Below are 120665 nucleotides of genomic sequence, written 5' to 3' on the forward strand. Positions count from 1 at the left end.
AGCCGGAACCAATGAGGGACAACCCGGAAGTGAAGTTTTGTCACCATGACAACCAGATACATACTGGGATAGCGTGTGGATAAGACAACAGATGCCAAGAAGAGGAAGGTAATGTATATGTATGAATAGCCAACAATGCGACCCAGGACGATATACTTAAATTTAAAGATAACAAATGCGTGTCCATGGTGATTAATCAACCCGCGCCGCTAGCGACACATGCGCTGTTGTAAGCCGGACTCTGTCGGTTGGCATCAGCGAAGCTGAGACACAATCATGTGACCCAGGACCACGCCTCCTTGTGACGCCGAAGGCTGTGGTACACAGAACGGCACAACGCGCATGCGTACCAGGCGGATGATACCATTAAAGAGAACACAGTGGATTACATCAACAAAAGCACCATCTAGTATTGTAGGTAGAAAATATCAGCAAATCGATGTAAGTAGAAGCCATACTATACATATTTACAATCAAGAAAATTTATAAATGCATGAAATATTATCTATACGGACTTTATACATAAAACATATATAGGGCCAACACACAAATATGTTACAAATAGGCTAATAAAGTTTATAATTAATAATTGTGTGGTCATAGAATTCATGGGGTGAAAAAGAGGCAACACTGATAGAATTTGACAAGTCCAAAGGAGGCTGATAAGACAAAATGACTTATTCACTTAAATCCAGGTCTATAGTATATAATAGTGATGACAAATCGGGAATACCAAGCGGTTCTAAGCAAACCTATAATATAAAAGTTAAAATTAGTAAAAACAAAAACTGTTTAAATTGACATATGCCAGATGAAAACAAGAGATCAGATATAAACGTCAGAGGAAGGGGACAAAACTAATTTGATCATTGAGGCCACTCGGGTGGATTGTATTGTGTCCAAAGCCAGCGGGATTCTAATTGGGCAAGTTTTTCTGACAGTTTACCTCCTCGAATGTTAACGTCAATGGAATCAATTCCCCTGATGCGAAGCTAGGTGGCATCACAATTGTGGCAGAGCCAAAAATGTCTGGGGATGGTTTTTAAGTTGGATGTGTCCGTGTGCTCGGCAGCCGCTATAATGCCCAACACATGTTCCCTTCAATTTAAAAGGATGTGTAGCAAGTCCAATATATATAAGTCCACAGGGACAAGTGGCAAAGTAGATTACATAGCGGGTAGTGCAGGTAATGAATTTTTTTATTTCAAAAGACCTGGACCTATCGGAGTTGAAGAAAGAATCACATTTTTCCACATTTGGGCACGCCACACAGCGTCCACATGGAACACATCCACTTTTTCTGGGGTAAAGATCTAAAAATGTAGATTTGCAATTGCCCGTATAGTGACTATGTACTAGTATATCCCGGAGATTCCTGGAGCGTCTCGCTGGTCTCTCAGGTATATATTTCGAAATCACCGGGTCAGCTTGGAGGATAGGCCAGGATCTGGTGAGGGCCTCCCTCACAAGTGCAAAACGGTTATGGTAATTCGTAACCAATCTAACCTTATCGCTAGGTAATTTCCTTTCGGATTTATAAACAGTCATGGCGAGAAGAATACTTGGCCCGGTTGTATGCACGTTTAACCATCCAATGACTATATCCCCGTTTGAGAAACAAGTTATGGATCTCAAAACAAGATTTTACAATGTCTGTATCACTAGAGCAGAGCCTCCGTAAACGGAGAAACTGACCCAGCGGGACAGACTGAATCACGTGTCTCGGATGTGCGGACGAAGCATGCAGCAAAGAATTTGTAGATGTAGGTTTTCTGAAAATATCTGTCTGAATAGCATCTCCCTCATCACGTTTCACCAGAACATCAAGAAAATCAACCCTTCGTCTGTCAAAGTGGTAGGTTAGTTTAATGTTGCAGTCATTATTATTAAGTGATCCCATGAATAGTTGTAATAATTCAAGAGATCCCTGCCAGATCAGGAATACATCATCTATGTACCATGCCCATAATGGGACACTGTCCATAGATGAGGCCCGATCTGACAGGAAGAGGTTCCTCTCCCACAGCCCCCGGAACAGATTCGCAAAGGCCGCCCCGATGGCTGTCCCTTGGAGCTGCAGGAAGAAGGACCCCTTGAAAGTAAAAAAATTATGAGTTAAAGTGAACTCAAGTATCTCTAATACCAAGTTCTGAAAATTGGCTGGAAAGTTGGACATACTTAAATAATATTTGACTGCACGAAGGCTATCAGGATGTTTGATGCACGTGTAGAGACTCTACATCTGCTACCACCATGATGGCATCTGGATCTACATGAAGGTCATTGATTAACGTAAGGAACATGGTGGTGTCCTTTAAGAATGAAGGAAGACTTTGCACAAATGGCTGTAAAATTGAATCAATCCAATGATTGACATGTTCCAAGAAATTCCCCGCTCCAGAAATGATAGGACGTCCAGGGGGATTGGTATTATTCTTATGTATTTTAGGAAGGAGGTAGAACGTTGAGATAGTGGGTTCTGCTATAGTGAGTGCTGAAGACAACTCTTTTGTAATGACCCCATCAGCAATAGCTCTATCTGGAATAGTTTAGCTGAAATTTGAATTTTAAAAGGGGATTGAATGTTAGTTTTTTATAGCAAACTTTGTCATTTAATTGACGGTGTACCTCCTTCTCGTACATAGTTTTTGGCCAGATCAGAGTGCGGCGGTGGTGGAGCGGGGTCACAGGAGGCAGGATTCCTGCCTCAGGAAGCCAAAGGTGGCAGAAGAGGTGCAACGCTGAGGGCCTGGGAATGGTGGTGAGGCAAAGCGGAGTGTATTGCTTTCCCAGCAGCCATTTTCCCAAAGCTGTGGGCCGCCAGAGGCAGCGCCTGTGCAGACTGGGATGTCGGCCTGGCCAAGATTTCAATCTGTGCAAGCTCTGCCGGCAGTGGCCATTTCCCTGAAGCACATGGCTCCAGGAAGATGGCTGCCGCAGGCGGCACTTGCACAGATTGAGATCTCAGCTGTGTCGAGATCACAGTCTACACAAGTGCAGCCTCCAGCGGCCCATGGTTTCGGGAATGCAATGCACTCTGCTCTGCCTCACCGCCGACACTGGACCTGCCACATCCGCTCTGCCTCACTGCTGAACCTGCAGCATCCCATTGCTGAGGCACCCACTTTTCCCACCCAGGGTCTGCAGCATTGCCCCACTTCTTCCGCCCCTGGCTACCTGAGGAAGGGAACATCCTTCCTGTGACCCCTGTTTCACCACCGCCGTTCCCCCATGGTAAGATGCCTAAAATTCGAAATACACTGCTCAAAAAAAAAAAGGGAACACTAAAATACCACATCCTAGATATCACTGAATGAAATATTTCAGTTGCAAATCTTTATTCATTACATAGTGGAATGTGTTGAGAACAATAAAACATAAAAATGATCAATGTAAATCAAAATGAATATCCCATGGAGGTCTGGATCTGGAATGATGCTCAAAATCAAAGTGGAAAATCAAATTACAGGCTGATTCAACTTCAGTGGAAATGCCTCAAGACAAGGAAATGATGCTCAGTTTGTGTTGCCTCCATGTGCCTGTATGACCTCCCTACAACGCCTGGGCATGCTCCTGATGAGGCGGCGGATGGCCTGAGGGATCTCCTCCCAGACCTGGACTAAATCATCCGCCAACTCCTGGACAGTCTGTGGTGCAACCTGACGTTGGATGGTGTGAGACATGATGTCCCAGATGTGTTCAATCGGATTCAGGTCTGGGAATGGGCAGGCCAGTCCATAGCTTCAATGCCTGCATCTTGCAGGAACTGCTGAAACACTCCAGCCACGAGGTCTGGAATTGTCCTGCACTAGGAAGAACCCAGGGCCAACCGCACCAGCATATGGTCTCACAAGGGGTCTGAGGATCTCATCTCGGTACCTAATGGCAGTCAGGCTACCTCTGGCGAGCACATGGGGGGCTGTGCAGCCCTCCAAAGAAATGCCACCCCACACCATTACTGACCCACTGCCAAACCGGTCATGCTGAAGAATGTTGCAGGCAGATCGCTCTCCATGGCGTCTCCAGACTCTGTCATGTCTGTCACATGTGCTCAGTGTGAACCTGCTTTCATCTGTGAAAAGCACAGGGTGCCAGTGGCGAATTTGCCAATCCTGGTGTTCTGTGGCAAATGCCAATCATCCTGCACGGTGTTGGGCTGTGAGCACAACCCCTATCTGTGGACGTCGGGCACTCAGATCATTCTCAAGCAGTCGGTTTCTAACCGTTTGTGCAGACACATGCACATTTGTGGCCTGCTGGAGGTCATTTTGCAGGGCTCCTCCTGTTCCTCCTTGCACAAAGGCTGAGGTAGCGGCCCTGCTGCTGGGTTGTTGCCCTCCTTCGGCCACCTCCACGTGGTGTACTGGCCTGTCTCCTGGTAGCGCCTCCAGCATCTGGACATTCCGCTGACAGACACAGCAAACCTTGCCACAGCTCACATTGATGTGCTATCCTGGATGAGCTGCACTACCTGAGCCACTTGTGTGTGTTGTATAGTCCGTCTCATGCTACCACGAGTGTGAAAGGACAACCAACATTCAAAAGTGACCAAAACATCATCCAGAAAGCATTGGTACTGAGATGTGGTCTGTGGTTCCCTACCTGCAGAACCACTCCTTTATTGAGTGTGTCTTGATAATTGCCAATAATTTCCATCTGTTGTCTATTTCATTTGCACAACAGCATGTGAAATTGATTGTCAAACAGTGTTGCTGGTTAAGTGGACAGTTTGATTTCACAGAAGTCTGATTTACTTGAAGTTATATTCTGTTGTTTAAGTTTTCCCTTTATTTTTTTGAGCAGTGTATAAGACCCCCATCTTATAAAAAATCTTTTTCCTATTTTCCTCCCCAAAATCTGGGGTGCATCTTCTGGTCGTTTTATAGTCCAAAAAATACCGTATTATTTGTTTTTATCACTAGATGCCAAATGCTTTCACAATATCACTACAATGGATAGGCAAAATAAAAAGAAAAACATGTTTTATTTTGCTTAACAGCCACTTTTACTCCATGTGTCAGGTTCAACATGAAAAATTTGAAAGATCATATTTAAATACGGTAGTTATATTGAACGCATACTCAATTAAATTGAGGCAATGGTTTACAAAAAGGGACACTTTTAGCTATGTCCTTTGTGGGCTACTTATTGCATTTTTTATCAAATCAGTGTCACTTATAGAGATTAGAAAACTAATAATTCTACCATATAGTTATGCATATTCATATTCCTGTCCCTACCTTTGATTATGCATAGGCTGACTGCTTTCTGTGTACTGTACTTGGGAGCTTTCCATCAGTGGTGTAGGGTTATACAGAGCTCAGCATTCAGAGAAATGGTAAATCTGCACAGGGCCGCAGTCATGGCCTTACTGGCGTGGGTGGGTGGGGGCCTCTCCTGCTCACTGGGCCCCAGCGGCAGGATTCTGCCGATTCAGTATGTAAACTAGCATCCTTAGCTTCCCACACAGCAACAGTTAACAGCCAGTATCACCATGCACATTGCCGGCGAATGATGTCACTGCCGTACGCCGGCACCTCAGATGTATCAGGGAGAGGACACCACTGGACCTCGGCCAGGTAAGGAGAACTTTTTTTTCGTAAAACCACATGATGGGGGCAGAATGGGAAAACATATAGGACCAGAAATGAGACACGTAGGCTCCAGAATGGATTATATATGGGAGCAGGATGTAGGACATTTACTGGTGGGGCTAATTTTGGTATATTATTACTGATGTGATGTATTTTTGAGGATACAGTTTTGAGTATGGGGAAGGAGAGGTCGCTTTTTTTTTTTTCTTCATTTGGTGCAGTGTAGAAGTTGGGGAATGTGCACTAGATAAGGGTTTTATTTTCTGCAGAGACAAGTCCTGGCTGGAAGAAGTGATGGCTGTCTCTGCTGGATGAAGATGAAGGACTTCAACCAGAGACCTCACCGGTGAGCCAGTGTTATCTGTACACTGACACTATATACAGACTCATTCCCTTAAAGAAACATAAATATACCTAAAAAGAGTATTGGATATTTTAACAAATATTTAATAGGTTAGAGTAGGGCCTGGCCAAAAGAGTCCTTTTTCATGGTGGCGGCTTAAAATAAAATCTTTTGGCGAAAACAAAAGCTAATGGCTATCCCCTGGTAGCTGATACCTCAGAGATTTTCGGACTCTGGGGGGCACAGTATACTCTTTTTCCCAAGCGCCGTTTTAAAATGACAATGAGGGAATAAGGGCCCATAGTGGCCACCGTTATGGTGTTAAAAAGACAGACACTGCCAGATTATAGGCCAGACGAGTTCAGTGTCTCCATTTACCTCATTATAAGGAATCTTCTGTCATACGTCAAAGGTTGTGTAGGGGTTAATGGTCAACTACCGCTCTACACAACTGGCTAATGCCTATTTTTTTTCCCACTCACTGAAGAAAAGCTTACTTACTGCATGTGCCCTTGACCTTGTCCCATCTCCTCCCTAACCTTATCACCATGCTTATCCCAGCCCATCTCTTCAAATTATTAACTTCTGCTGTCTTCCCTCCAAACTGCAACAATCGCACCCATCCTGAAGAAGCTGTGTCTTGATCCAACATTTACAACTAGCTCTTGCCCCAGCAAGTCCCTTTCGCTTCAAAACACATTAAAGGGAGAGTGCCATGAATTTAAAAAAAAAAACAATTTAACAATTGAAAAAAAAATGTTAAGTATTAATTAAAAATTACTTGCATTTTGTTACATTAAGTAAAATATGAAAAATAATGTAGAAAGGTTTAGTATTTCCGCTTTTAAACACTAGGGGGAGCAGCTGAAGAAATTTGCCATGAAAACCTAGTGTACAATTAGCTCATATTACAACTGCAGTAATTATGGGCAGGGTCTGCTCTCGTGTGTGTGATGTCACTCCTCTCCTCCTGGGTGTTTGCTAAAGGGTAAAGGTACCGTCACACATAGCGACGCTGCAGCGATACCGACAACGATCCGGATCGCTGCAGCGTCGCTGTTTGGTCGCTGGAGAGCTGTCACACAGACAGCTCTCCAGCGACCAACGATCCCGAGGTCCCCGGTAACCAGGGTAAACATCGGGTAACTAAGCGCAGGGCCGCGCTTAGTAACCCGATGTTTACCCTGGTTACCATCCTAAAAAGTAAAAAAACAAACGCTACATACTTACCTTCCGCTGTCTGTCCTCGGCGCTCTGCTTCTCTGGTCTGGCTGTGAGCGCCGAGCACTGCTTTCCGGCTGCTGTGCTCACAGCCAGAGCAGGAGGAGAGCAGAGCACAGCGCTGGAGGACAGACGGCTGTAGGTAAGTATGTAGTGTTTGTTTTTTTACTTTTAGGATGGTAACCAGGGTAAACATCGGGTTACTAAGCGCGGCCCTGCGCTTAGTTACCCGATGTTTACCCTGGTTACCAGCGAAGACATCGCTGAATCGGTGTCACACACGCCGATTCAGCGATGTCTACGGGGAGTCCAGCGACGAAATAAAGTTCTGGACTTTCTTCCCCGACCAGCGACAGCACAGCAGGGGCCTGATCGCTGCTGCCTGTCACACTGGACGATATCGCTAGCGAGGACGCTGCAACGTCACGGATCGCTAGCGATATCGTCTAGTGTGACAGTACCTTAAGAAAGAATAAAGTTTAAGATCACAGTGAGGAGCTATTTTGTTGGTGAATGCCAGTGATACCGACAAGTAGTGTTACTAAGGATGGCCGGCAGGACCGCTTATGTTAGTTGCATCATAAACTGGGGTTAGATACGCACAGTCTGTCACACACTTGGCTCAGCCGCAGCACGTGATACACTATCTAGATACAGGGCTCAGTGTCATATCCCACGATGGGATTAGATATACCGGTCTGGGGCGTATCATGCATGAGTGGATTAGGTATCTTTTCACTGTATTCCTCACTTGGAGCTGTGATTATCCAAGCTCTTCTTCTATACATAGAAAAATACAGGCATGCCCACAAACACAGAAAATAAAATATGTAGAATAATAGTGTGATGATCTCCCTCCTGTGCTCGGAACAGGTCAAGTCAACGGGGAGCGGTGATCAGAGTCTCTGCTCCTGCTACAGATTATTATAGCGCCATTTGTTCCATGGCGCTTTACATGTGAGGAGAGGTATACATAATAAAAAACAAGTACAATAATCTTAAACAATACAAGTCATGACTGGTACAGTAGGAGAGAGGACCCGAGGGTAGAGCTGGTCGTGCAGCGGTTTGGTCAATCGGTGGTTACTGCAGGTTGTAGGCTTGCCGGAAGAGGTAGGTCATCAGGTTCTTTTTGAAGGTTTCGATGGTAGGTGAGAGTCTGATATGTTGTGGTAGAGAGTTCCAGAGTAGGGGTGATGCGCGAGAGAAATCTTGTATGCGATTGTGGGAAGAGGAGATAAGAGGGGAGTAGAGAAGGAGATCTTGTCAGGATCAGAGGTTGCGTGCAGGAAAGTACCGGGAGACGAGGTCACAGATGTATGGAGGAGACAAGTTGTGGATGGCTTTGTATTTCATGGTTAGGGTTTTGAACTGGAGTCTTTGGGTAATGGGGAGCCAGTGCAGGGATTGACAGAGGGGAGGGGCCGGGGAATAGGGCGGGGGAAAGGTGGATTAGTCGGGCAGCAGAGTTCACCCCGACCTCCACTCCCCAGTATCTTTCTCCCCAGGCAGCTCCTGACATCGCACACACACTGAGCACTGTGTGCAATGTTAGGCTAGGGTCACATTGCGTTAGTGCAATCCGTTTAGCGCTAGCGGATTGTGCTAACGCAATGTTTTTTATGGGGCTGCGGTCGGGGTCGCGGTAACGTCCCCGCTCTCGCAGATCCCCGATCTGCGAGAGCGGGGAACGGACCACGGGCGCGCCTCGGACGCTGCAAGCAGCGTCCGCGGCACGCCAGGAATCACCGGCGCGTCGCTACCGCGTGCCGAACATGGCACGCGCTAGTGAAGCGTGTTCCCATTAGCGTGAATGGGCGCGTTAACGGCCGCGTTGCACGGCTTTAATTTCGCCGTGCAACGCTGTCCGTTTAACGCGGTCCCATAACGCAATGGGAACCCAGCCTTAGGGAAAAGAATGAAGCCCGCAGCAATTCTATGGACTACAACAAATGGCCATAATCTCCTCCCAGAGCCGTAACCTGAACATCTCAGGTCACAGGTAAGAGGCAGGAGCAGCGGCCTCAATGCAAGAGATGCAGCCATCGTCCAACTGCAGTCTCTTACGCCCATGGCTGCTGTAAGTGAGGTGTGTAAGTGTTGTGCTTAGACACTTACACCCCTACCCAATGAAAATGGCAGTCTCCAGTGGCTGAAGTAAAAAGGAGTTCATTTAATTTTGTATTATAAATAATTGGTTACATATTCAATAATTATTAATACAAAAATTTAAATCACAGGATCTTCCCTTTTAAATAGCATGTTGATCTTTCTTCACACATTTCATCATCCAACAGACTTTTCGACAACCTACAATCTGTCTTCACGACAATTTCTCCCAGCTCAGCTAAAATGGGTGGAATTCAGGCAGGACACCACAACTTGCCTAATTCATGATGAGCCGTGGGGTTCTCTACCCTAGAAATCTCACTCCTGTACCTGACCATAGAGTGAGATTTCTGACATAGCGCACACCATTCGTCAGATGCTCCAGACTCGTGAAGAAGCATGCACCTCTTGATGACTCAGGAGCGCCTGTCTCCAACACACTCCATCCGGTGTGAACAATACCAATCATGATGAATCGGGTCTTTTCTCCATCTCACTCCACCTCTCTCCCAGATTTATCACAATAAATGACATCTTACATCTGATGCCTTGCAGAAATCCATGACATTCTACCAGCCTCCCCCCCCATGAGGAGCAGGGTTACACCTTCATCTCATACCACCAGATTACTGGGTCTGGAAAAGTGAAGGATGGAACGGATCTACATAATAGAGCACCATGTGATCCCTTCTGAGATGTATTCATAGAAACTACACTCAGTAAAATATTACAAAAGAATGTTTTGAATTATTGTGCCACATAATAGATGTGAAAGCATGCTAGAACGTATGAGATACCGCTTAATCAAGCTTGTTTGTTTTGCGTAGAATATGCATTTATAGGTTTAAGTCGCTATAAATCCTAAAATTTATAAATAGATGTGGTTCTTTTTTAACACATTCTGATTTTATTGTAGGTTTTTGGATGACTTTGTAGCCGGGCTCCACAGTGTAATTATTATGCGGTGTGTCAACACAGACTTGTAGTCCACAGCTGAACTCGCACTTCGGAAGGCTTCAGAGCTGAAATTCATTTCTGCCTGGTCCAGGCTACATAGAGCCTGCTATCCAATACGGTAAAATGGATGCAGTTATAAGATGGGTTTCATTAAACACTTGATGACTTTTCCAATGTAGTGTAAAGCTGCAATTGCAGACCTGGACTACAGCACAGGCTGTTACTCAAGGCTGACAGAAGATAAGCAAGTTAATATCCTACTGTAGACTATTTACCCATTAAAACACCTTGTCAGGGACGAGACATTCATTTCCTACAGAAATCATTGTACAATAAGTGCAGTGGGAGACTTGTTTCATGTGACAAACTGCAGTATTCAGAACTGGGGATCCTTGCTAATAAAATTGAACACACCCAAGATATTTTAAATATTTAATGGAAAACATTGGTATTAGAACACAAGAATTTTAAACCCCACACAGCCAATTTACAAAGATTGTCCACCTTGTGGCTTTACATAAAAGTTACCAGTGCACTAAAAAATAAAAATGGAAAAAATTCTAGTTTCCCATGTGTCCTGCAATCAGCACACAATACCAGGTCAGAACACGCTCCTAAGAAAACGGCTGACCATTTATACCAGTTTCACAGCAGGGAAATACTTGTGTGCAGAAAAGTCAAATTCAGGAGGGACCTGTACAAGAAAAAAATAAACAAAATGTTATATGCATGCAAAGATATCAGGATTGTATCATTTTCACTGGGCAAACTTGAACTGGCAGAATACCATGTCCTTTGCCATATGAGCTATGCTATATTACTGACTGTTAGGAACATTTATTATAGATTGGTAGTAACAGATATGGGAAAAACAGGTTATGTTCTAAAACCTCTTAGCATATTACCAATAGGATTCAGCTATTATACAAAACTAGTGAGATCTTACTCTTGGCAAATGGGTTCGAAGAAAACTGTCAGTTTTGTTTAGCCCTTGTATGTACGAATACTACCCAGGTGATGCTGGGGGAAGGAGGATCTGGCACATTGGATTTCCAATGTCCAATTCTTCTGGTGTCTCGGCGTTAAATGGCTAAAGGAGGAATTAGGTAAGGGTTCTTTCATAGAGATAGGCAAATCCGAACAATGAAGATCAAGGTCCATGCTGAACATCAACTGTTTGTGCACGGACCCCGAACATGGACTTATCTAGGAAGGCCATGTTACTGTTTGGGTTCGGCAGTAAGAACACCAGGTGTTTCTCATGTTGCCGCACTGAGCGTCTGTAAGACTAAGGCTATGTGCACAGGTTCAGGATTTTTAGCGTTTTTTCGGCCGTTTTCCGCTGAAAAAAAGGCTAAAAAACTGCTTACATAAGCATCCCATCATTTTTAATGCATTCTGCATTTTTTGTGCACATGCTGCGTTTTTTCCCACGGCGGAATCGCATTCCAGAAAAAAAAAAAAGCAGCATGTTCATTTCCGCACACATAGGAATGCATTAATCCACTTACTTCCCGTGTGGGGCTATGCCCACCATGCTGGAAGTAAGCGGATCATGTGTGGTTGGTACCCCGGATCATGTGTGGTTGGCACCCAGGGTGGAGAAGAGAGACTCTCCTCCAGGCCCCGTGAACCATTTACCTGTTAAAAAAAAATTAAATTAAAAAAAATTGTGATATTCTCACCTTCCAGCAGCCCCTGCAGCCTTACCGCTCCTCCCGTTCTCAATAATGCCTTGCGACAATGACCTGTGATGACGTAGCAGTCTCGCAGTCTCCAGTCTCTGGAGTCATTGCCGCGAGGCATCGCTGGGAACCGGAGCTGCCAGGAGCATCGCGAGGAGCAGGAAGGCTGTGGGGGCCGTCGGAAGGTGAGAACATCACGATTTTTTATTATTTTTAACACATCTTTTTACTATAAAAACTGTAAATCAGTTTTCCAAGCAATGCTACAGATCGCTTGGAAAACGCTAGCATTCTGCAACCTAATTACGCTTGCAAAATGCTAGTGTTTAGCGGGAAAATGCATGCCAATTCTGCATGCGTATTTCCGGCGGAAGAGAGTTGCCACGGAAATTTACGCTGTAATTCTGCAACGTGTGCACATAGCCTAAATGCCACCGTTCAGAGCGCTTCGGTTCTCACACTGTTAGATGACAACTTAAGCCCGCAGCTGTGATTGGAGAGAAGTTTACCTCCAGTTACTGGTGTTAGCTGATGGAACTATTATTCCCTGCAGCCTATACCTGCTGCAGCTAATAACAGGAAGAGCAGGTGGCAGCTGATAGTGTATTCATCAAAAGGTGCCTGCGCTCTAAATAAAAAAAATTTAAAACCGGTGTAAGTTCCCCTGTATTTTTGATTAACAGCCTGGCAAAACTGACAGATGCAGGCTGCAACCTTCAGCTATCAGCAAGGCTGGTTATCAAGAATAGAGGGGTCCCCACGACGTAAAAAAAAAAAAAAAAAAAAAAAAAATTAACCCCTTCATGACCCAGCCTATTTTGACCTTAAAGACCTTGCCGTTTTTTGCAATTCTGACCAGTGTCCCTTTATGAGGTAATAACTCAGGAACGCTTCAATGGATCCTAGCGGTTCTGAGATTGTTTTTTCGTGACATATTGGGCTTCATGTTAGTGGTAAATTTAGGTTAATAAATTCTGTGTTTATTTGTGATAAAAACGGAAATTTGGCGAAAATTTCGCAATTTTCACATTTTGAATTTTTATTCTGTTAAACCAGAGAGTTATGTGACACAAAATAGTTAATAAATAACATTTCCCACTTGTATACTTTACATCAGCACAATTTTGGAAACAAAATTTTTTTTTTTGCTAGGAAGTTATAAGGGTTAAAATTTGACCAGCGATTTCTCATTTTTACAACGAAATTTACAAAACCATTTTTTTTAGGGACCACCTCACATTTGAAGTCAGATTGAGGGGTCTATATGGCTGAAAATACCCAAAAGTGACACCATTCTAAAAACTGCACCCCTCAAGGTGCACAAAACCACATTCAAGAAGTTTATTAACCCTTCAGGTGCTTCACAGCAGCAGAAGCAACATGGAAGGAAAAAATGAACATTTAACTTTTTAGTCACAAAAATGATCTTTCAGCAACAATTTTTTTATTTTCCCAATGGTAAAAGGAGAAACTGAACCACGAAAGTTGTTGTCCAATTTGTCCTGAGTACGCTGATACCTCATATGTAGGGGTAAACCACTGTTTGGGCGCACGGCAGGGCTTGGAAGGGAAGGAGCGCCATTTGACTTTTTGAATGAAAAATTGGCTGCACTCTTTAGCGGACACCATGTCACATTTGGAGAGCCCCCGTGTGCCTAAAAATTGGAGCTCCCCAACAAGTGACCCCATTTTGGAAACTAGACGCCCCAAGGAACTTATCTAGATGCATAGTGAGCACTTTAAAGCCCCAGGTGCTTCACAAATTGATCCGTAAAAATGAAAAAGTACTTTTTTTTCACAAAAAAATTCTTTTAGCCTCAATTTTTTCATTTTCACATGGGCAACAGGATAAAATGGATCCTAAAATTTGTTGGGCAATTTCTCCCGAGTACGCCGATACCTCATATGTGGGGGTAAACCACTATTTGGGCACACGGCAGGGCTCGGAAGGGAAGGCGCGCCTTTTGACTTTTTGAATGGAAAATTAGCTCCAATTGTTAGCGGACACCATGTCGTGTTTGGAGAGCCCCTGTGTGCCTATGCATTGGAGCTCCCCCACAAGTGACCCAATTTTGGAAACTAGACCCCCCAAGGAACTTATCTAGATGCACACTGAGCACTTTAAACCCCCAGGTGCTTCACAGAAGTTTATAACGCAGAGCCATGAAAATAAAAAATAATTTTTCTTTCCTCAAAAATGATTTTTTAGCCTGGAATTTCCTATTTTTCCAACGCTAATAGGAGAAATTGGACCATAAATGTTGTTGTCCAGTTTGTCTTGAGTATGCAGATACCCCATATGTGGGGGTAAACCACTGTTTGGGCGCACGGCAGGGCTCGGAAGGGAAGGCACGCCATTTGGCTTTTTAAATGGAAAATTAGCTCCAATCATTAGCGGACACCATGTCGCGTTTGGAGAGCCCCTGTGTGCCTAAACATTGGAGATCCCCCACAAATGACCCCATTTTGGAAACTAGACCCCCAAAGGAACTAATCTAGATGTGTGGTGAGCACTTTGAACCCTCAAGTGCTTCACAGAAGTTTATAACGCAGAGCCATGAAAATAAAAAAAAAAATTTATTTTCTCAAAAATGATTTTTTTAGCCCGCAATTTTTTATTTTTCCAAGGGTAACAGGAGAAATTTGACCCCAATATTTGTTGTCCAGTTTCTCCTGAGTACGGTGATACCCCATATGTGGGAGTAAACTACTGTTTGGGCACATGCCGGGGCTCGGAAGTGAAGTAGTGAAGTTTTCAAATGCAGACTTTGATGGAATGCGCTACGGGCGTCACGTTGCGTTTGCAGAGCCCCTGATGTGGCTAAACAGTAGAAACCCCCCACAAGTGACCCCATTTTGGAAACTAGACCCCGAAAGGAACTTATCTAGATGTGAGGTGAGCACTTTGAACCCCCAAGTGCTTCACAGAAGTTTATAACACAGAGCAGTGAAAATAATAAATACGTTTTCTTTCCTCAAAAATAATTTTTTAGCCCAGAATTTTTTAATTTTCCCAAGGGTAACAGGAGAAATTTGACCCCAATATTTGTTGTCCAGTTTCTCCTGAGTATGGTGATACCCCATATGTGGGGGTAAACTACTGTTTGGGCACACGTCGGGGCTCGGAAGTGAAGTTTTGAAATGCAGACTTTGATGGAATGGTCTGCGGGCGTCACGTTGCGTTTGCAGAGCCCCTGGTGTACCTAAACAGTACAAACCCCCCACAAGTGACCCCATTTTGGAAACTAGACCCCCCAAGGAACTTATCTAGATATGTGGTGAGCACTTTGAACCCCCAAGTGCTTCACAGACGTTTACAACGCAGAGCCGTGAAAATAAAAAATCATTTTTCTTTCCTCAAAAATGATGTTTTAGCAAGCAATTTTTTATTTTCTCAAGGGTAACAGGAGAAATTGGACCCCAGTAATTGTTGCGCAGTTTGTCCTGACTATGCTGGTACCCCATATGTGGGGGTAAACCCCTGTTTGGGCACACGTCGGGGCTCGGAAAGGAGGGAGCACCATTTGACTTTTTGAATAAAAGATTGGCTGGAATCAATGGTGGCGCCATGTTGCGTTTGGAGACCCCCTGATGTGCCTAAACAGTGGAAACCCCTCAATTCTAACGCCAACACACCCCTAACCCTTATCCCAACTGTAGCCGTAACCCTAACCACATCCCTAACCCCAACACACCCCTAACCCTAACCACAACCCTAATTCCAACCCAACCCTAACCCTAAGGCTATGTGCCCACGTTGCGGATTCGTGTGAGATTTTTCCGCACTATTTTTTAAAAATCCGCAGGTAAAAGGCACTACGTTTTACCTGCGGATTTACCGCAGATTTCTAGTGTTTTTTGTGCGGATTTCACCTGCGGATTCCTATTGAAGATCAGGTGTAAAACGCTGCGGAATCCGCACAAAGAATTGACATGCTGCGGAAAATACAACGCAGCGTTTCCGCGCGGTATTTTCCGCACCATGGGCACAGCGGATTTGGTTTTCCATATGTTTACATGGTACTGTAAACCTGATGGAACACTGCTGCGAATCCGCAGCGGCCAATCCGCTGCGGATCCGCAGCCAAATCCGCACCGTGTGCACATAGCCTAATTCTAAAGGTATGTGCACACGCTGCGGAAAATGCTGCGGATCCGCAGCAGTTTCCCATGAGTTTACATTTCAATGTAAACCTATGGGAAACAAAAATCGCTGTACACATGCTGCGGAAAAACTGCACGGAAACGCAGAGGTTTACATTCCGCAGCATGTCACTTCTTTCTGCGGATTCCACAGCGGTTTTACAACTGCTCCAATAGAAAATCGCAGTTGTAAAACCGCAGTGAAATGTGCAGAAAAACCGCTGTAAATCCGCCATAAATCCGCAGCGGTTTAGCACTGTGGATTTATCAAATCCGCTGCGGAAAAATCCGCAGAGGACCAGAATACGTGTGCACATACCGAAACCCTAACCCTACCCCTAACCCTAGTTCTAACTCCATCCTTAGTGGAAAAAAAAAAAATTCTCTATTTTATTATTGTCCCTACCTATGGGGGACAAAGGGGGGGGGGGGGGTCCTTTACTGTTTTTTTTATTTTGATCACTGCGATAGGTTTTATCACAGTGATCAAAATTCACATTGGAACGAATCTGCCGGCCGACAGATTCAGCGGGCGCACTGCGCATGCGCCCGCCATTTTGGAACATGGCGGCGCCCAGGAAAGAAGACGGACGGACCCCGGGAGGCTCGGTAAGTATAAGTGGGGGGAGATCAGGGCACGGGGGGGGGGGCGTCGGAGCACGGGGGGGGGGGGGGGGTGGATCGGTATGCGGGCGGGTGGTTCGGTGTGCGGGCGGGTGGATCGGTGTGCGGGGGGTGGATCAGTGTGCAGGGGGGTGGATTGGAGCACGGGGGGTGGGATTGGAGCACGGGGGGAGCGGACAGGAGGACGGGGGAGCGGAGCACAGGACGGAGGGGAGCGGACCACAGATCGGAGGGCTGGGGGGGCGATCGGTGGGGTGGGGGCACATCAGTGTTTCCAGCCATGGCCGATGATATTGCAGCATCGGCCATGGCTGGATTGTAATATTTCACCAGTTTTTTAGGTGAAATATTACAAATCGCTCTGATTGGCAGTTTCACTTTCAACAGCCAATCAGAGCCACGGGGGGGGGGGGGGGGGGGGGTTGGAACGGAGCGGGGGGGGTGGGGGGGTGTAACGGAGCACGGGGGGGGGGGGTGGATCGGAGTGCAGGGGGGTGATTGGAGCACGGGGGGGTGATTGGAGCACGGGGGCGAGCGGACAAGAGCACAGGGGGGAGAGGAGCACAGGACGGAGGGGGGCGGGGCAGTGTACCGGGCAGATCGGAGGGCTGGGGGAGCGATCGGTGGGGTGGGGTGGGGGCACATTAGTATTTCCAGCCATGGCCGATGATATTGCAGCATCGGCCATGGCTGGATTGTAATATTTCACCCGTTATAATAGGTGAAATATTACAAATCGCTCTGATTGGCAGTTTCACTTTCAACAGCCAATCAGAGCGATCGTAGCCACGGGGGGGGTGAAGCCACCCCCCCTGGGCTAAACTACCACTCCCCCTGTCCCTGAAGGCCGGGTGAAATTGGAGTTAACCCTTTCACACGGCCTGCAGGAGCCCAATCCGGCCATGACGCATATGCTGTGTCACAGGTCGGATTGGCACGGGTTTTCATGACGCATACGCTGTGTCAAAGGTCGGGAAGGGGTTAAATAAATAAATAAAAAAAACATGGCATGGGGTTCCCCCACCCGTTTTTTGACAACCTGCCAAGCTAAAGCAGACCGCTGGGGGGCTGATATTCTCAGACTAGTAAGGGGCTATGGATATTGCCCCCCCAGCCTAAAAATAGCAGCCTGCAGCTGTCCAGAAAAGGCGCATCTATTAGCACACAGGTTAGTAATGGAGCAGCGTCTATAAGACGCATATCCATTACTAATCCTATAGTTGTATTATAAATAACCAAACAGCCAGAATTAAGTTAACTTTTTTTTTAATTTAAAAACAAAACACTTTCAAAGAAAAAAAACAGTTATACTCACCTAACACCCATTCCATTGAAGCCCTTGTCTCCTGTATGTAATAAAACAAAAGTAAAAAAAACAACCATATCCCACACAGTAAACCATGTCTGGGGATAAACAGTTTTCAACCTGGACGGTGCCAAGATGCAACGATCCATGCTGAGAACCACTGAGGAATGAGCTGCCTCCGTGATTGGCCGTGACATCATCGAGGTTACCACAGATCATGGAGGCTGCGTTCCCAGCCGGGCCCCTGAACTGCAGTGACCTCACCGCTAGCAAAGTGAGAAAAAGTCTCATGGTGCAGTGGTTACTTCACTGCAGTTGACCGTGAGAAATTTCTCCTGGTGAACTCACCGCTGCACTGTGACACTCTCTCAAGGTGCTAGCTGTGATCATCACAAGGAGTAGTAGTCCCATCAGCTGACGCGAGTGACCGGAGGTAAACCTTCTACATCCGAATACAGCTGCGGGCTCACACTATCATTTGACAGCGTGAGAACTGCGGCTATCTGACCGGTGGTAATGATTTTACAGTCGATCAGAGGCAGTGGATGTTCGGGCCCCCCATTCAAGAAAATGGGGTTTGGGTACTATTCTGATATCTGAACCAAACTCTAACTGTTTGTCGGTCAAACCTGAACATCCAGGATTTTGCCCATCTCTACTCAGAGAACACAAAAGCATGTATGCCTTTTAAGGAAGCACATGTCAATGACTATCAAATAAGTTATACACTGCCCCCTTTAGTTCCACGTATCCGTTTTGCCAGGAACCTTCCATGAAACTACACAGCTGATACTTGATTAAATTGTATAATATGCTTTCCTTATTAACAGCATCAGTTTGGAAAGGTTGCTATAAGTAATGGCAGAAAAAGGTCATGTATTATCCCTGTACAAAGAATATGCTGAATAACTTTATACTTCTCAAACCTATACTTATGGTATACTAAAATAGCATATTATCCTGAGAGATAGACTGTAACCCCTTCCCGATGTAGATGTACATAATATTGCCTTTTATGTCGGGTGCCCATGTATGGGCTGTGCTTATTAGCTGAACCGTACCAGAACTAGCTGTTACAGGTAGCATGTGGCAGAGCACGCCTGTAGCTCTGCTTCATGTTTGATATCACCATTTCTGTGTCCAATCTATCCAAATATAAAAGTTAACTCCTACAGTTATACTGCCTCTGTACAAATCCCTAGTTAGACCGCACATGGAGTACTGTGTCCAGATTTGGGCACCGGTGCTCAGGAAGGATATAATGGAACTAGAGAGAGTACAAAGGAGGGCAACAAAATTAATAAAGGGGATGGGAGAACTACAATACCCAGATAGATTAGCGAAATTAGGATTATTTAGTCTAGAAAAAAAGACGACTGAGGGGCGATCTAATAACCATGTATAAGTATATAAGGGGACAATACAAATATCTCGCTGAGGATTTGTTTATACCAAGGAAGGTGACGGGCACAAGGGGGCATTCTTTGCGTCTGGAGGAGAGAAGGTTTTTCCACCAACATAGAAGAGGATTCTTTACTGTTAGGGCAGTGAGAATCTGGAATTGCTTGCCTGAGGAGGTGGTGATGGCGAACTCAGTCGAGGGGTTCAAGAGAGGCCTGGATGTCTTCCTGGAGCAGAACAATATTGCAACATACAATTATTAGGTTCTGTAGAAGGACGTAGATCTGGGGATTTATTATGATGGAATATAGGCTGAACTGGATGGACAAATGTCTTTTTTTGGCCTTACTAACTATGTTACTATGTTACAGTAAATGCTGTAAAGAGAAAAAACACCAGAATTGCGGACTTACTTGGACACCGCAACTCTCTAAAAAATATAATCTAAATAGTACTAATAAAAAAAGTCAGCTTGTTACATAAAAAACAATACCCCCTCATCGCTCCACTGAAGGAAAAATAAGAAATCTTATGTTTTTAACTCAAAAATGGAGACACCAAATTTTCATTTTATTTTTATTTATTTTTTTTAATTTATTTTAATTTATTTTTACAAATTTTCAAAAAAAAATTTCCGTTACTTAACACCGTGGCACCACAGCCACTTTTGGTCCTTATGACAAGCGACTTATTACCATTTTAATTATTTCATTGTCACATTCCAGAAGCAAAAACGTTACTTTTTCGTAAGAGGGCTTTTCTTTTTCCCTACAGGAGTTTTATTGGTCACTGGAATCATTTTAGGGTACATACAAGTGCTCCTCACTAAATTAGATCATAAATTAACTTTGTTTCAGTTATTCAAGACAAAAAGTGAAACTCATTATATAGAGTCATTACACACAGAGTGATCTATTTCAAGTGTTATTTCTGTAAAACTGGGTGCACACGTTGCAGATTGGGGTGCAGAATTTTCTGCTCAAAATCCACATCTCCTGGCAGAAAACGCAGGTGCGGATTTGATGCATTTTTTATACGGATTTTGTGCGTTTTTGTTGCAGATGTTCTGCATTTTTTTACCCCAGTGGATCTCTATAATGGAAGGGTTCAGAAACGCTACAGTTCCACACAAAAGAAGTGACATACTACTTCATTAGCACAGCATTTTTTTTCTATTGATTTACATTGTATTGTAAATCACTTTGCGAAACTGCAGCGTTTCTGCGTTGAAAAAACGCTGCGGATCCTCACTAAATCCACATCGTGTGCACACAGCCTTAATGTTGATGATTATGGCTTACAGCCAATGAAAAGCCAAAAGTCATTATCTCAGTAAATTAGAATTCTTTATAACACCAGCTTGAAAAATAATTTTAAAATCCAAAATGTTGGCCCAATAAAATGTATGTTCAGTAAATGCACTCAATACTTGGTCGAGGCTCCTTTTGCATCATTGCGGCGTGGCATGGAGGCGATCAGCCTGTGGCACTGCTGAGGTGTTATGGAAACCCAGGTTGCTTTGATAGCAGCCTTCAGCTCGTCTGCATTGTTGGGTCTGGTGTCTCATCTTCCTGTTGACAATTCTCTATGGGGTTATGATCAGGCGAGCTTGCTGGCCCATCAAGAACAGTGATACTGTTGTTTTTTAAACCAGGTATTGGTACTTTTGGCAGTGTGGACAGGTGCCGAGTCCTGCTGGAAAATTAAATTTCCATCTCCAAAAAGCTTGACGGCAGAGGGAAGCATGAAATGCTCTAAAATGTCCTGGTAGACGGCTGCGCTGACTTTTGTCTTGATAAAACACAGTGGACCTACACCAACAGATGACATGGCTCCCCAAACAATCACTGATTGTAGAAACTTCGCACTAGACCTCAAGCAGCTTGGATTGTGGCCTCTCCACTCATCCTCCAGACTGAGACCTTGATTTCCAAATGAAATGCAAAATTTACTTTTATCTGAAAACACCACCTTGGACCACTGAGCAACAGTCCAGTTCTTTTTCTCCTTGGCTCAGGTAAGACGCTTCTGGCATTGTCTATTGGTCATGAGTGCCTTGACACAAGGAATGCGACACTTGCAGCCCATGTCCTGGATACGTCTGTGTGTGGTGGCTCTTGAAGCAATGACTTCAGCAGCAGTCCACTCCTTGTGAATTTCCCCCCAATTTTTGAATGGCCTTTTCTTAATCCTTTCAATGCTGAGGTTATCCCAGTTGCTTGTGCACCTTTTTCTATCACACTTTTCCTTCCACTCAACTTTTCTATTAATATGCTTGGATACAGAACTTTGTGAACAGCCAGCTTCTTTAGCAATGACCTTTTGTGGCTTACCCTCGTTGTGGAGTGTGTCAATGACTGCCTTCTGGACATCTGTGAAGTCAGCAGTCTTCCCCATGATTGTGGAACCTACTGAAATAGATTAAGGGACCTTTTTATATGCTTAGGAAGCTTTTGTAGGTGTTTTTTTTGTTAATTATTCTACTTTACTGAGATAATGACTTTTGGGTTTTCATTGGCTGTAAGCCATAATCATCAATATTAACCCCTGCCCGACCCATGACGCCACGTAGGCGTCATGAAAGTCGGTGCCAATCCGACCCATGACGCCTATGTGGCGTCATGGAAAGATCGTCCCCTGCAGATCGGGTGAAAGGGTTAACTCCCATTTCACCCGATCTGCAGGGACAGGGGGAGTGGTAGTTTAGCCCAGGGGGGGTGGCTTCACCCCCCGTGGCTACGATCGCTCTCATTTGGCTGTTGAAAGTGAAACTGCCAATCAGAGCGATTTGTAATATTTCACCTATTATAACGGGTGAAATATTACAATCCAGCCATGGCCGATGCTGCAATATCATCGGCCATGGCTGGAAATACTAATGTGCCCCCACCCCACCCCACCGATCGCCCCCCCAGCCCTCCGATCTGCCCGGTACACTGCCCCGCCCCCCTCCGTCCTGTGCTCCGCTCCCTCCGTGCTCTTGTCCGCTCGCCCCCGTGCTCCAATCACCCCCCCGTGCTCCAATCACCCCCCCTGCACTCCGATCCACCCCCCCCCCCTGCTCCGTTCCACCCCCCCCCCCCCCCTGCTCCGTTCCACCCCCCCGGTGCTCCGTTCCACCCCTCCCGCGTTCCGATCCACCCCCCCATGCTCCGATGGCCCCCCCCCCCGTGCTCCCTCCGCACCCCATCATACTTACCGATGCTGCCGGGGTCCGTCCGTCTTCTCCCTGGGCGCCGCCATCTTCCAAAATGGCGGGCGCATGCGCAGTGCGCCCGCCAAATCTGCCGGCCGGCAGATTCGTTCAAAGTGCATTTTGATCACTGAGATATAATCTATCTCAGTGATCAAAATAAAAAAAAATAATAAATGACCCTCCCCCCTTTGTCACACACATAGGTAGGGACAATAAAAAAATAAAGAATTTTTTTTTCCCACTAATGTTAGAATAGGGTTAGGGTTAGGGGTAGGGTTAGGGCTAGGGTTAGGGTTTCGGTATGTGCACACGTATTCTGGTCCTCTGCGGATTTTTCCGCTGCGGATTTCATAAATCCGCAGTGCTAAACCGCTGCGGATTTATGGCGGATTTACCGTGTTTTTTCTGCGCATTTCACTGCGGTTTTACAACTGCGATTTTCTACTGGAGCAGTTGTAAAACCGCTGTGGAATCCGCAGAAAGAAGTGACATGCTGCGGAATGTAAACCTCTGCGTTTCCGTGCAGTTTTTCTGCAGCATGTGTACAGCGATTTTTGTTTCCCATAGGTTTACATTGAACTGTAAACTCATGGGAAACTGCTGCGGATCCGCAGCGTTTTCCGCAGCGTGTGCACATACCTTTAGAATTAGGCTATGTGCACACGGTGCGGATTTGGCTGTGGATCCGCAGCGGATTGGCCGCTGCGGATTCGTAGCAGTTTTCCATCAGGTTTACAGTACCAAGTAAACCTATGGAAAACCAAATCCGCTGTGCCCATGGTGCGGAAAATACCGCGCGGAAACGCTGCATTGTATTTTCCGCAGCATGTCAATTCTTTGTGCGGATTCCGCAGCGTTTTACACCTGTTCCTCAATAGGAATCCGCAGATGAAATCCGCACAAAAAACACTGGAAATCTGCGGAAAATCCGCAGGTAAAACGTAGTGCCCTTTACCCGCGTATTTTTCAAAAATGATGCTGAAAAATCTCACACGAATCCGCAACGTGGGCACATAGCCTTAGGGTTAGGGTTGGAATTAGGGTTGTGGTTAGGGGTGTGTTGGGGTGTGATTAGGGTTATGGCTACAGTTGGGATTAGGGTTAGGGGTGTGGGGGGGTTAGTGTTGGAGGTAGAATTGAGGGGTTTCCACTGTTTAGGCACATCAGGGGTCTCCAAACGCAACATGGCGCCACCATTGATTCCAGCCAATCTTGTATTCAAAAAGTCAAATGGTGCTCCCTCACTTCCGAGCCCCGACGTGTGCCCAAACAGTGGTTTACCCCCACATATGGGGTACCAGCATACTCAGGACAAACTGCGCAACAATTACTGGGGTCCAATTTCTCCTGTTACCCTTGTGAAAATAAAAAAATGCTTGCTAAAACATCATTTTTGAGGAAAGAAAAATGATTTTTTTATTTTCACGGCTCTGCGTTGTAAACGTCTGTGAAGCACTTGGGGGTTCAAAGTGCTCACCACATATCTAGATAAGTTCCTTGGGGGGTCTAGTGTCTAAAATGGGGTCACTTGTGGGGGGTTTCTACTGTTTAGGCACACCAGGGGCTCTGCAAACGCAACGTGACGCCCGCAGACCATTCCATCAAAGTCTGCATTTCAAAAGTCACTTCTTCCCTTCTGAGCCCCGACGTGTGCCCAAACAGTGGTTTACCCCCACATATGGGGTATCAGCGTACTCAGGAGAAACTGGACAACAACTTTTGGGGTGAAATTTCTCCTGTTACCCTTGGGAAAATAAAAAATTGCAGGCTAAAAGATCATTTTTGAGAAAATAATTTTTTTTTTTTTTTCATGGCTCTGCGTTATAAACTTCTGTGAAGCACTTGGGGGTTTAAAGTGCTCAATATGCATCTAGATAAGTTCCTTGGGGGGGTCTAGTTTCCAAAATGGGGTCACTTGTGGGGGATCTCCAATGTTTAGGCATACAGGGGCTCTCCAAACGTGACATGGTGTCCGCTAATGATTGGAGCCAATTTTCCATTTAAAAAGCCAAATGGCGTGCCTTCCCTTCCGAGCCCTGCCGTGCGCCCAAACAGTGGTTTACCCCCACATATGGGGTATCAGCGTACTCAGGACAAACTGGACAAGAACATTTGGGGTCCAATTTCTCCTATTACCCTTGGCAAAATAGGAAATTCCAGGCTAAAAAATCATTTTTGAGGAAAGAAAAATTATTTTTTATTTTCATGGCTCTGCGTTATAAACTTCTGTGAAGCACCTGGGGGTTTAAAGTGCTCAATATGCATCTAGATAAGTTCCTTGGGGCGTCTAGTTTCCAAAATGGGGTCACTTGTGGGGGAGCTCCAATTTTTAGGCACACGGGGGCTCTCCAAACGTGACATGGTGTCCACTAAAGAGTGCAGCCAATTTTTCATTCAAAAAGTCAAATGGCGCTCCTTCCCTTCCAAGCCCTGCCGTGCGCCCAAACAGTGGTTTACCCCAACATATGAGGTATCAGTGTACTCAGGACAAATTGGACAACAACTTTCGTGGTTCAGTTTCTCCTTTTACCATTGGGAAAATAAAAAAATTGTTGCTAAAAGATAATTTTTGTGACTAAAAAGTTAAATGTTCATTTTTTCCTTCCATGTTACTTCTGCTGTGAAGTACCTGAAGGGTTAATAAACTTCTTGAATGTGGTTTTGAGTACCTTGAGGGGTGCATTTTTTAGAATGGTGTCACTTTTGGGTATTTTCAGCCATATAGACCCCTCAAACTGACTTCAAATGTGAGGTGGTCCCTAAAAAAAATGGTTTTGTAAATTTCGTTGTAAAAATGAGAAATCGCTGGTCAAATTTTAACCCTTATAACTTCCTAGCAAAAAAAAATTTTGTTTCCAAAATTGTGCTGATGTAAAGTATACATATGGGAAATGTTATTTATTAACTATTTTGTGTCACATAACTCTCTGGTTTAACAGAATAAAAATTCAAAATGTGAAAATTGCGAAATTTTCAAAATTTTCGCCAAATTTCCGTTTTTATCACAAATAAACGCAGAATTTATTGACCTAAATTTACCACTAACATGAAGCCCAATATGTCACGAAAAAACAATCTCAGAACCGCTAGGATCCGTTGAAGCGTTCCTGAGTTATTACCTCATAAAGGGACACTGGTCAGAATTGCAAAAAACGGCAAGGTCTTTAAGGTCAAAATAGGCTGGGTCATGAAGGGGTTAACACAAATAAACACTTGAAATAGATCACTCTGTTTGTAATGACTCCATATAATATATGAGATTCACGTTTTGTACTGAAGAACTGAAAAATAACTTTTTAATGATATTCTAATTTAGCGAGAAACACTTGTATAACTTAGTATATATATCATAGAAATACCATCAACAGCGCTCTGCCAACAAATATGGAGAACCTGCAAGTGGCCAAATGAACTGAAGTGGTCAGTGTTCGTTACGATATCAAAGAAAGGAGACACGAAGAACTGCACCAATTATCGAACTACTGCCCTGATAATCCATGCAAAGTTCTCCTGAAGATCATACAACAATTGAGAGGGAGCTACCTGACGTGCAAGCTGGGTTCACGGTTCACATAGGAAAGAGGCACCAGCAACCACAATGCCAACCTCTGGTGCATTATGGAAAAAGCGAGAGAATAACAGAAGAAGCTATACATGTGTTTCATTGACTAATCCAAAGCTTTTGACTATACTGAATATAAATTATGGAAGTGCCTTGAAGAAAGAAAAAATGGGGGGACACCATTGCATAGCAACCACAGTAAGAGCAGCATATGTAGATAGACCGGTTTCAGATTAGTAAAGACACTTGACAAGACTGCATTCTGTCACCAGAAACTTTCAACTTATAAGCAGAAATGGTCATGAGGAGTGCAGGCTTAGATAAGAAGTAACATCGAAGTGAACAATCTACGATATGCAGAGGACACAACCCTGCTTACGAAAAAAAAAGGATTGAGAAGCTCACTGTGTGCTAAGAAAAATTCAGATTGTATCTTAACATCAAGAAAATAAAGATCATGACAATAACGCAAACGGACAACATCAAAATCAAGGTCGACAGTGAGGAGATCAAAGTGGTAACTGCACACCTGAAGTAAAACGACGCATGGCACTTGGACAGGATGCCATCGTTGGCATGAACAAGGTCTGGAAGAGCAGAAACATCACCCTTGCTACCAAATGCAGATTGGTTAACACAATTGTCTTCCCAATAGCAACATATGATACGAGCCCTGGACACTTAAGGAGGCTGTCAGGAAAAAAAAAATTGTCGCATTTTAATTTTAGAGCTGAAGGAGACTTCTACAGATTCCATGGACAGCAAGGATTACAAGCAGGGATGTCTTGGACCAAAATAAGCTAGTTTTTGTTTGGTCCATTATGTGGAGTCAACCCTTGGAAATGCTTGCATTGTTTAATGGCAGTAGAAGAAGAGGACAACCAAAAACCTGCTGGATCGACACCATCAAGAGCGACATGGGAATGACCACTGGCGAACTAAAAGAACCAACAGGGGATAGAGCTGCCAGGCAAGCGATGATCAATAGAATGACGGAGAGTCCTACTCAACTGAACGGATGAGTTAGGCTACGTTCACACTAGCGTTGTGCGCCGCTGCGTCGGCGACTCGACGCACAACGCACCGAAAAACGCGTGCAAACGCACGCAAAAACGCTGCATTTTTCGACGCGTGCGTCGTTTTTTGACGAAAATCGGACGCAAGAAAAATGCAACTTGTTGCATTTTCTTGGTCCGACGCTAGCGTCAAAAAAGACGCACGTGTCGGAAAACGCAACAAGCAAAAACGCATGCGTCCCCCATGTTAAACATAGGGGCGCATGACGCGTGCGTCGGAGCTGCGTCGCCCGACGCTAGCGCGACGCACACTAGCCGAACGCTAGTGTGAACGTAGCCTGAGAGGGACAAGTTATTAAACATTTATTAACGGTTTATTCGGGGGAATATAAACAGAACAGAAATGTTACCGCTATTCGCCGTGCTGCACAAATAAAGTGCATAATGCATTTCTCTGTCGCCATATTCTGAGAACCCCAAGTTTTATGAGGGCCTATTTTTTGAGTGACAAACTGCAAATTTTAATGGTACCATTTGTGTCGTACATGCAACATTTTGATCACTTCCGACACTCTGGAAGGCAAAGTGTAAAACAAAAAAACAAAAACACACCTTAAATTCAAATGTATTGCTTTATTTTAACTTTAAGCATCGTCCATTATTATGTATCTATTATGCAGGTTAATGCCAAATTTATATAGGCTTTAAGTTTTGTGCAAAAAAAAAAATACTTAAAAGAAAAATTTTTTTTTTTCTGTAATCATGTTTTGATACCTATAACTTTTATAATTCTCTGTAATTCTGAGCTGTATGAGGGCTTATTTTTTTGTGGGACAAGCTTTAGTTTTTACTTGTACAATTTTTGAGTATATACAACTTTATGAAAACTTAAATTTAGTCTTTAGGGGGCACGAAGAAAAAAAAAAATCAAGTACCGTATATACTCGAGTATAAGCACACCCGAGTATAAGCTGAGACCCCTAATTTTGACACAAAAAACTGGGAAAACTTAATGATTCGAGTATAAGCCTAGGGTGGAAAATGCAGCAGCTACTGGTAAATTTAAAAAATAAAAATAGATACCAATAAAAGTAAAATTAATTGAGACATCAGTAGGTTAAGTTCTTGAATCTCCATATTGAATCAGGAGCCCCATATATTGCTCCATAAAGTTTATGATGGCCCCATAAGATGCTCCATATTAAAATATGCCCCATATAATGCTGCACAAATGCGGATTATGGCCACATAAGATGCTCCATAAAGATATTTGCCCCATATAAAGATCCACAAACGTTGATAATGTCCCCATAAGATGCTCCATAAAGATATTTGCCCCATATAAAGCTGCACAAACATTGATTATGCCCCATAAGATGCTCCATAGAGATATTTGCCCCATATGCCGTTGCTGCGATAAAAAAAAAAAAAAAATCACACACTCACCTCTCGTCGCCCAGGCCCCCGGCACTTGCTATGTTCACCTGCTCCCCGTTCCACCGCAGCTGGCCGCCGCTGCGTCTTCCCCGTCCTCTGCACTGACTGCTCAGGCAGAGGGCTGCGCGCACACTAATCTCGTCATCGCGCCCTCTGACCTGTGCGTCAGTACAGAGGACGGGGAAGACACAGCGGTGGCCAGCTGCGGTGGAACGGGGAGCAGGTGAATATCACGCACTGCGTTATACTCACCTGCTCCTGGCGCGGTCCCTGGTTCTCCGGCGCCGGCAGCTTCTTCCTGTACTGAGCGGTCACATGGTACCACTCATTACAGTAATGAATATGCGGCTCCACCCCTATGGGAGTGGAGTCGGTCCATATTCATTACTGTAATGAGCGGTACCATGTGACTGCTCACTACAGGAAGAAGCTGCCCGCGCCAGGGAACCAGGGACTGCACCAGGAGCAGGTGAGCATTATTACACAACTGCCGCTCCCCCACCCCTGCCGACCCCTGGGTATGACTCGAGTATAGGCCGAGAGGGGCAATTTCAGCTTAAAAAAATGGGCTGAAATTCTTGGCTTATACTCGAGTATATACGGTAGTTTATTTTATTTTGAATGGAGTTTAGCTGGCAGAATTGAAGTTACTTATATATTCTGTGTGTCAATACGAATTATAGTTTCTATTTATCCAGTTTTTGCTTTAACTAGTTTTGCATAAGAAAATCATTTTTTTAAAAAACACATTTTTGATCACTTTAATTTTGTGAGGCAAGATGAACAGAAGCCACAATTCTGGCAGAAGTTATCATTTATTAATTTTTTTTTACGATGTTCACCGTGCATGATGATTAATATTATGGTTTTATACTATGTATCTTTACAACTGTGCCAATACCGAACATTTTTTGCTTTTTGACTAATAGACCAGGATTGTGCACAGTAACCTACAGTGTCAGGTTGGTGCCATTGTACTGATTACAATGATACCTGGGTTGATGACATCCCTCTTGTGGTTGCGGTTTAATCTTTATTTTCAGCTAATGACAAGCCCGTGCTCCGTGCTTCATGTGGTGCTCTGCTTAGGCATTTTCAAGTATGGCTTCTGAAAGGTGCCATTTTGATTAAGATTTCTTTCTTTCGTGGGCATTACTGCAAGGTGTCAGCCCTCACACATAGCTGACACCTGCACAGGATCGCCGCTGCGCTCAACGTGAGGCCACGCAATCATGCCGCCGTACACATACTGCTGTTTACAAGAACGGAGATCCCGCACAGCAGTACATGTACGGTGCATGTTTGAAAGGGTTTAAATCAGAATATTAGAAGCCAGAAGGAAATTTGTGAACTGCACTGGGGCAGATGTAAAAAAACCCTATCTATTTTCTAAACAATGAATATTTAAACCAGAGTGTCCTAAAGTGTGCAGCATTTTATTACAGTGCTTCATGCTGGAAAATTGTCACTTTCTTTAGAAGCCTGAAGAGCTTAAAAAAAGATCAAAAAGACTGATCCGATGCACTGCAAGTTGATTTGATATTGCAGTGCATATGAGAATTCTTTTGATGCTTTCTTTAGCGCTTTTTCAAGTGGGCTCCTGGGCGTATCCACCTAAAAAAGATGTGTGCACATACCCAGCTACTCTCTAGTCAAGTCTATACCAGCTGTTAGTTGGCTCACATTGCGCCAGAAATTATAGCACTATATCACAGGGATGTCATTTCTCACCACTTACCTTAGAGTCTTTTTTATGGCCTCCAGCAAGCAACTTCATTACTACTATATTGTTTTTGGATACCTTCAAAATCTCGTTCACCTAAGTAATACAAAAAAAAAAAATCACATATTTCTGCATGTAACTACTCACGGCCATATGTAAGCATATAGTGCTGCTCGTAGTTATTGGCAACCACTTCATTTTGAAAAAACGGAAATATGGCGAAAATTTAGGAATTTTCAAACTTTGAATTTTATGCCCTTAAATCAGAGATATGTCACACAAAATACTTAACCCCTTTCTGGCAATGGACATACTATTCCGTCCAAGGTGATCAGCCGCTCTCACGGGGGGGAGCGCGGCTGATCGCGGCCGGTGTCAGCTGATTCTCACAGCTGACACCCAGCACTAAGTGCCAGGAGCAGTGCCAGGTCCCTGCGTGCTTCCCTTAGAACAACGCGATGTGATCACGCTGTCCTGAGGTTCTCCTTTCAGACCCCTGGTTCCAAGATGGCAGCGGGGTCCTTCCGGGTCCTGCAGGGAGGTAGCTCCTAAGTGCCTGCTGAGAGTAGGCACCGGAAAGCCTCCTTCACTGCCTGCAAAGTGTCAGATCAGCGATCTGACTTTGTCCCAGGATGGAATATCACTATATAAATGTAAAAAAAAAGTTTTAAAATAAAAATTAGCATGTGTAAAAAAAAATAAAAAAGATTCTTAATTCCTAAATAAAGAAAAAAAAGTATTTTTCCAATAAATACATTTCTTTATGTAAATCAAAAAAGAAATAATAAAAGTACACATATTTAGTACCGCCGCGTCCGTAACAACCCGACCTATAAAACTGTCCCACTAGTTAACCCCATAAAAAAAAAAGACCAAACAAAAAACAATGCTTTATCATCTTACAGCCGAACAAAAAGACTGGAATATTAATAAATATGGTACCGCTGAAAATATCATCTTGTCCCACAAAAAATGAGCCACCATATAGCGTCATCAGCGAAAAAAAATTAAAAAAAGCTGTAACTCAGAATAAAGCGATACAAAAATAATTATTTTTTATATAAAATGGTTTTAATTGCATAAAATCGCCAAAACATAAAAAAATGATATAAATGAGATATCGCTGTAATCGTACTGACCCAAAGAATAAAGCTGCTGTATCATTTTTACCACATGCGGAACAGTATAATCGCCCCCCACCCACAGCCCAAAAGAAATTCATGAATGGATGTTTTTTATTCATTCTGCCTCCCAAAAATCGGAATAAAAAGCGATCAAACCCACTAAAAATAGTAAATCAAACCCCCTTTATCACCTTACTCCGCACAACTTACTCATACCGCCACATTCTAAATTCACTGAATATGAAAGATCACTGCACACGCTCAAAACGAAAATATGCTCTCAAGTGGAAGTTTATTTGATAGTTGATGCAGGAACAAGCGACTAGTCAATTTTTTGACGTTTCGGCTAAAGCATAGCCTTGGTCACAACGTCGCTAGAATGCAGAGTCCGTCTTAGATTCAGGGTAGTGCGGATGTAGCACTGGTATAAGGTAACGGCCCTATGGAAGGCTTGGATTAAGGGCTGAGCAATGTCTCTTTGCAAAAATCATAGACTGGGTAAAGATTCAGGTACAGTGCCCAAGGTCTGTAGTTATGTTAAACTGCAAAGGTACTTTGCTAAGTGGTGTGCCCAGAATATCATAGGTAGAGGTATTTATCAGATGATTCTTGGGGTACCGCACCCAAGTATACAGCAGTCCATGAAAGTTGTATAGGTGTGGAACTGATGAAGCCGTGTCAGATTAGGAGACAAAGGTTGTCCTGGTTGTCCAATCAAGTGGGCAGCGGTTGGCGCTGTGAGGCAGAATTATACCAGTGCTACATCCGCACTACCCTGAATCTAAGACGGACTCTGCATTCTAGCGACGTTGTGACCAAGGCTATGCTTTAGCCGAAACGTCAAAAAATTGACTAGTCGCTTGTTCCTGCATCAACTATCAAATAAACTTCCACTTGAGAGCATATTTTCGTTTTGAGCGTGTGCAGTGATCTTTCATATTCAGTGACTTCGGAACTTCTAGTTCCCTTCACTAGCACCGTGACCTCTACTCTAGTCGAGTGCTAGCCATCACTACCTTTGGACATTCTAAATTCATACACCAGTAAAATCTAAAGCATTACAATCATTACTATAACACTATGCCTCTAGATAAATTCCTTGTGGGGCGTAGTTTCCAAAATTGGGTCACTTGTGGAGGGTTTCCACTGTTTAGGCACATCAGGGGCTCTGCAAACGCGACATGGCGTCCGATCCCAATTGCAGCCAATTCTGCGTTGAAAAAGTAAAACGGTGCTCCTTCCCTTCCGAGCTCTGACGTGGGCCCAAACAGTGTTTTACCCCCTCATATGGGGTATCGGCGTACTCGGGACAAATTGGACAACAACTTTTGGGGTCCAATTTCTCGTTACCCTTGTGATAATAAAAAGTCCTGCTGTGAAAAAGGAGATTTTTGTGTGTACTCACCGTAAAATCTTTTTCTCCGAGCCAATCATTGGGGGACACAGGACCATGGGTGTTAGTGTCCTCCTAGTGGCAAGCAGCATAAGTAAACACAAAGAGTTAACTCCTCCTCTGCAGTATACACCACTTGACTGGCCAGTAACGACTCAGTTCAGTAGTAAAGCAGTAGGAGTGAAACCAAGACAAGTAAACTATGTCCAAAACTGAGGAACAAAATACAACAACAAACAGCCAATAGGCTAACAGGGCGCTTGTTATCCCTCCCAATGATCGGCTCGGAGAAAAAGATTTTATGGTGAGTACACAAAAATCTCCTTTTCTCCTACGCCTCATTGGGGGACACAGGACCATGGGACGTCCTAAAGCAGTCCCTGGGTGGGGAGCAATTGCACTGCTAAAATCCTATGCACCACTGGCTTACTGAGGTACCGCAGTCTGCAGAATGCACCTGCCAAGGGCAGCGTCTGCCGAAGCCTGGGTATGGATGTGATAGTGCTTTGTGAAGGTATGCAGACTGGACCAAGTCGCAGCTTTACAAAGCTGTTGTGCGGAAGCCTGGTGTCTTTATCCCTCCTGGGACAGGGGTGTTCCTGACGCGGTAGGATTCCTGAATAGTGGAGCGAATCCACTTGGCTATAGTGGCCTTTGAGGCAGGTAGACCTTTCCTATGTCCCTCTGGAAGCAAGAACAGGACATCCGACTTACGGAAGGGAGCCATGCGAGATATGTACCACCAAAGAGCTCTAACCACATCCAGAGTATGGAGAGCTTTCTCGATACGATGGGTTGGCGCCGGACAGAATGACGGCAAGACAATGTCCTCATTTAGATGAAAGGAGGAGACGATTTAGGTAGGAAAGAGGGAGAGGTTCTCAAAACTACCTTGTCTGGGTGAAAATCAGGAAGGGGGGTCGGCAAGAGAGAGCCGCCAACTCAGAAACTCTCCTGATAGATGTAATCGCCACGAGAAAGACCACCTTCCATGAAAGGAGGGTGAGAGATGTCCTGCAATGGTTTGAAAGGGGCCTCCTGAAGAACTCCGAGAACCAAGTTAAGATCCATGACGCCAAAGGCATTCTATAGGGAGGGACCACCCGGGAGACTCCTTGGATGAACGTTTTAATTGGCAGTCTGGAAGCGATCTTTCGTTGGAATAGAACAGACAAAGCGGACACTTGTCCCTTGAGCAAGCTTAGGGCAAGGCCTGACTCTAAACCTGATTGGAGAAACTCCAGAATGGACGGAATGGAAAAAACCAAAGAAGCACGTCCATGGGTATTGCACCATGAGAAGAAGATGCACCAGATGCGATGATAAATGCGAATGGAAACGGATTTCCTAGCACGAATCATGGTAGAAGAAACCCCTGGGGAGAATGCGGCTTGGGCTAAAATCCAGGATTCAACGGCCACACCATCAAAGACAGGGCCCCGGAGTTCTGGTGGCAAATCGGGCCCTGTGAGAGAAGATCCTTGCGATCTGGAAGGAGCCAGGGTACGTTGGCGACCATTTGGACGAGTTCCACGTACCATGTTCGGCGCGGCCAGTCTGGCGCAACAAGAATCACCGGTCTCCCCTCTGCTCTGATCTTCTTGATGACTCTCGGGAGCAAAGAGGTGGAAATATGTATGGCAGCTGGAAACTATGCCACGACAGGACCAGAGCATCTGCCCCGATGGCGCAAGGATCGCGGGACCGCCCAATGAACTGGGGAACCTGGTTGTTGAACCTCGAGGCCATGAGATCCACATCCGGTGTCCCCAGCGATGGCAAATCTGTTGGAAGACTTCCGGATTGAGGGACCACTCGCCCGAGGCAAGACCCTGGCGACTGAGGAACTCCGCTTCCCAATTCTCCACGCTCGGTATGTGGATCGCCGAGATGAGCGAGTGATTGGTCTCGGCCCAGCGCAGGATGTGGGAAACTTCGAGCATGGCTGCCCTGCTGCGGGTTCCCCCATTGCCGGTTGATATATGCCACGGCTGTGGCGTTGTCGGATTGGATTCCCATGGGATGGCCTGCGAGAAGGTGGTGAAAGTTGCGTAAGGCAAGAGTGATCACTCAAATCTCCAAGATATTGATTGGGAGACGCGACTCTCTTGTGGACCAACGACCCTGTGCTGTGTGGTGATTGAAAACTGCGCCCCAGCCCAAAAGGCTGGCATCGGTGGTCACCACTAACCAGCACACTGGAAGAAACGACTTCCCTTGGTTCAGGGAGGACTGTAGTGTCCACCACCTGAGGGTCTGCCTGACCTGTCGTGGCAGGCGAAAACGACAGTCGAGGGAAACCGGGCTTCTGTCCCAGGCTAACAGAAGCGCCTGTTGCAGGGGATGGAGATGGAACTGCGCAAACGGAACGGCTTCCATCGCAGCAACCATTTTCCCAAGGATGCGCATTGCGAAGCGAATGGAGTGAGGAACTGGGCGGGAGAGCTTGCACACTCCCTGTTGTAAGGATAAGACCTGCTCTGGAGGGAGAATGACTAACCCGTGGGAAGAGTCCAAAATCATGCCCAGGAAGCAGATTTGCTGAGCCGGCACTGGAGATGATTTCTCGAAGTTGATCTTCCAACCCAGGCGGGAAAGAGAATCCACGGTGATACTTACAGACTCCTTGCAGGCAGACAGGAACGGACCCTTGATTAATAGGTCGTCCAGATAGGGCAGAACTACCACTCTCCGAGCGTGAAGAATGGCCATGACCGCCGCCATGACCTTCGTGAAGACTCTGGGGGCGGTGGCAAGTCCAAAGGGCAGGGCCACAAACTGGAAGTGTTCTTCTTGGACTGCGAAGCGCAGGAACTGCTGATAAGGGGGAAAAATTGGAATATGTAGATAAGCATCCTTGATGTCTATCGATGCCAGGAACTCGCCTTTTTCCAGGGACGCGACAACAGAACGGAGCGAGTCCATTCTGAAGTGTCGGACCTGTACAAACTTGTTCAACAGTTTGACATCCAGTATGGGTCGTAGAGTCCCGTCCTTCTTTGGGACGATGAAAAGGTTGGAGTAGAACCCCTTGAACCTTTGGTCTCGAGGGACCGGAGCGATGACACCGTCCTTTTTGAAGCGCCTGTATGGGCTGAAGAAGATGTGACGCCCTTGATTTGGGATGAGAAGACTTGAAGAAGCGCGGAGGGGGGATGGAAGAAAACTCGATTTTGTATCCGGAAGACATGAGCTCTCTGATCCACTCGTCGTGAACGACTGAAAGCTAGTTTTGACGGAACAAAAGAAGGCGTCCACCTACTTTGTCGGTGTCCGCCGGATACGTCGACGAGTCATTGAGAAGAAGGTTTAAGGGATGCGGATGGCTTAGGGGCAGACGTCTCGGCCTGGGTTTCCAGGGACGGTTTGGTCTGTATGAGACCTGGGGATTTCTGTTTTCCCATCGTCCCGAACCAGGGGAAGAGGAGGACCAACTGGAGTTGTTACAAAAGGACCGGAATCAAAACTGCTGTTGATTCCGAAAAGGTCAGGCGGGTTTTTGCTGGGGAAGAAATTTACTCTTCCCTCCGGTAGCGTCAGAAATGATTTGGTCTAGTTTCTCCCCAAATAAACGGCCCGCTCGGTAAGGTAGAGACGTCAGCGACTTTTTGGAAGCAGAATCTGCTCGCCAATCGCGGAGCCATAAGGCCCTCCTGATGGAAATTGCATTTGCAGCTGCTTGTGCTGTGCAATTAGCCGCATCTATGGAAGCGTTAACTACGAAATCGCCGGCCTGGGCAATCTGGTTAGCTAGTCTGGCCGCCTCTGGGGGGAGATTACTGCCATGGACGGTAGAGGTTAACACCTGCCCAGGCCCCCATTGCCTTAGCCACCCAGGTAGCTGCAAAAGATGGAAGGAGAGCTGTTCCTGAGGCCTCAAAGACTGAGCGAGCCAGATAATCAATTTGACGGTCAGAGGGATTTTTGACTGATGAACCGTCGGACAGGGATAAGATTGTTTTGGATGTGAGTCGCGATACGGCAGGATCCACAGAAGGAAAAGGAAGCAACTCCTTCACCAGATCCTTGGAGAAAGGAGGGGACTTACGGCTACCGTGGGGACTACAAGACGCCGAGGTGAGGGCTTGAGTGCGATGGAGCCCGGGAGATGCAAATGAGAGATGTACTCTATGTGCTCGCCCTCCTATATGGGGGAGATCGGGACCGAGTAGGAACCGTCGCCCTGGATTTAGGTTAGGCGTGCCCCATTCGTCGCAGGAGAGGTATGGGGAGGAATACTCGCCGTGCTCGCCTGTTGATGGCTCGGGGGAGAGCGGACCCTAGAAAAAGGAGTCCGTCGCCCCCTTCACTCCGTTAGATGAAACATAAAAATTTACAGAAAATAAAAATAAAAATGGTGGGGTCTGAACAGACCCAAGTGACTCCTACAAACACTAAGCAAGAACTGAGTCGTTACTGGCCAGTCAAGGGGTGTATACTGCAGAGGAGGAGTTAACTCTTTGTTTTTACTTAGTGTCCTCCTAGTGGCAAGCAGCATAACACCCATGGTCCTGTGTCCCCCAATGAGGCGTAGGAGAAATGAGAAATTGCTGGTCAACTTTTAACCCTTATGACTCCCTAACAAAAACAAAATTGGTTCCAAAATTGTGCTGATATAAAGTAGACATGTGGGAAATGTTACCTATTAAGTATTTTGTGCAACATATCTGTGTGATATAAGGGAATGAAAATTCAAAGTGTGAAAATAGCAAAATTTTCAAAATTTGCGCCAAATTTCAGGTTTTTTTTTCACAAATAAACGCAAGTCATATCAAAATTTTCTCCACTGTCATGAAGTACAATATGTCAAGAGAAAACAATGTCAGACTCAACAGGATCCATGGAAGTGTTCCAGAGTTATAACCTCATAAAGGGACAGTGCTCTGAATTGTAAAAATTGGCCTGGTCATTAACATGCAAACCACCCTTGGGGGTAAAGGGGTCAATAAATAACATTTCCCATATGTCTACATAAAACCAGCATCATTTTGGAAACAAAATTTTGTTTTGTTAGCACGTTATAAGGGTTAAAAGTTGACCAGCGATTTCTTATTTTTACAACACCATTTTTTTTTATGGACCACATCACATTTGAAGTCACTTTGAGGGGTGTACATGACAGAAGATACCCAAAAGTGACACCATTCTAAAAATTGCACCCCTCAAGGTGCTCAAAACCACATTCATGAAGTTTATTAACCCTTTACGTGCTTCACAGGAACTGAAGCAATGTGGAAGGAAAAAAAAAATGAACATTTAACTTTTTTCACAAACATTTTACTTCAGAACCAATATTTTTTTTTTTTATGTTCACAAGTGTAAAAAGAAAAAATGAACCACAAAGGTTATTGTGCAATTTCTGCTGAATACGCGGATACCAGATATGTGGGGGTAAACCACTGTTTGCGCGCATGGCAGAGATCGGAAGGGAAGGAACGCAGTTTAACCTTTTCAATGAAGAATTGGCTGGAATTGAGATTGGACGCCACGACACGTTGAGAGCTCCTGATGTGCCTAAACAGCGCAAAAAAAACCCACAAGTGACACCAGTTTGGAAAGTAGACCCCCAAAAAGGAACTTATCTAGATGTGTGGTGAGCACTTTGAACCCCCAAGTGCTTCACCGAAACTTATAACGTAGAGCCGTGAAAATAAAAAATATTTTTTCCACAAAAATGATCTTTTCCCCACCAAATAATTATTTTCACAAGGGTAACAGGAGAAATTAGAACGCCAAAGTTGTTGTGCAATTTGTCCTGAGTACGCTGATACCCCGTATGTGGGGGTAAACCACTGTTTGGGTGCATGGTAGAGCTCGGAAGGGAGGGAGCACAGTTTGATTCCAGACAATTTTGCCTTCAAAAAGTCAATACCGGCGCCATATCGTGATTGGAGACCCCCTGATGTACCTAAACAGTGGAAACCCCCCAATTCTTAGCCCAACTCACTCTAGCCCAACTCTAACCCTAATGGAAGAATGAAAATGCATTTTTTTTTTATTTTATTATTTTTCCCTAAGGGGGTGATAAAAGAGGGTTTTATTTACATTTTTTTTATTTTGATCACTGTGATAGGGTCTATAACAGTGATCAAAATGAACCAATAGGAAAAATTTCCTATTGTTGCTGGAAGAAGACGCTGATGGCCCAGGGGACGGCAGGGACTCTGGAGGTACAGGGGGGGTGATCACATCAGAGAGTGAAATTAAATGGAAATCTGACTTCTTTTTTGTGGTCGCCGTTATACCGTTAACAGTGATCGCAACACCTGGGTCGGTAAAAACCGTCCCTAGTCATGTTATCTTGGGCTTCAGCTACCCCTGGTAGCCGAGAGGTAAGGAGAAGATCCATTTGAAAGGAAATGACACTGAGGTAGATATGAGTCTAGTGAAAGACCCATGTCCACCTCCTACTGACACTTAGCTAAACTGATTATCCTAGTGCCGGTCGGTGGGGCGTACACTGTGGAGGAGCTAACTTTTTTTGTGCATAATGTCAGCAGGATACACCCATGGTTTCCTGTGTCCACCAATGAAGCGATAGAGAAAGCCTGATTTCTCAGGGCAGGTTTCACAATGGTGAATTGTGTATGTCAGTATTGCCCTCTTGGAGCATACTCCACCTTTTTTGTGTTCTTCCCTTTTTCGCTGTTTGGGGAACCTCTCCGGGAAAATGCTGACTTGGTAAGATATGGGCACCAGTTTTAGAAGTACTGGGACCCTCACCTTCCCCAGTGCCAAACATCAGGGCCTTGATGACTACCTCCTGAAACTGAAGGAAGGTCCCTGTATTGCCTGCAGATCTAAACAGCACAAAAGTACTGTACAGTGCCATCTGTACAATGTGCACAATATATTTTGTTTGTAGCATACTTTTGCTTTTTGCAGGACACGGTATGGTTTGAGGACCTGATCTGAGAGATCTACAACCCCCATGAATGTATTATAATCCAAGATACAATCTGGCCCAATTAGCGGCAGCTTACGGAGGCCTCTCTGATTTCTTCGAATGGTGGCGCATGCAAGTGTACCTCTGACAGAGAGGGTCTTGAAGAGTGGGATGCTGGTTTAAAAGTTATCTTATGTAGCGGTGATAACCCTTATCCAGTGGGTGCACCAATTCCCACACAATTTTACCACTCAACTCCAGGACAGAGGGGCATCTGAGTGTCCTTCACTTCGTAGACCTTAAATCTGTGGGTGTACTCTGAGGTACTCTCGCACAGTTTGTACAGTTTTATTCTATACCTGGCCCTCCTACTGGGGAAATATTGCCAGAATTTTAGCCTCCCTTAGTAATGAACCAGAGATTCATCTATACAGATGTTCCTTTGATGGGTTGTACGCCTCAGCAAATTGTCTGCTGAAGTGGTCACCCACTGGCTGAATTTTATATAGACAAACGAAGTTTGGATTCTCTCAGGGAGGATACTGCGCATTATTCACTGTAATGGAAATTTTTTTGGATCATTTCAAATCATGTCCTTGTCATGGCCATGTGGAATACCAGTGTACTGTAGAGAATATCAGTACTCCAGCATTGCCAAAGCTTTGGTTTTCTGACTATGCCCAGATGCAGCACAATGCCCCAAAATGTCATCATTATTGCTGCATTTAAACGGGTCCATGTAGTGTATGATGACATGGGATTTTGGGTGAAAAATTGATGGGCATACAAATTTGTTTGGGCCACCATAACATTTATTGTTTCCTCGCTGATAAAGAATACGAAAGAGTCCATTTCAGTGAGGCCTGCAACGTCAAATTGGATTCCTGTGCTGTCCATGAAATCGGGAATAACAGGCTGATAATTATCGGGTAGTGGACTCCATGTGGGATGGATTGCTGAAGGGGTTGCTTGGGTCCTACGGCCCCTTTGTGAGGGTCCTCCTCACTAGATGAGTAGGAGGAAGAGAAATGTTGTATCTTCCTAACTAACTGAGTCAGTGTCGGAGGCAAGGAAAGATTGTCTCCTCTGATGAATAGTGTCTTATTGATTAATGGACCATTTTTATTTTATCCTTCAAGACACTGGGGATGTGTGTGTAAGTGGTGCTTTCATACGTGTATTGTGTGGGGCTTGTGTAAAAGGGTACTATTTATTATAAAACAGAGTGCAAAAAGTAGAGACAAAAAGTAGAAAACAGGATTTTTGGTTGCTTACCATAAAATCTGTTTCTCGGAGCCTTCATTGGGGGCCACAGGAACCATGGGTGTATGCTGCTGCCACTAGGAGGCTGACACTAGGCAAATAAAAAAAGTTAGCTCCTCCTCTGCAGTATACACCCTACCGACAGGAAGTAGGATATTCGGTTAGTGAGAAAGCAGTAGGAGAAGCAACATGTAAAGATAGGAAACTCTAACAATATAACACAACAAAACAGAGCTGTTCAACTTGGGAGGGTGCTGTGTCCCCCAATGAAGGCTCCGAGAAACAGATTTTACGGTAAGCAGCCAAAAATCCTGTTTTCTCTATCGCCTCATTGGGGGACACAGGAACCATGGGACATCCCAAAGCAGTCCCTGGGGTGGCAACAGCAGAAAAACTCCATTCAGGTCGGAGGACTCACCACTGCCGCCTGCAAGATCCTTCCGCCTAGGCTGGCAACTGCCGAAGCGTAGGTATGGAGCTTATAACATTTGGCAAATGAGTGAACAGAACACCAGGTTGAGACATCCTGGTGAGCTCCGCCCCAGACTGAGACAGAAGGAAAGCCCACCCAGGGATAGGGGTCTCTGTCTCACCCGGGGTAGGGACTCCTGGACCATGTGTACAGTGGAGATGCTGCAGCTGACAAGCGGAAGGGAACGCTCTCCTTTTAGGATTAGGCCTGGGAGAAGACCCACTAAATGATGCCCGAAGGTTAGGGGAACAGGAGAGGGGAGTAATGGACTGCATTGCAGAGCTACTCAGAGCAGAACTAGAGTCCTGTAGACTGCTCCCGGCTGTAGCTGCGACTGGCATCATGGCACAGGTCCAGGGCACCAGCAGGGAGACGGCGACCTAAGAAGGATGCAGGGGACCCAGCCAGAGAAAGAGTGCGCTGGGGAAAAGGACCCACTCTCAGAGGACCGGGGGGGGGGGGGGGGGAGGTGCGTGATAGCCACCGGGTCCGGAGGAGCAAGATGGAGAGAGTGATGGGAGGGAAAAAAGCCCGCCCGATGAAAACTGAAATGGGCGGAGTCGCGGCGCCAGAAGTAGGCCTGGGCAGAAGCCGGGGCCTAAATTAGAGGCCGGCGACCACCGGAGAGAGCCGCTGCGCTGAAGAACGAGCGGAAATGGGAACAGCGTGACTGCCGCCAAGATCGCCGCGCCGGACGACAGAGGAACGTGTCCGCTGGAGGAAGTAGGCAGCGGGGACTGTAGAGACTGCAGCGGCGGAGCAAGGAGGCAGAGCCGCACCCGCCGCCGGAATAAAAGGCAGCGTGGCTGAAAAAGTCGCCGCGCCGGAGGAAAGATAGGGCGACCCCCCGGAACAAGGAGGGGAAGCTAACTGGGACTGGTGGGGGAAATACTCACCTCAAAACTCCCACGCCGTCCAATACTAACCTTAAACCGAGAAAGGTGCCAGACGTCCATGGAGCTGATGGTGGACGTCCTCGTCTCCTCCAATCGACAGGCTCTGGTGGGCGAGTGGGTGGGGGACGGAGCTAGGACCGAACTTCTATGCACGCTTGTGTGCTAGGATCATGGTCCTGCTGTGGGATCTATGAGGATACGGTGTGACAGTACACGCCGTATTCATATTCCATAATGTGGGATTACAGGTGTGACTGTTCACCCTGTATCCCTCCGGAAAACCTGAAAGAAAACGACGCACATTGAGGTAGATATGGGTCTAATGAAAGTCCCGTGTCCACCTCCTACTGACACTAACCTAAACTGAATATCCTACTTCCTGTCGGTAGGGTGTATACTGCAGAGGAGGAGCTAACTTTTTTATTTGCATAGTGTCAGCCTCCTAGTGGCAGCAGCATACACCCATGGTTCCTGTGTCCCCCAATGAGGCGATAGAGAAAACATTAAAATTGTAAAAAGGAAATATTTTGAAGAAAAAAATGAAAAAGAAAAAATCAGTAGGAAAAAAATAAAGAAAAAAGAAAAAAAGTGACATATGCTTAACTAATGCACTAGCTAAAATGTTACCAGGCGCTAACAATTTTTTTTTTCTTTGTAAAAGAGAAACAATACCTCCCTACCTATGGAGCCACTCTGTACTAATATTATGGAATAGGGATCACAGATCGGTCACACAGTACACGAGATCACAGGAGGATCACACTGGCTACCGTTTATGTACTTCGGTTTGCAGGAATGCACTTTCCACAGCAACGTGCATGTGGGGCGCATGTCGTGAAGAGGTTAATTGCTTTCATTTTGAAGCAAATACGTAATAAGTTCAGCTTGTGTCTAAATAGCTCTGCAGGCAATAGCTTCAGTCAAGACTGCTCTAGCCTATTCAGGAGACGACTGCAAGTGACAAGGTCAACCAACACACTGCAAAATCCAGTATTCTAACTAATAGTGTCAAACAGATATGTAACCAATCAGCCCAAAAATCAGGTGCATAAATGGTCAATTGATCTGAATGAAATCTATCTCAAGTGCCAGAAATTTGATCTTATGTGCTTAAAGGGTTATTTCCAAAATATTAAGCTATCCATTCCCTTTATGTTAGGTGTATAATTTACTGAGCGCTAGTACCGCCAGGACATATGCGGACCTTTAGTAAAATTCATGATCAGGACGTTTATTACATTTATACCATAGATAAAATCCAGGATCACTGTAATTTACATTATTAGAACATAATTACAGTCATACAATAGGAAATATATTTATCATCTGATGCTCTAATGACAAAAAATAACATTCCGGTATCAAATGCTTCTTAAAGAGAATCTATCAGTAGGTGTGAAGAATATTTGAGATTTAATTTCATTTTAATCATTTGTATCCTATTTAGTCTGGGATTATAAAACCCTCTTTCCTTTGTCCAGTAGAATGTCCAATAGACTCCAAGCCTCAAGAAGAAAGCTGGAATATAGCTCAGCAGGGGAGAGGTCAAGACTCAAAAGGCTGTGAGCGACAGATCTCACACCTTGAGCAGGACAAAGGCTTGCTTGCAATATAGAGTCATGCTGAAGCTGCCAGAGAATATTCTAGAAACATTCCATAAGGAGTTATGGAGATACTATCCATACACTCATCAGGGAGCAATCTGATGTAGGCAAAGAGAAGCTGAATCCAACGATGTATCACTTAGATTACTGGGTGCAGCAGTTCTGACAGAGCTTTTAGATTTAGCATGAAGCAGAGCTGAGAAACCTGCCCACACCAGGGTCTCTATGTACAAAGACCATAGACGTGAGTCAATGGAGGAAAACTGCATCCTGCAAGCACTTTTGCAGGATGTGTTTTTTCTACAAAACGACGCATAGCGACGTGCAGTGCACGACGCTAGTGTGAAAGTAGCCTTAGAGATAAATCCTTCACAGTTCGTAAACCACAGCACACACTTTGACAAGTGAGACATCCCTGAAATCTGTGTCTCAGCCTCTATCTACTGCCATAGTCAGATTGCACAGCACAAACCTGATGACAGATTACCTTTAACCAGAAAATGCCCAAGTGCCGTTATTTGGGTCAGTTAGGGTAAGTTCACACAGGGCGTTTTTGCTGTGTTTTTATGCTAATTTTCAGCTGCTTTTTACAGTACCAGCAAAGCCTATGAGATTTCAGAAATCTCATGCACACACATTGGGTTTTTGTGTGATCAGTATTTTATGCTTTGCTGCGTTTATTGGACATAGGGCATGTCACTTCTTTCAGCGTTTTTGCTGCGTTTTTCCACCCATTGACTTGAATGGGTGTTGAAAAAACGCAGCAAAAACGCAGGTATCATTATTTGCTGCGTTTTTGCTGCTGAAAATCCAAGGCAATCAGCATGGACAAAGAAAAAAAAACGCACCAGATACGCAACACAAAAGGCACCTAAAATGCATCTAAACCTGCGTTTTTGACGCAGCTTCTTTCTTGCCAAGATCAGGTTTTGCTGCAGAAAAAAGAAAGCAGCAACAACGCCCTGTGCGATCTTACTTTTAGTCCTGTGCTTTAGTCCACTGTAAATTTAAGGAGCAAGGTTAAAAGCTCCAGCAATCTAGAAGGAGCAAGTTCAGTCTCCAACTGTCTGACTGGGGGTCACACAGCTGGGGAGAAGATAGAAGAGGTTTAATTACCACTTCCGTTTTCACTTTTGCCAGCTACATCGCGCGCAGTAGAGATACTACCAATGCTTCGGTCCTTGGAGATCATATAACTGACTGATATCTTGCGGGAGTAGCAGAGCTGCTGAGTACGAGCATACCCAGATCAGATCTACCAGTGATGCTCTGCATAGCATAGGACTGGTTTTCCCTCTAACTGTGGCTCCTATGGATGGAACAGTTGCAGTACAGTGGAGGGGATGGGGGGGGGGGGACAACAATAAAGGGGAAAACAATGTTCCCTACAGATCTTTTATGAGAAATCTGTAAAACATGAAAAACAAATGTTATCCGTGACAAAAAAAAGTATAAAAAAATATTGTATACAATATACTGTACATACAAAATTCATATGCACAGTATGTAATAAAATAAAAAATAACCTACACTTTAGGTATCTAAACAGCTGTTAATAACCTTTTCGAATTCATTCAACGGGTTATTTTGTGTAAAACACGAACCGTAAAATGACAAAAGAAAAAAATATATATTCTTTCTACATTTGTGTCGCAAAGAAAAATTATATAAATTACACAGTAAATTGTATTAACCCCAACACAGCTCTAAAATAATTACAACATGTACCACATTATACAAAAGCCTCATACAGCTACTATTAAAAAAAAGTAGAAAAAAAAAATAAAAATTATGGCTACTCAAAAGATGAGAGGTAAAAACAGAACACTTGGCCAAAGGGTTGGAAACACAAGCTAGACAAAACAATTGTTAAAGGGAACCTGTCACCCCGAAAATCGCGGGTGAGGTAAGCCCACCGGCATCAGGGGCTTATCTGCAGCATTCTGTAATGCTGTAGATAAGCCCCCGATGTTACCTGAAAAAGGAGAAAAAGACGTTATATTATACTCACCCAGGGGCGGTCCCGCTGCTGGTCAGGTCGGATGGGCGGCTCCGGTCTGCTCCGGCGCCTCCCATCTTCATTACAAGACGTCCTCTTCTGGTCTTCATGCTGCGGCTCCGGCGCAGGCGTACTTTGTCTGCCCTGTTGAGGGCAGACAAAGTACTGCAGTGCGCAGGCGCCGGGCCTCTGACCTTTCCGGCGCCTGCGCACTGCAGTACTATCCTCTGCCCTCAAGAGGGCAGAGCAAAGTACGCCTGCGCCGGAGCCGTGGCTGAAGATCAGAAGAGGACGTCTTGTAATGAAGATGGGAGGCGCCGCAGCAGACCAGAGACGCCCATCCGACCTGACCAGCAGCGGGACCGCCCCTGGGTGAGTATAATATAACGTCTTTTTCTCCTTGTTCAGGTAACATCGGGGGCTTATCTACAGCATTACAGAATGCTGCAGATAAGCCCCTGATGCCGGTGGGCTTACCTCACCCGCGATTTTCGGGGTGACTGGTTCCCTTTAAATTAGCGAAACTGAGGATCTGAAAATAAAATTCATGTAAATATGAGGTAAAGAGGTGGCCAGACTTCAGCCATTGTTAGAGGACGCAAAGTGTAAAGGAAGATAAATCTTACCTCTTGGTCTTGATTTGGGATATTTTCCAATATCATTCTTGCTTGTTGGAAGTGTTTGCTAGCAGCCATGTAAAGGTCTGAAGATTGGGGAGGGGGGCTGTACTTATTTAAGTCAGACATTTCCTAGGATTTACAGAAATGAGGGACATTACATCACATTTAAACCTGTAAAGTACATTGGAAAAAACAGTACAGCTACACTCAAGGAGTGAAACGTTTATGGGTAAATGTAATGCGAGTGGTTTCCGGTGACTAGTCAAAGCTATCAAGTCTGTGTGTACTGATGGCTGCTGCATACTGTTTATCTCAATAAATAAGGGGTGTTTAAAAAGAAAAAAAAAGTCCTCTAAACAGAACTGCGACAAACCATTCAATGTGTAGTGGCCCCTGACTAGTACTGTAGATTAACTTCTATTCTTTTGAAGGAGCCGATCTGCAGTACTCATCATCAGCCGCTACACAATGAAAGAAGCTGCGCAGTGCGACTGCATTCAATGAGCCGGATGTCAGACCACCACTGATCAGATATTAATGACCTCGTCTAAGAATATACCATCCAGAATAATATATGACTGGAAATCCGCTTTAACTCTGGCGCCAGGCCATGAATGCAGAGCAGATGGCACCCAAGAGGTTAAGAGAGCTCTCATATGTATACACAAGAGCTTTAATGGTTACTGGATTTAGACTGAGGGCCAACTGATATGGCAACTTTCTATAGTAAAAGTGAGAAGAGCAGTCACCTACCTTAAACTGTAAGTAGTGCACTGGTGGAGGTGTGATAACACTGTTGAATGGTGAAAATCTGTGCTCATACCGAACTTGCTCACTGTCCAACTCAAACTTGGGTTTTCTCACTTTTCCATCCATGTCAAATGCAATCATTGTCTATAGCAGCAGGTAATATTGAAAGCTTTTAGTTAGTTTTGTTTATTTTATTTTTTTGCATAGTAGGAAAAAAAATTCTATACATACACACCAGCACATATACATCTAGTATCATCATAATCATACAGATCAATTGTAAAATAATTATATCAGGCCAGTTTAACGAAAGTGAACGTCGTAACAACATAGCCTAAAAAAAGAAAGGGTTTTTGGTTGTTTCCTTGCAACTCCATCGTATTTTTTCCCCATTTTACAGTACAACAATTGTTTAAATGAATGGTTAAATTCAAAACTACAACTTGTCTCCACCACATACATATACACACACCACGTCTCCAGGGGTTAAGCAGAATAATTATATTACAAAACCTGAGCAACAGTTCAGACAGCAAATCAAATACGGTTATTTTTGCGATTCCACTGAAGCTCTGAAGTTCATACAGGGGGCTCGAAACTTTTTTAGAAAGTAACAAAAATGTACACCAACATGTTTTGCGCTTACCTTGTACATTCCTGCACACATGTTCTGATATGCTTGGCTGAGCGTTATTTCCCTGTTCAATGGACGAACTGTAACATAAAAGCTGAATTTACTAGGTCAGAACTGTAAAGTTCATTTCAGTTTCCAGACCTGCAGGGATATCGGCCTACAAATGCAATTCTGGAAGCTGAAATGACTCAGTTATTTGCCACTGGAGGGGGACATACAAGGGAAAGTTCTCACAGGCTTTGTTACCCATCAGTACCTTTCTTTTTCTTTTTGGCCTTTTTACTGCTACGTCCTTTCTGTTGTTCTTCCATTATGCGCTCCTCAGCCATTTGCGAACTGTCTGCCCGACTAAGTGTGGACATCAGCCAAGCATAAAGGAATTCAGAAAGATACCTAGATACAAAAAAAAAAAAAATGTGCGTCATATAAACATTTCCATTCTATAATAAAACATTAAGCATTTGTGTAATATATGGTACTTTGTTTTTCGATAAGAATTCAACATGCTTTCATATTCTGATATAGATGTAAAGCCAATTACAAGGAACAGACACTAATGGATCAAAATTTTAAGGGGGTTGGCCACTACTTTTCTTTTAGTTGATGGCCCATCGTTAGGATAGGCCAAAAATATCTGTTGCTTAGTGGGGGTGTGACCCGATACCAGCACAGACTTAAGTTCTGTTATGCTCCAGAAACACAGCAGCGCCACCATCAAAACTATAGCACGAAAGAATAGGGGATGGATCAGAACTGCAAAGCCATAGCCACTATATAAATGACTGAGCTGCTGTGTTCCACAACAGTTGATCGGCGAACCTTTTGGGTGCCGCACCCACACCAATCATATATTGATGACCTATCTTAAGGCTAGGCCATCAATATACAGTAAAAGTAAACCAGATCGGGTCCAAAGTGTCTCAGTAGGCCTCATTTCAGTGAATGGTCCCATTGGGGGTTTTGTCAGAATGCTCTTTTTTGGGGGGAATTTTCAACAGAAACCTCAAGGTAAGTAAGCAGCGAACAGCACAGGATAAATGTGAACCAGGCCACATACTGATTTTTGGGAGGCAGAACAAACAAATAAACAGTAGTTCAACAATTATTTTTATTTACCTTTTGATCATCATATGGTACATGTGCAGCGCCCCAGAGTCCTGGTCGTTGCAGTAATGTCGCTCTGCCACTAAGGGGAGTGATGTTATGTCTGATTGCACTAAAGGAGTTCACCTGACCAGTTATCACAAGCACACATTACACTTCACACTCTGGCCACTAGGGAGAGCAAAAGGCACTATGTATTAGGCCACTCCTCACACTGGTAAAACTAGGGGTCCGATAGAAAGTTAGATGAGAACGTAGCCTGGGAGAGTCCAGGGAGGACCTGTCAGGGGTGGGTTCCTGACAGGGGCCTAGCAGAAAGAGTAGAAAGGGATGGAACCGCGCCTGCACTACCTTGCGGCGGTATCCTAAGAAAGGACACGAAGAGAAGGATATTGTGGAAAAGTGAGAAACGAGATCAAAGCACAAAGGAGAGCCAGTAGGAGTCGTGCCCCGAGAACGGCAACATCCTACTGAGGCGCGTAGCCGGTGACCGGAACACCGAGGAAGTAACTGACTTCAAGCATTACTTCAAATACCGCAGGACAGTTGATTATAGGTTGGCTGTCTACCATACATCACCTAAGAAGACGTAGGGGGCAAGCGTGGAGAGGGGCGTCTCTAGGGTCCCAGAATAGCTCCGAGCCTTACCGTCAAACGGGTGCGTCCTATCCAGATAAACTTGGGGGACGGAGAGAGAGAGAAAGAACGAACACGAGAGTTGTGAGGACTATCCTAAATGCTCAGCAGGGAAGAACTACAACACAGGCGCTAGTGGTAGGCACTGATTTCCACCTGCAAAGGGAACTCTGGATGTGCCTTCGGACCGGCCGGTCTCAGACAGCCCAGTTAGCAGTGCTCTGGATTGAGGATCCTGAAGTCTTCAGTAAAAGGTAAAGAGACTGCAACCCTGTGTCCTCGTTATTAACTGCGCCTCACACCATCACCACCTACACTACTGGGAAGCCCTGGGGATATACTTCACCTGTGGGAAGGTATACCATCTAGCTGCCATCACATCACCCCAGTGGACCCCAAGCAGCGTCGGTCACCCTGACCGAATACCACAGGTGGCGTCACGAAACCTTAGCCGACTTTCATCACCCCCTTTCATTGGACGCCCCTTAGCAGGGTCACGGACCGGGTCCAGCCACCGTGACAACCCTAGAACTGAGACAGAGAGGACCGGTACCGAGTAACCCGTGGCCCTGTGTCTGGGGGCGCTCCACATGTGATAAAACAAGTTTATTCTTTTAAATCAGTAAGACTACATTGATACCAGATTTATATTATTTTTTTATGGTTTTCAAAAAAAAGTGATTTTTGTGCACTCACTGTAAAATCCTTTTCTCCGAGCCAATCATTGGGGGACACAGGACCATGGGTGTTATGCTGTTGCCACTAGGAGGACACTAAGTAAACACAGAAAGAATAGCTCCTCCCCTGCAGTATACACCCTCCTGCTGGCTCTCAGTGATCCAGTTTGCTAACAAAGCAGTAGGAGCTTAATATTTAACAAGGATGAACTATGCCAAAACCAAGATAACTCAAAAAAACCAAAGCCAATAGGCTAACAGGGTGGGTGCTGTGTCCCCCAAAAGGAAATCTCCTTTTCTCCTACGCCTCATTGGGGGACAGAAGACGTTCTAAAGCAGTCCCTGGGTGGGAAACAATTAACTGCAATTGCTGCTTGTACCCACAAGTTACAGATGCAGCACAGCCGCCTGCAAAATTAGTCTGCCGACGGTCGCATCTGCCGAGGCCCGTGAGTGAATATGGTAATGTTTTGTAAAGGTATGCAGGCTGGACCAAGTCGCAGCCTTACAAACTTGTGCTGCCAAAGCTTGGTGCCGGATGGCCCAAGATGCACCCTCTGACCGAGTGGAGTGAGCCTTAATCCCTGCTGGGACAGGAAGACCTCTGACTCGGTAGCACTCTTGAATAGCCGAACGAATCCATTTGGCTATTGTCGCCTTGGAAGCGGGAAACCCTTTCCTCGGTCCTTCCAGGAGCACGAATAGGGCATCTGACCTGCGGAAAGACGCTGTCCGCGAGATATATCTCCTAAGAGCTCTCACTAAATCCAGTGTGTGAAGGGCCTTCTCGATACGATGGACTGGTGCCGGACAGAGTGACGGTAAGACAATCTCCTCATTGAGATGAAAAGAGGATACAACTTTCGGTAGAAAAGAGGGGGATGTCCTCAAAACCATCTTATCCTGATGAAAATTCAGGAACGGAACTTGAGAGGACAGAGCCGCCAGCTCGGAGATTCGTCTAATAGAGGTGACCGCAACCAGGAAAGCCACTTTCCATGATGGAAGAGACAGGGAAACCTCCTGTAGAATTTCGAAAGGAGCTTGTTGCAAAACTCCGAGGACCAGATTAAGATCCCATGGTTACAACGGCATCCTATAGGGGGGCGCCCGATGGGAGACTCCCTGAATAAACGTCTTGACCTGTAATCTGTTGGCAATCCTGCGTTGGAAAATAACAGCCAGGGCTGAGATCTGCCCCTTGAGAGAACCAAGGGCGAGACCCAAGTCCAAACCCGTTTGTAAGAACTCAAGAATGGAAGGGATGGAAAAATGTAGAGGAGAATGTCCTCGGTCGCTACACCAAGAAAAGAAAGTCTTCCAAGTGCGATGATAGATACGCATAGATGTAGGCCTTCTAGCGCTGATCATGGTAGCTATGACTTTTGGAGAGAAACCTGCCTGGGTTAGGACCCAGGACTCAACGGCCATGCCGTCAAACACAGGGCCTCTGAGTTCTGGTGGTAAAAAGGGCCTTGAGATAGCAGATCTGCGCGAATCGGTAATCGCCAGGGAACGTCGGCAACTAGTTGAACTAGTTCCGCGTACCATGCCCGGCGCGACCAATCTGGCGCTATCAGGATCACCGGTGCCCTCTCTGCTCTGATTTTCCTGATGACTCTCGGCAGGAGAGGAAGCGGGGGGAAATATGTACGGAAGCCGAAAATGATGCCACGGAAGTACAAGAGCGTCTGCCCCGATGGCTGCTGGATCGTGGGACCGAGCTATGAAGTTGGGAACCTTGGAGTTCAGCCGTGAGGCCATCAGATCCACGTCCGGGGTTCCCCAGTGACAGCAGATCTGGTGGAAGATCTCCGGATGGAGAGACTACTCCCCTGAGTCGAGGCATTGCCGACTGAGGAAGTCTGCCTCCCAATTGTCCACTCCCGGGATGTGAACCGCAGAGATCATTGAACGGTTTTCCTCGGCCCATCGTAGAATATGGCCTACCTCTGTCATGGCCGCCCTGCTGCGGGTTCCTCCTTGGCGGTTGATGTATGCCACTGCAGTGGCGTTGTCGGACTGAATCCTGATTGGGCGACCTGCTAGGAAGGGATTGAACTGGAGAAGTGCCAGCCTGATCGCCTGGATTTCCAAGATGTTGATTGGAAGGCGTGATTCCTGGGGGGACCAGTGGCCCTGAGCAGTGTGATGAAGGAACACCGCTCCCCAGCCTAGAAGACTGGTGTCTGTCGTCACAACCAGCCAGTGTAGTGGAAGAAAAGACTTCCTTTGATTTAGCGAGGATTTCAATGTCCACCACCTGAGAGACTGTGACTCGCTGGGGAAGGAGGAACCGACGGTCTAGGGAGAACGGGTTCCTGTCCCAAACCGCCAGGAGGGCATGCTATAGGGAACGGAGGTCTAGTTGGGTAAATGGAACCGCCTCCATAGCTGCTACCATCCTGCCGAGGACTCTCATACTGAAGCGCAGAGAGTGAGAGCGAGGCTAAGAGAGTTTCCGAGCTTCTCGCTGTAAGACAGATCTTTTCCGGGGGGAGAAGAACCAACCCCCCGGACGAGTCGATTATCATTCCTAGAAAGGAAATTCGCTGAGCCGGTACTGGTGAAGATTTTTTGAAGTTTATCTTCCAACCCAGGCGAGAAAAGGTATCTATTGTGATGGCCACGGCTTCCTTGCAGGAGCGGAAAGAGGGGCCTTTGATGAGGATATCGTCTAAGTACGGAAGCGCCACCACACCTCGGGTGTGGAGTATGGCCACGGCAGCCGCCATGACCTTGGTGAATACCCTGGGGGCGGTGGCAAGACCCAAGGGCAGAGCAACGAATTGGAAGTGATCTTCCTGAACTGCGAAGCAAAGAAACCTTTGGTGAGAAGGTAAAATAGGAATGTGGAGGTATGCGTCCTGGATGTCTATAGACGCCAGGAACTCGCCTTTTTCCATGGAGGCGATGACAGAACTAAGCGATTCCATCCGGAACCGTCGCACCCTGACAAACTTGTTCAGCAGTTTTAGGTCCAGTATGGGCCGTACTGTACCGTCCTTCTTTGGAACAATGAAGAGGTTTGAATAAAAACCTTGAAACCTTTCGTTTTCAGGGACCGGGACAATAACTTCTTTTCTCACAGAGCTTATAGCTTTGAAGAACTCTAATGCTTTTGCCCTGGGGGAAGACAGGAAAAAACGGTTTGGAGGACGAGATAAGAGATCTATCTTGTATCCGGAGGACACTAGATCGCGGACCCACTCGTCGTGAACGAGCCACGCGGCACTGGAGGAAAGCAGGCGGCCGCCTACCTTGAGGGTGTCCCCCGGATACCGGCTGTCTTGGCCTGCCTCTCCATGAAAGGGAAGGCTTAAAAGAGGTCTGTGAACCCCTGTCTCCACGTTGTGCCCGGCCAGAACCAGGAGATGTGGAAGTAGAGGACCAGTTTGAGTAGTAACAAAAAAAATCGAGACCGAGCCTGTGGTTGCGGGTTCCGAAAGGGCCGAGAGGGTCTCTGTTGAAGAAATTTACTCTTCCCTCCTGTGGCATCAGAAATTAACTGGTTGAGCTTTTCGCCAAAAAGGCGACCGCTCTGATATGGGAGAGAAGTCAATGACTTTTTAGAAGTAGAATCAGCACGCCAGTCTCTGAGCCATAAGGACCTCCGGATGGTGATGGCATTGGCTGCTGCATGAAAATCACAGTCAGCGGCATCCAGGGACGCGGTCACTACAAAATCACCAGCTCTGGCTATCTCAGTAGCGAGGTCTGCTATCTCGGGGGGAAGATTGGTATCCAGTACTGCTGAAGACAAGACCTCAGCCCAGTGGGTCAAAGCCTTAGCCACCCACGTAGCGGCAAAAAACGGAAAGAGTGCGGCCACTGAGGCTTCAAAAGTAGAACGCGCAATATTGTTGATCTGACGATCGGTTGGATTTTTAATAGAGGCGCCCTCCGAGGAGGATAAAACAGATTTCGTAGCCAGGTGCGAAATCGGAGCATCTACTGGGGGAGATTGTGACCAATCTTTTCTTAGATCCTGGGCAAAGGGATATTTGGACTCCATGGGCTTCTGCCCTGTGAATCGTTTATCTGGACGGATCTTGTGAGATTCAACAATTTGCTTAAACTCGGGATGAGTGGCAAACACTCTGTGAGCTCGTTTGCTCCTCTTAAAGGACACGGCATAATCCGTTATAGATAAAGGTTCCTCCTCAAGTCTCAAAGCCTTATTCACTGACTCAATTAGAGAGTCGAGAGTCTCCTGATCGTGATGATATTCCTGATCTAGGGACATGTCAGAATCGTCCTCTGAAACAGGTTCTCTACTAGCCCCAATGGAAGGGGAGCGAGAAATGGAGCTCTCAGAACCCGAATCCGGGTGATGGTCTGGGAATATGGCACGAGTCCTTTTCCTGGAAGAGTGAGAACTCCTTGGCAAGGTACGACCCCTGGAGTACGAGGGGTTCTGACCATCGTAAGCGTTGTCCGTATTAGTGCCCTGGTTAGAGGAAGGGTCTCGGAACGAGTCTAACGCTTTTGCCAGGGATGTCATAGACCGGGAAAGGGAGGTAGCTCACTCAGGGGGACTAGGCTCACTGGGTTCAGTATCAGCAACAGGTGGTTCCTGAGCCGTCACCGGTTCACAAGCTGTGCATAATGCAGTATTGTGACCCTGGGGTAATGATACCTTACAGGAGGTACATGCAGCGAAAAATACAGTGTGGGTTTTCCCAGACTTTTTGTGAGGCTTTGGTTGAGACATAGTAAAGCCTGGAGGAAAGCGCTTACTAGCAGGAGAAGGGTTAAGCTATGCTTCTGCAGCTTACCCAGGTCCTGTGTCTTGAGTCCCCAGGGCAGTGTAGGCAGAGAAAAAACGCTAGTCCTGAGGGCTGTGATAGGAAACGCTGAAGCAGTGCTGCAGCATCAGGGCTGTGGGTGTCCCAAGATGGCCGCCGAGACCAGGAAGTGGGAGCTCATCACAGGTAACGAGAAGAGCCAGGAAAAGTGGGCGGAGCTAACTGCCGGTAGGCGTGGCCCAAACGCCGACCTGTATTGAGGGAATTTTTTTTTTTACTTCTCTGCAGCTAATGTTGCTATTGGCGCCAACATTAGCTGCACTCCTTTGTGGGGTTGCCGCACTATGGACCACCCACGGACACAGGCTTAAGGTGCGGACCTCCCATACCCCGGGGACCAGGACCCCCCAGCACCTCGGCCCCCGCAGTGTACTCACGGTAGATGCTGTGGGCCGGCGCTCAATCCCCCGTCACTATAGTCAGGGAGGGGGTGAAGAGCTTCTGCCGCCATGCGTCAGCCGCTATATCAATGGTGATGCAGAGGGGGGCTGCACGGACGCCATATATATCATGTCCGGCTATGCACCTGGCTCCAGGAGAGGTAGATGGGGGGCTACTCCATGTGGTCGCCTGCTATGGAGGGGGGAGATCGGAACGCAAAGGAACCATCGCTCGTAAAGTGAGCTCAGGGCTGGCATCCAACGTTGCAGGAAAGGATACGGGAGGGACGCTCCACGTACTTGCCTGTTGATGGTTCGAGGGAGATCGGAACCTAGAAAGGATCCGTCGCCCCCCATTTGCTCCGTTAAGGAAAAAAATAGAATAAAAATAAAAACGTTGGGGTCTGAAAGCAGACCCAAGTGCCTCCTACAGACACTAAGCAAGAACTGGTTCACATAGAGCCAGCAGGAGGGTGTATACTGCAGGGGAGGAGCTATTCTTTCTGTGTTTACTTAGTGTCCTCCTAGTGGCAGCAGCATAACACCCACGGTCCTGTGTCCCCCAATGAGGCGTAGGAGAAAATTGTTTTAAAGACCCATGATTTGAGAGCTATATTAGAGCTGTACGGTGGCCTGGTTTTTTTGGGGGGTTTTTTTTTTGTAAGGAGGGTTGGAGATTTTATTTGTACAATTTTGGGGTACATAACATTTTTTAATCGCTTTCTATTCCAATTGTTGAGAGGCAGAGCGAACAAAAAAAATAATTCATGAATTGTGTTTTTTTTTTATTTTTTTATTTTTTTTATTTATGCCATTATAAAGTAAAAGTGATAAGAGTTTTGTTCTGGAGATCACTTATAGGTTTTCCCTGCAGCCTCTCACTTCAACTAATCAGGGCGAGGGAAGGGCAGATAACAGCACGTTCATTGTAGGCAGTGTCATCATCACTCCCTGGCGCATTAATTAACAGCCTGCTCTGCAGCATAAGCAGAGCAGGCTGTCAGTGAAGGAGCAGGCAGAGTGATAATAGCACGCACACAGTATAATGAGTGGTGACTGTTACTGATCCCTGCACTGCCCCAATGACTGCAAGTGAGCGGAAGCAAGGAGTACATAACTACATTTTCTCCCTGTAAGCGCTGCTCCAGTAAGTCTGCCAGACATGATTTAAATGTTTTTAGAGGTGATTAGTTCCCTTTAATAAAGATTATGCAAAAGTGATAGCAGACAAGCAAATAGGGCCTTTATGCCCTTACTTGTCAAATATACACCCGAAAGCACAGGTAAGTAGCACAGGTACAGTCTGTGAGCGAATGCACAAAATATAACTGAAATTTGTATTACCGTATTTTTCCGACTATAAGACACACTTTTCCCCAAAAAAAATTGTGAGGAAAATGGGGGGTGCGTCTTATAGTTAGAATGCAGGCTTACCGGTTGGTTGTGGCAGTGGTGTGGCGGCGGCAGAGATGCGGGGATGATGAGGAGCGGTATGGCGTGAGCAGAGTCCCTTCCACAGGTGAGGTGACGCTGCGGCCCAGTATCCAAGGCAAGTAGCAGAGCCGGGTGAATCACAGCTTTCTCGGTGGCGGCGGCCATCTTCCTGAGGCCGCCCGTGTGCAGATTGAGTGATTGAGTTCTCTGCTTCCCGGGGCTTCAGGAAAATGGCCGCGGGTGCTCAGATTGAGATCGCGGCGGCCATTTTCCTGAAGCCGAGTTCGCAGATTGAGATCTTGGCTTCAGGAAAATGGCCGCCGCGATCTCCATCTGTGCACGAGCTGCTTCCCACGGCCATTTTCCTGAAGCCCCAGGAAGCAGATCACACAATCTGCGCACACACAGCCTCAGGAAGATGGCCGTCGCCACCGAGAAACCGGTGATTAAACCGGCTCTGCTGCTCAAGTTGGATACCGGGCCGCGGTGCCACCTAACCTGAGAAGGTGACCGCACCTCTGCCGCCTCCACACCACTGCCGCACCCCCCATGGACGCCAGGCTGCGGCGTTGCCCACCTAAGGAGGAAGGGACCCTGCCCAGTTGCACACCGTACCACCCACCACGCCTCAGCATCACCGTACCTCTGCCGACACCATGCCTCCCTGTGACCCTGCTCTGCCACCGCCAGCCCTCAGGTAAGACAACTTAAATTCGGACAAAAAGACAGACCCCCATCTTATAAAAAATCTTTTTTTCTGCAATTTTCACCGCAAATTTGGGGTGCGTCTTATAGTCTGAAAAAAACGGTACTTTTCATGTATTACAGAAGAGTGAATGATACTTATGTCTAGAGTTTTATGACATCTCTATACATACACGATATATAACAAGAAGTGACTTACCAATAGATGTAGTAGTACTCATGCATGCTGTAAAGTTCCAGTTCAAAACCACTCAGTAAATACTGGATCATAATTCGCAAATTATGATAAAGCACCCAAGTGCCCAAACATGCTAAGTGTTGTCTCTGTGGTTCCTGTTTTAATAGCATACTGTGAAGAGCAGCGTCCACCTTCTCGGCCTAGCCATAACCATTACAAAAAAAAAAAAATTAATAATGAACCAATTGAGTTGCAACTTTTAAAGGTAGCAATATTTAAGTTTATAGTGTACAACTATCCTTGCCTTCACCCCATCCAAAGATTCCTGTAAATAAATGTATCGTCCCTCCCTTTATGAGCTGTATGTTTAGAGCTAAGGCCGCCACCATGCATGAGCAATTATAGGCATGAGGCATGTCCCACCATCTACAGCGGGACTGGCTGTAGTCCACAACATGGAGTCAGGGAGAACTCCCATGCCAGCCATTTAATGCTAACTGCACCATCTTAGTGATTTACAGAAGCGGTGTCTTTTGTTTTGTTTTTACCAGCCCACTTGCTGAAGTAACCATACTGAGCAGGATGCAAAGAGTGCAAGTTTCAGGGGAAAAAAAAAATTAAAGTAACAAAAAAAAAGTTATGTTCACTAAATTCCTTACTAAGACAATATACTTGTTTGGTGTAATGGCTTCTGTAATATAAATACTAATTTAAAAAAAAATCTAGAATCTATATATATGGCAATAGCAGATAGAAAAAAAATTATCCAGTACATCAGCCATATGCGATCTATTACATAAGGTGGCCATTAGTCAGATATAACACTTGGGTATACAAGCAGGATAGAATATCTGAAAAGTAGAATGCTATTATAAATGGCAACTAAGGAAGGAATAAATACCTCATCTTGTAATGTTGCAAAATCTTCCAGGATGTGACCAAGTTTGTCCCTCTGGCGAGCTCTGTTGTGACCATGAATCTGAATTAAGCTACAAAAAGGCTGAAACAAGAAAACTGGAATCAATGGTCTCAGACTTCTCAGAAGATGTACTGTATTTTTCGGACTATAACGCACCTGAGTATAGGCTGTTATCAAGCTTTATACAACCAAACATAAAACAAAAATTATTTAATACTAAATACAACTTGCTTATTGGTTTAAGTAAGAGGGGCTAACATTACTACATGGTCTAGTCTGTTGGGGTCATTATTTTTTTACTACTATGATAAGAATCTGCAGTGGCAAAGCAAATTGTTTTCCTGTTAATAGAACAGATGTAAAAGTCTTTAGGGCTAAAGTGACAGCTACCACAAGTTATAATCCATAATACTGGATAGTCATGTGAGGGTGAACATTCATCTCTATTGTAACAGTGACTAGCTTAATAAATACTGTATCATACACCAGAGCAGCTCACTAGCTCCCGAATAGGAGTGCCATAGAAAAATTAAAATCTGTAGGACATCTCCGGAAGGGAGAAGAGCTGACAATTCAAACATGAAAGCAGGACCTTACATTGAAAATATGGGGAAGTCAGAAAAAACAATTAAAACAGCAGGAGCTCCCAGCAGTGTCCAGTTAGTTAAAAGGGAAAAATCATTTCCGGGAACCAGATACCAAAATAAGATCTGTTTACACAGAGGTGTAAATGCATTAGGACCCGTAGAAGCGCCTGTGTGCGCGAAACGGCAGTCGTCCGTCATCCTCCACACCCCTCACTGCTAAGTTTGTCCATGTTGTGAATAAAGGATTAGAATCTACAGGCCGGTGAGTGCGTTCCATTTCTCTTCTCTTCTTGTTTTGGACATTATATGATTGAATTTCTGCTGGATACTGCACCCAACCTTTTTCTAGAAGGGTTCATCACAGCACTGCAGCATTGGTCAGCAACTGGATATGCGGTTTTAAGATAACGCAGCTGTGCGGACGTGCTGCTCTTACATGAATCCATTTTGCTTTTGTCGCCTTGGAAGCGGGAAACTACTTCCTTCGCCCTTCCGGGAGCACAAACAGGGCATCCACCTGCAAAGGACGCCGTCCGCGAGACGTATCTCTTGAGAGCTCTCACTAAATCCAGTGTGTGGAGGGCCTTCTCGATGCAATGTACTGGTGCCGGACAGAGAGACGGTAAGACAATCTCCTGATTGAGATGAAAGGATGAGACAACTTTTGGCAAAAAGGACAGGGATGTTCTCAAAACCACCTTATCTTGATGAAAATTCAGGAACGGAACTTGACAAGACAGAGCCGCCAGCTCCGAGACTCGTCTAATGGACGTGTCCGCAACCAGGAAGGCAACCTTCCATGAAAGAAAGGGAAGGGAAACCTCCTGTAGTGGGTCGAAAGGAGCTTCTTGCAAGACTCCGAGGACCAGATTAAGGTCCCATGGTTCCAACGGCATCTTATAGGGCAGCACCCTATGGGAGACTCCCTGAATGAACGTCTTCACTTGTAATCTGTTGGCAATCCTACGTTGCAACAGAACGGACAGGGCTGAAATCTGCCCCTTGAGAGAACTAAGGGCGAGACCTAAGTCCAAACCCGTTTGTAAAAATTCAAGGATGGAAGGAATGGAAAATTCAAGAGGAGAACGTCCCTGGTCGTTGCACCAGGAAAAGAAGGTTTTCCAAGTGCGATGATAAATGTGCATAGACGTAGGCTTTCTAGCGCTGCTCATGGTAGAGATGACTTCCGGAGAGAAACCTGCCTGGGTTAGAACCCAGGACTCAACGCCCATGCCGTCAAACACAGGGCCTCAGAGTTCTGGTGGTAAATGGGGCCCTGTGATAGCAGGTCTGCGCAATTCGGTAATCGCCAGGGAGCATCGGCGACTAGTTGGACTAGTTCCGCGTACCAAGCCCGGCGCGGCCAATCTGGCGTAATCAGGATTACCGGTACTCCCTCCACTCTGATCTCCTTGATGACTCTCGGCAGTACGGGGAGCGGGGAAATATGAACGGAAGCTGAAAATGATGCCACGGGAGTAGGAGTGCATCTGCCCCGATTGCTGCTGGATCGTGGGACCGAGCTATGAAGTCGGGAACCTTGGAATTTAGCCGTGAGGCCATCAGATCCACGTCCGGAGTTCCCCAACGACAGCAGATCTGGTGGAAGATCTCTGGATGGAGAGACCACTCCCCGCAGTCGGGCCTTGACGACTGAGGAAATCTGCCTCCCAATTGTCCACTCCCGGGATGTGAACCGCAGAAATCATTGAGCGGTTTTCCTCAGCCCAATGGAGAATGTAGCCTACCTCGTTCATGGCTGCCATGCTGCAGGTTCCCCCTTGTTGGTTGATGTATGCCACTGCAGTGGCATTGTCGGACTGAATCCTGATGGGACGACCCGCCAGGAAGGGATGGAATTGGAGAAGAGCTAACCTTATTGCCCGAATTTCCAAGATGTTGATCGGAAGGCGTGATTCCTGAAGTGACCAGCGGCCCTGAGCAGTGTGATGTAAGAACACCGCTTCTCAGCCTAGAAGACTGGCATCTGTTGTCACAACTAGCCAATGTACTGGAAGAAAAGACTTCCCTTGATTCAGGGAGGACTTTAATGTCCACCACCTGAGAGATTGTCTGACTCAGTGGGGAAGGAAGAACCGACGGTCGAGGGAGAACGGGTTCCTGTCCCAAACAGCCAGGAGGGCATGCTGTAAGGGACGGAGATGTAATTGGGCAAATGGAACCGCCTCCAAGGCTCCTACCATCTAGCCGAGGACTCTCATACTGAAGCGCAGAGAGTGAGTGCGAGGTTGAGAGAGCTTCCCGCTGTAAGGCTGAGATCTTTACCCGGGGAAGAAGCACCAACTCCTGGGACGAGTCCAGTATCATTCCTAGAGGGGAAATTCGCTGAGCAGGTACTGGGGGAAGATTTTTTGAAGTTTATCTTCCAACTCAGGCGAGAAAGAAAATCTATTGTGATGTTCACAGCCTCCTGGAAGGCGCGGAAAGAGGGGCCTTTGATGAGGATATCGTCTAGATACGGTAGAACCACCACGCCTCGGGTGTGAAGGATGGCCACGACGGCCGCCATGACCTTGGTGAATACCCTGGGAGCGGTGGCGAGGCCGAAGGGCAAAGCAACGAATTGGAAGTGTTGTTCCTGAACTGCGAAGCGAAGGAACCTCTGGTGAGAAGGGAAAATTGGAATGTGGAGATATGCGTCCTGGATGTCTATAGACGCCAGGAACTCGCCTTTTTCCATGGAGGCGATGACAGAACGAAGCGATTCCATTCAGAACCGTCGTACCCTGACAAACTTGTTCTGCAGTTTTAGGTCCAGTATGGGCCGTACTGTACCGTCCTTCTTTGGAACAATGAACAGGTTTGAATAAAACCTTGAAACCTTTCGCTTTGAGGGACCGGGATAATAACCCCGTCTTTTAGAGAGCTTATGGTCTGGAAGAACTCTGATGCCTTTGCCCTGGGAGGAGAAGACAGGAAAAAGCAATTTGGTGGAAGAGAGGAGAATTCTATCTTGTATCCGGAGGACACTAGGTCGTGGACCCATTCGTCGTGAACGACCGAGAGCCACGCGTCGCTGAAGGAAAGCAGGCGGCCGCCTACTTTGATTGTGTCCCCCGGATACCACAGGGAGACATTGTGGGAGATCTGCCCGGTCTGGACCCCCTGGATCCTGACTACCTAGGCCTGCCTCTCCATGAAGGGGAAGGTTTGTAAGAGGTTTGGGGACCTCTATCCTTACGTTGTGTCCGGCCGGGTCCTGAAGATGTGGAAATAGAGGATCAATTTGAGTTGGAACAAGGAGGGGGGAAAAAAAAAAAAAAAAAAAAAAAATCGGGACCGAGCCTGCTGTTGCTAGTTCAGAAAGGGCAGAAAGGGTCTCTGTTGTGGTAGAAATTTACTCTTCCCTCCAGTGGCGTCGGAAATTAATTGATCAAGTTTTTCGCCAAAAAGGCGATCGCTCTGATGTGGTAAAGAAGTCAATGACTTTTTGGAAGCAGAATCCGCACACCAGTCCCTGAGCCATAAGGACCTCCAAATGGTGATGGCATTTGCTGCTGCTTGAGAAGCGCAGTCAGCGGCATCCAGAGATGCGGTCAGTAGAAAATCCCCAGCTCTGGCTATCTGAGTAGCAATGTCTGCTACCTCGGGGGGAAGATTGGTATCCAGAACAGCTGAAGACAAGACCTCAGCCCAATGGGTCATAACCTTAGCCACCCACGTAGCGGCAAAAGATGGAAAGAGTGCAGCTGCTGAGGCTTCATAAGCTGAACGAGCCATATTGTCGATCTGACGATTGGTGGGGTCTGGGGACAAGGCATGAGTCCTTTTCCTGGAAGAGCGAGAGCTCCTTGGTAAGGTACGACCCCTAGTGTACAAGGGGTTCTGATCATCGGAAGCGTTGTCCGTAAGAGTGCCCTGGTTAGAGGAAGGGTCTCGGAACGAGTCTAACGCTTTGGCCAGGGATGCCATAGACTGGACAAGGGGGACTAGGCTCACTGGGTTCGGTATCAGTAACAGGTGGTCCCTGAGCAGTCACCGGGGTTCACAAGCTGAGGAAAACGCAGTATTGTGACCCCAGGGTAGAGATACCTTAAAAGAGGTACAAGCAGCAAAAAAACAGTGTGGGTTTTCCAAGACTTTTTGTTAGGCTTTGATTGAGACATAGTGTAGCCTTGAGGAGAGCGCTTATTAGCAGGGGAAGGGTTAAGCTATGTTTCTGCAGCTTACCCAGGTCCTGTGTCTTGAGTCCCCGGGGGAGGTCCGCAATGTGTCCACCAATATCACTAATCCCTGAAGCTGTGATTCAGAACGCTGGAGCAGCGCTGCAGCATCAGCCCTGTGGGTGTCCAAAGATGGCCACCGAGATCAGGAAGAGAAGGCGCTTCTCGCAGAACGAGAAGTGCCAGAGAGAGTGGGCGGCGGTAACCGCCGGTGGGTTTAGCCAACGTTCCGGCCTGGATGAGAGAAAAGCCGGGGGCTAAATTTTAAGCTTGCGGTTGCAGCCTGGCGCGCCGCGGCTGCTATTTTTGCCCCACACACCCAGGCTTTAAGATATATGCGGACCTCCCTTATCCCAGGGACCAGGACCTCCCAGCGTCTTGGCCCCTGCAGGTGAACTCACAGTAGATACGGTGGGCCGGTGCTCAATCACCATCGTCATAGTCAGGGAGGGGGTGGAGAGCTTCTGCCGCCTTCCATCATCCGCTATAACAGTGGTGATGCAGTGGGGGGCTGCACGGACACCATAAACATCACCTATGCACCTAGCTCCAGGAGAGGTAGATGGAGGGCTACTCCATATGGTCGCCTGCTATGGAGGGGGGAGATCGGAACGTGAAGGAACCATCGCCCGTAAAGTGAGCTCAGGGCTGGCATCCAACGGTGCAGGAAAGGGTACGGGGAGGGACACTCCGCATTCTTGCCGGTTGATGGTTCGGGGGAGATCAGAACCTAGAAAGGATCCGTCGCCCCCCATTCGCTCCGTTAAGGGAAAAATAGAATAAAAATAAAAATAAAAACGGTGGGGTCTGAAAGCAGACCCAAGTGCCTCCTACAGACACTAAGCAAGAACTGGTTCACTTGGAGCCAAGCAGGAGGGTGTATACTGCAGGGGAGGAGCTATTCTTTCTGTATTACTTAGTGTCCTCCTAGTGGCAGCAGCATAACACCCATGGTCCTGTGTCCGCCAATGAGGCGTAGGAGAAATTAGATATGTATAAAAAAGACGTTTTACACTTACCCGTACACAGTGGGTGACAAACGAATCTATGTAGTCTTTTGCTTGATGATTATTATACAAGCAGCATCTAAAAGATAAGAATACTATAAGCAAAACAGACAAAGCAAAGTGTCATTGTTACAAGTAAGCAAAAACCTGATAAAATACGTACTTAGAAGACAGGACAGGGGGACTCACAAAGGACCGCAATGCATCTTTTATCATGTCTTGCATTAGATGAGTTCCAAATACTTTTTTGTTATCAACTAAAAAAGTGGTCTATAGAATAAAAAGAGTAAATAAGAATCAGGAAAACAAATAACCAAATAATGCTTTCACTCCTCTCGTATGAGCCAGATGATGATGGTGATTTTCAATGGCCAGTATGCAATACTGCATTTTTCTGCAGGGATAATGATGGGCTACCAGTCAATCATCTGCAGAAGATCCAAACTAGAAAAATTTGATGATCTCAGGTGAACAGAACTTATCTACAACTGCATTAGGGAGGCTACACATAAGGAATATACAAGTGCCTCTCACTAAATTAGATCATCAAAAAGTTTATTTCAGTTCTTCATTACAAAAAGTTAATCTCATATTATATAACAGAGTCATTACAGAGTGATCTATTTCAAGTGTTAATTTCTGTTAATGTTGATGATTATGGCTTACAGCCAATGAAAACCCAAAAGTCATTATCTCAGTAAATTAGAATACTTTATAACACCAGCTTGAAAAATGATTTTTAAATCCGAAATGCTGGCCTACTGAAATGTATGTTCAGTAAATGCACTCAATACTTTGTCGGGGCTCCTTTTGCATCAATGCGGTGTGGCATGGAGGCGATCAGCCTGTGGCACTGATTAGGTGTTATGGAAGCTCAGGTTGCTTTCATAGCAGCCTTCAGCTCGTCTCCATTGTTGGGTCTGGTGTCTCTTCACCGTTCTCTTGACAATACCCCATAGATTCTCTATGGGGTGAAGGTCAGGCGAGCTTGCTGGCCAATCAAGCACAGTGATTTTGTTGTTTTTAAACCAGGTATTGGTACTTTTGGCAGTGTGGACAGGTGCCAAGTCCTGCTGGAGGATGAAATTTCCATCTCCAAAAAGCTTGACGGCAGAGGGAAGCATGAAGTGCTCTAAAATTTCCTGGTAAACAGCTGGACTGACTTTGGTTTTGATAAAACACAGTGGACCTACACCAGCAGATTGTGGAAACTTCACACTAGACCTCAAGCAGCTTGTATTGTGTGCCTCTCCACTCTTCCTCCAGACCTCGATTTCCAAATGAAACACAAAATTTACTTTCATATGAAAACAACACCTTGGACCACTGAGCAACAGTCCAGTTCTTTTTCTCCTTGGAACAGGCAAGACGCTTTTGGCGTTGTCTATTGGTCACGAGTGGCTTGACCCAAGGAATGCGACACTTGCAGCCCATGTCCTGGACATGTCTGTGTGTGGTGGCTCTTGAAGCAATGACTCCAGAAGCAGCAGTCCACTCCTTGTGAATCTCCCCCAAATTTTTTAATGGTCTTTTCTTAACTATCCTTTCAAGGCTGCAGTTATCCCAGTTGCTTGTGCACCCTTTTATACCACACTTTTTCCTTCTACTCAACTTTCCATTAATATGCTTGGAAACAGCACTCTGTGAACAGCCAGCATCTTTAGCAATGACCTTTTTTGTGGCTCACCCTCCTTGTGGAATGTGTCAATGACTGCCTTCTGGACATCTGTCAAGTCAGCAGTCTTCCCCATAATTGTGGAGCCTACTGAAACAGACTAAGGGACCTTTTTATACTCTTAGGAAGCTTTAGGTGTTTTTTTGCTAATTTTCCTAATTTACTAAGAAAACGACTTCTGAATTGTCATTGCCTGCAAGCTATAATCAACATGAATAGAAAAAGACTTGACATAAATCACTCCGTCTGTATTGACTCTATATAATATATGAGATTCACTTTTTGTATTGAAGAACTGAAATAAATTAAACTTTTTGATGATATTCTAACTTCGTGAGAAGCACTTGTAAGTAGTGATTAGAATAGGACATTTTATACCTGCAAAAGCGATCTGGATAGTACACAAGGAGATTGCTCGCTGAATTCACAAAAGAAATCCTAAAAAAATAAATAAATAAAAGTTACGTAATGTCCATTAACCCCTTCACCCCCGAGACGGTTTTCACCTTCATGACTGGGCCTAATTTTACGATTCTGACCAGTGTCACTTTATGTGGTAATAACTCTGGAACACTTCAACAGATCCCGCTGAGTCTGAAATTTTTTTGGGGACAAATTGTACTTTAGGATTGTAGTAAAATTTCTTCGACATGACTTGCGTTTATTTGTAAAAAAAAAAATGAAATTTAGCAATTGGAAATTTTGCAAATTTCAAGCTTTTAATCTTAAACTTAAATCAGAGATTTATATCACACAAAATAGTTAATAATTAAAATTTCCCACATGTCAACTTTACATCAGCACAATTTTTTAAACATACTTTTTTGTAAGGTAGTTAGAAGGGTTAAAAAATGACCAGCGATCTCATTTCTCCAACAAAATTTAAAAATTTTTTTTTAGGGACCACATCACATTTGAAGTGTGTTTGGGGGGTCAATACGACAGAAAATACCCAAAAGTGACACCATTCTAAAAACTGCACCGCTCAAAGTGCTCAAAATCACATTCAAGATGTTTATTAACATTTCAGGTGCTTCACAGAAATGTTTAAAATGTGGAAAGAAAAAAAATTAACATTTAATTTTGTCACAAAAATGTTAATTTAGACCCAAACTTTTTTATTGGAACGGAAGAAATCCAGCGAGGGGCGGAGGTTACTAAAATAGGGATTTTTGTGTACTCACCGTAAAATCCTTTTCTCCGAGCCAATCATTGGGAGGCACAGACCGTGGTGTATGCTGCTGCCACTAGGAGGCTGGCACTAAGTGATACAAAGAAGTTAGCTCCTCCCCTGCAGTATACACCCTCCTGCTGGCTCTCAGCTAACCAGTTCGGTGCAAAAGCAGTAGGAGATCAATAATAACATATGAGCGTATAGCATGTCATATTATATATGAGAGTATAGCATGTCAGATTATAAAAAACAAGCATAAGCTAATAACAGGGTGGGAGCTGTGTCCCCCAATGATTGGCTCGGAGAAAAGGATTTTACGGTGAGTACACAAAAATCCCTATTTCTCCTTCGCCTCATTGGGGGACACAGAACCGTGGGACGTCCTAAAGCAGTCCCTGGGTGGGGACAACAATAGATCAGGCCCTGTGTAACCGCTACTTACAAGTGCGCCACTGCGGCCTGCAGAGTCCGCCTGCCCAGACTCACATCTGTGGATGTGTGGGAATTATAGTGCTTCAAGAATGCATGCGGACTGGACGAATCCGCAAGCTTGCAGGCGTGCCCTGCCGACGCCTGGTGCCTAGAACCCTCGATAGACAAGGAGATAGGCTGACATCTAGCACGGAAGGACTCCTGGATGGTGAAACGAATTCACCACGTTATCATGGCCGATGAAACGGTTAAACCCTTCCTGAAAATGTCAGGAAGCCTTCCTCTACCGTCAGGAAGCCCAAATTAAGCGTCCAACCTTCGGAAGGACGCCGTCCTCGAGACGTACCTACTCAGAGCACTCACTTCGTCCAGATATGGGGAATTCATTCCATTTTGTGGACTGGTGCCAAAAGAGATGAGAGAAGAACTATGCCCTCATAACAGTGACAATACAGTACCACCTTGGCAACAAGGGATGGGGATGGTTTGAGGACAACCTTGCCTCGAAGGTAATAAGGGAAAAAAGTCTGAAAGAGCAGAGCAGTTAACTCCGAAGACTCGTCAGAGTGAGGATATCGCAGAGGAAAAAGGGGGAGACTTTTCCTGATAGTAAAGTCTGCCCAGATGAAAAGGAGCCTACTGTAAGGCTCCAAGGATTAATAAGGTCCCAATGATCCAACGGTATGCGATAGGGAAGAACTATGTGTGAAAACTCCCTGTGAGAAAGTCCCTACTTGCAATTTTGCTGCGACAAGGCGGGAAGATACTAGCTCCGCAAACAAAAAAAAAAGGACGTGGTCAGTGCGGATCTCTGAGGATCACTGGGGCCCCCTTTCTGCTTCCGAAAGGCTTTCGGAAGTAGTGGAAGGGGAGTTATGGAAACTGGTACCACGGCAGAAACAGAGCATGGAGTGCGATGGCTCTTGGATCTCGAGGCCGAACCACGAACTCGAGTACATTGACCTTCAGTCTGGACGTCATCCGACCTACAACTGGAGAGCTCCAGTGAAGGCAGATCTGGTGGAAGACTTCAGGGTGAAGTTTCCACTGACTTGAGGCGGAACCCTGATGGCTGGATTTGTTTGCTGTCCAGAGTTCTACTTCTGGGATATATACTGCCAAGATCACAGAATGATAGATCTCGGTCCACCAGAGAATATGAGGTACCTCGGTCATGGCGCCTGACCGTGGGTACCTGCTAGATGATTGACATATGGCACCGCCGTGGCATTGTCCAATTCAATTCGGATAGGGTGACCCGCCAGAAGGCAGTGGACCTGCTGTAGGACTACCGTTCGGATCTCCAGAACAATGATAGGGAGAAGAAGCCTTGCATTGGTAGTTACTAATAACCATTGAACCGGGAGAAAAAAGCCATGGATGAAGAAGGAGCTCAGAGACTATCGTCTGAAAGTCTGTTTGCCTTGCTGAAAACGAGCGGAGCGAAGGAAACCGCTTCCATTGTCGTCACCATTTTTCCTCAGAACTCTCCTAGCAAATCGAATGAAATGAGGGGGTGAGTAATCAAGTCCTCAGAACTCTCCTTGCGCGAGCTCCCTGTTGAAGGGCCATGACCTTGTCTCGAGGGAGAACTACCATCGTTCTGGAAGTGTGCAGGATCATCCTCAAAAAGGATATCCGCTGGGCTGGAAATGAGGAGAACTTGTTTAAGTATAGCTGCCAGCCCAGGTGAGAGGGTATCGCAAGTGATATAGACGACTCAGCGTAGTCCTGGAAGGGCGGCTAGACAGTCGACCAAACAGGGCAGGACGAGCACGCCTCTAGGGTGCAAGAGAAACATGACATCCGCCATGACCCGTGTGAACACTCTGGGTGCGGAAGCAAGGCCGAAGGACAAGGTTGTGACTTGAAAATGCTGTTCACAAATGGAAAGGCGAAGGAATTTTTGAAGAGGTTAAGCATCCCGAATGTCGATGGATGCCGGAAACTGCACCTTTTTCTGTTGAAGTAAATCGCTGAGTGGAGGAACTCCATCCAAAGAAGGAGGACCATGTCAAAAGTTGTTAGAAGTTTGAAGTCCAGGGTCGGTCTTACTTTTCGTTCCCCTTTTTGGAACCAAGATCCCTTAGATCTAGACGGTGCTGGACAATCCTTATACAATCCTTTGTCAGTCTCTCGCTCAAAAGATTTGATTGATTCACACCAGTAACAACTGGCCAAAGTAGTTAAGGTCTCCCGCCAGGAGACCATTGCTATAGCAATCCATGTGGCGGCTAGGGAGGATAGAGCGCTGAACCCGAAGCCGCAAGGCGAAACGAACCAGATTTGTTATCTGACAGTCCATGGTATTTTTAATTGATGACCCTCGGGTAGGGATACTACAGGAGATTCTACCCGGTTAATCTGCCCCGTGGCAGAATGTGTGGCTGCATCCAGCAGGTCATAGTCTCTTGCCATCGCCGCTCTCTTTTGGCAGTGCAGAGATAAAAATTAGGAACCCTCGATCCATCAACCTCTTAACAGGGAAGTGGAGAGTAATTGTCCGCCTTCTTGCACCATCCACTAAATAGTGGTGATGCAGAGGGGGGTGCTCGTACGCCAAAAAGGGTGCCTCTGTACATCCGCAGAGTTCAGGTCCCCGGGTGGACAGGACAGGTAGTCTGGCGTTAGACCTGGATGCAGAAGAGTAAACATGGAGGCGACACTCCGTGTGCTCGTCTGTTGATGGTGTGGGGAGATCGATGCCCTTTAGAGGACCCGTCGCCCTTAAAAATCATGCCAGGCATGGCATCCCATGTAGAGGCTTCTATCCAGTGAATCGCTTATCCGAACTGAATGGCAAATGCTCTACGAGGGAGTTTAGTCTCCTTATAATAATAATAATAATAATAATAATTTTTATTTATATAGCGCCAACATATTCCGCAGCGCTTTACAAATTATAGAGGGGACTTGTACATACAATAGACATTACAGCATAACAGAAATACAGTTCAAAACAGATACCAAGAGGAGTGAGGGCCCTGCTCGTAAGCTTACAAACTATGAGGAAAAGGGGAGACACGAGAGGTGGATGGTAACAATTGCTATAGTTATTCGGACCAGCCATAGTGTAAGGCTTGGGTGTTCATGTAAAGCTGCATGAACCAGTTAATTAATTTTTTTTTTTTTTTTAATATAGGCCACACAGGGATCGTTAGGTTAATGCATTGAGGCGGTAGGCCAGTCTGAACAAATGAGTTTTTAGGGCACGCTTAAAACTGTGGGGATTGGGGATTAATCGTATTATCCTAGGTAGTGCATTCCAAAGAATCGGCGCAGCACGTGTAAAGTCTTGGAGACGGGAGTGGGAGGTTCTGATTATTGAGGATGCTAACCTGAGGTCATCAGCGGAGCGGAGGGCACGGGTAGGGTGGTAGACTGAGACCAGAGAGGAGATGTAGGGTGGTGCTGAGCCATGGAGTGCTTTGTGGATGAGGGTAGTAGTTTTGTACTGGATTCTTGAGTGGATGGGTAACCAGTGTAATGACTGGCACAAGGTAGAGGCATCGGTGTAACGGTTGGTGAGGAATATGATCCTGGCAGCAGCATTCAGGACAGATTGGAGCGGGGAGAGTTTGGTAAGAGGGAGGGACACTGCGTAGTCTAGAGCAGAACCAGAGTCTTCGTCAATGTACCGAGATTGGTTACTCTTCTCTGAAGCTGTGGCAAGTTCAGGCAATATCCAATCCATATTCAGAGCCTTGTTGTCATCAAATCATTGGTGAGGGAGCAGGAAACGAAAACTTACGTTTTCTAGATGCCTGTATGTTTCTAGACACCTGTACGTTTCTAGAATACTTGCGGCCCCTGCTAGCCGATGGCTCCCATGTAGGATGGGGACCATGTATATCAGTCCTGCGAGCACTCCGAGCCACAGAAGGTACACAGAGGGATTCAATCTCTTGGTCAGAGAACCATGGATTGCGGTCAGTGACGAAGTCCACTGAGGGGAACTAGAGGATAAGCTGGGGTCGGCGGCGGAGGGCTACTCAGATTGATCATGCGCCCTTAAGACCAGGGAATACTTGTCATGCGCCTTTAAGACCAGGGAATACCGGTCATGCGCCTTTAAGACCAGGGAATACCGGTCATACGCCTTTAAGACCAGGGAATACCGGTCATACGCCTTTAAGACCAGGGAATACCGGTCATACGCCTTTAAGACCAGGGAATACTGGTCATGCCCTTTAAGACCAGGGAATACCGGTCATGCCCTTTAAGACCAGGGAATACCGGTCATGCCCTTTAAGACCAGGGAATACCGGTCATACGCCTTTAAGACCAGGGAATACCGGTCATACGCCTTTAAGACCAGGGAATACCGGTCATACGCCTTTAAGACCAGGGAATACCGGTCATGCGCCTTTAAGACCAGGGAATACCGGTCATGCGCCTTTAAGACCAGGGAATACTGGTCATGCGCCTTTAAGACCAGGGAATACTGGTCATGCGCCTTTAAGACCAGGGAATACTGGTCATGCGCCTTTAAGACCAGGGAATACTGGTCATTCGCCTTTAAGACCAGGGAATACTGGTCATGCGCCTTTAAGACCAGGGAATACTGGTCATGCGCCTTTAAGACCAGGGAATACTGGTCATGCGCCTTTAAGACCAGGGAATACTGGTCATGCGCCTTTAAGACCAGGGAATACTGGTCATGCGCCTTTAAGACCAGGGAATACTGGTCATGCGCCTTTAAGACCAGGGAATACTGGACATGCGCTTTAAAAGATCAAGGAATACTTGTCATATGCCTTTAAGACCAGGAAATACTGGTCGTGTGCCTTTAAGACCAGGTACTTCCTTACCCGGGTACTAATGTTTAATGCAAAAATACTGTCACCCCAGTGTGAGCTGGCCGGGTGGACCAAGATGGCCACCGGGAGTTGCAGAGTTGATAAAATCTCGCAGAGAGCGAGAAGCGCCAATTCGGGGGGCGGAACCATGGACACAATGTTGAATAGGCCCAAGCCGGGGCCTAAATTTCTGTAGCCGGCGGGCGACACCAGCGGGGCGTTCCAGGCAAGACTTCCAGGATGCGGCCTACACATCGGCCGAAGCCGGGAGCTAAATTTTTGCAGCCGGCCGGAGCGTTACCTCAGAGAGGTGGGCCATAGGAAAGTGGCTGAGACTGACTGTCTGGATATCCTCTGAAGATGGATCCACTCACCATCGGTGCGCGTCCCGGCATGGAGCCGCCGCGGATGTGGGTTTCAGCGCTGTTCTGTGCAGCGTGGACAGTGCAGGGATAAGCCTCAATCCATCATCCGTTTGTTAGGGAGGTGGAGAGGAACCGTCCGCCTCCTTGTGCCATCCGCTTTCACAGTGGTGGGACAGTGGGGGCTGCTCGGACGCCATAGACAGCGGCCTCTGTACAGCCACGGAGTTCAGTCCGGGTGGACAGGGCCAGTTGTCCGGCATTAGGCCTGGCTCCAGGAGAGGAAACATGGAGGTGACACTCCATGTGGTCGCCTGCTGCTGGTGTGGGAAGATCGGGACTCGAAGGAACCGTCGCCCCTGAAGTGAGCTCAGACATGGCTTCCCACGTCGCAGGAGAGGGTACGGGGAGGTATACTCGCCGTGCTCGCCTGTTGATGGTTCGGGGGAGATCAGAACCTTGAAAGGAACTGTCGCCCCCTTCACTCCGTTAATTAAAAAATAAAAATTTACAGAAAAGTAAAAAATAAAATAAAAACGTTGTGGTCTGAAACAGACCCATGTGCCTCCTACAGACACTAAGCAAGAACTGGTTAGCTGAGAGCCAGCAGGAGGGTGTATACTGCAGGGGAGGAGCCGAGAGCCAGCAGGAGGGTGTATACTGCAGGGGAGGAGCGGAGCCAGCAGGAGGGTGTATACTGCAGGGGAGGAGCTGAGAGCCAGCAGGAGGGTGTATACTGCAGGGGAGGAGCCGAGAGCCAGCAGGAGGGTGTATACTGCAGGGGAGGAGCCGAGAGCCAGCAGGAGGGTGTATACTGCAGGGGAGGAGCTGAGAGCCAGCAGGAGGGTGTATACTGCAGGGGAGGAGCTGAGAGCCAGCAGGAGGGTGTATACTGCAGGGGAGGAGCTGAGAGCCAGCAGGAGGGTGTATACTGCAGGGGAGAAGCTGAGAGCCAGCAGGAGGGTGTATACTGCAGGGGAGGAGCTGAGAGCCAGCAGGAGGGTGTATACTGCAGGGGAGGAGCTGAGAGCCAGCAGGAGGGTGTATACTGCAGGGGAGGAGCTGAGAGCCAGCAGGAGGGTGTATACTGCAGGGGAGAAGCTGAGAGCCAGCAGGAGGGTGTATACTGCAGGGGAGGAGCTGAGAGCCAGCAGGAGGGTGTATACTGCAGGGGAGGAGCGGAGAGCCAGCAGGAGGGTGTATACTGCAGGGGAGAAGCTGAGAGCCAGCAGGAGGGTGTATACTGCAGGGGAGAAGCGGAGAGCCAGCAGGAGGGTGTATACTGCAGGGGAGGAGCTGAGAGCCAGCAGGAGGGTGTATACTGCAGGGGAGGAGCGGAGCCAGCAGGAGGGTGTATACTGCAGGGGAGGAGCTGAGAGCCAGCAGGAGGGTGTATACTGCAGGGGAGGAGCCGAGAGCCAGCAGGAGGGTGTATACTGCAGGGGAGGAGCCGAGAGCCAGCAGGAGGGTGTATACTGCAGGGGAGGAGCCGAGAGCCAGCAGGAGGGTGTATACTGCAGGGGAGGAGCTGAGAGCCAGCAGGAGGGTGTATACTGCAGGGGAGGAGCGGAGAGCCAGCAGGAGGGTGTATACTGCAGGGGAGGAGCGGAGAGCCAGCAGGAGGGTGTATACTGCAGGGGAGGAGCTGAGAGCCAGCAGGAGGGTGTATACTGCAGGGGAGGAGCGGAGAGCCAGCAGGAGGGTGTATACTGCAGGGGAGGAGCTGAGAGCCAGCAGGAGGGTGTATACTGCAGGGGAGGAGCGGAGAGCCAGCAGGAGGGTGTATACTGCAGGGGAGGAGCGGAGAGCCAGCAGGAGGGTGTATACTGCAGGGGAGGAGCTGAGAGCCAGCAGGAGGGTGTATACTGCAGGGGAGGAGCGGAGAGCCAGCAGGAGGGTGTATACTGCAGGGGAGGAGCTAACTTTCTTTGTATCACTTAGTGTCAGCCTCCTGGTGGCAGCAGCATACACCCCCACGGTCTGTGTGCCCCAATGAGGCGAAGGAGAAAATAACTTTGAATCAAAGTACGGTAGATAAAATTGGATCTACATATTGTGTCTAACACTGAACACACTTGTGAGGAAAGATCAACACATTTCGACTTGCATCTTAGTCATGATCTGACCTGAAAACCAGGTAGTACAAATATATAGCATTTCAAATCAATCTGATCGGTTGCATAATAAAATTAACATTTATGCTAAATACAATAGAAAATTGTGCTTAAAAACAGGTGTGACAGAAACTGAAAACAGCGTTTCTATAAAATGAATTTGATGAAACAAAATGAAGTCCTGCCCTGCATTTAGACAATATATGTCAGAAGTTAGGGAAAATTGCATTTAAATAAGGACTCAATACCGAGTGATTAAATCATGCCTTGCATTTAAACCATGCGGAATTTGTGTATAACACACATCCAGTAGGATGCGTTTATGGTTCCCACCTCTGGATGGTTTGTAAACTTTCTCTATTCCGCAAAATTTGAAATGAGCTAGGTTTCCATTGTGGATGTTAGCAAAATGCGCAGATGCAGCAGATGCCTTTATTGCCATGGGACTAGCCGCATCTGAAAGGTGGCGTCTAATGCGGACTCTTAATTCACACGCTTTGTAGCGATTCGCTTCGCATTTGAAAAAAAAACCTTTAGCGTTAAGCCCGGTTCCTTGGTTGAATGATTTGTTTTACTCTCAAAAAGGCTGGGGGACAAAATTGAGGGGAGCGAATCGCTGCAAAGCGTGTGAATAAGCACAAAAAGGGGATCATTTTTATTCCACTTCTAGTTCCTCTAATTTCTTGATATGTGATTTCATAAATTGCAACACGACAAAGTAGTGTATTTAATAGAGTGTACCGAACGCAAAGTATAGTGTACAGGCTGTGTGTGGCTCTCCTTTCTACACTGACAGAATGCAGCCTGCGACAACCAGGATCGCTCTCTATGGTTGGCTGCTTGAGGGAAAGGGAATTTCTCCAAACTTCTTCAGACACTAAATTACTTCTGATACAAGTGGTCTACCAACGCAAGTCACAGAAGCATTATTCAAAATTGACTTAAAATACACAAAAGTCCCTATACATCATAATTAGCAAGCACCTACTTTCCTAATTGTCACCGTGTGATCACCAGACCTTCGTACAGTTAACTTATTCATAGTGTACCAAGAAAAATTCCCTTATGAGCGGGAGAAACGCTCTTCACATAGAATTGCCCGAATTCATTAGGACTGGCATTTAGTATGCAGGAATAAGATATAATACAATAAGCCAAATGTATTAAAAGGTGAATGCCACTTAATGAATTCGGTGCATCTTAGGCTAGATTCACACTGCGTTGTGTGAACCCGTTTAACGGACTACGTTACACCGCGGCATAACGCAGTGTAACGTAGTCCGTTAACGCCGCCATTGCTTGTAATGGCGAACGCATCGCTAGCGCACACCCACATTGGGCGTGCAATAGCGATGTGCCGTCATTTGAGTGACGGACTTCGAACGCTGCTTGCAGCGTTCGCGGCCCGTTCCTCGCTAGCGCAGATCGGGCATCTGCGCTAGCGGGATCAGCAAACGCGATCTCTTTTGGGACATTGCGTTAGCGCAGTCCATAGCGCTATGCGCTAAACGGACTGCCCTAACGCAATGTGAACCTAGCCTTATTAGTAAACTGGATTAACATTTCGGGTGTAAAAATTGCTGGCACTATCGAGGAGCTTGATGGTCAGACATGTCCCGCCACGGCTCTTCCGTAGCTCACTTTGACAGAGATAACTGAAACGAGCACAAAAACACTTTTAGGCTATGTGCACACGTTCAGGATTTCTTGCAGAAATTTCCTGAGCAAAACCGCACATTTTCTGCAAGAAATCCGCATGCGCTTTTTGTGCGTTTTTTTTCCAGAGCTTCTCAATGCATTAAATAGAGGGGAAAACGCGAAAAATCTGCAAAATTAATGAACATGCTCTGTTTTTACCGCGATTCGTTTTTTTTTGCGGAAAAAAAAACACATGTGCACAAAAATTGCGGAATGCATTCTAAATGATGGGATGCATAATGTATGCGTTTTTTATGCGCTTTTATAGCGGAAAAAAAACACGAAAAATCCACTACATGTGCACACAGCCTAAAAATGCTAAATTTCCGACTTTTCAAAGTGTCTTACGTCAGTTTTCTGGCAAAACCAATTTAAAAGAATTGCCCCAAATGTGGTTAAAATAATGACAGCAATGCACAGCATGCCGTACTACTAAAGTGAATATAAATAAATATTTAGAATTCAGAATATTCTAAATATTTTTCTATCTACTGGCTAACACGGTACCAAGATATATTTCTTTCCTGTATAAATGTATGGTGTGTGCGCGATATACATTGCTCAAAAAATAAATAAATAAAGAGAACACGTAACCCATTGGTGACAGAGCCAATTTTGGCCTTAATGTCCAAGCCAAATTTTACAATTTGGAACAATGTGACTTTATGAGGTAATAACTCTGGAACGCTTTAACAGATCCCACCGATTTGGAGACTTTTTTTTCGTGACATATTGTACTTTATGATAGTGGTAAAATTTCTTCAATATGACTTGCGTTTTGTGGGGGAAAAAAATGGAAATTTGGCAAAAATTTAGAAAATAATGCAATTTTCAAACTTAATTTTTATGCCCTTAAACCAGTTATATCACAATAGTTAATAAAACAGGATTTTTGGTTGCTTACCGTAAAATCTGTTTCTTGAAGCCTCCATTGGGGGACACAGGAACCATGGGTGTATGCTGCTGCCACTAGGAGGCTGACACTATGCAAATAAAAAAGTTAGCTCCTCCTCTGCAGTGTACACCCCACCGACTGGCATTATACTCTTCAGTTAGTGAGAAAGCAGTAGGAGATAATGAAACAAGGTTGAAAAACCATAACCACAAACTTGAGAACTGTAACGTGAGAACAGTCATAGAACAGATAACAACAGAAAACATTGGGAGGGAGCTGTGTCCCCCAATGGAGGCTTCAAGAAACAGATTTTACGGTAAGCAACCAAAAATCCTGTTTTCTTTATCGCCTCTCATTGGGGGACACAGGAACCATGGGACGTCCCAAAGCAGTCCCAAGGGCGGGAAAACAGACTTCCATCAGGTCAGAGGACTCACCACTGCCGCCTGCAGGATCCTTCTGCCTAGGCTGGCGTCCGCCGATGCGTAGGTATGGACCTTGTAAAATTTGGCGAACGTGTGGATGGAAGACCAAGTTGCCGCTTTGCAAAGCTGTAGGGCGGAAGCCCTGTGGTGCACCGCCCAGGAGGCGCCGACTGCCCGGGTAGAGTGAGCCTTAATCCCAGGAGGGGGCACTCTGTTCTTGACCCGGTAAGCCTCCAAAATTGCCGTTCTGATCCAGCGAGCAATAGTCGCTTTAGAAGCCGGCTGGCCTCTGCGCGTGCCATCAGGAATGACGAAAAATGAATCCGTCTTCCGGAAAGAGGATGTTCTATCCAGATAAATCCTCGCTGCCCTGACTAGGTCCAGCTTGTTCAACGATCGCTCCAGAGGATGAGTCGGAGCTGGACAAAAGGAAGGTAGAACGATGTCCTCGTTGAGGTGGAAGGTGGAAACCACCTTAGGAAGAAAAGAAGGTGGAGGTCGGAAGACCACCTTGTCCTGGTGAATGACCAAAAACGGAGGGCGGCAAGACAGTGCCGCCAGCTCGGAAAAGCGGCGAATGGACGTGATGGCCACAAGAAAGGCCACCTTCCAAGATAAAACTGATAGAGGAATCTCCCTAAGAGGTTCAAAGGGAGAAACCTTCAAAACGTCCAGTACCAGGTTTAGGTCCCATGCCTCCACAGGGGCCCTGTACGGCGGGACGGCGTGGGCTACCCCCTGAAAGAAGGTCTTAATCTGTGGCCGAGAGGCCAAGGTCTTCTGAAAGAGGATGGAAAGCGCAGAGACCTGACCCTTCAGGGAACTAAGAGCCAGGCCCGAATCCAGTCCTGCCTGAAGGAAGGCCAAAAGAGAAGGCAGGGAAAAAACCATAGGCGGCACGCGGTTGGACTCGCACCAACGAAAGTAGGCCTTCCAGGTGCGGTAGTAGATCCTGGAAGACGAAGGCTTCCGAGCCTGAATCATGGTGTGAATCACCCGGTCCGAAAGGCCGGACGCTCTTAGAACCGCGGTCTCAACAGCCACGCCGTTAAACTGAGCGACCGAGAATTCGGGTGGCAGATCGGACCCTGGGACAGCAGATCGGGCCTGTCTGGAAGGCACCAGGGAGCGTCCGCGAGAAGGTTGACGAGCTCCGCGAACCAAGCTCTCCTGGGCCAATCCGGGGCGATCAGGATGACCGGCACCCCTTCCGCTTTGATCTTCTCCAACAGTTTGGGAAGTAATGGAAGGGGTGGGAACAGATAGGGCAGCTCGAACTGTGATCAAGGAATGGCCAGAGCATCGACGCCCACTGCGAGAGGATCGCGTGACCTGGAGATGAATTGTGGAACCTTCCTGTTGATCCGAGACGCCGTGAGATCCACATCCGGAGTTCCCCATCGAAGACAAATCTGATGGAAGACCTCCGGATGCAGGGACCATTCCCCTGCCGCGAGACCCTCGCGGCTGAGGAAGTCGGCGGCCCAGTTTTCTACGCCGGGGATATGCACCGCGGATATCACCGGAACCGTTGCCTCTGCCCAAAGGAGGATCTTGGACACCTCGGCAAGGGCCAAGGAGCTCCGAGTCCCCCCCTGATGGTTGACATATGCCACAGCCGTGGCATTGTCCGTCTGGATCCGGACTGGAAGGCCCCTGAGGATCCTTTCCCAATGGCGGAGGGACAGAAAGATGGCCCGAATTTCGAGGACGTTGATCGGCAGCGCGGACTCCTGCAGCGACCAACGGCCCTGAACCGTCAGGTGGCGAAAAACCGCACCCCAGCCGATCAGGCTGGCATCCGTTGTCACCACCTGCCAGTGAACCGGAAGGAAGGACCTGCCCTGGGAGATGAGAGGAGACGTCAGCCACCAGTTGAGAGACCGCTTGACCCGAAAGGAGAGTCTGATCGGCCGATCCAGGGAGAAGACCGACCTGTCCCACTGAGACAGAATGGCTTGCTGAAGGGGTCGAGAATGGAATTGGGCGAAGGGAATCGCTTCCAAGGTAGCTACCATCCTCCCCAGAACCTTCATGGCCGATCGGAGGGAGGGAGGCCGAGGACCCTGGAGCAAGAGAATGTCCCGACAAAGGGTGGATCTCTTGTCCTTGGGAAGGAAGACTCTGGACTGACGAGTGTCGAAGAGCATGCCCAGAAAGATGATGCGCTGAGAAGGAATAAGGCAGGACTTCTTCCGGTTGACCAGCCATCCGAAACGGGATAAGGTGTCGAGAACAATGGACAAGCTTTCGTGGGCCTGAGCAAAGGACGGAGCCTTGATGAGGATGTCGTCGAGGTATGGAAACAGAACCAAGCCTCTGACTCTCAAAATGGCCATCAGCGCCGCCATGATTTTCGTGAACACCCTTGGCGCGGTTGCGAGACCGAACGGCAGGGCGACGAACTGAAAATGATCTTGTTGCACTGCGAAGCGCAGGAAACGGTGATGTCCGGGAAATATTGGAACATGTAGCTAGGCGGCTTGGATATCTATAGAGCATAGAAATTCCTGAGCCTCCATGGAAGCAATTACTGAACGAAGGGATTCCATCCTGAAGTGTCTCAGGCGAACCCTCCTGTTCAACAATTTGAGGTCCAGAATGGGACGAACCTTGCCGTCTTTTTTCGGTACTACAAAGAGGTTCGAGTAGAAACCCGTGTACCGTTCCTTTTCTGGGACGGGAACGATTACCCCGGATTTGAGCAGAGAAGCGATGGCTGCGAAGAAGCCCGGAACCAAAGCGGGATCTTTTGGAGGACGAGATTGGAAGAAACGATCTCTGGGTCGGGAGGCGAACTCTATTTTGTATCCCGAAGACACAACTTCCCTGACCCATGCATCCTCTACTGCGGAAATCCAGACGTCCCTGAAACGGAGAAGACGGCCCCCCAACCTGGGAGTTGGGCTGGAGTCTTGCCGAGAGTCATGCGGAAGTGGATCTTCCAGTCCTGGGCCTGGACGATCTACCCTGGGAATAGCGAGGACGCCAGGACGGAGTGGGCCTGAAGGACACCGCCTTCTTCTCTTGACGTGCCTGTGGCCTCTGTTGCTGCTGGGAAAAGGAGTTTGATGCAGCGAAGCGACGAAAAGGCCGGAACGAGCGAAACTGCCGTCTAGGAGGAGGGCGACAAGGTTTAGCCTGGGGGAGAAGGGAACTTGTGCCCCCAGTGGCGTCCTTAATGATCTGGTCCAGCTGGGAACCAAAGAGACGAGAGCCCTGGAAGGGCAGACTAGTGAGGGACTTTTTGGAGGACAAGTCCGCCTGCCAGGCTTTGAGCCAAACGGTCCGGCGGATGGCAACGGCATTGCTGGAAGCCTGAGCCGCACAAGAGGCGACATCCAGGGAGGCGGAAACCAGGTATTCACCAGCGAGGGAAATCTGGTTGGCAAGTTCCGCTAATTGCGCGGGAGGACCCCCGTCCAGGATACCTCGCCGCAGATCCTTGGCCCATTTTGAGATGGATTTTGAGGCCCAAGTGGAAGCAAAGGCCGGGCATAGCGCTGCTGAAGCCGCTTCGAAGGCAGATTTTGCGAAGGATTCTATAACTCTGTCGTTAGAATCCTTCAGAGACGCTCCGCCGGACAGTGGGAGCACCGTGTTGGTGGACAGCCTGGACACAGGTGGATCCACCGAGGGAGAGACCGTCCAATTGGCGGTAAGATCTGGTGAAAAAGGATATAACACCCCAGGCGTTTTCCCCTCTGAAAACGTCTGGTCGGATTCTCTCTCTCTCTGGCCAGGATTTCCTCGAATTCAGGATGAGGGGCAAAAAATTTTGAAGGTGGTTTGGCCCGTCTAAACGAAACCGCCTGATCTGCGGGTTCCGTAGAGGGATCCTTAATGCCACAGGTTTGGTTTATAGCCCGAATGAGGTTCTGGACCGACTCACTCATGGTGGCGATTTGGCTAGGATCCAACTCCGACATCTCCTCTGAGGGCGCATCAGATAAAGCCTCGCCTGACTCAGGGGAGGAGGAACGGTGCGACACCAACCGCGGGGGAGGGCCGTGCGGCGAGATGGAACGCGAAGAGGACTCAGACCGACGTTCCTGTCTGGACCTTTTGTGGCTAATCAAGGAGGGCTCGGGCGGCGGTTCCTGCGACCCGCTGGCCACTGCAGGGGTCTGCAGGGGTAACCGATCCAGCGCGGACACCAGGGTTTGAGACACCCGTGATAAATCGGCCACCGATTGTGACAGAGAAGCGGCCCAGCCTGGGATGGGGGGGATCACTCTCGGGCGGAACAGCCGGGGGATCCTGGGCGGTGGGAGCAATCGGGTTGCTGCAGGACTGACACAGCGGGGAGGACTGACCTGAGGGAAGTTTGCTGTTACAGGACGAACATGCAAAGTACGTGACTAAGGTAGTAGATGAAGAAGAAGTAGGGGGGCGAGAGCGGCCCCCTTTAGAGGAAGACATTTTGAGGGACCCTGAAGATGCCAGTTGGTTAGGGGACAGTGGGCAGAGGGGGGTGTCAGACTGCAGTGCAGCTACTCACGGACCCGGTCCTGGAAGATGTCCCACTTGTCCTTGGTGGAGAAATCCCCTGGTGCTGAGCTCACAGAAGATGCGGGCGAAGGAGCGTGGTGCGCTGCGTGAGGCACTGCAAGGGCTGCTGCTGTGGTGTGAAGCGATGCTCACACCAGACGAGTGTCCCACGAGGAAGGGGGCGGAGCTAGACGCAGAGGCGCCGGTGGGCAGGTCATAGTATGTCGGGCGGGAAAAAAGCCCGCCCGCAGAAGAGGAAGAGACAGATCCGAAGACCGGAAGTAGGCCCGGCCGAAGCCGGGGCTTAAATTAGGAACCGGCGGCCGGGAAACGAGCCGCGGCGCCGGTAGAGCGCCGGAGCTATGCGCCGCGACGGGAGGCTGGCGGCACAGGCGCCGCAGCCTGCTAGGCTGCGCCGCTGAAGGGCGCCGCAGATCCACCTCCTGCGGCGCCGTAGCAATGCGCCGCGACGGGAGGCTGGCGGCACAGGCGCCGCAGCCTGCTAGGCTGCGCCGCTGAAGGGCGCCGCAGATCCACCTCCTGCGGCGCCGGAGCAATGCGCTGCAGCGATAAGCAGCGCGATAGACTGCAGGGCTGCTGCGCAGAGGACTGTGCCCAGTGAAAAACCGCAGCGCTGATAGTGCGCCGCGGAAAGGAGCGAACAGCAGCCAAGAGCTGTCAAGAAAGAAGGTGCTGGTCACGGGTGAGAGCGCTGCGGCCAGAAAACAGGCGCCGCAGCCTGCTCAGAATGGGGAAAATGCTGGAGCTCCAGGATCACCGATAAAATATCGACCGCGCCGCAAGGTTACAGGCGATGACCGGGTAAGAGAGGGTCACCGTCTGGGAGCCCTAACAAGAATCCCCCCCCTAACAAGGATCTGGGATGGGATAGGGGAAATACTCACCTAAAAAACATCCCACGCCGTACTAACCTTAAAAGAGGGTGAGACATCCAGGGCTGATGGACGTCCTCGTCTCCTCCAACCGATAGGCTCTGGTGGGCGGGTGGATGACGGAGCCAGGACCGGACTTCTGAGCACGCTGGTGTGCCAGGATCTTGGTCCTGGTGAGGGATCTGTGAGGATACGGGGTGGCAGTACACACCGTACTCATAGTCCGCTTGTGGGAATACAGGTGTGACTGTTCACCCTGTATCCCTCCGAGGAAAACTGAAAGAAAACGACGCACATTGAGGTAGATAAGGGTCTAATGAAAGACCCGTGTCCACCTCCTACTGACACTAAGCTAAACTGAAGAGTAGAATGCCAGTCGGTGGGGTGTACACTGCAGAGGAGGAGCTAACTTTTTTATTTGCATAGTGTCAGCCTCCTAGTGGCAGCAGCATACACCCATGGTTCCTGTGTCCCCCAATGAGAGGCGATAAAGAAATAACATTTCCCACATATTTACATCTGCATCATTTTTTAAACTTTTTTTTTTTGTTAAAAGGGTTAAAGGGAGTCTGTCACCCCCAAAATCGTAGATGAGTTAAGCCCACCGGCAGGTTATATTATACTCACGCAGGGGCGGTCCCGGTTCTGTTCTGGTCCGATGGGCGTCGCGGTCTGGTCCGGGGCCTCCCATCTTCTTACGATGACGTCCTCTTCTTGTCTTCTTGCTGCGGCTCCGGCGCAGGCGTACTTTACTTGCCCTCTTGAGGGCAGAGCAAAAGTACTGCCATGCGCAGGTGCCGGGCCTCTCTGACAATAGTCTATCACATCAATGTGGCATGCAAATGACACTCTGCTCCAGCTCTGCTGTGAGCGTGATCAGAGTCTCAGTACTCTGTAATCCGATCCTTTCGCATCAAAGAATCAGAGCACAGCTGCGGAAGAGATGGAAAAAGTAATTTCTCCATCTCCTCTGCTGCCAGTGGGATTCGCACTGCACTCAGTGCAATATTTCACACACACACATGAATTTGGCATGCAATCCCAGCATGCTGCGTTTTTTGTTGCTGTCTGATCGGAGCAGGAAAATTAGAAAACGCTACTGAGAACAGAAGCATAGGATTAAATTGGTATGAATCTAATCGCATTCATCCGATTTAACTGTAAGAGGGGAGTGAGCCCAAATAGTCATTAATTCTAACATGGCTTTACAGTGAAAAATAAAAATGTTTTCATGGCCAAAGAAAAAAAAAATAAACAGGTTGGACTTGCTGGCGATCCTGAAATGAGCTTTTCTTTGTTTTACCTGTCTTTACAACTGATTAAGAGATACACACATTCAAATGTAACATACCAGAATATTCTGAATATCTCTACCACTTACCAGTATACTGTGAAGGTTAGTTAAGGTGACAACATCACACACAGTTTTTATCCGGTCAATTAGTTTATAAAAATAATTCACCATTTCTTCTTTCTTAATTATTTTTGCATAACGAGGAAACGTTGGTGGAAGCAACCTCTGGTTGACTAAGGGCTCAAATCCCATCATGATTGGGTGATCTAAGTAGAAAGAAGAGTTTTTTGATTAACGACATCATAGAAGAAATGCAAACATTCCTGCAAATATATGCTATGTTATGGAAATTGGTGTAGGTAATCTGGAGTACACCAAGGGGCTACTATAGCAAAGCATAAAGCGATATACAGAAGTTCATCACGGTCATTATTACACCTCCTTCATACCTCATTCATTGGCTTACCAGTCAGTGTGGTCTGATCTATGTTTAACCCCTTGGGCTAAGTTCACATTGCGTTAACAGCAGCCCATTCAATACATACGTTAACGGGCTGCTGTTAACGCAAGTGCCGATATGTCATCGTGCTAGCACAGATAGAGCTAACAGATGCTCTATCTGCGCTAGGAGTGACGGACCCGGAAACACTGCAGCCTGCCTCCCAGGATCCGTCACTCAATGATGGCACATCGCTAGCGCACGCCCATTATGGGTGTGCGCTAGCGATGCGCCCGAAATAGAGCTCAATGGCAGCATTAACGGACTGCGTTACACCGCGTTATGCCGCGTCTAACGGACTGCTAAAATGCAATCTGAACCTAGCCTTAGTGACAGAGCCAATTTGGTACTTAATGACCAGGCAAATTTTTACAATTCTGACCACTATGAAGTTGTAACTCTGGAATGCTTCCACGTATCCCACTGATTCTGAGAATTGTTTTTTCGTGACACATTGTACTTCATGTTAGTGGTAACATTTCTTTAATATAACTTGCATTTATTAATGGAAAAAAAAAGCAAATTTGTAAAAATTTTGAACATTTTGCAATTTTCAAACTTTTAATTTTTGTACCCCTTAAATCAAAGAGTGATGTCACACAAAATAGTTAACAAATAACATTTATCACATGTCTACTTTACATTAGCACAATTTTGGAAACAATTTATTTTTTCTTAGGATGTTATAAGGGTTAAAAGTTGACCAGCTATTTCTTTTTTTTTTTTCCAACAAAATTTACAATATGAGGCACCACCTCATATTTGAAGTGAGTTTGAGGGTTAATATAACAAAAAATACCCAAAGATGGCTCCATTCTAAAAACTGCACCCCTCAAGGTGCGCAAAACCACATTCAAGAAGTCTATTACTCCTTCAGGTGCTTCACAAGTACCAAAGCAATGTGGAAGGGAAAAAAATGAACATTTTACTTTTTTCACAAAAAAAAGAAAAAAAATTACTAGGGAACCTTTTTTTAATTTTTTTAAAAGGGTATCGGGACAAAACGGACCATGAAATTTGTTCTGCAATTTCTCCTGAGTATGTCGATACCGCGTATGTGTGGAAAAGCCACTGTCTGGACACATGGCAGGGCTCAGAAAGGAGGGAGCACCGTTTGACTCTTGAACGCAAAATTGGCTGGAATCAATGGGGGCGCCATGTTGCGTTTGGAAACCCCGATGTACCTAAACAGTGGAAACCCCCCAAATTCTAACTCCAACCCTAGCCCCAACCCCATCCCCAACCCTAACGGAAAAATGAAAATACTATTTATTTTATTATTTATTTTACCTAAGGGAGTGATAAAGAGGGGTTTGATTTACTATTTTTTTTTTAATTTGGTCACTGTGATAAGGTTTATCATAGTGATCAAAATGAAGCAATAGGAAAAATTTCCTATTGTTGCCAGGTGTCAGCCGGCAGTTCTCGGCGGGCGCACTGCACATGCGTCCGCCATTTTCTACCAGGAAGAAGACGCCGGGGGTCAGGAAGGGTCATTTGGAAGATTATTGAGACTATACCTTAAACAGTCATCACCCTCTTATAGTCTACTTTTGATCAAGATATATTTCCGAATATTTTTGTGTATTATGTTGCATACATGAGTGTGGGCATGCTTTTGCTTGTAGTGCCATTTTTTACCTTATTTTGCCTAAATATAGGGATTTTTGTGTACTCACCGTAAAATCCTTTTCTCCGAGCCATTCATTGGGGGACACAGACCATGGGTGTATGCTGCTGCCACCAGGAGGCTGACACTAAGTAATACAAAAAAAGTTAGCTCCTCCCCTGCAGTATACACCCTCCTGCTGGCTCCCAGCTAACCAGTTCGGTGCAAAAGCAGTAGGAGATCAATACCGACATATAAGCGTAAAACATGTCACATTATGTATGAGAGTGTAACATATCAAAAGATAAAAAACAAAGCATAAGCTAATAACAGGGTGGGAGCTGTATCCCCCAATGAATGGCTCGGAGAAAAGGATTTTACAATGAGTACACAAAAATCCCTATTTCTCCTTCGCCTCATTGGGGGACACAGACCATGGGACGTCCCAAAGCAGTCCCTGGGCGGGGACAACATCAGATCAGGCCGTGTAACCGCTACTTACAAATGCGCCACCGCGGTCTGCAAAGTCCGCCTGCCCAGACTCACATCTGTGGAAGTATGTGAATAATAGTGCTTCAAGAAAGCATGCGGACTGGAGGAATTCGCAAGCTTGCGGTCGTGCTTGCCGACGTCTGGTGCCTAGAGCCCTCAGACAGGGAAATAGGCTGACATCTAACCCGGAAGGACTCCTGGATGGAGAAAAGAATCCACCAGGCTAAAATGGCCGAAGAAACGGCTAAACCCTTCCTGCGACCGTCAGGAAGCCTACTTACCATCGAGGAACCCAAGTAAAGTGTCCAACCTTTGGAAGGACGCCGTCCTCGATACGTACCCACTCGGAGCACTCACTTCTTCCAGATTATGGGGAACCCCTTCAGTCTTGTGGACTGAAGCCGAAAGAGATGAGAGGACGATGCCCCTGCAACAGTGGGAATACAATACCGCCTTGGCAACGAGGGAAGGGGATGGCTTGAGGGCAACCCTGCCTTGATGGTAATAAGGAAAAAAGACAAAGAACAGAACGACGAGTTCAGAAGACTCGTCAGGAGGACAAGAACGCAGAGAAAGAAGGGAAGGGACCTTCCCTGATAGTAAAGTCTGTACGGATCAAAAAAGGAGTCCACTGTAAGATGCCCAGGACCATTAAGGTCCCACGGATCTAACGGTACGCGGTAGGGAAGAACTACAGGTTAAGGGTCCATAATTCCAGTTTTGTCGCAATAAGACGGAAAAATACTAGAACCGTAAGCGAGAAAACCTGACATGGTCAGTGCGGGTCTCCCGGGATCACTGGGGCCCTTCCTGCTTCCGAAAAGATCTCAGACGTAGAGGAAGAGGGGTTATAGAAATTGGTACCATGGAAGAACAGAGCATGCAAAGGCAAAAAAGGAAATCCAGCTCAACGAGGCAGTGAAAAGTAAAACTTGGTACTTTTATTCACTTCATATTGGAAGCAGAGAGTAAAACATCAGCACAAAATAATAATAAAAACACTATCTACGCGTTTCAGGTGGCAACGCACCCTTAATCATGATAATTAGTGTATGGCTTGTTCCGTGCTTTTTATAATGGCACCCGGAAAAACCGGTCAAGAACAGAGCATGCACTGCGATGGTCCTGGAGCGAGGCCAGACCATGAACGGAGTACATTGGCGTTCAGCTTGGACGCCATCTGACCTACATCTGGAGAACTCCAGTGAAGGCAGATCCGATGGAAGACTTCCGAGTGAAGTTCCCACTCACTTGAGGAGAAAACCTGACGGCTGAATATGTCTGCCGCCTAGTGTTCTACTCCAGGGATATGTACTGTTGAGATCACCGAATGATAGATCTCGGCTCATCAGATAGTGCGAGGTACCTTGGCCATGGCGCTTGACTGTGGGTACTTGCTAGATGGTTAACGTGTGGCACAGCCGTGGCATTATCCAACTGAAGACCCGCCAAAAGGCAGTGGACCTGCTGTAGGATCAGTCGTACCGTTCGGATCTCCAGAGAAAAGAGCGGGAGAAGAAGACTGGCATTGGTATTCCCTAATAACCGTTGGACCAGGAGAAGGCTCTGGACAAGGAAGAGTTCAGAGACTACCCTTTGAAAGCCTGATTGACTTGCAGAAAACGAGCGCAGCAAAGGAAAACGCTTCCATTGTCGTCTTTTTTTTTTTTTTTTTTTTTCAGAACCCTCCTAGCGAATTTGACTGAACCGAGGGAATGAGTGATCAAGTGCACAAGCTCTCTGTTGAAGGGCCACGACCTTGACTCGAGAGAGAATAACCATCCTTCTTGGGCCGGATCATCCTCAAAGAGGATCTGCTGGACTGGGCATGAGGAAAAAACTTGTCTAAGTTTAGCTGTTAGACCAGTTGAGAGGGTATTGCAAGTCATGTAGACGACTCAGCGTAGTCCTAGAAGAGCGGCTACAAAGTCGACCAAATAGGGCAGGACGATCATGCTTCTAAGGTGCAAGAAGCACATGACAACCGTCATGACCCTTGCGACCACTCTGGTGTGGTAGCCAGGCCGGAGGGCAAGGTCGTGACTTGAAAAAGCTGTTCGCGAATGGAAAGGCGAAGAGAATTATTGTAGAGAGGAGAAATAGACATGTGAGGGTAAGAATCCCGAATGTCGATGGATGCCAGAAAAATCCACCTCTATCTGTTGAAGTAATGGCTGAGCGGAGGAACCCCATCCGAAAAAAGGAGGACCTTGTGAAAGGTTGTTAGAAGTTTGAGGTCCAGGAATGGTGACACTTTTCATTCCCTCCTTTTTGGAACCAAGATCCCTTAGATCTAGACTGTCCTGGACAATGCTTCCACTGCTGGTTGGGTCTGTAGAGGAGATACGATCCCCTGCTTGTCTCCCGTTCAGAAGATTTGATTGGCCAGCTATACTGTTGAAAACGAAGTAGTTAAGGTCTCTGACCAGGAGACTATTGGTCAAGCAACTCATGTGGCGGCTAAGGAAGGGTAGAGCGCTGAACCCGAAAACACAAGACGGAACGAACTAGATTTGCTATCCGACCGTCTGTGGTATCTTAATTGATGATACACCGGCCAGATACTGGTAGGTATACCACAAGAAATTCTACCCGGATAGTCTGCCCAGTGGCAGAATGCGGGACTGCAACCAACAGGTCTCTGCCATTGTCGTGCAGAGTAGAAAATAAGGAACCCTCGATCCACCCTCTTCTTAACAGGGACGTGGAGAGGAATCGTCTGCTTTCTTGCATCTGATACAAAGGGGGGGGGGGGAAACCCTCCTTGTTAGGACGCCACAAATGTGTGCCTCCGTACATGCCCAGAGTTCCGAGTGGACAGGACAGGATGTCTGGCGATAGGCCTGGATGCAGAAGAGGATACATGGAGGCGACACTCCGTGTGTTCGTCTGTTGAAGGTGTGGGAGGAAATCGGAGCCCTTTAAAGGACCCGTCGTCCATAAAAATCCGACCAGGTATGGCATCCTACTTAGAGGTTTCTGTCCTGCATACCCCGTCAATTTGTTGATGGAGATTTTCTAGAGCCTGTACGTTTTTCTAGAATACTTGCGGCCCCTGCTAGCCGATGGCTCCCATTGTAGGAGAGGGAGCATGTAGAGTGCTCCGGCGCTCAGTTAGGGTGACCAGCTTAGGATAGATGATGTGCCCTTAAGACCAGTAAATACTGGTCATGTGCCTTTAAGACTAGGGAGTACTGGTCATGAGCCTTTAAGACCAGGGAATACTGGTCTTGTGCCTTAGTAAGATGACGTACTGTTCATGTGCCTTTAAAAGCAGGGCATGCTGGACATGTGCCTTCAAGAACCAGGGCCTACTGGTCATGAGCCCTTAAGAACCAGGAAATACTTGACATGAACCTTTAAGTCCAGGACATACAGGTCATGTGCCCTTGAAACCAGGGCATGCTGATCATTTGCGTTTAAGACCAGGGCATACTGGTCATGAGCCTTTAAGTCCAGGGTATACTGGTCACGTGCCTTTAAGACCAGGGCATACTGGTCGTGTACCTTTAAGACCAGGGCATACTGGTCATGTGCCTTAAAAAGCCAGGGCATACTGGACATGGGCCTTTAAGACCAGGGCATACTGGTCATGTGTCTATAAGACCAGGGCATACTGGTCACGTGCCTTTAAGACCAGGAATACTGGTCGAGTGAGGAATGCTGGACATGTGCCTTTAAGACCAGGAAATACTGGTCATGTGCCTTTAAGACCAGGGCATACTGGTCATGTGCCTTTAAGACCAGGGTAAACTGGTCACGTGTCTTTAAGACCAGGGTATACTGGCCGTGTGCCTTTAGGACCAGGGTATACTGACCACGTGACTTTAAGACCAGGGTATACTGGTCACGTGCCTTTAAGACCAGGGTATACTGGTCACGTGTCTTTAAGACCAGGGTATACTGGTCACGAGTCTTTAAGACCAGGGCATACTGGTCATGTGTCTATAAGACCAGGGCATACTGGTCACGTGCCTTTAAGACCAGGAATACTGGTCGAGTGAGGAATGCTGGTCATGCGTCTTTAAGACCAGGAATGCTGGTCATGTGCCTTTAAGACGGGAGCCTACTGGCCATGTGCCTTTAAGACCAGGGCATACTGGCCATGTGCCTTAAGACCAGGGCATACTGGCCATGTGCCTTAAGACCAGGGCATACTGGCCATGAGCGTAAGGCCAGGGAAAGGTGGAGCCCCCTGAGGGAAACTGGAAGAGCCAGGATCGGCTCCTGAGCTCATTTGATTAAGAACTATGGGAAAAATGACCGGCTTCTGGCAGAGCAGAGAATGCTGGAGATGTGCCCCTTTTAAACTAGGGAACCCTTAAGACCAGGGAATGCTGGTCATGAGATTAATAAAAAGGCATGGAAAGCTGGGGAAGCACCTATGGGCCCAGCGACTACTGGGCATGAGTCTAAAATACCAAGGAATGAGGTCATGTACCCTTAAGACCCGTGCCTTTAAGACCGGAGCTTGCAGGAGAGCTGGAGATTGCAGGCCTTAAGTATATAAAAAACAGGGAAAGCTAGTCCCTTAATGCTGCCGGGGTGCGTGCGGGGGGGGACGGGGGGCGAATCACCTTACCGAGGTTCTGAGTCCCCCGACTGGAATACCGCTGACCTCAGCGCTGAAAAACCGCCGGCGGCAGCCCCTTCCAGAAAAACTAATGACCGGCAAATGGAGGAGGAAGAAGATGGCCGCCGAGATCTCGTCTGGAATGAGAAGCGCCTAAATAGGGGGGCGGAGCCGCTAGAATGAAGCAAGCGGTGGGCGGGGCTTCCCGGGATGCGGCCTAAACAGGGCCGAAGCCGGGGACTAAATTTATGGCTTCGGCCGGCGCGCACCCGCAGACTGAAGGGAAAAGTGCCGCGAAGCTCTGTGGGGACCCTGCCGCTATGGAGCCCTCCTCTGACCGCCGGAAAAACCCAAATCTCACGGAGCACTTACCCCAATATGAAGGGGATGGCAGATGCTGCAGGTCAGAGCTGTGCCCGGGTAGATAGGACGGTGCAGGGTTGGGGAGCCTCCATCCACCATCCCTGCAGAAGGGGGGTGGAGAGGAACCGTCTGCCTCCCCTTCCATCATCTGCTTTTTCAGTGGTGATGCAGTGGGGGCTGCTCGGACGCCACGCTGGAAGGTGCCTCTGTACAGCCGAGGGTAAAACCTGGTGGACAGGGCTGAATGTCCGGCAATAGGCCTGGCTGCAGAAGAGGATACTGAAGGTGAAACTCCAGTGCTCGTCTGATAAGGGAGGGGGGAGATCGGTGCCCTTGAAGGGGCCAGTCGCCCCTAGAATCAGCTCAGGCAGTGGCTTCCCACGTCGCAGGAGAGGATACGGAGAGGAAAACTCCCGTGCTCGCCTGTTGTTGGTTCGAGGAGATCGGAACATGAAAGAATCCGTCGCCCCATTCGACCGTAGTAAAAAGTAAAAAACGGTAAAAAAGAGTTCTTTGGGTCTGAATAGCAGACCCGTCCGTGTGCCTCCTACGGACACTAAGCAAGAACTGGTTAGCTGGGAGCCAGCAGGAGGGTGTATACTGCAGGGGAGGAGCTAACTTTTTTTGTATTACTTAGTGTCAGCCTCCTGGTGGCAGCAGCATACACCCATGGTCTGTGTCCCCCAATGAGGCGAAGGAGAAAAAGTCTTTTATACCTTTCTAAGTATTGCTTCTCTTCATTTTGTTTGGACCTCACATTCATTATTTTCCTCCTTATTCACTTATTCTGAATCCAAATGGTCTGCCATTTATATGTCCATTAGCAAGTATATATGGTTACATACCTTAACGCCCATTTAGTATTTAGTACAGAGATATACAGTATATACTATTGTTATGTTCAGTGTGTGCTTTCTATGCATAATACATGCAACCTCCTTTTATTTATGATTGCAGGTTAGGCTGGTTTCACATTTGCGGTTGCGTCCGCAGCGTTGCTGACACATACATCTGCATGCGTCTTGATTTCCTATCTTTAACATTGCAGACACAGGTGCCTGCGTTTGCATGCGTTTGCCCAGGTTTGCTTACGCATGCGTTTTTTTTCGAGGTGTGAGGCGGGGCACGGCTAACGCACCATGTTGGAATTTTTGAGGTGGCAAATTTCCGTCATCCGTCATGCGCATGTGGATGAGTGCGTTAAAAAACGCATTACTGTCTATGGGAACACATGTGTTCGATGCGCTTGAGTACTTTGGAATGCGCATGTCCAGGAACTGATTTAGACACGCCCACTGAGACACGCCCTCCTGGAAATATCAAACGTATGCACGTAAAAAGCGCAAATGCATGTAAAAACGCATGCAAACACTGCGGTTTTTTTTTCAGTCATGTGTAAGCTGATGCAGATAAAAACAGGATTTTTGGTTGCTTACCATAAAATATTTTTCTCGGAGCCTCCATTGGGGGATACAGGAACCATGGGTGTATGCTGCTGCCACTAGGAAGCTGATACTATGCACAAAAAAAAAGTTAGCTCCTCCTCTGCAGTGTACACCCCACCGACTGGCATTCTGAGCCTCAGTTAGCAAGAAAGCAAAAAGCAGTAGGAGAAAAAACAAGAAGGTTGAAAGAACATAACCACATATGTAAAAACTGTAAGCATGAAGACAGTCATAGAACACAGAACAACAGAAACTGGATAATATGGGAGGGTGCTGTGTCCCCAATGAAGGCTCCGAGAAACAGATTTTATGGTAAGCAACCAAAAAGCCTGTTCTCTATCGCCTCATTGGGGGACACAGGAACCATGGGACGCCCCAAAACAGTCCCTGGAGTGGGAAAAAACAGACTTCCATCAGGTCAGAGGATTCACCACTGCCACCTGCAAGATCCTTCTGCCTAGGCTGGTGTCCGCCAAAGCGTAGGTATGGACCTTGTAAAATTTGGCGAACGTGTGAATGGAAGACCAGGTTGCCGCTTTGCAAAGCTGTAGGGCGGAAGCCCCGTGTCGTGCACCGCCCATGAGGCGCCGACTGCCCATGTAGAGTGAGCCTTAACCCCAGGAGGGGGCACTCCGTTCTTGACCCGGTAAGCTCCCAAAACTGCCGTTATGATCCAGCGAGCAATAGTCGCCTTGGAAGTCGGCAGGCCTCTACGCGTGCCATCAGGAATGACGAAAAGAGAGTCTGTCTTCCGGAAAGAGGCCGTTCTAGCCAGATAGATCCTCACCTCCCTGACGAGGTCCAGCTTGTTCAACGATCGCTCCAGAGGAGAAGTCTGAGCTGGACAAAAGGAGGGTAGGACGATGTCCTCGTTGAGGTGGAAGGTGGAAACCACCTTAGGAAGGAAAGAAGGCAGAGGCCTCAAGACCACCTTGTCCTGGTGGATAACCAGGAAAGGAGGTTGGCAAGAAAGGGCTGCAAACTCGGGAACGCGCCGGATAGAGGTCATGGCCACAAGAAAGGCCACCTTCCAAGACAAGACTGACAGGGAAACCTCCCTGAGAGGCTCAAAGGGGGGAACCCTCAGCACCTCCAGAACAAGATTGAGATCCCATGAATCCACAGGCGCCCTGTACGGAGGGACAGCATGGGCTACTCCCTGAAGGAAAGTCTTGACCTGTGGCCGAGAAGATAATGTCTTCTGGAAGAGGATGGAGAGCGCAGAAACCTGGCCCTTTAGGGAACTAAGGGCAAGGCCCACATCCAGCCCTGCTTGAAGGAAGGCCAAAATGGAAGGCAGGGAAAAGGACATAGGTGAACCGTGGTTGGACTCGCACCAACGGAAGCCTTCCAGGTACGATAGTAGATCCTGGAAGACGAAGGCTTCCTAGCCTTATCATAGTATGAATCACCCGATCCGAAAAGCCTGACGCTCTTAGAACTGCGGTCTCAACAGTCACGGCGTTAAAACTGAGCGACCGAGAATTCGGGTGGCAGATCGGACCCTGAGACAGCAGATCGGGTCTGTCTGGAAGCCGCCAGGGGGCGTCCGCGAGAAGATTGATGATCTCTGCGAACCAAGATCTCCTGGGCCAATCAGAATGACTGGCACCCCTTCCGCCTTGATCTTTTTCAACAGCTTGGGAAGCAAGGGCAGGGGTGTAAACAGATAGGTGAGCACGAACTGCGACCAAGGAATGGCCACAGCATCGGTGCCCACTGCGAGAGGATCACGGGACCTTGAGACGAACCGAGGGACCTTCCTGTTGATACGGGATGCCGTGAGGTCCACATACGGATTCCCCCATTGAAGACAAATCTGATGGAAGACCTCCTGATGCAAGGACCATTCCCCTGCCGCGAGGCCCTCGTGGCTGAGAAAGTCGGGGTCCCAATTGTCCACGCCGGGGATATGCACCGCGGATATCACCGGAACCGTTGCCTCTGCCCAAAGGAGGATCTTGGATACCTCGGCCGAGGCCAGAGAACTCCGAGTCTGTCCCTGGTGGGTGACATATGCCACTGCTGTGGCACTGTCCGTCTGGATCCGAATTGGCAGACCCCCGAGAATGTTTTCCCAGTGAAGGAGAGACAGAAAGATGGCCCGAATCTCGAGGACATTGATCGGCAGGGATGATTCCTGCGTCGACCAACGACCCTGAACAGTTAGGTGACGAAACACCGCACCCCAGCCGAGCAGGCTGGCGTCCGTCATCACCACCTGCCAGTGAACTGGAAGGAAGGACCTGCCCTGGGAGATGAGAGGTGACGTCAGCCACCAGTTGAGGGACCGTTTGTTCCGAGGAGAAAGCCGAATCGGACGATCCAGGGAGAAGACAGACCTGTCCCACTGTGATAGAATGGCCTGCTGAAGAAGTGAAATTGGGCGAAGGGAATCGCTTCCAATGTTGCAACCATCCTCCCCAGAACCTTCATGGCCGATCGGAAGGAGGGAAGCCGAGGACCCTGGAGCAGGCGAACCTCCCGCCGAAGGATGGATCTCTTGTCTTCGGGAAGGAGGACTCTGGTCTGACGAGTGTCGATGAGCATGCCCAGAAAAACAAAGAGCTGAGAGGGAACAAGACAGGACTTCTTCCTGTTGACAAGCCACCCGAAACAAGCTAGAGTGTCGAGGACGATGGACAGACTTTCGTGAGCTTGAGAAAAAGACAAGAGCCTTTATGAGGATGTCGTCGAGGTATGGAAAAAGTACCAGGCCCCTGACCCTCAAGATGGCTATCAGCTCTGCCATGATCTTCGTGAAAACCATGGGGGCACTCGCGAGACAGAACGGCAGAGCGATGAACTGAAAATGCTCCTGAAGTACTGCAAAACGCAGGAATTGGTGATGTCCCGGGAATATCGGGACATGGAGGTAGGCGTCCTGGATGTCTATGGAGCACAGAAACTCCTGAGCCTCCATGGAAGCAATTACTGAATGAAAGGATTCCATCCTCAAGTGTCTGAGACGAACCCTCTTGTTCAGCAATTTGAGATCCAGAATGGGACGAACCTTGCGATCTTTTTTCGATACGACAAAAAGATTTGAATAGAACCCTGTGAAACGTTCTTTTTCTGGAAAGGGGACGATTACCCCGGATTTGAGGAAAGAAGCAATGGCTGTAAAGAAACCCGGAACTAGAGCGGGGTCTCTTGGAGGTCGGGTTTCAAAGAAACGATCCCGGGGCTGTGAAACAAATTCTATTTTGCATCCTGAGGATACAACTTCTCTGACCCATGCGTCCTCTACTAAGGAGATCCAGACGTCTCTGAAGAAGAGACGGCCGCCCAGCCTGGGAAGTGGGCTGGGGTCTTGTTGTGAGTCATGCTGAGGTGGACCTTCCATAACTAGACCTGGATGATCTACCTTGGGAGTAGCGAGGGCGCCAGGAAGGAGTGGGTCTAAAGGTTACCTTTTCTTGACGTGCCTGTGGCCTCTGCTGTTGGGCAAAGGAAACTGATGCCGCGAAGCGACGAAAGGGCCGGAAGGACCGAAACTGCCGCCTAGGAGGAGGGCGGCGAGGTTTAGACTGGGGAAGAAGGGAACTTGTTCCCCCGTTGGCGTCCTTAATGATTTGGTCCAGCAGAGAACCAAAGAGACGTGAACCCTGAAAAGGCAGACTGGTAAGGGACTTTTTTGAAAACAAGTCCGCCTGCCAGGCCTTGAGCTAAAAGGTCCAATGGATGGCCACAGCATTGCTGGACACCTGAGCCGCACAAGACGCGGCATCCAGGGAAGGGGAGACCAGGTACTCACCCGCATGGGAAATCTGGTTAGCAAGCTCTGCTAGCTGTCCAGATGGGGTCCTGTCCAGGATGCCTCTATCGTTAGAGTCTTTCAGAGATGCTCTGCCGGATAGCGGAAAGACCGTGTTGGCGGACAGCCTGGAAACTGGAGGATCCACCGAAGGAGAAGCAGTCCAATTAGCGGTGAGCTCCGGAGAAAAGGGATATAAAATGCCAAGGCGCTTTCCTCTCTGAAAGCGTCTGGTCGGTTTCTCTCTTTCTCTGGTCAGGATCTCCTCGAATTCAGGGTGAGGAGCGAAAAACTTGGAAGGTGGTTTTGACCGTCTAAACGAAACCGCCTGATCTGCGGGTTCCGTAGAGGAGTCTTTGATGCCACAGGTCTGATTTATCGCTCCAATGAGGTTCTGATCCATATCCCTCATGCTAGAGATTTGGTTCGGGTCCAGCTCCGAAATATCCTCCGAAGGCGCATCTGAGAACGCCTCGCCTGACACAGGGGAGGAGGTCGATCGCAGAGAAGGGCCGTGGGGCGAGATGGAACGAGAAGAGGACTCAGACCGGCGTTCCTGTCTGGATCTTTTGTGGCCTATATTGTAAATCTCGGAAGGAGCTTCCTGCGACCCGATGGCTACTGTGAAAGACTGCAGGGGCAGGCGATCGAGTCTGGGACACCCGTGTGAGATCCGCTACCAATTGTGATAGAGAAGAGGCCAGCCTGGGGTGGGGACTTCACTCAAGCGGAGCAGCGGGAGGATCCTGGGCCGTGGGGTCGCTGCAGGCCTGAGAGGGGAGAGGGCTGACCTGAGGGAAGCTTGCAGTTATAAGACGAACACGCAAAGTGTTTGACTAGGGCAGAGGAAGTAGAGGACGAGAGCGACCTCCATTAGAATTAGACATGATGAAAACGGGCCCCTAATAAATGCCAGAAGGTTAGGGGACAGGAGGGCAGAGGAGAGTGTCAGTCTGCACTGCAGAGCTACTCATGGCAGATGAGTCGGTGTCCTCCGCAAGACTTGGAAGATGCTCCTCAGGGACGGCAATCAGGGAAGGCTTCAGGGCACCCTTTTATCCGGAGCTTGTACAGAAACCGCAGGGAGATGGTGATCGAAAGGGGGACGAGGACGCCAGGATTCGTGTTCTTGGGGTGGGCGGAGTAAGGCGTTTGTGGCGCCGAAATGCGGCGCAGGGAGTAGTGGGCGGAGCTAAAACCGCCTGTGGAGCACTAAGATGACGCCGGTGGGCGGGGTTATGGCAAACGGGTGGGAGAAAAGCCCGCCCGAAAGAAAAGGAAGTGGGCAGAGTTGCAGCGCCGGAAGTAGGCCCGGGCAGAAGCCGGGGCCTAAATTAGAGGACGGCCACCGCCGGAGAAAATCGCGGCCTTGGAGCAGTGCGGCCGCAGGAATAAGAAGCGGTGCGGCAGCTAGCCAGGCTGTCGCGCCCGCACAGAAGGCAGTGCGGCCGCCGGGAAAACGAGCAGCGCGGCTGCTTCAAAGGCCGCCGCGCCAGAACAGAAGGCAGAGCGGCCGCAGCCGCCGGGGAAGGAAAAAAGCATGGCTGCCTGCAAAGGCCGCCGCGCGAGAGCGAGGTCTCTAGGAAAAGCGACAATTCCTGCCCTGCGCAGGCTCTGGTGGGCGAGTGGGTGGGGGACGGAGCTAGGACCGGACTTCTATGCACGCTTGTGTGCTAGCATCTTGGTCCTGCTGTGGGATCTATGAGGATACGGGGTGGCAGTACACGCAGTACTCAGTCCGTAATGTGGGATTACAGTTGTGACTGTTCACACTGTATCCCTTCGGAAAACCTAAAAGAAAATGACGCACATTGAGGTAGAAATGCGTCTAATGAAAGACCTGTGTCCACCTCCTACTGACACTAAGCTAAACTGAGACTCAGAATGCCAGTCGGTGGGGTGTACACTGCAGAGGAGGAGCTAACTTTTTTTGTGCATAGTGTCAGCCTCCTATTGGCAGCAGCATACACCCATGGTTTCTGTGTCCCCCAATGAGAGGCAAAAGAGAAAAATGCTGCGTTATGAGTTTGCAGATGTTTTTTGCATGATACGCTGCACACAGACGCAAATGTGAAACTAGCCTTAGATCTAGTGACATTACTACTGAGAAGCATTTCTAAACACTGCTGACCCAGAAAAGATGATGAAAACGGATACATAGAACATACAGCAACCAACTTCCTAAAGATTAAAAATAAATCAAATCTATCAGTAGAATCACCCCTCCTAAGCAGTCTATATGGGTATGTAGGTCAGAGAGGAATGAAATGATACCATGAGATCTGTGATCCGATGTCTTATTCCAGAGAAGTCCACATTTTTCTTATATGTACATGACCTGTTAAGATCTATGGGTGGGACACAGATCTGCATGAAAATCTGCCTTCAGGGCTTATGTTAAACTAGATGGTGGCCCGATTCTAACGCATCGTGTATTCTAGAATATGCATGTCCACGTAGTATATTGCCCAGCCACGTAGTATATTGCCCAGTCATGTAGTATACTGCCCAGCCACGTAGTATATTGCCCAGCCACGTAGTATATTGCCCAGTTACGTATTGCCCAGCCATATAGTATATAGCAGAGCCACGTAGTACGGTATATTGCCCAGTCACGTAGTATATTGCCCAGCCACATAGTATATATCAGAGCCACGTAGTATATTGCCGAGCGACGGAGTATATTGTCCAGCCACATAGTATATTGCCCAGTCACGTAGTATATAGCAGAGCCACGTAGTATATTGCCCAGTGACGTAGTATATTGCCCAGCCACATAGTATATAGCAGAGCCACGTAGTACGGTATATTGCCCAGTCACGTGGTATATTGCCCAGCCACATAGTATATATCAGAGCCACGTAGTATATTGCCCAGCGATGGAGTATATTGTCCAGCCACATAGTATATAGCAGAGCCACGTAGTATATTGCCCAGCCACGTAGTATATTGCCCAGCACAGAGCCACGTAGTATAGAGAGTTAAAAAAAAAAAAAAACACATATACTCACCTTCCGAAGGCCCGTTGAAGTCGTGCTATACTTACCATCCGCCGCCTTTCCCGCTCCTCTTCACGCTCCCGGGACCGCTCCATTGCAAGCAGCAGCTTCCGGTCCCAGGGCTGGTGTGAGCAGGACCTATGATGATGTCGCGGTCACATGACCGTGACGTCACGGCAGGTACTTGTCGCACACCAGCCCTGGGACGGGACCGGAAGCTGCCGCTTGCAATGGAGCGGTCCCGGGAGCGTGGAGAGGAGCGGGAAAGGCGGCGGAGGGTGAGTATAGCAGGTTTTTTGTTTTGTTTATTATTTTTAACATGACATTTTTACTATTGATGCTGCATAGGCAGCATCAATAGTAAATAGTTGGGGACACACAGGGTTAATAGCAGCGGTAACAGAGTGCGTTACACCGCGGGCCGTTACCGCTGCCATTAACCCTGTGTGAGCGGTGAGTGGAGGGGATTACGGAGCGGGCGCCGGGTAGTGAGTGCAGGGGAGTAGGGGAGGGACTAATCGGACTGTGGCCGTCGCTGATTGGTCGCGGCAGCCATGACAGGCAGCTGCCGAGACCAATCAGCGAATGAATAACCGTGACAGAAGGACAGACAGACGGAAGTGACCCTTAGACAATTATATAGTAGATGAAAAGGGGCATTACCAGTGTGAACCAAGTCATGACTGCCACTTTGCGCTAATCACTCAGAGCCCTGCATTGATATCAAAACTAAGAGTACAGCAGAAGTGAAGTTTGTCTTATTACAAACATCTGCCGCAGCAGTTGTCTTCTCAGTGATGACAGCTCTGCTGCAGAGCTGTGCTTGATCATAATCAACACAGTACAGCAGAGAACCTTCTGTACTACTGTTCTTCTCCCAACACTGCCTGCCTGAGAGATAGAAGGTCAAGTACTATGAGAGGACACCAGAAGTGCAAGCGTGTTGGTACAACAGAAGTGAACTTTGTCTCATTACAGTGTTAGCTCTGCTGTACTGTACTTGCCTGATCTCACTGTAGAGCCGTGTCTCCGCATGAGCACAGAAAGTCAGTCACTACATGACACTGGTAACGCCCCTTTTCATTTAAAATAAGCTCTGGAGGCTCATTCTCATGCAGACCTGTGACAGACTGATACAGCTCATTTGCATATAAGATTTTCTGGAATAGGACATCAGATTGCAGATATCAAGGTATCATTTTACAGTTGTACTCAAAAGTTTACATACCCCAGCAGAATTTTTGCTTTCTTGGCCTTTTTTCAGAGAATATGAATGATAACACCAAAACGTTTTCTCCACTCATGGTTAGTGGTTGGGTGAAGCATTTTATTGTCAAACTACTGTGTTTTCTCTTTTTAAATCATAATGACAACCCAAAATATCCAAATGACCCTGAACAAAAGTTCACATACCCTGGTGATTTTGGCCTGATAACATGCACAGAAGTTGACAGAAATGGGTTTGAATGGCTACTAAAGGTAACATCCTAACCTGTAACCTGTTTGCTTGTAATTAGTGTGTGTGGATAAAAGATGAGTGAGTTTCTGGGATCCAGACAGACTCTTGCATCTTTCATCCAGCCACTGATGTTTCTGGATTGTGAGTCATGGGGAAAGCAAAAGAATTGACAACGGATCTACGGGAAAAGGTAGTTTAACTGTATAGAACAGGAAAGGGATACAAAAAGATACCCAACTGAATTACCACTTCAAGGCGTCCTTCGTAAACTGGGTCTCTGTCCTGTTTTGTCACCTCTCCTGGACAAAAAACCTACCATTTATGGGTCAGGAGTGGATCAGCTAACTACTTAAAATCACCTGTGGCTAATGGGAGTGAACATGTCCAATAAGGCTTAATACAGAGAAAAAGACCTCTGGTTGTCATGCCGACCCATTAGTGACCTTTGTAGGTCACCTGTCATGTGACAGGTTCACTGATGGGCGGGTTTAGTGACACGCTTACGGTAAACGCAAGTTAAATGCCACTGTCAGAGATTGACAGCGGCATTTAACTAGTTAATAGCCATAGCTGTATCACAATTACACCAGCGGCTGTTGCCGGCACATGTCAACTGTATATATCAGCCATCAAGTGCCCAGAAAAGTGCCCGCACCAAACGGGAAGTCAGACATCGGCGTACTATTACGCCCGATGTCAAAAAGGGTTAAGAGGGTTTTCTTAAGGATTTCTTAAGAATTTAGAGCGTTTGTCTAACCATATATCCCTGACTGGGGTCCCTTTTTATTAGCCAGAAGGTAAAGCCACTGACAAAGGTGAATTGACGTGTGCAAGTACTGTATAACATATTGAGCCATTTATTTTCTACAATATTATTTTCTACGTTAACAAGAGTCAAAGGAAAATGTAGAAATTAATGCATCACAGAAGAATCACTCCATTTGTAGGATTGGCTTCTTTTCTGTACCAATGGAGACACAGTTCTACATATGATTTATACATATAAAGCTGTTGGATAATTTTAAAAAGCAGGAGAAAAAAAAGTGTACATAGCCTTTACTACATTTATTCCTAACTGGTTCTCACCGCCTTTGGTGGTGTCATTCTGGGCTTGAATCCCAAGTGAAAGGGACGTCTCAATAGCAGAGAGAAGGTCAGTTGCTTGGCTTATTAGCTTAGATGCCTCGACCACTGGACTAGTCTATAAAATAAACAGCAAACATTCAGTTATATTGCAGTTTTTGTAGTTTGAGCAACGAACCATAATGCAATCACCCCCTTACCTCTTTCTTTGTAAAAGCTATTAATACGGTAAGCAAAACACGTGTAAACTTGACTCTGGTAAATACCGCTAAGCACTGCTGGTGCTGGGGGGGAAAAAAAGAAAATATACAAAATTATAAGAATTTAGTAACATCCTTATAAAAAGTGATATCTAGTCTCTCTCTTTGCAACAAAGGAATAGAAGTTATCAGTACCAGGAATAATCCCCATGCTATGGTAAATTAATCAGACTCAATAAGGAATAATCTCCAATTGTTCTGTAGTTTTTAGTAGTGAAGTTTAAAAGATGAAGGAATTACTACCTCCAGCTCCACTTCGGGATCTCTTGCTTCACCTTGTCGACTCCTGGTGCTCTAAAATATGTTAAAAAAGAAAAAATACACATTTTTCTTCAATGTTGTGGAAAACTCTAGTTATTCCTCAGGGGTTAAAGGGACTTTTTTTTTACCTATGGGGATAAGAACTTATCGGCAGGTTCTTGCTAGCTACCTGCCTGTTCTGCCCTGCAACGATCTTTTCCAGCTCAAAAGGCGATTCTACTGTTCCCATTGATTTCACGCCACTACCAATGACAAGCTGACAGACAGCTCCCTGCAGTTTAGACAGTATGGAGCCGGCTGTCAATCCGCAAGATATCATCAGCGCAGAAAAGAAGCCACTCTGTGGACACTATGCTACCGGAAGCGGGAGAATCCTTGACAGGAGAGGACCGTGACCACTCACCCAAAACAGGCAGGTAGTAAGCAACTACCTGTTAGTAAGTTTTTAGCCCCATAGAAAGAAGTCCTGAATAACCCCTTTGCATCAGAAACTGTTTTGGCTTTTAAGCCAGACCATAATTTTAACCATTATTTTTATTTTTTTTACAGGAGGGCTTGTTTTTTTTCCTGAATGAGTTGTGTTTCTCTATGGCATAATTTTGGAGGATATATAACTTATTAAAATTGGAATTTACTCTGGGAAGAAATATAAACAAAACAGCAAATCCACCGGTGACTTTATGCAAATTTATTGTATGCATTTTTTTTTATTTCACACTACTAATGTGCTGCACAAATAAAGTGATTTCTTTATTCTGTAAGTCAGCATGATTAGAAAGAAATTTCTATGGTTTAATTGTTACTACGTTTGTACAATTAATACCGTCTGAATATAAAAATTATTTGTTTTAGATCACCATATTTTGAATCCCATAAGTTTCATAATTTTCCGTCAGTGGAGCTAACTGTGAAGGATTTATCACTAAGAGATTAACGTTGAGGACTATACTAGTCTGGCCACGCCCCCTCCTGTGATAAGCAGCTCACTGTCTATGGACTTTGTACACTGACAGCCTGGTGTGGGGAGGGTTAGCTTCCTAAGCTCGGCGACATGCTAAATCTAAAAGCTCGGATTTTGTCAGAACGGCTGCATCCAGTAATCTAAGTGACACATCGTTGCATTCAGTTTCTCTGCCTACACTGCTCTCAGATCAGGTAGCAAAAATCTGTTGACAGATTCCCTTATAAAAAAAAAAATGGGAGAGACATGCTGCATTTGTCTTTTTTATTCATTTTTAATTCATTTTTTGGTAGGACGCATAAGCAAAAAAAAACAAAAAAACGAAATTTTTATGATATTCTACACGAAATAATTGACATAACTTTATTTTTTAATGCTTTACTAACTTTCCACAGTTTTTAGTTTTTTTTTAAAGTGCTTTTTTGGACATTTGGCCATTGTAAGAGGCATGACTCATTCTCTATAGAGTGGGCGTTTTTTACGAAAAGAGCTATAGTATTTATTGCTATCATTTTGCAACACAACTTTTTGATCACTTTTGATTCAGTTTCTGTATTTGAGATAAACAGAACCAATTACGGCATTGCTGTAAACATTTTATTTTAAGGTCATTCACCATGCAAGATGAATAATAGTTTAATAGTAGATGACATTACAAATGAAGAAAATTTATGTTTTCCCCCCATCCCCCCGAAAACTTTTTTTTATTACTATTACTGTGATTTGGGGTTTTCTTAATACAATACTTACTAGTCCGACAACGGCTTCCACCAATTGCGTAATACACTTATACATAAAGTTATGGCCAAAAGTATTGACACCCCTGCATTTCTGTCAGATAATACTCAGTTTCTTCCTGAAACTGATTGCAAACACAAATTATTTGGTATTATCTTCGTTTAATTTGTCTTACATTAAAAAAAAAAAAAACACAAAAAGAATTGTCCTAAAGCCAAATTGGATATAATTCCACACCAAACATAAAAAAAGGGGGTGGACAAAAGTATTGGCACTGTTCGAAAAATCATGTGATGCTTCCCTAATTTGTGTAATTAACAGCATCTGTAATTTACCTGTGGCACCTAACAGGTGTTGGCAATAACTAAATCACACTTGCAGCCAGTTGACATGGATTAAAGTTGACTCAACCTTTGTCCTGTGTCCTTGTGTGTACCACATTGAGCATGGAGAAAAGAAAGAAGACCAAAGAACTGTCTGAGGACTTGAGAAACCAAATTGTGAGGAAGCAAGAGCAATCTCAAGGCTACAAGTCCATCTCCAAAGACCTGAATGTTCCTGTGTCTACCGTGCGCAGTGTCATCAAGAAGTTTAAAGCCCATGGCACTGTGGCTAACCTCCCTAGATGTGGACGGCAAAGAAAAATTGACAAGAGATTTCAACGCAACATTGTGCGGATGTTGGATAAAGAACCTCGACTAACATCCAAACAAGTTCAAGCTGCCCTACAGTCCGAGGGTACAACAGTGTCAACCCGTACTATCTGTCGGCATCTGAATGAAAAGGGACTGTATGGTAGGAGACCCAGGAAGACCCCACTTCTTTCCCCGAGACATAAAAAAGCCAGGCTGGAGTTTGCCAAAACTTACCTGAAAAAGCCTAAAACGTTTTGGAAGAATGTTCTCTGGTCAGATGAGACAAAAGTAGAGCTTTTTGGGCAAAGGCGTCAACATAGTTTACAGGAGAAAAAAAAGAGGCATTCAAAGAAAAGAACATGGTCACTACAGTCAAACATGGCAGAGGTTCCCTGATGTTTTGGGGTTGCTTTGCTGCCTCTGGCACTGGACTGCTTGACCATGTACATGGCATTATGACGTCTGAAGACTAACAACAAATTTTTCAGCATAATGTAGGGCCCAGTGTGAGAAAGCTGGGTCTCCCTCAGAGGTCATGGGTCTTCCAGCAGGACAATGACCCAAAACACACTTCAAAAAGCACTAGAAAATGGTTTGAGAGAAAGCACTGGAGACTTCTAAGGTGGCCAGCAATGAGTCCAGACCTGAATCCCATAGAACACCTGTGGAGAGATCTAAAAATGGCAGTTTGGAGAAGGCACCCTTCAAATATCAGGGACCTGGAGCAGTTTGCCAAAGAAGAATGTCTAAAATTCCAGTAGAGCATTGTAAGAAACTCACTGATGGTTACCGGAAACGGTTGGTCGCAGTTATTTTCGCTAAAGGTTGTGCAACACAGTATTAGTCTGAGGGCGCCAATACTTTTGTCTGGCCCAGTTTTGGAGTTTTGTGTGAAATGAGCAATGTTTTGCTTTTTGCTTCATTCTCTTTTGTGTTTTTTCATTTAAGACAAATTAAATGAAGATAATACTAAATAGTTTGTGTTTGCAATTATTTTCAGGAATAAACTGAGTATTATCTGACAGAAATGCAGGGGTGTCAATACTTTTGGCCATAACTGTAGGTTCTACAGTGTATGTGTCCACGATCAGAAACTGCTGCGGGTTTGACGCTGCAAATTTATGCAGCATCAAACCCGCAGCGGCCAGATGTTACAGCAAAGTGGATGGGATTTCTAGAAATCCTATGACCACTATGCATGCATTGTAGCCTGCGGATCACCCGCGGAGAATGACATGCAGCGCATCTTATAAGTATGGAAATTCCTCTTGTGGAGACGCCAGTCCCTGCAAGAGAAATTACATCAACAGTAATGTATGGAATGTGGCAAATGCACACAGTTCAGTGATCACATGCGAATTTACCTGCATTCAATAGAAGGAAGTGCTTTGGACGCAGCAAACATATGCTGCATCCAAAGCGCTGGTAGTTCCAGATCGTGAGCACCCGGCCTTACATGTTTTCCACCTTCTAACATGAGTCCCCCCAAAATCAACTAAACGACACCCATTCTACTTTGCCGTAACTCAGCAGATGCCACACCTGGGTGATCAATCCATCCACCCCACACATTTTCAAATTTTGCATTCTGACCTCCCTTAGGGTACCGTCTCACAGTGGCACTTTGGTCGCTACGACGGCACGGTCCGTGACGTTCCAGCGATATACTTACGATCTCGCTGTGTCTGACACGCTCCTGCGATCAGGGACCCCGCTGAGAATCGTACGTCGTAGCAGATCGTTTGAAACTTTCTTTCGTCGTCAAGTGTCCCACTGTGGCGGCATGATCGTATCGTATAACAAAGGTGTGCACGATATTGTATACGATGTGCGCATAGTAACCAACAGCTTCTACATCGCAAACACGTCATGAAATTATCGCTCCAGCGTCGTGCATTGCGAAATGTGACAGCAGTCTACGACGCTGGAGCGATAATGGAGCGATGCTGGAGCGTCACGGATCGTGCCGTCGTAGCGACCAAAGTGCCACTGTGAGACGGTACCCTAACTGTATATGTTTCTTTCCATAAGGACAATAAAATTTATCTTGTTGATAAATTCCTTTTTCCCTGGCGGTTTTTCATCCAACCAATCTTGCGATAGTCAGCCTTCCACAATCATGCGTAGCAATATCATCCATACAACCCAAAAGGCAAGTCAGCGGGTTACGCACCACATCTATTCCAGTCACCTCCTGGATCAAGTTAAGAACCTTCACCCAAAAGGGTTGGAGGCGAGTACACGAACACATCTTATGTAGCAGATCAGCGCTTTCCTCTCCACACCTGGGACACTTTGAGTCACCTCTCAGTCCTGCCTTCCTCATCCATGCCGGGGTCCTGTACACCCTATACACCAGGTATAACTGTGACACCCTTTTAGCCTCACTCAGGGAAGCCCTGGGGATATATTGAAGTATGGACTCCGACAAGGGGCCCACACCCGCCACCCATTTTTCCTTAATCCTTAACGGATGCTTCAATAAAAAGGTATCCATCAGACCCCTGTAGATCAAGGTAATGAACCCCCTCGTACTCCTCCGAGGCCCAATAAGATTCAACAAGCTATCTGACTGCAGATTCACGCTCGACACCTCATTTTGACAGTTTAGGGTGTGTCTCAACTGCAGGTACTGAAAGATTGACTTCTGGGTTAAAGGAAACTCAATCCTAAGTGTCTCGTATGTTTTAGTGACATACCCGTCGAGCAACTGAGACATGAACCAAATGCCAATGTGCCTCCACTGACCGAACCCCCGCAATCTCCTAAGCTCTGCCAACCTAGGTTCAAACCAAATTGGCGTATATCTCGTAAATTTCGCTACTCCCCTCCATTGCTTAATTTTCTGCCATACTTTCCCCATCATAGCTATCGTTGAGAATTTTTGGGGGTTCATTTTTGAATCTACCTGCTTCAAGACTGGCCAACAATGGGCCCTTCCCTACCGCGTGTTCAATAATTATTACCGCTGAAGAGCTTTGTTCTGGCTCTCCCCAACCTACCATGTGCTGGCATTGAGATGCTATATAGTAAATCCATGGGTTGGGGACCGCCAGGCCACCCTCATCCTTTGCCCTCTGCAGATGTTCCAATTTGATGCGCCCGTCCACCCCTCCAGATTAAATCCCTAAATAGAGTATTGATCCTATAAAATTTACTCTGAGGTAGCCACACTGGAGCATTATGCAACATGTAGAGGAGCTGAGGCAGAAGTATCATTTTGATCAAATTGGCTCTGCCTGCGATCGACAGAAATAGCTTCTTCCAGGTCCCAATCTTCTGCTGGAACCTCCCAAGCAAAGGAGTCAGGTTGAGCCGCACATAGTCCTCTATTTTTTCCGAAACCACGATGCCCAGATATTTAAACTCGTGTACTACTCTTAAGGGAACCCCAGGGTCGAGTCAGAAGAGCTGCCGCATCCATGGGCAACAACACAGACTTCTCCCAATTAATAAGTAATCCAGAAAGAGCCCCAAATTTAGAAATACTGTTCATCGCGGCCCCCAGAGACTCCTGTGCATCTTCCAAGAACAATAACACGTCAGCGTACAGGGCTATTTTTTCTTCATAGTTTCCATACCGAAACCCCTTTACGTCCCTGTCCCTCCATATTGCCGCCGCCAGGGGCTCTATAGCAATTGCAAACAACAGAGGAGACAAGGGGCACCACTGCCGCGTTCCCCTATATAAAGGGAAATCCCCCAACAAGACTCCATTTACCCATATCATGGCTCTTGGAGACGCATACATCAGCTGCACCAACCGTATGAACCTCTCACCAAAACCCATAGCTTTCATGACTGCCCACAAATACCGCCACTCCACACTATCAAACGCCTTAGCGGCATCTAAAGACACCACAACCCTCCGACCCATATTATCCACGTTCACCTGCATATTGATAAACAGTCGTTGAAGATTACACGCTGTAGAGCTATTGGGCATAAATCCAGACTGGTCCCTGTGTACTAATGTCGTTATCACCTTGTTGAGACGGTTAAGGTACATTCACACATAACGATATTGTTAACGATATCGTTGCTTTTTGTGACGTAGCAACGATATCGTTAATGAAATCGTTATGTGTGACAGCGACCAACGATCAGGCCCCTGCTGGGAGATCGTTGGTCGCTGAATAAAGTCCAGAACTTTATTTCGTCGCTGGACTCCTGCTGACATCGCTGGATCGGCGTGTGTGACACCGATCCAGCGATGTCTTCACTGGTAACCAGGGTAAACATGGGGTAACTAAGCGCAGGGCCGCGCTTAGTAACCCGATGTTTACCCTGGTTACCATCCTAAAAGTAAAAAAAAACAAACAGTACATACTTACCTACCGCTGTCTGTCCTCCAGCGCTGTGCTCTGCTCTCCTCCTGTACTGGCTGTGAGCGTCGGTCAGCCGGAAAGCAGAGCGGTGACGTCACCGCTCTGCTTTCCGGCCGCTGTGCTCACACAGACAGTACAGGAGGAGAGCAGAGCACAGCGCTGGAGGACAGACGGCTGTAGGTAAGTATGTACTGTTTGGTTTTTTTTACTTTTAGGATGGTAACCAGGGTAAACATCGGGTTACTAAGCGCGGCCCTGCGCTTAGTTACCCGATGTTTACCCTGGTTACCGACATCGTTGGTCGCTGGAGAGCGGTCTGTGTGACAGCTCTCCAGCGACCAAACAGCGACGCTGCAGCGATCCGGATCGTTGTCGGTATCGCTGCAGCGTCGCTTAATGTGAAGGTACCTTTAGCCAACATCTTGGCCAAGATTTTGCTATCTATCGCTAATAGTGATATAGGGCGATAAGAAGCTGGATCCCTCGGGTCCTTACCCTGTTTTGGCAGTACAACACTTATTGCCTCCCGCATGGACCTCGGCAGCTCCCCCTCCACCAGACCAGCCTCATACACCTCCACTAAGGCAGGAAGCAATATCTCTTTATGTTTTTTATACACCTCCCCTGGGATCCCATCTACCCCCGGGGCTTTATCATTGGGCATAGAGACCAATGCGGCGTCAAGCTCCTCCAAATTAAATGGGCTTTTCCAACTTTAACACCCTTCTCTTCATTTCACACATCCATGTGTCACAGTCCAATTATGGACAAGGGCTGCGGGTCTCTTAACATGACCTGGACAGCCGCATATATGTTTATAAGGCTCTTGACACATGGATGCATAAAGGCAGCCTAAGAGTGGGGCACCAGCCAAGGAACCCTGGCCATATGTATATGGGTAATCTCCCTTGTAAAAACAACCAAAGATGAAGCCATAAGAGTGTTGGAGAACTGAATATATAATCCTGTGTTCTTTTACATGCATAAACTTCTCATCGCCCATCAGGATCAGGCATTTAAAAGGAACTCTGTCAGCACAGGATTACTGTTCAAACAATGTCCCACCGCTCAGTGCTCCACAGCGGGGCCAATCATTTATATACACCTTCCCACTATCTCCACTCCCCTCTCTTTGATTGACAGCTCTGGCTTCATGGAGCCATAGAAGGGTGTATATAAACGATTGTCCATGCAATAAAGCACCGAGCGCCTGTACTTGGTTTGAACAGTCATTCAGTGCTGACAGAGTTGCTTTAAAGGGCTTTTGATGCATGCTATAGCAGCCCCTATCTTACTTCTGCAAGATACAAGGAGGTGTAAATTTAACATTTTTAGTTTTCAGCCTTCCAGGTGAGGACATTAGTTTCAGCACCAACAAACAAATATCCCATTGGTCTCAAAACAGTAAAATTAGAGATCTACTGCTCTGTAAACCTTTTATGAAGTCATAGAGATGAGCTGAATTATATTTTAGATTCTGCCAAATGGAATATACCTTTACTCTCCTCTGCAAATCATCTTCAACATCCTTCAACATTCCTGCAGTAAAAAATAATTTTTATAAATGAACAACATCCAAGAAATATTACACAAGAAATCATATATATTACCTGTAACTCGGAGATCGGTCACATTATTAGCCATTTTAAACCCATATGTCATGGACTGGAAGTCCTCCTACAGGTAAAAAATAAAACGTTTACTCTGAGGTTCCCTTTAAAACACGTATGATTTCCTTTAAAGGGGTTTTCCAGGAAAAAGCTGGTATGACTAAATTGTACAATTTACTGTTTCCTGTGTCATCACAGGACTAGGCAGTATCTGAATAATAATAATAATAATAACAATAATCTTTATTTATATAGCGCCAACATATTCCGCAGCGCTTTACAGTTTAACAGTTTCAAACACAACAGTCATAGGTAACAATGTTAACAATATAGTAATAAAGCAAAATAAGACGACCCTGCTCGTGAGAGCTTACAATCTACAATGAGGTGGGGGAGATACAAAGTACAGGTGTGTATTTACAATGATGTATTTACAGTGATGGTCCAGACATCTTCAGGGGGTGGGGGATAGATGTAGATAGTGACTGGGCTACACACAAACAAACATAAAATGACTGATTAGGGAACGTGATAGGCCGCTCTGAACAAATGAGTTTTGAGCGAGCGCCTAAAACTATGCAAGTTGTGGATGGTCCTAATATCTTGGGGTAGAGCATTCCAGAGGATTGGCGCAGCACGGGAGAAGTCTTGGAGTCGGGAGTGGGAGGTACGGATTAGTGCAGAGGTTAGTCGAAAGTCGTTTGCAGAGCGCAGCGGTCGGTTAGTCCGATAGACAGAAATGAGGGAGGAGATATAAGGGGGTGCCGCACTGTGGAGAGCTTTGTGGGTGAGAACAAGTACTTTGAATTGTATCCTGTAATGAATGGGCAGCCAGTGTAACGACTGGCGAAGAGCGGACACATCCGAGTAACGATTAGCCAGATTGACAACCCTGGCTGCTGCATTAAGGATAGACTGGAGAGGGGAAAGTCGCGTGAGGGGGAGGCCAATTAATAGAGAGTTGCAGTAGTCCAGGCAGGAGTGGATTAGGGCGACAGTGAGAGTTTTTGTTGTCTCCATGGTGAGAAAAGGGCGGATTCTAGAGATGTTCTTTAGGTGTAAGCGGCACGAGCGGGCAAGAGATTGTATGTGGGAGGTGAAGGAGAGATCAGAGTCAAACATAACACCCAGACAGCGTGCCTGCTGCCTAGGCGTTATTATGGTGCCACCCACGGAGAGGGAAATGTCAGATTTAGGGAGGCTAGTAGAAGGCGGGAGCAGAAGAAGTTCAGTTTTGGAGAGGTTGAGTTTCAGATAGAGAGCGGACATGATGTTAGAGACTGCAGACAGACAGTCAGTGGCGTTCTGTAGTACAGCAGGGGTAAGGTCAGGGGCTGACGTGTATAGTTGTGTGTCATCAGCATAAAGATGGTACTGAAAGCCAAATCTGCTGATGGTCTGTCCAATTGGGGCTGTGTAGAGGGAGAAGAGAAGGGGGCCAAGGACTGAGCCCTGAGGCACCCCGACAGTGAGAGGAAGAGGAGATGAAGTGGAGCCAGAGAACAGAACACTGAAGGAGTGGTCAGAAAGATAGGAGGAGAACCAGGAGAGAGCAGTGTCCTTAATGGCAAGTAAGCCCCAACCATTAATAATAATAATCTTTATTTTTATATAGCGCTAACATATTCCGCAGCGCTTTACATTTAGCACACATTATCATCACTGTCCCAGATGGGGCTCACAATCTAAATTCTCCAATGTATAAGAAGAAAAGGGGGCTGGCTTAGCTATTGGGCTCTTCGAATCGAAATCTGGGACATGTGATAGATCGACTAAGGGAGAATGGGACATCTGGGGCAATAAAAGTATATACTCTTATTTCCCTGGAAAATTCTTTTAACTACTAGATGACTAACCTCTTCAAATACAGCAGCTTTGTTGACTTTTTCTCTAGCGATATCGCATATCTTTAGGATTCCAAGCGCAAACGCTTTCATAGCTGGATCTTCTATGAAATCGGCATTATGTACATAGAGGCAAGTGAACACAGTCTGTGCTAAGGAGTGACCCTCCAGCCATGTTATCTGTAAGAAAACAAAAAAAAAAGTTCCAGATACCAAAACAGTAACAAAACACATAAGGGATTAGTATTAGTGCAAGGTTTACAAGAATCCTGCACGGTGTGCAAAACTACAAGTGTGTCATGGGGGCCCATGATGAGTGGCTCATAGCTGTCTACCTGCTAGGTGCATTGACACCAGGTCTAGCAAACAGCTATGAGAGCAGGTCTCCAGATGGTGACTAAACCAGCCTGTGGATTGGAGAGATTAAGCTGGAACTGCTAAGTACAAGGGTGCTTGAAACTAAATGCAATAGTGTGGTGGGAGCACTTGATGTGAGAATACCGAATGGATATAAAGTGGGAACCCCTAGGTGTGAGAATACTGTCCATATGAAAAAAGGACATACGAGGTCTGTGTGGATTATCTTCGGGGAAGTTTTGGCTGTCACTACTGGGGTTTGCCATTGTAGGAGGTGGGTGCTGAATATGGCTCATGACCATCTCACAGTGCAGAGTGTGGCTCTCAAGGTAAGAAAGGTTAGAGACCACTGCTCTATCACAACAACAGTGGTTTAGATACTTACCAAACAACAAAAACATGTGTCCATAATTCCAATCAAATCTGGCCACGTTAAATCCTTAATTTTAATATTTCCATCCTTTAAAATAAAAAGTTAACATAGTTGGCTAAATTTGTCCAAAACTGCAACTTGCAAACAATGTAAATACGTGTGATGATGTAAGTTCTTACACTCCAAGTAAATATACAGTATATCTTGTGTCTGAAGTGTGACCCAGCAGCACAATTTTAATAGACTATGCTGACCACAGTAAAGCCCCAAAGTAAGTTATACTTAAAGGGAACCTGACAGCGAACACATGCTGCCTGATCCACGGGCAGTATGTATCAGACATTGGCTACATGATTTCTGGCATGTACACTTGGGTCCGGAAATATTTATACAGTGCCAAATTTTGGCATTTTAGCGGTTTAAAAAAAAAACATTTTAAAGATACAGTTATATAATCAATATGGGATTATAGTGCAGACTCAGCTTTAATGTGAGGGTATTCACATCCTAATTGGAGTAAATGTTCAATAATTACAGCTCTTTAATATAATAATAATAATCTTTATTTTTATATAGCGCTAACATATTCCGCAGCGCTTTACAGTTTGCACACATTATCATCACTGTCCCCGATGGGGCTCACAATCTAAATTCCCTATCAGTATGTCTTTGGAATGTGGGAGGAAACCGGAGTGCCCGGAGGAAACCCACGCAAACACGGAGAGAACATACAAACTCTTTGCAGATGTTGTCCTTGGTGGGGTTCGAACCCAGGACTCCAGCGCTGCAAGGCTGCAGTGCTAACCACTGCGCCACCGTGCCGCCCAATTAATATGTACCGTACCTTCCTTTTTTAAAGGAACTAAAAGTAATTGTCCAATTATCTCAAAAGATCTATAATGGGGTGCAGAGACTATTCCCTCATTACTCCATCATCAATTAAAAATGTAAAAGGTATGGAGCAGATTCCAGATATGGCATTTGCATTTTTAAACTGTTGCTGTGAACCCACAACATGCGGTCAAAGGAACTCAATGGAAGAGAAAAAGACCATCATTTGGCTGGAAAAAAAAGAAGAAATTCTTGAGAGATTGTAGAAATGCTATGAGTGGCCAAATCAAGAGTATGGTATATTTTGCAAGAAAAGAAAAAAAAGAGCACACTGGTGAGCTTGGGAACCCAAAAGGGTCAAGATAAAGGTGGATGATCGCAGAGTCCTTCCCATGGTGAAGAAAAACCCCTTCACAACAACCATCCAATTAAATCAAAAGCTCCAGCAACTAGAGGTTTCATACAGCCAGCGCCTGATACATGGTGCCTGTGGATAATGTGTTTGTACTTTGTAAATTAACATATTTTGTGTATTCCTTGTCGCAGATGTAGCACAGTGCTGTCCAGAGATGGTCATCATATCCATCAGTTCTTAATGAGGCTGACTATTTAAATACCCTATGCCTTATCTAGATTGCCGACTACTTTGACCTGAATACAAACTCACCTTTATTGCCTGGTCAAAATTCAGAACCTTACGATTAACCTGATTCCCAATCATTCCTGCATCCATCTTAGGATCCATCATTTCAATGGCTGACATGGCTTCAAAAAGGCCAAAGCTGTCGAAAAGGAAAACATACTACATTATGTCCATATCAAAATATAAAACCAAGTATCACTTCATGAACTGATTACACATGCCCTCTAATACTCACAGTTTGTCATGTAGTAGCTCGCCCAGCTTCAATTCTGCAATGGAGACATGACATCTTACTAAGAAGGTCCAGAATCATTACGGGAGCAGCAGACAAACAACATGAAGTCATCACAGGATGATACAATTACAGTCTATTCATCAGTGTTCTTATGCTATGGCATATTGGTGCTTATAGTCTTAGCAAAACATCACAACAGAGAAACATGGTGTAGATTCATCTGACCTGGAGGCTCTGTGGATAGAGCTGAAGGAAATATCATCAGAAAATTAGCTATTGTTAAAATTAGGCTTTTATGGTTAAACATATTTTAAAACCTTGAAAATGTTTTTTCCTATAACACTATATAAAAATAAATAAAATCTTCCAACAGGCAGCCATGCCTAGTATTAGACTCATACTCATTGTTCTTTACAGTAGCAATAGACTGACTCTGACCTTCCTGACTCATACTAATATTTTTTCCTCACGCTCTGGGCAAAGATCCACTGTGAAGGTTGGGGCAGGAGGCGAGCTGTGATATCACCTATTGTAAATGGAGGGTCATGTGTTATCTACTGTATATAGAGGGATAACCTTTCATTGTAATCCTGACTGTAATGATACTGAGACTGCTGAAAAGTCTTCTCAGGAGTTATGAGTCTAGTACTATGCGGAGTGTGAAAGAGGATTTTTTGGGATTAAAATATCGTGATATGGAAAACTGAAAAAAAATGTTTAATCTAAAAAATACAATTATTCTAAATTAAATATTAGGTCACTTTATGTTATTAATTGAACTGGGCGCTGCTGGTTCTGTTAGGTGACAGATCTGGTAACGCGGCTAATTTCATTGTTCTGCTCCCATGACGGAGCAGGATAATGGAATTACAGAACACAGGTGTGAATTTGGAGAAAGACATGTCATTTAGAAGATTCCTGCAGGATGAAACCACACTGGGTTTTACATGCAGTCTTACCACTGAGACACAGAACACATTTGCAAAATTGTATGAGTTGCCATTTTAGGAGCATTGGGACAATAAAGAATAAGTTGTGAATGTGTCCATAGTTGTTCAGGTATTAGTCAAAGGTTATACAGCATTATACACCAAATATACGCAATTACCGCTGCATGCATCTTTGAATTCCTGTGTGATATCTATCCAGTTGGCATTGGTCTTCCCCATCTTGTCCTGCATGGAAATTTCCCATCCGGAGTCATCATCCTCCATAGACGCTTTCAGCACCATGACCGTGCGCACTAAGAGAATAAAGATGCACACAAATCAAAATGAAGCCACATTCAGGTTTCATGTCACGTCACTATATTTAAGTGACGTACCAATGTATACTGCTCAAAAAAATAAAGGGAACACTTAGGGTATGTGCACATGTTGCGGATTCGTGTGCGGATTTTTCCGCGCAAAGTCTGAAAAATCTTCAGAAATGTATCACTGTATTTGTGTGGGTTTCACCTGCGTTTTCACACCTGCGGATTCCAATTATGGAACAGGTGTAAAACGCTGCGGAATCCGCACAAAGAATTGAAATGCTGCAGAAAATAAACCGCAGAATTTTCCGCAGCATATGCACTGCGGATTTGGTTTTCCATAGATTTATATGGTACTGTAAACCGCATGGAAAACTGCTGCAAATCCCCAGCGTCAAATCTGCAACGTGTGCACAGACCCTTAAACAACAGAATAAAACTCCAAGTAAATCAAACTTCTGTGACATCAAACTGTCCACTTAGGAAGCAACACTGTTTGACAATCAATTTCACATGCTGTTGTGCAAATGGAATTGACAACAGATGGAAATTATTGGCAATTATCAAGACACACTCAATAAAGGAGTGGTTCTGCAGGTGGGGACCACAGACCACATCTCAGTACCAATGCTTTCTGGCTGTTTTGGTCACTTTTGAATGTTGGTTGTTCTTTCACGCTCGTAGCATGAGACGAACTCTACAACCCACACAAATGGCTCAGGTAGTGCAGCTCATCCAGGATGGCACATCAATGCGGGCTGTGGCAAGAAGGTTTCCTGTGTCTGTCAGTGTAGTGTCCAGAGGCTGGAGGCGCTACCAGGAGACAGGCCAGTACACCAGAAGACGTGGATGGGGAGCGGTCACCACCATCACATGCCGACAGCCCTCCAGAACTGACAGCATTTTAGGGGACATGTGCCACGCCCGCGGAGCGGTCACCGCCATCACATGCCGACAGCCCTACAGTACTGACAGCATCTTAGGGGACATGTACTACACCCGCGGAGCGGTCACCGCCATCACAAGCTAACAGCCCTACAGTACTGACAGCATCTTAGGGGACATGTACTACACCCGCGGAGCGGTCACCGCCATCACATGCCGACAGCCCTCCAGAACTGACAGCATCTTAGGGGACATGTACTACACCCGCGGAGCGGTCACTGCCATCACATGCCGACAGCCCTACAGTACTGACAGCATCTTAGGTGACATGTACTACACCCGGGGAGCGGTCATCGCCATCACATGCCGACAGCCCTACAGTACTGACAGCATCTTAGGTGACATGTACTACACCCGGGGAGCGGTCATCGCCATCACATGCCGACAGCCCTCCAGAACTGACAGCATCTTAGGGGACATGTACTACACCCGCGGAGCGGTCACCGCCATCACATGCCGACAGCCCTCCAGTACTGACAGCATCTCAAGGGACATGTACTACACCCGCGGAGCGGTCACCGCCATCACATGCCGACAGCCCTCCAGTACTGACAGCATCTTAGGGGACATGTACTACACTCGCGGAGCGGTCACCGCCATCACATGCCGACAGCCTTCCAGAACTGACAGCATCTTAGGGGACATGTACTACACCCGCGGAGCGGTCACCGCCATCACATGCCGACAGCCCTACAGTGCTGACAGCATCTTAGGGGACATGTACTACACCCGCGGAGCGGTCACCGCCATCACATGCCGACAGCCTTCCAGAACTGACAGCATCTTAGGGGACATGTACTACACCCGCGGAACGGTCACCGCCATCACATGCCGACAGCCTTCCAGTACTGACAGCATCTTAGGGGACATGTACTACACCCGCGGAGCGGTCACCGCCATCACATGCCGACAGCCTTCCAGTACTGACAGCATCTTAGGGGACATGTACTACACCCGCGGAGCGGTCACCGCCATCACATGCCGACAGCCCTCCAGTACTGACAGCATCTTAGGGGACATGTACCTTATTTCCTATAGGTACCAGCAGTCACTGGGATATGAAGAGTGCACAGTCCTGGGTCCCCACACACAGGGTGACACTGGAGTACAGCACAAGCCCGCAGTACAGGGTCTCCCCTGCTGCACACCACGGACCTCAGGAGCTGCTCTCCTGTCACGTGCCGTCCGGTCACCCCCCACCCCCGTACTGTACCTGTGCTCTTCCTCTGCTGCAAGAAGCCGCTGTTTCCACGTTACGCACCACAGAAGGCACGGCGTGATTACGTCACGATATAGGCGGGACACGCCTCCTAGGCCATGCTTTCGTGACGGCTGAAAATCACATGGAAATCTATCGGCAACAAGCGATATAGTGCACCGCGGAGTGCTCCCCCTAGCGACTCCCAAAACTATAACACTGATCATGTTTCGGGGAAAATACCGCGAGATTTCACGCTCTCGCGATATCCCCGTGTGCCGGGCCGGCAGTTGCTTTTTGCCGACATGTCACGGTAAGGTAGCACGGCACTGGCAGTGGCAGAGAAGCGCAGCTGCTGCATCCAGCACACAAGAGGCATCGTGCGGAAAGAGCACTTTGCAGTGGTAACCAATCAGATGTGAGCTATCATTCTGCCTGTGCTGGCTTGCAAGTGAAAGAAGAAATCCGATTGGTAGTGGCTCCAGCACTGCTCACAAGTTAGGTGCCACATTGTGTTGCACTTTCACACTGAGAAAGAAGGATGGGGACAGAACAATCACTAGTAGATCAATCTGTCCCATACAGTATCATGTTATCAGCAGCATATCTACAGTTTACACTAAGTGATGTGCTGCTGAGAACAAGGATTTCTGTTTTGGCATAAACGAGCCGATCACTCGATGAATAGGCATTTTACTTGTTTAGTATAAAACACCCCATAGTCCTCCATATAGTATAATGCACTTCCCATTGTTAGGTGTCAAGTTCCAGCCGCTGCACAGGGGGAATCTGGAACCATGTTCTCTGCGGTCTCCCATTCTCCTCCAGCCACAGTGGAACCTGCTCAGCAGAGACATCGGTCCCAGCGGCTGGCTCAAGCTGGCACAGTGCGCTTGGGTACTGCTACCTTTCCAGGCTCTGCCTTTGTAGCCAATACTGTTCTGCAGCGAGCAGGCGTTTCAGGGACTAAGTCCTGCTTTTCCCACACTGAGCATGCCCACGGGACAACCTCCCATTGGAGGTTGGGGGTCACATGCTCTGGTCCTGTTGCGGCTCCTATTGGACCATCAGGAAGGTCCTGGAGCA

General features: G+C 46.8%; 1 protein-coding gene across 2 annotated transcripts; it reads right to left on the minus strand.

Moving 5' to 3' along the window:
- Positions 1 to 10642: 10642 nt before the first annotated feature.
- On the minus strand, positions 10643 to 119785 carry NAA35 (N-alpha-acetyltransferase 35, NatC auxiliary subunit). Of its 2 annotated transcripts, none has more exons than XM_069762456.1 (23): positions 119595 to 119785; positions 117293 to 117427; positions 116185 to 116218; positions 115974 to 116088; positions 114488 to 114562; positions 113758 to 113925; positions 111902 to 111968; positions 111787 to 111830; positions 103612 to 103662; positions 103309 to 103392; positions 103112 to 103226; positions 84917 to 85095; positions 66631 to 66690; positions 64741 to 64847; positions 64590 to 64656; positions 58782 to 58880; positions 57902 to 58080; positions 48215 to 48351; positions 47971 to 48038; positions 47328 to 47468; positions 46581 to 46703; positions 30333 to 30413; positions 10643 to 10918 (listed from the first exon to the last, which is right to left on the minus strand). In XM_069762456.1, exons 2-23 carry the CDS (start codon positions 117414 to 117416, stop codon positions 10859 to 10861), a joined length of 2178 nt encoding a protein of 725 aa, XP_069618557.1. In that variant the 5' UTR covers positions 117417 to 117427; positions 119595 to 119785; the 3' UTR covers positions 10643 to 10858. The 2 variants fall into 2 exon arrangements, with proteins under 2 accessions (XP_069618557.1, XP_069618564.1); XM_069762463.1 differs by having other exon boundaries at positions 119406 to 119609.
- Positions 119786 to 120665: the final 880 nt, after the last annotated feature.

This window comes from Ranitomeya imitator, chromosome 1 (genome assembly GCF_032444005.1).
Source record: "Ranitomeya imitator isolate aRanImi1 chromosome 1, aRanImi1.pri, whole genome shotgun sequence".
NCBI lineage: Eukaryota > Metazoa > Chordata > Amphibia > Anura > Dendrobatidae > Ranitomeya > Ranitomeya imitator.

Bases quoted from the DNA above. Each gene is read 5' to 3' on its own strand.
- NAA35 (XM_069762456.1), bottom strand. From the start codon at position 117,416: ATGGTGCTGAAAGCGTCTATGGAGGATGATGACTCCGGATGGGAAATT. The intron at 64,848-66,630 runs GTATAAAATGTC...TTTATTCTATAG, and splicing joins TATCCAGATCGCTTTTGCAG to ACCACTTTTTTAGTTGATAA. The intron at 58,881-64,589 runs GTAAGTGTAAAA...TTCTTGTTTCAG, and splicing joins TTGTCACCCACTGTGTACGG to CCTTTTTGTAGCTTAATTCA.